This window comes from Colius striatus, chromosome 1, assembly GCF_028858725.1.
Source record: "Colius striatus isolate bColStr4 chromosome 1, bColStr4.1.hap1, whole genome shotgun sequence".
Classification (NCBI taxonomy): domain Eukaryota; kingdom Metazoa; phylum Chordata; class Aves; order Coliiformes; family Coliidae; genus Colius; species Colius striatus.
In genome coordinates this window covers 148,047,413-148,191,591 of record NC_084759.1, presented here as the reverse complement: position 1 = coordinate 148,191,591, position 144,179 = coordinate 148,047,413, and the positions used below count along the sequence as shown (strand labels likewise).

At 35.8% G+C, this 144,179-nt stretch overlaps 1 protein-coding gene across 1 annotated transcript; it reads left to right on the top strand.

Moving 5' to 3' along the window:
- The first annotated feature begins 80,418 nt into the window (after nt 1–80,418).
- IGF1 (insulin like growth factor 1) lies at nt 80,419–127,589 on the top strand. Its single transcript, XM_010196173.2, has 4 exons — nt 80,419–80,481; nt 84,697–84,853; nt 121,119–121,300; nt 127,530–127,589. The coding sequence occupies exons 1-4, from the start codon at nt 80,419–80,421 to the stop codon at nt 127,587–127,589; spliced, it is 462 nt and encodes a 153-aa protein (XP_010194475.2).
- Nucleotides 127,590–144,179: the final 16,590 nt, after the last annotated feature.

Here is a 144,179-nt window from a genome sequence, read left to right as displayed (position 1 = left end):
CTTGAGAAAGTCAGGTTTTCACCCTTGTCCAGAGAACATCATGCTGCTAATATTAAAGTATCTTAAAACTTTTTGAGATATGATGAAATTAAATATACATTAAGTATTTTCAAGATTAAGGCCTAATATCTAATACATGCATTTAGTTCTGGACAAACAAAGTAATAAACTGAACCAGAACCTAAAATAAGATCCAGATCTAGTATCTCTCTTCTGCAAATTCTTAGACTCATAAACATTTGTCTAAATCTGAGCAGTTAAATTGAACCTATTGTATTTGTGAATAACTTTGAAGTTTGTACTCCTTTTTGGAAATTTTGACCCCAAATATGCAATTCATTTAGGCTGATGTACCACGCTACACAAAATGGTCCAAGACACATACAGAATGTTTGCAAAACTGGGGTCTTCCACACTGAAATAACATTACATATATGGGAAAAAACACTCATGGCACTGTGAAATCAGAATTTTATTTTCCTATGTATCTGTCCATTGTCTAAAATATTTTAATGTTCAGCATTAAAAATAATGCCATTGCAGATGTATTGCTTTGTTTTCATTTTAATTATTTTTAAAGTACAATTTTGCTTATATAAAGGCATCATTTTCTGTGTGTATTCACTAGCTCCATGTCATCTAAGCATGTCTGTATTGATTTTTTATTTTGTATATGGAATTTAAAAAATACTGATGATGGGCAGAACATTTATAAATGAGACTAAGATAGTAATATAGCAAATTTTTGTCCCAGAAACGTCTCTTTAGCAAAGAAAGTCCAGACCTTAGATTTCCAATAATTCACTCAAACAAAACCTTATGGAAGGCAAGAAACAAGACACTCGTATTTAGCTTACCTATCAGGCTGTGTATTTCTACGTTCTTGAAGTGTGAAATATTTCTTGAATTTAACTTTTGTCACAGCTCTCCTAGTATCTATGCTTTTAGGTACTGACCATTTAGGTCAATTCTCCATGCTAATTCTTTTTTCACAGTCTTAAGACTTTGGTCTGTCTCAGTACACCATTGCAGAGTACTGTTGGAGCCTCATTTTGAGCTATTGTTTTAATCCTTATATGAATTTTGTAACCTTTAATACCACTATATGCATTGTTGGAAAGAGAAATTTATTATGAAGGCAGAAGGTTGCTGTAGTCTTACTGGAGCACAGTATTATTTTTCAAGCATATTCTGACATCCCTGGCAGCAAGGAAGTAAGAGGTAACTTCATGCACTCTCTTTTCCAATCACTTGTGAGAGACAAGAGTGACATTTTGGTTCTGTCTGTGCCCAGGGTCAAGACCCTAGATGTGATAACCTGGCCATCTCCATTTGTCTGCAGGGCTGCTGGACCTATGCACAATCCAGCTCTGACTTATGCCCAAACACTCCAGACAGATTAGGGCTCTGTGACATTTAGCCAATCTTCAATATTCCTCTTAAATCAGATTTACAGCCATGTCTTGTAAATTTTTCCAGAAGACGGTAACTGTCCATTATTAATAGCTCGCTGAACACGGTAGGTTACTAATGTCAGCCTCCTTCCACTGTGAACTTCATAATTTTATTTTCCATAATCACAACAGCAATTTTTTTTCATATGCTAGACACTACATTATTTCTAATATCTGTGTTTTTTTCTGTTATGTGCATAGATTGTGAGTTAAGACAGTTAGATAAGGTAGTGCAAGCATTTGTTCACTGTAATATACTGTTCCTCTAAAATCACTTCTTTAGAAAGCATTAAGATTCTGGCAGTCACTTAGAATTACCCTTTGGTTACATCCACACTGCTAAAACAGAGTGTTCTCAAACATCATGCTTGTTATGCCGTTTGGCTGAAATATCTCATCTGTCCTCACAGTGCGGGCCCTTAGTGCAACTTAAATGAAGAAAAGTTTAGTCCATGGTTTCACTGACAGGTAGTTGTAGGGATATTCTCAAACCTTTGCTACTCAACTGACAGTGCCTTTTTTTTTTTTTTCTTGTGTATTTTCACCTTGTCAGCTCTAAAACCCCCAACTCTATATAAAAAGTTTGGCTCCGCTTGGAGTCATCAGGATGTTTAAATCAAACAGCAACAGTCCCCAGTGGATAAGGCAAGCTGGCCATCAAGGCTGATGCTCACGTTCTTTGAAGAGGATAGGTACATCTGTAAGCTCTGAAAACAACACATAAAACTTACTTTAACAGACTCCAAATGAAAGCATTTCTTGAACCCTTCCTTCATAATGTATGACACCATGAACAACTAGACACTTGATCCCCCCTCCAAGTAATGTTTAGTCCAGGAAGGAGGTCAACAATGCTGTTATTAGTCTGGCCTTCTACCAGATCACAAATACATGCTGCTGCTTTCACCAGTCCTACAAAAGTGGCACCAAAATCAGTGAGCTTCTTTGTTTATTCCTGTTTGTGTCAGCAAAATCTGCCACTATACTTCACTCTACCTTCTTTGTTCTTCCATGTGGCTTGACTACTCCTATAGTTGCTGGCCAACATCAGCTAAAGTGAACTGTTTCTCCATACTTATGTGCAATATGTCAACTACATGCTACCTTTGAGACCTTGAAATAGGGAATAATTACACCAGGCACTTTACACAGGGAAACTGTTTTTTCCTGATCTGTCTGAGAATTCTCTAGAACTAATTAGAAGCTTAAAATTTCAACTTACTGGGTCCTCAACTAACTATCCTTGAAAAACCACAGAAAACAGAAATAAGCTCCTCCAAATCTCTTACTTGTGCTCTAACATGTAAAATAAATGAAATGCCCCCCGGAAATTAACTCCAAAGAGGTCTTTGAGTCCTTTGGCCAGGCTCCTTTCCTCTGCTCAGCAGACACTTCTACCTTCACCCTTAGTACCTCAGGGATTTTGACCAGTGCCAGAGATGTCCTGGAAGGTGATTCACAAAGGTCTGGGGATTCTAAAGAGTTGGTCTGTAGAGAGGCTAAGAGCAAGGATATGTACTGGCAATTTCTGCCCTGACTGTTCCAGAAAACTTGCAGAACTCATGTGGCACCAATTTCTGCACCGATCAAAGGTGTCTCTAATAACTTTATGCTCACATTCTCCATGTATTCATTCAATATTTAGCCAATCACTAGTCATGTTTCTCCTGTGGTTAACCAGGATTTTGGCTCTTGGGTTAAAAAAGCTCATTCCTCACATTTGCTTTTTTCCCCTCTCTGTGATTAACCTACCCTCCTGGATTTCAAAGTGATGCTGTTCTCTGTCCCACATCTTTCTCTAAATTTCTGTGATCTTTGACTTGCCACAATGCTCTCACCTCTGGATCTGTCATTGCTGCACAGTCCTGCATTGTTAGCATCTCCCTAATTCATTCTAATATGCACACAAACATGCACCTCCTTCACCATACTCCGGTGCTCTCACAAGCACTCAGGAGGCAATTATGTCTGGATTCTTTCTTCTTCTTATGTATGCTAAAAAAAAAATTCAGATATTTTCATAAAGGCTAGTTAAGCAGTCAAGCAAAAAGAGGCTTTTTCTTTTCCCAGACAAAGCAGAGAATGAGAATGCATGGAAATGCTGTAGCATGTTGTGATCTTTTTATTAACTTCTTGTTAGGGCAAAGTGCAAAGAACTTTGCCTACTTCTTTGGGCAGCCCATTACTGAGTGCTCTCAAAGAAAGGTAGCCAATTAGAAGGACTTTGCCCAGACAAGACTGGCATTCCATAAAGAGTTGGAAAATTCTATATTACTGACTAGAGCACAGAACCTTATCCTTCATCAAAATATTGTCACTTATGAAAGCATTTCAGAAATTGTCAAAACGCCGTTATTATATGTTTTTCCCAAAACTATTTTATTTTTTAAATTTCAAAATGGTTTATCTGTAGAGTTCTTCAGGAGATGAATTGTAAGAGATAACAGAAACATACTCCAGGAACAGAATAAAGGAACTCCTTTGCATTTCAAAAGAAAAAAGAAAGCTATCCTTCCCTTCCATCTGAAAAACAACAATGTGGAATAGTATCTAATATAATTTCTATATAATAGATTTTCTGTCATAATATTTTTAATTTCATTATGACATTAACAACATGTAAAAGACATTTTCTATGATCCAAGCTTCAAATCAGGATTTTATAGAGGGAATTGAACCTTTTAGATAGACTTTGAAACTATAGAATTAAGGTAAAGATATTGGATTAAACACAGACCATTCTTCAACGACAGCCAATCAAAGTGACAAATCATTGGCTATAAAGTGTTTCTTTTAAAAACATGTGTAAATCCCTAGAGATTGACCTTATTACACCTTTTTTTTTTGCGCTGGTGCTGATGCCTAGAACATGCAACAGATGTAACTCTTGAAAATAAATTACATTCTACATCATGTCAGGGGAGGATGCACACAGATCCAGGGACATAAACTTAAGTGATTTGTCAAACAATAACGTTACCTGGACTGTATCCTTATTGTTTATTTGCTTATGAGTTCCTTATCTATAGTCTTCCAAGAAAAAGCAATCAATTTAACCACAAAACTTTAGGTACAAATGCTTTAGAGAAAAACTAGAAATTGCATGGTAGCACAAGTGGAAAGCACTTTTAAAGGATTAAGGTGTTCCGTCACTTGCACTGATTTACAACCACTGTGAGTAATAAAGACTTACATTCTCTCTCTCTTGAAATGGACAAATTTCATGAAAGGATTCTGGTCTTAGATTACCCTTGTAACATTCAAAACTATGAGACAGAAAACTATGCATCATTCATCTGTCTTGTAACAAGACGAACAGAGGAGTATGCTCGAAGAATACTTTCTAGGGATCAGCTAGAATTCTAACTACTCAGGGTGCACATCATCTAGATGGACTGTCCCAACAGCAGAGCAGGAAAGATGGTATCAACACTCCTCTCTATGAAAGGAAAACATGACTTTGTCCCTTTTGGGAAAAAGTTACTTTCAGCTGTGTACACAGATGCTGATCCAAAGCCACTGAAATCAACACAAATATTTGCATGGACTTCAGAGTGCCCTGAATCAGAGCTATAGCCATTTGGTCTAGCTGGCATACAGAGGTGGAGGCAGTCAGGTTCCTTGTATTCCTCATGGTTCTTTCCCCTCCTGTTCACCCCGTTAGGTGAGGAGTCCCTGCTCCACCAGCATCCAGGCTGGGACTGCTATCCCAGCAGCAAAAATGATCTGGTAACAACAAGGGTGTCAGAAAAAGAAAGGGGAGGAGGAGTGATGGAGAGCTTATTCCCCAAAGATGCTGAGTAAGGATTGTGCTTACTGTTTCCCATCTGATCACTACAAAACTATTTATAACTGTCCTTGCAGGAAAATACACAAGATATTAATGAATGCTATACAGCAAATAGCTGAGTCACAATGTCCCACCCTCACATTTTCCAGTACTTGATCTCAGCCATCTAGGAAGTGCCAAAAGCTATAATGTATTTTTATAAAAGAGAGCACTCATATCTTTTAGACACTCAATGTTTGCCTGCTGTTGGCTGCTGGAGTTGTAGCCTTCAACTCAATTAAGAGTGGTCACAAATATTCCCATAAACTCAGTAGTCATCCAACAGTGTGGTGTGAACAGACAGATGTGTGACACACACAAGAGGCAGAACAGAGCTGACAGGTAAGCCAAGGAAGTTTTGGCTGTCCATTTAAAAGGAAGATTTCTGCAATGTCATTTAAGCCTTCTCTGAAATTGGCTGCAGTGCAGTGGCAAAAAAGAACCTACTTTGTAAGACTTTCCAGCCAGGAGGAAAAGATCCTGTGAGATGACTCTCGACAGAAGGACTTTGCAACTTCAAATGATAAGTTTACTTGTTAGTCAAGAGTTAAATTCAATTGTGCAATCCAAAAAAGGTGGCTTAAGACCTGATTTCCAAACCAAAACAGTCCTGTTCTCATATCTTCTAACAGCCTTGCCTAGCTGACTAACTGCAGTTGTTACCAGCCCCAGCCTTAATGATCTACATATCCTCTTGGGTTTTCTCCCATTTTATTACATAGTCACCTCTAAAACTGTGTTTCCAAAAGGAGCTATTAACCAATAATATGTTTTTCTTTTATCGGCTAAATAAACAGCATTTGGTTTAATATTAATTTTTACATGTTTGTCCAGGGAGAAGGGACACAAGTTTAGAGAGTAAAGTTTGTGATTAAAACCATTTCCCATCTGGTGACTGCACTAATATTTATAATCGGCTCTGTAGGACAACATGTAAGATACCAATGACACGAGAAAATCCTATAGATTACATGTGCCTCATCCCTGCCCACAGAATACTCTCTTGTGCACTTCATGATGCTTTTTAACTCTTATATTTCTACAAGGTAGTTTTATATCACACTCTCAGGACTCCAGGGGCAATACAGTTCCAGCAAGATTAGCATCATGACACTAAATCAGCTTACTTGAAAAAGGGAAAGGTGTGCCCAGAGCTATACATGAGTGAGGAAAAGACTCGGGATAGGAGGAGCATCTGGAGATGAGTGTGATGAAAATGTGGTATGCAGAGTCACATGGGAAACAGAAGACATTAATGTTCAGTATGTTCTATGAAGGAGAGTTTTCAGACCTTGCTGGAACAGGAAAAACTTTCTGGAACATGGTGCTTATTCTTGATTTATCATTGCAATGTTTGGGGTGTGGTTTTTTAACATTTTTTGGTTTTATTTTCTCTTTACTTGCCATTATAAGCCAAAGTTAACAGCCCTACTTCTCAGTAATGTAAAATCAGATCAAACAAGCCCATTTCACATTGCAGAAAAAGATTGTCTAGGGAGGCCCAGGAAGATGCAAACAGATAGGGTGGAAACCACAAAGAATAGAAAGGGATGTTAAATCAACCCTAGTGTTAGTTTATCTTTTAGGCTTTTGTTAAGGCCATAGACCTATGAAAGTTCTGAACTATGACAAGGTGTAAGTGTTATAAAATACTGATACAGAACAAAAAGACAATCATAGACCACGAGAACAAAACAGAAAAGACAATGTGTGGTAACAACAAATATACTTGTACCTTTTGGGAACTTTCAATTCTGAACACCACATATGTCAGAATGCTGGTCAGAGGAAAAGAAGTATTTTTTATACCTCAGAAGGTTGTAGTTACAGATACCAAGAGCACAAACCCATTATCATGGAAAATGAAATTAAGTTCTTGGAACTCCACCTCATCCCCTTCCTGTAAGTTGTGGGATTGTGTCCAAGGTGCTTATATATTTTTTAGTGTATCTGTAACACAAATGGAGGCTGTGAGACAGAGGCCCTGATGCAGTTATCAAAAGTTGTTGCTTTCCCACATTAATAAATATTAGGATGGTAGAATGTTACTCCTGTAAATGCTTTCTTGAAGTGTTCTGTTTCAATCCTTTGGAATCTATGCTATTTATTTTTGCAGTGAAGAGCTACCACTTCTTTGTCCTGCCATTCATTAGCAGAATGCACTTGGAAAGCCACCTTCTCATGATTTTTTTTTTCCCTAGCTCTGTTAGAACTATCACAGTGGGATGGGGAGGAAAATTTGGGATAAAAAGTAAAACTTGTGGGTTGACATAAACAACAATAATAACAAAATATAATAATTGAAATGAAAAGAGAGACAAAGAACTAAAATCCAAGGAAAGCACAACAAAACCATATCCCAAGTGATGCCCAATGCAATTGCTCACCACCCACTGACTGATGTCTGACCACTGATCCACCCCTCCCTGAAAACTCTCCACTGTTTATATTGTAGAAATGATATTCTATGGCATGGAATAGCTCTTTGGCTAGTTTGGGCCATCTGTTCTGCCCATGGTCCCTCCCAGCTGCTTGTGCAGTGTCAGAGCATGAGAAACTGAGAAGTCCTTGACTTGGGATAAGCACCACTCAGCAACTAAAACAACAGTGTGCTATCAACATTATCATACTAAATAAAAAATACTGCATTATACCTGCTACTAGGAAGAAAATCAACTCTATCCCAGCCAAAACCAGTGAGATATATAGAAGCATGTTATAAACCTATGACAACCTATAAATTAAAATCAAATCAAACATACAGAATAAAGTCACAAGACTGCTGACAACTTGTACAAAACCTGATAAATGTCAATTGCTATAGGTTAGATGATTACTTTTTCTAAATTATCATTAAAAGATGTAGAAAATGTCCAAGCAGCTCTGCAGGGGTTGTTCAGTTTTTGATCACTGCTGTACACAGCTTCTTACCTCTGCGCAAATCTACCATAAGTGCAATCTTGGTTCTTCACATTTTTCTGTCCAGCATGGACCAATTTGATTCAAGAGTTTTTCTAAGATTAACTCCTCCTTGGACCTTGAAGCAAGGATGATGTCTGATGTGGAAGCACATCTTTGTCAGAGCAACGTATAATTCCATCTTCTGGAAAGATACAGTTTAAACAGCAGGCTCTACCTAAAGATCCTCTTTAGTATTTCAAATTCTTTTGAAGAAGTATAAACAGAAAGGCAGATAAGATATTGTCCTCACAGACAACATTTTCAGCTAGAGATTAGTGTCAGTTACAATGAACTTTCTCATATTAAAAAAAAAAAAAAAAAAATTCCTTGGGTTTTATTTTAAGGTCTACTGAAAGGACAGGAAAAAAATTAAAATCCCCCAAATTTTAATTTTATATAATTAAAAAACACATTTATTTATTAAAAAAGAAGACAAAGACAAAGACTTTGATTTAAAATGAACAAAACCAAACAAAAGCCAACTGCCCCAGGGTTTGAGGTAACAGGTTACACCTAAATCAGAGGCTTAAAGAAGCCCACCAGAGATAGTCTAGATATTTCCACTATTACCCTGGTAGCTTTTGAAGAAAGCCTAGTGTAGCTGTCTGCACAATGACAACCACAAATGTCATTCAGCACTATGAAACAATATATGGACAACAGGAATCGTTGAACACTGGAACAGGCTGGCAAGTCTATGCCCTCTCTGAGAAGAGAGAATTTTAACAAGAAGGCAAAATATGTTTGCCCAGATTGACGTGGGTCTGTCTTTAGTTAGAAGAAGTCACAGGACCACAGAATGGAAAGTATTGGAAGGGACCTCTAGAGATCATCTAGTTCAACCTCCTGCTAAAGTAGGTTCAACTTGATGAGGTAACACAAGAACACATTTAGACAGGGTTTGAAAGCCTTCAGAGAAGCAGACTCCACACGCTCCCTGGGCAGCCTGTGCCAGGGCTCCCCCATCTGAACAGCAAAGAAGTTTCCCCCTACATTCAAGTGGAACTTCCTGTGCTCCAGCTTGTGCCTGTTACCCCCTGTCCTGTCATGGGGTGCTACAGAAAAAAGACTCACCCCATCCTCTCAACACCTGCCCTGTAAGTATTTATCAGTGTCAATGAGGAGTCTCTCAGTCTTCTCTTTTCTAGACTAAACAGTCTCAAGTTCCGCAGCCTTTCCTCCTAAGAGAGATGTTCCAGTTCCTTGATCATCTTCGTAGCCCTCCATTGGACTGTCTCTAGAAGTATCTCTCAAGAGTATTACTCTTGAACTGGAGAGCCCAGAACTGGACACAGTACTCCAGATGTGGCCTTACCAGAGCAGAGAGGGAGGATAACTTCCCTCAGCCTGTTGGACATATTCTTCTTAATGCACCCAAAAGATGCCATTGGCCTTCTTGGTCATGAGGGCACATTGCTTGCTCATGTTCAGTTTGTTATTAACCAGAACTCCCAGGTGCCTGTCTGCAGAGCTGCTCTCCAGCAGGTCAATCCCCAACCTGTACTGGTGCATGGGGTTATTCTAGCTACAAGTTGACAGGATCTTAAAATAAAAGCCTACATTTTACAACTTCCTTATATCATGTCTTTGTTTTACCTATAAATTAAATGGCACTTGAAAAACATGATCCCTTGATGTCACAAGACCTCTGACTCCTGAAAAAGTTCCTGACCCAATGGGAAAAATAAAATGAAAAGGTAGAAGCAGCAATATTCAGGAGAATTTACTAGAGCAATGAAGGAGAAATTAGGCAATGAATCTGATCTCAAAATGTAAAGACAAAAAAAGGGACAGGCCTTGTACCCAAACACATGAGACTGATCCATTCTAACAGTCCAGGAATTGCCAAAGGAAGGAGAAGATGAAGATGAGGTGCTGGCAATGGGCAGAGAATGTTTTTGGAAGCACAAATACCAGAGTGTTAGATGAAAGAAAATTTAAAAGCAGTGGGAGTAAAGTATTGGGTCACAGAGGGAAAAAAATGGGCTGAAGAAGAAAGGCACAGAAAAAAACATCTGCAAGCAGCACTAGTGATGGGGGAGAAAAGAAGCAGGAGACACACACCCAGGTGCACCATTGCCAAGCAGCCTGAAATGAAAACCAGCATCATTTGTGTGTTGTGGGTTTTTTTTCTTTTTCTCGCTCTCTCTTTAGATCAAAAGGAGAGCAGCAATGCAATCTGCTCTTTGCACAGAGCACTTTCAGCCAAGGGAAGGAGAGTGCACACACTGGAACATCTGTTCCAAGGAGCCACTTGAAAAATAATCTTATAATAGCATGGGGAAAACATCTGTGCAGCATGCACCAGACCACCAGTAGTGCAGCACTGGAGGAGTAGAAGGGGGAAGGAAGACAGGAGGGAGTGAGGGAGACAGAGTGGAACAGGATTAGGTCAGGGGCAAGTACCCCAGTGAGGGGCATGACCCACATGTGAAGAAACTGCTCATTTACTGTCTTTTCTCTTCTAATCCTCAGCAAGAGGCAGACAGATTTCTCACCCACTGAGCTGTGTTTATTGGCAGATATTACTCAACATGTGCAGCTTTGAAAAATCCCGAACTACAATCAATGTGTTTGAGGCGTTGCACAAAAAACTCCCTGCCCTTGGCCTCTGGTGTAGCCCCCACCCCTTCTTCCTTGGTTTATCTCTGCTGATATAGGAATACACATGCTGGAAAAACAGTCACTGCTAGCTCAGGTGGGTAGAACTAGGAAGCCAAAGCACATTTACACTGGGAGTGAATTTGGCCTATTGTGTTTTTAATAAGAGACAGAGCCATTTGTTTTCACCTTCAGTTTTGAAGCAAACAAATTCAGAAAAAAACCCACCCTAACTCTCACACAAATATGCACACGTGCAGCATGCAGTATGTTCTTGGCTTCTCTCTTCATCTGTTTTATTTCAAGAGAATTGGACACTTACAGCTGCCCTTATGGGAGCGTCAGTAGCATGACAGCAGTCAGAAGGCTTCTTACTCCCACCTTGTGACACATTTTGCAGGAGTTTTCTAAGAGAAAATAGTGTCAAATTTACTCAGCTATTGTCTGGCTTTAGGTTCTCTAAGTAAGAGAAGCCTTCTCGAATATATTTTCCTGTATTTTCTTTTTCTTGAAAAAAAGAGAAAGAATCAACAGGTCTTAAACATAAAAGCTGCAAACAGATATTTAGGTAATGTCACTAGGCACATAAAATTGATCAGGGAGCTACTACAGAATGAAGTGTTACTTGTGTACATGTAGGTAGCTGCAGCTTCCTACTTCAGCGTAGGCAGAAGAAGACTACCTTCACATAATGAGATTTCACCTTGGGAAAAGTGGTAGGAAAATTAGCAAGTCTGAGAAATTTTAGAAATTACTTGTTACACCTAAGTAACAAAGACACATCAACAATGGGTAGGAGACATACTGCGTATTAGGACATAGATCAGGAGTATCAATCCACATAAGCATGCATAAATGAGATATAGGATAATTGGATTTTTACATTGGAGCAGATTCTTGGGAAAAACATACACAGTTACCATTAGTAAACTGTACCATACAAAGTTCTATATTGTTTTAACACTGCTCTAGAAGTCCATCACTTCTATAGCATGCCTACAAAGACAATAAACCAAGAGAAAAAAAAAAAGACAAGATATGCTGGGAAGTTTAGGAGGAGTAGCTGAGCAAGAGAAAGAGACAGCTTCCCTCCAGATCCTAGACCCACAGAAAACTCACTAAGTAGGCAAAGTGTGAGAAACCAGGAATAGCCAGGATCAAGACTTGTGTTTGAGTCACAAGGAATCAATTCTCTTATCGTGCCTGACTATTATGTTACTGGTGCAAGTCTTTCTCATTTCTAGCAGTGCTCTCAGAACTTTGTTTCAATGTCAAAACAGAATTTTTCTCTTTTCTTTTGAAATCTCATAAATGTACAGTGGAAGAAAATTATTTTCTATTCAATTCTAACAGTCATACTGACTCTCAAAATGGTTTTACCAGTTTAGCTTCCACATGCCAATGTAAACTAATGTATGCATCACAAGCTTAAACACCGATAAACGGAAATACACCAAAAGAAAGCTGCCCTGGTTTGATTGTATTGGCCTAAAATGATACTTGATTTAGTCGTTAGGCAGGTATGACTTGCAATCGAAACCAGGGCTTTGATTAAATGCAGTTTAACTCCTATTTTTTCTTTTGTGGGCCACAAATCTGTCTACTGAGGTCATTTCCAGATAAGGGATGTGGGAGAGGGAGACAGAGGAAATGAAACTGGATATATAGGCAGGGGCACACAATAAGGGCGTTGTAGGTAAAGATGAACAGCTTGGATATGACATGACAAGTGACAGGAAATCAATGGAGTGCTAACGTGTGGGAGGAAACAAATATGACTTTAACAGAAAAATTTAGGACAGATGTGAGGGAGAGAACAGAGGAACCCTGGGGCCGGAGAGCCGGCACTTAGAGTAACCAAAGCAAAAGACATCTGAGACACTGACAGCAACCTATTTTGGGAGTTTCCTCTTTTCTCTCTCACAGACAAGCCAAAATTTAAGTGATCTGTTAGGTGTTATGTGAGCTCTAAACCTTTAACAACTACAGGATTAATTTTATGTTACAATGTATTGTAATTGTGCCATGGGTTTTCAAAGAGAGAGCATCATGCTATATCTCCCTCACTCCCTAATCTTGTTCATCTGCATGGTTGTCATCTAGAACACCATCCAAGAAATCAACCTTCAGAACATCCTCTCCCCCTGCTCTCCTCCATTTAATTAGTAAAAGTATCAGAAATCTCACTCTTTAATCTCTTGATTAGGAAGTATTTGCTCAGGGTGAGTCATACAATTAGTGTTATGCCTTTTTTTTTTTTCTCTAAACCCGAAAAATTCTTCCATCAACCTAGACTAATGACTGATATTCCATGGAATCAGCGTGTGGGAAGCTGGTCTCACAATGCCTCTAATGCAGACTGGACTCTGGCATGCTAGGCATGATCATCTGAAGGAGAAAACAAACGCTTCTCCACCTCCTTTAAATGCCAAAAGAATACTTATAAAAATGTGGATCCAGAACAGGGTCCTTCAAATCTTGAAAGAGATTTCTTATTTTCAAATTAATGATGAGAGAGATTCTTCATTCACTAAAAATCTACACAACATTCTTCAAATTAGCATCTCCCATGTTTAAGGTGAACCTACTTCCCTTCTGAGGCAGTATTTATTTCCATAGATCCCTTAGATAAATGTGCAACAATATCGCATTGCAAGGATGTTACAGTTACTTCTGTAATATATTTAATAAGAAACAGAAAAGAAAAACATGGGAAGGTAAAGCTACCAGTTGCACACAGCTTTGTTCCACAGGCAGAGATGTATGTCTTGGTGACAGCACAGACAATTTATCTTGTTCAGAGCTGCCTTCCTTAAAACTCATGAGTGTCCCTACAAGCAAGGCAAGTGATTCATCTGCTGGCACATATTTAGAATTGTCTCCTGCCTAAAACATTATGAGTGTCATGGCACTCTTCTTTCTGTAAGCTGTGAACACCTTTACTGCTTTTTCTCCCCTACCAGGAGATAAAATCCTTTTATCCCCAAGGATGTAGGACATAAAAACTAAAGTAACGTATTTCTTGATTTTTTTTTCCAATTGCCCTTATTGTTGCTTGAAATTGACTCAGAGGACAGAAGTCGAGCAGAATGTTTTTACCATTAGCTTACTGTAGCATAGATAAAATTGGTTCTGAAAAATAAAATTTTGATGATTGACAAAGAGAAAAAATACACTATAATCCTGGAAAATCTAGAAAATTTTCATTCCATATAGATCTTTTTCTTTTTAAAAAAGTAAGGCAGAGTGTCCTTAAAAGTAAGCAGTTCTGAATATGACAAACTGAAGAAAATTTTTGATTGATTCATTGAGATATTCATTGATGTTTTTTCAAAGCTTCTCAGACTATCCAAGTTTTACTTATAAAGAGCTGTAGATTTCCACAGAGCTGCTGCATTTGACTGTAAAATTCCCCAGATTGAATCAGTTTAAAACAGAATGCAACCTTCTGTTCCTCCATTATGATCACAAAAGCCTGGTCCACCTATTGAGGTCCCAGCTTCTGAGTTAAATAGTCTCCTAAGTGTCAGGAGAGACTACAGACTCATGTAGAGGAGGTGAAGATAGCAGAATCAGAGCGCTATAGTTTATTAGAAGGCTCTTTAAATAACTTTGCATTGCAATTTCATTCAAGCTGAAGGAGATGGGTAACAGGTTGCAAGGCTGTATTTGCAACTCAGAACCCTGATATACAATCTGAGATTGCCTGCTTACTGAAAACACTAGGCTAATATCTTCAGGCACACATAAGAATGGACCCTGAGCCCACAGGATTGGGGTTTTTTTTGTCTGAAGATTTCAAATGCCAAAAGCACCTTTTATCAGTTCTGAGGGGTTGTGAATATTCTAAGACTTGCTCTACACTCAAGGAGTGTGTTCAAGTAGTCAGAAAACAGGCAGCTAAACGGTAATGATGGAGGTCCCAGTCCTAATTACTTTCATTACAGTGAGAAGAGTGAAGAGAAAAATAAAATTAAGAGAAGAAACTAAAAAAAAAAGAAGAAGAGTAAAAGGAGTTTTTCTGATCCTATGAAATGACTATGTGTCACTAAAAGAATAATTACCAATGGGTGAAACAATGTGGAGACCTGTCTCTGAATGACAACAGATCATAGTTGTGGAGTGACTAAAAGGGTCTATGCAGTTGGATCAACAATTCTCAGAGGATCCATTTTTTTTACTTCATCTGGTCAATATCAAAGGCTTCCTGCTGTTCCCGATGATTTTGTATCATTGCAGGAGTCCACTGTCATATATCTGGGTTGAGTTATTCCTACAAACGTACATCAAGATCAATATGGCTACAGTGGCACTAGCAAATAAAACACCCCAGGGAACATTTTCTGGACTTTACAACAAGTAGTATGCTCTCAAGAGCAAATTTTTGCCTTTGTAGCTATGTTCTATGCCTATCCCAAACAAGATGGTCTTAGCCATATTGTTTTCTATGAAGACTACCTGGTTGTTATTACCCCCTGAGCCATAACTGAGTACTGCTTTGGGAAGTACTAGTTGGTATGCATTGAAACTGTGGAAAGATGTGTGCTGAACACTCTGGATTAAAAGGGAATGGTAGCCAAATCCTAATTCATATCTCTTTACAGTATACTTCTAGAAAAGTAGGCTGTGTGAAGCAATAAATGGTGGAAGTTAAAGAGGAAGGAAGAAGCAAGACATGTTTGGTTGATGGCTTTGGATTGAATTAAACTTGACCTCCGCATGTGCTCTATTGCACCAAAGGAAAACTAGTAAGACATTAATGAGAAAAAAGACCTTCCAAACATGCTGTCCTTGCCCTGTGAATTGTCCTACTGGTATCTGAAGTTGTCCCTGTGAATTTGCAGTTAAGATCAAGTAACTGCACTCAAGACTTTTTCTAGCTGAAAAAGTGATGGACTTAGAGATGACAGAATCTCCAGAATAAGAGATTCCTTCTGACAATAAAGAATTGTCTTTCTGACACACATCTTCAATGCATATAGTGGGAGGTACAAGCAAGAAGACTTTGTAATGAAAAAGCCATGTGGGGTAGGGGACTAAATCATTCTGAGGCAGAGAACTAAAAGGCTATGTGAAGCCACGTGGCTTAACTCAAACTGAAAATCTCCTCTTTTCCCTGTTTACCAAGAGGGAAGTTCTTGGCAACAAAAAAAGTCCAGGAAAACAAAGAAAATTGCTAAGTAACTAATGAGCAAACTAACAAGCAAAATGACAGAAAAGCGATCACAAGGCCAAAAACATTGCAGCCTGTGATGAGAGCAGAGCTACATCTGAAGCCAAAGGCAGTTGAAGCAAACCAAGAAAGAAGAAGCTCACACCACTCTTCATGACCTCAGTGTGGAGCACAAATAGAAGTAGGGTATATATATGCACTGTGGGCACTCCAAAGGCAAAAAGTACCTTGGCTCGAGAGCACAAGGCCCTTCGTCATCCCACAGTACACACACACATGGGACAACACTGGAAGGAGTAATATGGTGTTTTACTATAATAGGAAAAGACTGAGTTCTCACTGTAAGTGTAAAACAGAATGCAACCTTAAATGTGGCCTCACAGTGGCTCCACCATAATTGCTAGTTCCCTGCTGGGTTCCCTATACAGCAGGTCTAGTACTGACATCTGGTATTAATTTAGGGTTCATCTGCTCTACAAAAACAAACATATTGTGGGGCCTCGTTACAGCATGCTTGTCCCTCAACTTGGTTAAACTACGTTCCATCTTGTAAAGTAGATGTGACATAACTGTTTGCATTTTGGCCCTGAACCATGCTACAGATGTCGCAATGTTCAAGAACCTGAAGTGGCTTAAGCTGCAATGCTGGGGATCTACTAGGAAGAAAAAGCAATTCAAGCTCCTTAAAGGGAGCAGCATTAACCCCTTCTCTGCACTCTGTGAAACTACTCTCATCTTCTTCAATATACTGATCAGCATGAGTCTAACATGAGGCAGCTTTTTTTTGGCCATGTTTTAAGTTATGGTTACTTGATATCAGGTCAGAAAGTTTTATGGGAAGTTATTTTGACCCTGCACATAAACATATTTGTCATTTATATGTGAAAAGCTATACACAGAATTCTCAGGGAAGGAGGACATGGATATGGCGATCTTTCTCCATTTGTTCACACAGATGGATATAAACATAAATTTGAACTTAAATACCAAAGAAATGAGAATTGGGGCCAAACAAGAGGCTGCATGAAATGTGCAAAACTTCATAGAAAGTACCTGAAGTGAACTCACCAGACTTAACAAAGGATTTATCCAAAATGCTTTTCTGAGTACCAGAAAACTAATTAAGATTTCGTACTGGGATATTTGTGCTTGTACATCCCCACTTACTGCTCCAGGGACTATGTACTGACAAAGCTTCTCCAGTTCCAGCTATTGCAGAAACTTCTCACGCTCTGCATGCTGTTCATTCTCATGTGGCATTCTCTTTCACTTTTTTGCTCCAGCTACTGTTTCTCTTGCCAATAAAGATTAGCATAACCTTCAAGAAAATCTGGCAGAAGGTCATGGTCATTTCAGGGGGAAGTAAACAGAGTGGGAAAAGCATAGAATGGGATTACTAGAAAACTGTAAGAACTCTTTGCCCACTATGTATGGGTCATGCTGTCAAGCAAAAATGTATCATATTTAACTCAGTCAAAACTTACATAAACTCTGCTAGATGTTGGAGAAGTTGCATGGATCTGGAATTCAGGACTGCATTAGACCTTAAAAATATTCACAATCTACACTGTCTTATTCAACATGGATTGTTTTTCTGTTACTTGGGGGGGGTAAGCAGCAGAAGAAATAATTTGTAAATATTTGGAATGTTTCTATTTGTCTTTTTAAAATCAACACATATATCTTCTTGTTCTCCATAGGGTCTTTCTCTACCTATTATGTAACTGGTAAAGCAGATTTTTATTTTTCCTCTAAGACAGAAGTTGATCATATCAATCCAGGATTTTTTCCAAAAAACCTGGAGGGAGTGAGGTTTCCATATACCAGGGCCGAAATACAGATGTTTGGCCTAAAATTGGTTTTATTATTTTTATTTTGGATTTTGGAAAAACAAGCATGTAAGTCTCCACAAAAGAACATAAGTATCCACAAAATAACACAAGTACATGTGTTCTCTCTATTACACTGGAAGAAAATGTAGCAACCAAAAAGGACAAAATGAGCAGACCTGCTTTCTCTAAGCAGAGCTTGCAGAAACGGAAAAACCAAGCAGGCAGAAAACAAGTGTAATGAAGGGACTCTGACCCCACAAGAATGTCCATTTTTTCCAAATGAACCAAATCGTCTAATAAAGGATATTACCTCTCCTATAAATCTTGCCGTGCAGAAAACAAAGGCATAATGATTTCAAAATGCTTCCACAAAAAGGAGCAGAATCGGGCTATAGAGCAGACAGGGTGGCAAACAGGGAGAGACCGGAGGTGAAGTTTAAGTGGTGTATCATCATGAGAGGAAAGAGCTGAATATATAGTCGAGTAAAATCCTCCTGTTTAAGTCTTCTATGAACAATTACAGGAATGTATCATTGATTTTCACCACACTGCCTGTTTGAACTTTACTGACAATCCTTAACGCAGTATGAGTTTGACTAAAAAGACAAATAAAAGCTAATGCAGCTAATACAGACACTGTAAAGAATAAATAGAGGAGTTAGAAGCAGAGTTTCCATCAGAATTTGCAGAGTAGTGTTTATAAGCTCTGCTGTATACATGTGGTTTTGCTATAGCAACAAAGATGAACAGTCATCATTTTCTATGACCAACATCAAATCTGATATTATCTGTATCCTGCCTTGTGTAGAAAAATGATTTAACGTCTACATGTGGTTCAATCTGGTAGTCAAAATGGGGAAGAAGTCCATAATTCTGAAGTTCATATACTATGCACATATGGAATACCTCAATGGGTCACCTGGGTCAATATCACAAAATCTTAGAATTGAATTATAGAATAGTTTTGGTTGGAAAAGATCTTTAAGATCATTGAGTCCAACCACTAACCTAACACTGCCAAGTGCACCACTAAATCATGTCCCTCAGCACCTCATCTACATAGCTTTTAAATATCTCCAGGGATGGGGACTCCATCACCTCCCTGGGCAGCCTGTGCCAGTGTCTGACAACCTTCTCAGTATTTAAACTTCCCCTGGTGCAACTTGAGGCCACTTACTCTTATCCTATCACTTGTCACATGGGAGATGAGATTGACTCTCACCTTGCTACAACCTCCTTTTCATGTAATTGTGGACAGTGATCATGTCTTCCCTCAGCCTCCTCTTCTTTAGACTAAATAAACCCAGTTATCTCAGCAACTTTTTATCAGACTTTTTTCTCTTTTTATCAGACTCTTTACCAGCTTTATTGCCTGTCTCTGGACACACTCCAGCACCTCAATATCTTTCTTGTACTGAGAAACCCAAAACCAAGCAAAGAGTTTGCGGTGCAGCCTCACCAGCACTGAGTACAGGGGAACAATCACTTCCCTGGCCCTTCTGGCCACATTATTTCTGACCCAAGCCAGGATACCATTGTCCTTCTTGGTCACTTGTGCACACTGCTGGCTGTCTACCAACACCTCCAAGTCTTTCCACCAGACGGCTCTTCAGCCACACATCCCCAAGCCTGTAGCATTGCATGGGATTGTAGCCTAAGTGAAAGACCCAGCACTTGATCACATTAAATCTCACACAATTTGCCTCAGCTCGTTGATCAACCTGTCCAGGTTGCTCTGAGCCTTGCTGTCCTCAAGCAGGTCTATGCATCCACCCAGCTTTGTATCATCTGCAAACTTACTGGGAATGCACTCAATTCCTTCATCCAGATCACTGATGGATATTAAACAGAACTGGATCCAATACCAAACATATCACAGCAGATGTTACAGTCTTCCAATGACAAGTAACTAAGTGAAAAAATACAAAGATTAGTCTGTTCTCACCCCCAGTTTTAAGAATCTGTCCAATCTATTGTCACAGTTTGAAGTATCAAAATAACTACCTGGTACTGAGTAAGACATCAAAAAAGGACAGCCAGTAAGAACTAATCTATTAGTTTAACAAACGAAATTTTGGAGAGACGATGTTCAGTTGAAACCAAGGTACTCATAAGCACCCTAGAAATATCTTGAACATGTGACTAAGATGTATTCTACAATCTATCACAGACTGCAGGATGGTGTCTCCCATCCAATAGGAAACACTAAAGGAAATAAAAAAGCTTTGAAGCTAGGAATAATTATTTATTTCAGGTGATTTCCAGCCATTAGCAACATTTATCAATCAGGGACTTGAGAAGAGCTGAAAAAGCTAACTTAGCTGGCACTTCAGAAATGTTAAACTTCTTTTAAATATTAAGAAACAGGCAGAGGATAATGGAGCTCAATAGTAGGGATGGTAGGTGAAGTAAGGGAAGACTTTGGTTTAATAAAATATCAAGGTAACAGTTAAAGAAATAAAAGATCACATGGCTTTATTGCCTTCATCTCAGCAAAATATGCACCAGTCTTCTGGCTGACAGATGATGTAGTCAGGAAGACTTAATCTACTCAAACTACATGAAAGGAGAGAATCATGAAGACATAATAAGACATACATATCCAAGCACACAAGCCAACTAAAAGCATCATTTTTTATGACAAGCCAAAAAGCAAATAAGTTTGCTGAGAGGTATTATGAATACTATTGTGTAGAGCCTGGCAAGTCAATACGAGTAGTTGGCAATGGTCATGTAGGAGAAAATAAATTATGTGATTAGTAATTGAGAAACTTGATGGAGTATGTCCTATGGGTTTTAGAGGATTGCATTTCATGTCTAATGTGTTCCATAAAAGCTACAGTGAAAAACCAGGTCAGATGGTGGTGATATTTTTTATCCAATATCCTGTAACATGATTAGAAAATCATAAATGACTGAATGGATTCCCTGGTGTTTATGGTTAAAGTATTAATTAGTTAAACAAACACGCTAGGAGGTATCTGTAATAGACTAATACATTTCACAAAAATATAGGATAAGTTTCTTCTCAGAAAAATTTGGTTATTAAGAGCAGAAAGGAAAACTCTGTTACCATATATCTCATCCTACTGGCCATTTTCTCAGGCTGCACAGACAATAATACAACTTCAGAAATTTCTACAACTAATGGACTTTTTGTCCTTAATACAGACATACTGCATGGGATATCAAGTAACCCAGTATTGTCCATTATCAATTACTCACCATAATGGACCTCATTATGATAAATAAGGGACAGTTAATGGCTTTTATAAAAATTGAAAAACTGCCTAATGAAATGAGGTTTGATTTATTTAATGCAAACAGGATATGTCACCAACCTGAAATATCTCTTGTTGGATCTCTTAAAATCTGCAGTTTTGGAAACTTAGAGGAACAGCCGAGATTAGAATGGCAGCTAGCATTGACAATACCTTGTGTCAGTGGCCAGGATTCCAGTCTGGGTAAAGGTACAGCTTCTTCACATATGTTCCTGCAGTGAAGGGATCCTAAGAGGTTTGTTGCAGAACTAGGCATTGGTCTTAGATTGGCAATGGAAATTAAAACCCCAAGTTTAATGTCATGACTGACTGCTTTTAGCAGAAGGTTAAACTGCATGATCCTCTGAGGTCTGATCAGTCTGAATTATCTTATGATCTTATGATTTTTGGTTTCTATGCAGGGTTTTTTTACGCCTTTGCCTTCAATTCAATTAGAGGTCTCAGAGTCATCTTGCATTCAGCAACTAGCCATGTCAGAAGCCATTCCTCATCCTGCATGAGTGTCTTTTTTCTGTCTCAATGACTGAAAAAGTCAAACATAGAACATACTATGCATATGCAGTGCCCAAAATGACTGTCCAAAGACCATAACCCTTCCTAAATACAGCAGAGAATGAGCTTTAGAACTTGCTCCTGGCATAGGGAAGGGCTATGAGCAACAGAGAGAGGTGGTGTATCTTCACATGGAATCAGTGACTAAGAGACTTACTTCCCTTAGTGTCTCAGAATTCACTGCTGAAGAAGAGTTACTAGCAGCCCCATCTCCTTACCTACTGGGGCGGGCAGAGGGCAGTCCCAGAAGTTTTGCCTCAGGCCCCTGATGCAGTACTTAAGACCTGAGTGTGCTGAGAATGATGGAAATGAGACATGAGCAGCAGACCCCAGAGTAGTTCTTGGGCTGGCTAGAAAACAGATTGCAGCACCGTTGCCTATACACTTGAGAGCAGGAAGCTTTGGAGAAACTGTGTGGGTGGTGGCTACTGTGACACCTTTGGTCTCCTTCCAAAATCCTGCTCCCAGGTTACAAAGAGCAAGGAGACCAGAGGTCATCTGAACCGTGACAAAGGATCTCCATTATCTACAAATGAATGCCATCTATGCTTAGTACTCAGAAATATCTGTTAGGTATCCAAATTGACCCCTGCAAGGCATGTCAGCAGGTTTCACACAACAGGGCATCTGCTGGGGCCTTTCTAGTAACCTCAATATTCATGTGTGTGTAAGAAGTGCTACATTGGCATTTTGGGAGTATTTGGAAGTTCTTAGTGGACCACATTATCCTGCTACTGAATTTTTGAATTGTAAGCATATTGGTACCCCACTTCCTTTTCTGTCTTTTTTCCTATTCACTCACATCCTTCCTCAAAATCTCCCTCTCTCTTCATCTCCTGACAAATTATGGATCATGTTGGCCCTCTCAGAGAATAAACTCGTTGTTGTTTGAACACTTTTGCTGACCCATTTCTGTGGAGCTGCAGGTGTTCCTCCCACTCAGATTTTTGGCTGCTGCTTAAAGCTACATGTCTGGGCCATGGGCTGTTCAACAGTGGTCCCTCTCTGACTTTGCAGGGGAACAAGCATGCAGAGATCTTGGCTGCTGAATGTGTTGTGAGTGGGAGGGTGGAGGTAGTTGTGGGGACTGAGGAGATACAGCTGTGAGGACCTTCAAGGCAGGGTATGCAAGCCATGGGGTGTTAATGGCCCATCATTAGGCTAGAAGGGTGTAGCAGCTCTAGTAATAGGTGCTTCAGCCAACAGCATAAGCACAGGACAGATTATTCTTTTCACTGAAGTAATGAAAGAAAGGGGAACAGGAGGAGAGAAGCTCTTGTTTCACTAGAGGCAAAAGCTTTTATTTTTGAGGGTACCTTTCCACTCCATAGGGAGTAATGCTCTCTGCAGCAGTCTTTAATAAAGTCTTAGACAAAGTCAAGCAAAACCAATACTAGGTTTATCCAAGTTTCCTGCCTCCACATTTGCTTCCCTGCCACGTGCCAGTGAAATGAAGGGCAAGTAATGTTCCTTCTCTCCTCTCTTGCTTTCTTGGTAAGAAAGTGCCATTTGGTGTGCTGTAGCTTTTTATCTCTTTTCCCTATTCCCTGATATTTGCCACTGAGGCTCTGTATAACCTTAGATGTCCTATGCTGGGCACCAGATTGGAATATGCAACCTGTCAATGCCACCAGTAAGGTGCAGAAACAGATAAACAGTGAAGATTTAGTCTTTCAGATTGCTGTTTTTCAGATTGCATGGGTTTGGTCCAAGGAACCTTACCAGATATTTTCCAAAGTGAGATCTTGGATATATGGACAGTATATATGTTAGGTCCTCAGCAAGTGTTTTGCTAATCTGTTTGTGTAGCAATAAACAGATAGTTTGTATAGTCTGCAATCTAGTAGCTTCTGGATTTGTAGATTTTTGGCAGAAAAGAGTAATGAAGGTGAAAGTAAGGTGAAATTAGAATGGCCAGTTGAATTAGAATGGCATTGTACACTTAACATAGAGTAGATGAAAATAAGAGATATAAGAAGTGCAGATAATTTAGTTTGGAATGTTTCACCATTCTTCTGAACATAGCAAAAGATTTTATAAAAATCAAAACCAAAAAACAAACAAAAAAGGTGAATATTATTGAATGTGAATATTCTGACAATATGTACTTTTTAACATCATATTTACACCCAGGATTATTTTCATCATATTTTGTGTCTGTTCAGAGACATATTTAAAATAGCAGAGGATCACTTAATACACTCTTAAGTCCTGCATTTAATTACACTCTCCTACTCCCAACCTATCTGAGTTAAAGATGTCCTCCAAAATACAATTAATTTTGTTATAAAGTTTCTCTTTTTTAAAGAACAACAAAAATTACATGGAGGAATTTGTATCCAAATCACAGAATGGTAGGGATTCTAGAGATCATCTAGTCCAACTCCCCTGTCAAAGCAGGTTATCCTACTTGAATCAGTTTAAATAAAAATTACTAAAAAGAACTCATAAAAAAAGTGAAATTAACACTAATATTCAGCTTTTAGTAAGTTGTGTCACTGTATTTTTTCTCTGCATTGAAGTAATCTTCAAGAGCTATAGAATAAATCTTTGGCCACTGTTTCGTAACTGACTGAAGAGCTCTTTACGAGAGAGAATAGAAGGTACATATCAATTTTCCTATGGGATAAGTTAACTTGAAAAGTGATATAATGTTCTTTTTTAAATAGAAGGGGAAGGGCTGAGAGTTCTTTTATCATTACTTTCTCCCTACATTTTTGTCTTTATAAACATATCGGACAATAAAATTGTGGAGTAGGATTAAATTATTGCACAATTAATCAAAAAAGAAAAAGGGCTCGTTTTATTGTATCTGTCAAGCCTTGCAACTCAGCAAATTTAAAGAAGCAAAGTTAGCATCCCCATTAATTGTAAATAAGTCCCATAAATCAAATAACCTTCTAGTGTGATTTTAGTAAATGGAGCCATGTCACACACATAAATACCAACATGAGAATCTTCACAGACAAAGTACACTGTAGGAAAAATATCTGAGCATAGAAGGCTTGAATCATTAAATCAGATTCTAGAGGGTGAATGCTTCTTTGACAATTAGTTTGAAACCTGAAATAATATGAGACTAGATTGTTAACCTGAAGTCAGATTTCATACTTTCCTTTAGTGTCTTACTGACAGGTGTTACCCTGAGTACAGTGAAGCTCAGTTGATCTTCATCATGTAAACATGTATCTAGAGCTTAAGCAAATGATGACCTTCACCAAAAATGACCAAAGATAAGAATTAAAGGTAATACCTGGTATAGAAGATCATTACAATGAAAAAAATCTGAAATTCTATGTAAAAGATCAAATAGGATTTTTTTCCCCTAAAAAGTAGTCAGTAAATAATCAATTTTGAAAGCTAGAATCATCTTCTTAATTCTAGATAATATCTAAACCAGAAACATTTTGTTTAAAGTGCAAAACTGACTATAATTCACATGCTTTAAACATTTACAGGTAGTCAACATTGGCTTGGATATCATGTGGTAATCATATTATCAGGTAATTAGTATTCCAGTTGAGAATTTTCAGTTAATATTCTAGTGTGTATTGGAAGGTTCTCAGTTCCGAAAACATGATAATACCCAGCCTTTTCACTCTATCAAGACAGAGATAGAAATGCGCATTTTGAAAATAAGTTTGAGTGAAAGTAGCTCTTAGGAACAGAATCTGTGTAATCTACTATTAGCTCTTAGGAAATGAGAAAAAAAGATATACATCTGTCTCTTAAGCAATACTTTTCAAACTATACAATGAATCTACAGTGACAGAAAATACTGAAAGAAATATTTTTCAAATAGTATCTAAAATTATCACCAGCACCAAGTGCAATGTTTAAATTTAAGACTACTAACAGTGAAACTAATCTTATTCACTTTTTGTTATATTAGTCCTATGACCAGAACTAATATCATAACTGAACTAAAGCACATTCTAAAGGACTTTAGGAGATAAACAGTAGCTTACTCTTTGAAGCTTGAAAGAACAAGTGAAACCTTTTCATTTAGCTGTTTCTAAAGCTGAGTAAGTAATTTTGCAAAAGATGATGTGGAGATAGTTTGGAAAAATTAGTGTCATGCATTGGGAATGATTCCATGTTGATTTTTATTGAACTTGAGTGTGATGTTGATCCCACTGACATTAGCAGCAAAGTGTGTATTCAATTCCAAAGGACCAAAGCTTTAGCTGACATCTTCTTCCCCTACAGAATGACTACAATATCAGCAGTAAAAATGTGCCTCTCACTCCTGTCTATATCAAACATGAGACCTCAAAATAGTGCTGTTAGAATGATATACTTTAGAGGAAAGGATAACCATCCTTAATTACTGGAGAACTGTAAATTAAGGTTACTTCTAATGGCTCTTTTTTACTACTTTCAAGTTATCACGGAGTAAGTGAAACTTCTGATTTCTTTAACTGCTTCCCAGATAACAAAGAATTTTTGTTGCTATAGAAAATTCAGTCAGCAACTAAGAGCTGAAAGACTCATTATACAGTAATAAAACCCACAGGATGATTCTTTTAGAAGTTTTAATATCCAGAGTTTTAGAAATCTAGGAAATGGCAAATCGACTGCAGGTTTGGCACTTGTTGGTGTATGGTGTGTAAGTCATAAATTAGTCCAAGAGGTCAAAAAATGCCCTATTTTATTTCAAATCTAAAAAGTATAAAATATATCTCAAAGTGTGATTTGAAATGTTCTGCTAAAATTCTGCAATAGCTACAGTACCATGGCCTTTTACTGAGTTATAAATCTAATATATTCCACACGTTCATGGTATTCTCTTTTTCCAATTAAAAAAAAAAAAAAAGAAAGAGAAAAAAAAGACATCATACTTTCAGGTTTTTGAGGTAATTTCTGAAGAATTTGCCAAGATGTTCTGCAGATTTTTGCTGGTGCTGCATTTTAGTAGCAGAAGCAAAAAAAGATTTTTCAACTGTTTAGTGGAAAATCAATTAGAAATTATGTGAGGTACCTCCAAATTTTCCAGAGAAATGGGAACATATCCATTCATTTTCTGTAAAACAAAATGGCAAAGTTCCCTGCAAATTTCTTCCATTTTTTTCACCTCGATTTTTAACTACTCTCAATGATATACTTGTTTCAATTGGGCTTCAGATATCTTTTTACAAGATAGTTTTGCTTGTTTTTCATGTGATGTTTTCCCATTTCACTTAGGTTGTAATTTTACTTAAGTAATGCATATGACATCTATTAGCTCCAATCTTTCTAAAATTGAGTTAACCTTTGCAGTGGATACCACACTAAGATTTTGGATATCTGGACAATACAGTTTGTTTGAACATTCATTCAAAAAGGGGAAAAAAAAGACCATATTTCATGCAGTTTTTGGATTTTTTTAATAATAGAGTGGTAGAGGCCAGTAAATTTGAGAAAGTCAAATGAGAAATTTGTATTTTAAATTGCCAGAGAAGTAAAAAAAAATTCTGGAAACACGGAATACATCTTTTTTACTTGTCTGCCTGGAGAAATCAATTAATCATTAGTTCAGATAATCTATGTATTCTATTTACATTTGTAGCCCTTTTTCAAATATAGAAAAATCCATTTCAATTGTAATTGGAGTCCATGTAAGCAAACCAAAAAATAATTTGCAAATGCAAATCAATACCCTATATGCATAGCCCTGGTGTTGAAGAATTTGAAATCTCTGGGTCTCTCCATCTAAAACTACTTCTGCATTTATTGATGGAGTACTTCAGAGGAGAGAAAGTTTCACTTGAGAAAGAATTACAACATCTAGTTGCAAGATACGTGAATAGACACTGAATATATTCCTAGTATGAATGCAAACTAGATCTATTCACTTTATGATGGCATTCTAGAAATACCTCCATAAAGGATACAGCAACTATATCTTCAGTCTAGCAAGTGCACCACTATTGCTAGTATCCTTATCATCTTTTTTGTTTGTTTTTTTGAGAAAACAGCAGTCATACAAAATTAAATGAAATAAATAAAAGAAGAAAACTACCTGAAGATCTTCAGGAAAAAATAGCCAATCTTGAATCAAGCTTCAAAGAAATGACAGGATAACTCAACTGATTACTTCCTGCCTAAAATTAAGTTTCTGTTTTGATCATTTACCAAAAAAAAGAAAAAAAATGTTGTTAAAAGCCTTGATTTTTTAACACAGAAATATAAGCATCTAAAACACGAAACTGAAACATGTTAAAGACTTTCCTTACCTTCTCACTGTCACATACAGTTTCAGATTTGTATGTCATAGACATGAAACAAACAAAAATCCACACAGTTCATATGCCAAATGACTTCATGTTTTGGAAATGAAACATTTGCATTGACACATTATTAACTGCCAGTGTCACTGAAATAAAGGAATTATGCTGGTGCTTTACAAAATTCAAAAGCAATTCCCCAAATCTTAGGAAAAGTTGTCTTAGGCCATGAACACAGCATGATCTTCATTGATGACGGCCTACTCTTACTGTTCTAAGTCTTCAGGGACTGAAAAGACTATGAACTGTCATATTCAGCCCATTCCATCTACTAGCAAATGTTAACACTATTCTTTGAGGTTTTACTTACTACACGCAGTCCTTGTCTAGTGTAAACACTGCAGTTTTCATTGGCATCTTCAAAGCTTGTTGTTTGAATGCTCACACTTTAGATAACTTCAGTAATATACCTCCAACACACATACCTTAATTCTGGTCTACAGAGGAAAAAAAAGTCTTAGATCTGACTTTCTTCAGAATAAAAAAAGAGGAAAGAAGTAGCTCTTATTAACTCCAGACAAAAATTCAGCATTTTTTTTCCCCTAGACTTCTCAAAAGGATACTAAACCTAAAAGTTCCTTCTCCAGATCATCTTTCATAGTCCATCTTTCTGTTCTTCCATGTTTCTAAATCCTTGATCTAGGCCTCATCATCTCATGTGGGAATTCCCTTTATCCAACCACGGCCTGGTAAAAAAATTTCTAATCCAAACTACTTGCTTTTGTGGTCTATACATACTTAGGGTACACAGACAGGTAAATTCAGAGATAGATTAATCCTAGTCCAAAACAGAGGTCTCAAATGGCAAAGACATATGCAGAGCCTGGATGTGACGATAGAGAATGAAGTGAAAGTTGTACCTAGGTTCTAAGCCTGAATAAACAGATTAGCATTATTCGTACTGATTAGAAAGAAGGTAAAAGGGCTTATCTTCATTTATCCATACCAGATTAGAAGTAACATCTGGAAAATGGTATAAAGATATTAAAAAGACAGTAATTAAAATCTATCTGGAGTACGACCTTAGTGCTCTGACATCATTTCTTGAATTCAGTATTTATTTTCACATTAAAAGTATTTTGGGTTATGACAATAATTGTCATCACCATCCAAAGCACAATTACTGAAAATCACCTCTCTCTTCTAGTTTCTTTCTCTTCATGACCAATGCACAGCCATTTTTAAGACCTGGAAAATAAGCTCATGTGGCTTTCAAAAAAAAAATGTTTTGGTCTGTGCTAGGCAACAATATATATAGTTTCTCTTCATGTTTTTATTTAATCACTCTAACTGGCATGTCTTCTGTGTCCTACCACTGAAACTGTGTCATTAATCTGGAAAAGGTCAACCACAAAGTAAAATTTTAAATTGAGTTAAGTACAACTCACTTATATTACTCTATAAAAACCCAGGCACATTCAGCACATTTGAGATCCATCTAACCTTTCTTTTATCATTCCTATTCACAATATCCTCAGAGACTGTGTGTCCCAGACTGTCTCTGTAACAGTTTCTGAGTTTAATCCACCTCTAATCCATCATGTCTCTTTCAGTGGTCCTACTTCAGTCTTAAAACCTTGGAATGACACTTTTTTGTTGTTGTTGTTGTTGTTGTTAGAGTCCCTTTATTTTCCCACCTTTCAGGAGGAGATTAAAACTCTGAATCTCTGAAATTATCTCAGCAAGTCTAACTTCAGAGAAGATTTTCTATTTCATAGTCATCTATAACAGTGGTACTTACCATCTACTTAAAATAACAAAAGCTTCAGAGAAAACAATTCATAAAGTAATGAACTTTTATGCAGATCTAGTTATCAGACAGGCAATCATCTACATGAGGACCCCATACAGAAGTACTAGAGAGTCTGATTAAACTGCTTCAGGTCTCTTCACCTGTGAATTGTCTAATATAGACAACCTATTGAGGAATATTTGATGACAACTTTTCATCGAGAAGGGTTGGTATAGACAGTTTTAAGATCATGATCTGTCAGATCTCTTCGATCTAATCAAGTCAGCTTGGGTTATTTGTCAGAGAAAAGACTAACCTTTGACAATTGAGGTTAATCACCCTGGCAGCCTTCCTGAGCCCCTTTCCCCAGTAACCTTAGTACCAGCAGAAATTGTTCATTTACCACCTTTTTTTAAGCAGGAAGATAGTTCCTGGAAATATCTTAGAGATATTTGATAAGGTTTACAGCACTAATGCGATGCTCTGCACATGCTATGCTTTCAAAGTATTCCAAAGTATGTTTTTTTCTTTTCACTTTTCAATATGTCAAGCTCCATGAACTACAGAACAATGTCATATTCTAGAAAATTTTCACTATCAGGAGAATTGCAGTAAAAATACTTTATTAATTTACTAAATTGCAAGAATAGTAATTTAAGGTAATATACAGTTGCACAATATGCATCAGCTTTAATCTGGAAAATTTAGAATTCTGCAGAGGGTGCTAATTCCTGATTGTTTGCAGACTGTGTATCAAACATATATATCTCTGTCTGAATTTATCCCTAGAAGAGCAGATGGGAAGGCTGAAGGCTTAAGGTCTATCCACTGTTATGCATAGTATATCCATTAAATTCAACAGAGCTTTGTGTGAAGACTAAGTTACTAATTTATTTCTAAAACACAACCATACACTTTTTCTTTTGCAAGTGTAATGCATAGTGCAGATGACACTTGACCATTTTACATCAGGTTAACACTGTTTCAGCTTCTTGAAGCAGAAGAAGAGCTAGCCTCTCATTTATGTGGCACTGATGATTATTGCTCAATAATATAGTTTATGAAACAATATTTGCAGTCAGCCTTAAAGAGACAGATTCTAGCATATCCCTAAATGATACATTTGGAACAATGGACATAATCACAAATTGTACCTTTTCAATGTTTACATGAAATAGATAACAAACCTAATGGTATTGTTCTGGCAAAACAGGTAGGTAGAGATACTTTGAAGTGTGGCTTTTCCACTATTTATATTTTCTTTTAAATCTTCCATTATTTAGATCTCAGGCCCAAGCTGAAGACAGTTTTATTGTGAATTAAGTATCAAAATCAGAAGTGATTCCCAAATTCAATCTTTCTCCTGTTCCTGCTGCCTCCTCCTAGGTACTATACTACTGACAATAGATTCATCAACCAGCTTCTTTCTCTTCCTCTGTTCCTGTCATCTCAGACTTGTTACCTGAAGGCCACTACTTCCTCCAGGTGAAGAAATACCCAATCCTCACCCTCACATGGCCATTTCCTCTGTCACCACTGAATATTGTTTTAACAGCAACTATGATAAAATTCGGTTCATAAATTTCAACTTGTGAATGATTCAGCTCTTTATGTCCTGCATAACCAAAAAAAGGAAAGATGGGTAAAGGAAGAATATTAGGTGAATCCTTTAAAAATGCTTAAAATCATCACAATCCTAAAGCAAACACTAATTGTCTTTAATCAGTTTCCAGGAAACATTATAGAACAGTTCTAGTCATTAAGCATACTTCTGTTCCTAGCTACAAGAATTGTACATAGTATGAGTAAATCCATGAAAAGTAGTATCTAGTCATTAGATATCATTGCTTCCTTAATTCCCAAACAGATTATCCAAACAACATAGCCTACCGGCCATCATAGCCTACTAGCCACAACCTAAAACTGAGGTGGAAAAATGTATGGGGAAGTTATTTGAACAATAATTTCATTGTATTGTTTTAAAATAATTTGTAAAAATAGATTAGCTCTATCACCATTGGAATGAATAGATTTCAATTATCATTGAAACTCCTGAAAGGTCTATGTGAATAAAGAAAGAATTACTGCGGTTATAAGTACCAGTATAGGACCAGAATATTACCTATACTATTTAATTCAAGAAGGTTAAATGTTTATTACATGCAAAAATGTCTCCAAAGCTTAATATTGAAAAAATTCTTCCTCTCAGTAAACATACTCTCTATGACAACTTTTGCTAGCCTTACTCAGACCAAAGTAAGAAACATGATAAAAGTTCCAGTTTTTAACATAATGACACTTATATGAATCTGGCTGGATTCTCAGCTAAAGTTAAAAAGAAATAACTCCCAGGATGACAAAGAAAAATAATTTGCTATACAGTATGTCCATCAATCAATAGTGAAAAAACTCCTTAATTTCCAAAGTCTACCTTAGAAGCTATGGATATTAGTTGGTTTCTCATCATAAAGCTAGATATTTCTTTTAAATTCAGTAAGAACTGTGAATTTCCTAAAAATACTTACATAATATACAAGAAAGAGTTGAGAAAAAAGTAGAATCCCCGTGAGCTGAAACTTAATAGATTGCAGTTGGTTGCTCCAAACTGTTTGTGGTTAAAAGCATTTTAAAAGCACAGTGTTATTACACTATGAGTAAGTCAGGTTTTCTTTTCTTTTTTTCTTTTGTTTTTTTTTTTTTGGGGGGGGGGGTTGTTTTTTCTCTTCAATGTAATTTTTTACCAGGAATTGTCACCTTTAGCAAATCTTACATTAATCCAAACACCAGACGTTAATTTCCCTAAACTGTTTTTGTGTGACTGCCTTTCATGAAGAATCATGGAAGTCACAAGCCCAGTTTTAGGAGTACTAAACCCCTAAAGCTCCAGTCAAAGCAGTGGTGACTGTGGATAGTGAGAGGCCTTTGAAAACAATTTATAAGGCAATGCTGCTGACATAGAGAAAGCAGCCCTGGAAGCTCCTAACACTGAGAACACCGATTAACTCATCTGATATTTCCATACATGAAAGCCTGGAAAACTGTTTTCTGTTCTCAAATCTTAGGTAGGAGGTGCTGGACTTAATTCAGTCTTATTACAGATTTTCTTAGTTTCCATCTCACAAATACACCTCTGCATTTTAAAGTAAATTCAACTAATCTCTTTGTTTATGTGGTTGTATGTACATACACTTCTCCATATTGTATTTTGAAGTAGGCAAACAAAAACTACTTAAGAGTCCAGCCCAAAGGAGTGAAAACAAAATGCACACATATATTTTAATACCTTTGGCAATAATAAAGATACAATTTGTATCCTAAATGTGAAAGACAACCACGTTACTACTATTCCCCTGCCACAGTATCAACACAATCATTTTGGTGAGTTCTTCCAACTTGGAGAATACGTGCAGCTATCCTCTTTATTGGAATATCACTCTACTTTTGGCAAATTCATAGTCTTGTTGAATTTTTGCTGTTCTCAGCCAATAAGATGAAACACAACTATTACTAGGAAGATATTTTCTCGGTCTGGGATTGCCAGAGCTCCATGCACATTTTTGCTAGACATCAAAACCAAAGAAAGGTGGAAAATACAGGCCTCGTAATATATGGTTCATTATGACAGCTTCACCTTTATGAAAAAACAATTTGCCAATTATAGTTACCTTTCCAAAATTAAGTCAATGTGTGACTAAGTCAATACAACAAAAGCTTTTGAGTTACAGAAGTCACTTCAGCAGCATTTTTTTCATCAGACAGAAAGCAGATTAGTTTTTCAAGATTTTTTATGATCTCTCTGTCTCTGGAATACTTCCTTTTATTCATCTTTTCTCTGTGGCTGTATACATGCTGTGCAAGTACAAATGTTACAGTTCATTCAATAGTAAAGTAAAATTACAATGTTCCTGTCCTTTCCCCACCACTTATACAGCAACTGTAAACAGATCATTGAAACAAACAAAAAAAGGCCACCCATATAGCTATATCAGCTCAATGGATGGTGAAGCGCCATACTCTTTCAGTCTAGCTAATAAGCAAAGTAGTGCAGGAAAAGATGACAAAAAATGTAGCAAAAAAGGGTCCATCTGCATCCAGATCTGTTCACTGACTTACTGAAAAAAATGGTCCCTCCTTAATGCCTGTAAAGCAGAGTTGGCAGGATAGGAATGTACAGTCAGAAAGCTGGAGAGGGCAAGATGTTTCAGCAACAGCCCTGCCTCATGTTGCATTGAAGTGATCATAAAATCACTCCCTGAGAGGAAAACAGTTATGCTATACTGGTAGGGTGAAGTTTGGGTGTGGAACTTTCAGTTCTCTGTATATGAACACAAGTAGTACCCATTCAAGATTTTCTCTTTCCTCTCAAGTTGTCCTTCCTCTGTTCCCTTCACTAACTTTCTCCCACATATTTCTCCGTTCCTTTGGTTTTCATTAAACTGGGTTCTACTCATACAGGAGAAGATCTAGCATTTTCCTGCTCAAGAAAAAAGTGTGTGGGTTTGGGACATATGACGTTCTGCAGGCAGTAAGTCCTCCACAGGAATGGTGTGGCACAAAGAGGAATGTTTTTTTTCCGAATTAAAAATCTCATATGTGGGAGGAAGAGCATTCTGCTGGAAGTTATTTGACTTCCAGCAACAGAGTTTAGGTCTGTGGCCTGAGCAGTCCTTAGGAGACAGGACTTCAACACGGGATTTGTGCCAACATTCATGTGTAAATACAAATTTATTTTGCAATGTAATGATACTAGACAACTAAGCTCTATAGGTTTAACATGAAGATATATTAGACAGTACTTACAGGTAGAGATAGGCAGACTTTTGTCAATGTGAATGCATCCTGTAGCATAAAAATATTCATAGAATAGAATAACTATGGAATCAGCCAAAGAAAATCAAATTAAAAGATGAGACAAGAATATCTACTGTAAAAAAATGCCCATTTTTCATTAAAACCAGGTCTTTTCCTATAATAAAAATGAAGAAAAAGTACAAAGGTATTTTTCTTCCTTTGTTCACCTTTAATGCTCGGGAGGACAAACAGACTAGATTTTGGATGTAGTATTGACATAAGAAGTATCATTCTAATACAGAACACTGAACTTTTATTGGAGAACAAGAGCAACGAGAGCAGAATGGTGACTTTCTGTTTAAAATATTTGGAAGACAAGCTCCCACTACGTCCTGATTCCAGTTTCCAGTGGTATTAGGGATGAAGCCAGTATAAATCCAGTTGTCACAAAAGAACAAGTTATAGTATATATTAAACCACAAAAAAAAATACTTTCAAATAACATTAAGGGTATGACTTAAGCCCACAAAAGCTGAAAAATTCAGAGTTAGGGCTGCAACTCTGTCCTCAATTGACCCCATTTTGTTTAGGTATTATAGCAGATATGAAGAGCATTACATGAAACACGGTGGTTTCGATTTACAAGGGTTAGCACAAAATTTGGCATTCATCTGTGCTGGGTAGAGTTTGCCAGTTAAGCTAGAACTGACAAAACCTTCTCACAGAGTGGAAGATTATATGTTGAATAAACTAGATCTCAGCATTAAACGTTAGTAACAGAATGCCTGCCTCCTTTAGCCTGATTAACTTTGTGATCCTTGTTCCTGGACTTCAGACAGCTCGCTTCATTTGGAGAAATTTGGTGGAAGCCATGTATACAGGTCTGGACTGGGTGAGCAGGTGATCGCAGTGACTGATATTTAAATATGCTGAAGACAGGCGAAAAAACACAAAGTAGGTTGACAACTAGCAATGAATATCTGATGGATAAGCAATCATTTGAAGAAAGTCAACAGAAGGGACATTTAAGAAGTAATAACAAGTTAAGAAATGAGCTTAAGAAGCAACAAAAGCAGGAAATTAGCTACAGAATTGAGTTGAAGAAGATTTTTCTCTGATGCCTGAGTATGACTTGCATCAGTTTGATTTGAAATTGTGAGGAAAGAGAAACAGAGAAACATATATACATGTTTTATTTAGCTCTAGCTAAGTTTTATGCTTAAGTGGAGTGACTATGTGAGTTGAAAAGTATTCAGGATTTCCACTTAGGTTTGATCAATTTTTGAATCATTCTAGCAAATATGGAGTAATTCCTGCATCTCTACAAATACTCCATACTTCCTCAATCTGTCTATGAGTTGTATTGTATTCTGAGGTATATTTACATGGACAAACATGTCTTTTTGCTGACATAAGGGCACCTACACAACAGTTTTCATAAATATTGCTAAGTCAGGCAGCCTGTAATTTTTCCACATTCCCAATAATGTAACAAAAAAATTTACGCAGGGCCTTGGCTTCATGTTGTACATTATTTTTAAGGAAGTCAATAACAGCTGGTTTGGGTCCATTAGACACCCTGGCCCTGTCAACCCCTTCACTGGATTTCACAGGAGCACATTAATGACTTCATCATAGCAGAAACATGTGATGACTGATGTCCAATGTTCATTCATGTATTGATTTATTCATGCTTTCCAAAAAAACACACCATGAATTACTGCAAGGTTTCCCAGACATTTCAGAGAGCTGGAAAAGGTCTTGCATTTGCAATGAATTTCAGAACTTGCTGAGATTTAAGTAATTCAAATATTTATTGATGAGAGTCTTGTTGCTCCTCATAAAATACAGGAATCTGTAATTCTGTGATTCTATGTTACTTTGCAATAGCTTTGCATGAAGATCTGAATAACAGCTCCATATTTCTTTGTTTGAAATTCGTATTTTAATTTCAAGACATAGAAAACAGAGTTAATAAAACTAATTGATACATGGGATTTACTTTTTAAAATCCTTCAATGCTCCTTTGAAGTTGCAGTTGCTATCTACTCAAAGTACGTTTCTAAGGTTTGATTCCCTTCTTAAAAAAACTTAAAGAATTCTTATAAAAATAACTGCTATTAATAAAAATAACATAAATGGACAACTTTATTTTAGTTGGTTTTATATCATCCATGCTCAGAGTGAAAATGATAAAACCATGCAGTTATCATTATCCCATTTACATTTAGAGATAAAGTATGGAACCTGCTGCTCCTGTGAAATTCAGTCTCATTCAGATTTCAGAGATAGGCTGAACAGTTGTCAAAGAAAAGGGGTTTTTTTTCTTTTCATTTAAACCTATAGATTTGCATTACATCAAAAGCAAAATTTATCTGAAATACGAAAGCTATACACAGTTCACCTTCAAAGAATAAATTTGCTCTCTATTTGCCAGAAATCCAGCCTTTTCTACAAAGAAGTTTTTCAGTCTTTGTTAAATTCTATGTAAGACTTTGGCTTCATTTGCCAAAAGTGTCATACTGCTAAATAATTACCACAAGACAGATACTTCTTAACAGTAATCTGCATTACAGGCATATAGACAAGTTACCACACAACAGTTGCAATTCTGTGGCATTTTATGTTTGTCTTTTGTCTTCTTCATATGTGAGGCAATATAACCTTTTCCCTTGAAACTTAAGCTAGGTTTCGTTAATATATGACTGACTCATTGAGAAGATACACAATTTCAGCTACCAAGACTGAAAAAGAGATTCTATAAGTCAACCATGTCCCTTAACATTCATTTTGAATGGCCTCGTATTTGCTTTTGAGCAGAAAACACCCTCTACACCACAACTGGTGCTCTGCTGATCCATGATTTCTTGATAAACTAGTGTGGCATTGTTCTGAGTCATCAGTGTCACTGTGCTGAATTCAGTTTGTATAAGGTAGTGTTTTGAGAAAATCAGAATCACAAATGTTGTTGAAAAACAAAATCTCAATTTAATTCCCCATGGAGTAATTTTTGCATTCAATAAACTTTATTTAAATGATCTACATTCAATCTACCACTTACCTTCCAAGTATGAAAATATTTTAACTTTCAGCTTTAATTAGTAACTCACCAGAAGAAAATGAACAGAAATTAACTTACATTAGCATATTCCAAAACATTAAAAAGCATAGTAATTTAACTCAGGACAATGTTTACACCTATCACCTGAAACTGTTAAATTCAGAACACATTACAAGTCCTAAGTACAATTGATGTTCCTTGAAAGAGCTGCAAATATTCTGAACAAGCCATGACCCAGTTTTCAGTACAGTTGCGCCAAACTATTTTTGTGTTTAAATAAAAATAACAAAAATGCACATTTTTGCATAGTTTCAGCACAAAATTGAGGGGGTAGAAGGGGAAGAACTGTGGGCTGAGATGAGTTTCACATTACAATTTCGGAACAACCAAAACTCAAAGTAAAATGCACATGGTGAGTGCATAGAACCACAGGAACCAAAACCAAAGAAAAGACAGGAATGAAATGTTATTACAGCTTTTATATCTATCAGGGTAGCTAGGTACTATCTAGTCCCTATCATTATAGTCCTTGAATAATGTATTTTATAACAATTTTTACATGTGATTCTCACTAATGTTGTCATTATTGGAATAGTATGTGTAATTCTGATGGTCACACATTAAAAAAAAAAACTTAAAAATTGTGTACTGCTCAGGAGGGCAATATAAGAATAAATCATAGTATGGAAAATTAGGATGACAGAACAGAGAATCTCAGTCTTCTAATTTATCCAGAAGAAGCTAACTAGGTGGCTTGGTAATTTTAATAGTGGCTTTATTGCTTATTTTTTCATGAAAAAATATAAATATCAAGAATTAATAACTGAAAACTGAAGGCTGAATAGTTTTTATTCTTAATAATAATTAAGAATAAAAATAATGTCCATCTTTTAGATTATCACAATAATAACAAACAATTTACAAGTGTTATGGCAAAATTATTAACTCATTTAAGTCATCGAATGAAAAAAAAAAAGTCATAAAATATTTTTCCTCAATCCATGAAAGGAGCTTAAAACTGAAGTTATTAAGATAAGATTTGGAATAAGATTGTGCTAACTCCAGTCACAATGCAATGTAAAACAGAATGGAAAAATTTCACATAAATGTCCATTTATGACACCAAGAGATGATAATGCAAATTGATGTTTTCTAATTCTCTGAAATTTCTTTTTTTGTTGTTGTTTCATTCTGATCTGAAGTCCATCAAAATGAATATATTTTTTCCTGTTGAATTGAAGAGACGTAAAGTAAATTCGAGGACTTCTGAAAATCTTCCCCTTACTATCACAAAAGCTGGCATTTGACAAGGAGCCTTTAAAGCCTTACTTCTTGCAGCACTATTCCCTTCTTCCAGAGGTATTCCAGATCATATTGTTTACTGACTGTCATAAATGTAAGTGGAGGGAGAACCTCTTCTTCATCCATTAGTGAAATGCATTGATCCTCCAGTGCATCACAACAACATTTCCCAGCTCATCTGAAATGATGAAGAATTTGAGGTAGGTAGCCAGATTAGTATAAGTAAACATCTTGCAAGAACATGCAAATAATTTCCAACTAGATTTTGTTTTTAATGAAAAACAATCAAGAATTTTACACTTGCTTTCCCAACATGCCACAGTAGTAACTCAAAACCAAACCATTAGCTACTATAAAAGATGTTCGGCATCACTAGCAGTTGAGAATATTAAATCAAGCTGAAACTAGGACATAAAAAACTGTTTTAGAAGAGAACTGTTATAACACATTTTTAGGCTCAGGTCCTCAGAATTAAGATGGCTTTCCCTGTGTATCTTGCAATAAGACTAATTAAGCTATCAAAGGTTAACATGGGACAATGATTCAAATTATGCAGTCCGTTGAACAAAAATTCCACTTGGAGGGAGTTCTGGTCAGTTGAAGGACTCAGAATTTGGTTCAGTAATAGGAGGCCTTACTCTAAGTTATTTGTTTTTAGCCCTAAGCATTTTCCTTTCTCAGTAGAGTGTGCCAAGAAAACTAAAAACCATCAGCACAGTAGTACTAAACTTTAACAATGTTTTGCACTGACACAAGGAGGAATCTCAGAGTTATTTAGAAACAATATCATAATCACTGGAGTCAGAGAATTTACAGTATACAAGACTTAGAGACATGCTTTTCATTGGGACCATTCCCTGTTCTCATACACTGAAGTTCTTATGCCTCATGCTCCTATGCTTAGTGCTTAACCTAACTACTTAAATCTCACTGAAGTTACTGTAATTCACATGTCAAAGGTTGGAAATGCCCAGAAGGAAAGTTAGCTGTTTCTTTTTTTACATATTACAAAATTACAGTCACTATATTTCTATTTTTTATATTTAAAACAATATTTAATGGAACTGTATATTAACATTACTGCTTTGCCCTCAGCTCAACAAATTCTTATTTTTTTAAATTTTTTATTGTGTATATAGATCTCAGATTCAGTTGGTCCATAATACATAACACCAGAGAATGATAATAATACTGTACACAGTTAGATGTAAGATTTAGTTTAATAACAAACAAAAGAGTTACTTATATTGTGCAAGCATTGCTTTTCCAAAAGTTTTCAGTCTTCTGAAAAATATTTTCTACTTGTTTAAATCCTTTCAAGTTATTTGCATAAAGCAGTACAACAGCATACTTGACTGACTTACATGTTTTCACTTGTTTGTTTTTTTTCCTCCTCTTGGAATGTGAGGGGAAAATATTGATTTCATTCTCCCAGGTTTATCTGGTTTGGTTTTGTTTTGTTTTTTCTTTTTTTTTTTTTCCTTTTTTCTTTTTTATCTAGGTATGTACAACCTTTAACTTCAGGGAAATATGCTTATCTTGAATAGGAACAGTGTGAACTCCTGCCTGAGATCTCCATCTCATGGAAAATGTAGCATAGATGATGATATTTTAGAGATGGCAATTGTCACGTAGTGGCAATTCTTACTTTTGAGTGCTTGATTTTTAATAAATCCCCATGCTTTTAAGTCAGTAAAACATGAAATTGCCAATATCTGTCAAGTTACACTATTTTGGTACTCACAGGAGTCACAAGCAGGGCTGATGTATCTTGCTGTGTGACACAGACCGCTATCATTTAGAAGAGAAAGGGAGATGGTAGTTGATTGTTCTTACTGGTTGTTCCTACTTCTTTGCCAACCAATTCCAATCTCTCTCTGGGCATATCTACTTGGCTAAACAATCTTTGAGTTTATCAGACTAGATGGTTTGGTTTTTTGGATGTCTTAATCTCATACAACAGTGTATATGTTGTCATGTGACTACTCATCTGCAGGTGGTTGATTTTTTGTGTACTCAATAGAGCAAGGTAATTCTAGAGCATGATTAATCCTTCTAAAGGCAGATTATTGAAATAGATCCCAATCTAGAAACCCCAAAAATATTTCTTTGATGATTAAGGGGAGCTTAGGTGGTAACTTCAGTTTTCAATATTTACATTAAGGTCAAATAAAATTAATTCCATTTCTCATGGCCAATTATATGTTCAAATCAGATGGTTTGCAATTCAATAAAGAAAGTATGGGCACACAACAAAATCCTTGTGATTATCCTTAATCATTATCAGGTAGCAGATAAGGTTCACTAGTGGAATATTCCAAAGCTGTTGATGTTTACCAGCCATGTTTTATCAACTAATCTCTGTACCAATGGACTACAGACTGAATTCAAAGATTGTATATAGCCAATGAAAAAGTGAGAAGGGTATGACTACTAGTAATTATTAGCTTAGGTTAATTTCAGCTGCTGACTATATGAGCTAGCTCTCCCTGTGAGAGAAGTTTTAGGTGAGAAGTTTTGCTCCCATACTAGCATCTGCATGATTACAGCTGCAGCAAACTTATTCAGCCAAAAAGTTAGTAGTTTTTATCTGGATTACTTCTCTAAAAGTCAAGAAGCAAGAATATGCCATCATTGTCTGGGGATATGTGAGGTCACCACTTTTGGCAGAAGTATCTACTTAGATCATCTTCAAAAGATTGTGAAAGCACAACCTTAGTTACATGCAGAGAGATAATTCTCATTATCTTCTGCATTGCCACAGCGTGTAACCACTCATTCTCAGATTCCTGCTAAAACGCAATGCAAAACTCAAACTGAGTGTCATTTGTTAGTGTCTGAGAAGTCAGCTGACAACTGGGGAAGGACCAAAAGTGCACTGAAGAGGCAAAAACCTTGGTGTTCAAGAGTAAACAGAATCAGATCAGTGGAAAGCTTCATTTTTGAGTGGGAAGAAGTGAAGAAAAATTGCTGCCAGAACAACTCATAACATCTTGAGTTTTTTTGTTCAAGATGGGAAGAAAATAAACATCCTAAGTCAAGATCATGTTTTGACAAATTTTATAACCCTGCTCCAAAACACTAAAAGTCATCTCACTAAAACACTTGTAATTTTTGTCTTGGTTTCTTAGAAATAACCTGACTATTCAGAATAAAAATTTCACAAGACAAACCCTGTCTGAGGTAGATATGTATCACTGAAAAGTTTTCTTAAATAGTTAAAGTTTAGTTACTGAAACCAAGACTTTATAATGAGACACATCTGAAAACTTTAGCACTAGGCAGTGTTTCCAGTCTCAATAACAATACTTTTATTGTAAAAAAACTGCATATGAAAATTGTGATATTGAAGTGAAAACTGAGTTGTGTTGGAAAATACTGACTTTTTAAATGTTCTTTCTATAGATGCTACATGAGCACCTATAGAAATATAAATACTGAGTACTGTCCAATAATAATGATGATAGTAAGCACATCCCATGTAATACTTTCCTTTGCAAATACATGTGGGATACAGAACAACTGATACAAATAGCTCAGTAGACACATAGAACTATCATGGTGCAACTGTTAACAAGCAAATAAAGCTACAGCTAAGAAATAACTTCTAACTTTACCTCTCGTGTTCAATAAATAAATATTACTTATTATTAATTTATATCACAATGCTATTTAGAATGTCCAGTAGGGTACTGTATGGACATATTAAAAACATAGTCCATGCCTTCAAGAGCTTATAGGATTAAGTCTGACGTATTTATCATAAAAATGTTGATCCAGATATTCATAGGAATTTGCTTGAAGTAGAGTTTTAATCACATGTTTCCCAAGAACACATATCACTTCAAAATCTTCTAGGTAATATATTGGTAATAGGAAATTTACCACACACACCCCTCTAAGCCTGATGAGAGCCCAAGGGCTAATCAAAACCACTACAGGCCTTTTAGCAGTGAATCTAAATTAATCAAATCATCCCTGCTGTTTTTTGTTAATGTTTGGACAATCTAGCTTTTCTGCAGAGTGCTCTTGCCTTCTGAGTAGAGGACAGGGAGCCAGAAACTCCTTGACTTTTAATCCTGGCTCTGACACTGATTCTCTCTGCGGCTTTGGGCAAGGAATCATTGTTCTATAGTAAAATGCTTGTATTGGCAAGATGATGAACTACTGTAGATGATCTAATAAAATTTTTCCATCTTTAATTTCTGTGATTCTGTAATGCTAACAACTTAAGTTTCAGCCTCTCATCTGAAAAGAGGAGGCAAGTACTTACCCAGTTTGCTTGCATGCAAAGAAGAATTAAAGTTCTAGGACAGAGAACTTCACAGGATTGCAGCTACAATGCATACTTAGTGTTTTGTTGAGTATCTTGTTAATCAACAGCACCTATAGGGACTATATGACACAAGACTAGATTGAATAGTCTCCCTTTCTCCTACTAATCATTGTCCTAGCTGGAGTTTGCTGGAAAATTCTTTCCTGTAGCAATTTGGGGACTGTTTCATTGTATTTAGGCCTTGCTTCACTAGAATGTTTCAGAAGAATAAAGCAACCACCAAACTAGCCAATGGCAGACAACTTTTTCTTCTGGGAAAGGTAAGAGAAGAGGGTAAACACAATAAGGCAAAGTTCCTAGGGTGGTGCTTATGCCAATGCACACAATGACACAGACATTGTATGAATGCCTGCATTCCTCAGCTGTTACCACCAGCTCAGTTACACCCACTGGTTGCTAACTCAAGATTCTTATGGGTGTCTCTAACTTGACCTAGGGAACAGAATGAAGAGAAAAACCTCCAAGTTTAGGATAACCCCCTGAAAGTCCAATAATAACAACATGCATCTGGAAAAAATGTACTAAAATTTCTGGGTCTAGAAAGACAGAAGACATGCTGTAAAATGAATGGTCCTGCACATGTGATTAGCTTCACTTTAGCTCAGCCACTTAATTTGCTATCCAAAGAAAACCAGCCATAGTAAACATTGTAGTCTATTGCTATGGAACTCATTCTACCCTTTCAATGTATGTGCAAAAGAGCCAAAGGTGGGACTGCTACTGATAATACATAATAAATCCTACTTATCAGTTATACAAGATTGGATATATTACATGGAAAGAGACAGTAGAGAAACATTATCAGACTATGCTTTAGTGAAGGACCATCACAAAGAGATCTTCCTAAGGACTTCTCATTTTCTTATGGCAGTGAAAAATGGCTCTCACACATAGAGGCAACTACATACAGAACTGTTTGCTAATGAGTTGTGTCAAGGTTTGACAGGAATTTCACTCATTGTTTTAGTAGGCTATACTGTTGCTTGCACACTGAATTTTTTTCTTAACTTGCTTTCTTTGATAAAGAATGTCATGTTACTCCTTGACTCCACTGATATACATCATATCAAGGTAGACAAAGAAAAAAAAAGTGTGAAACTTGCTTGAACAGGGCAATCTCTTTTCAGAGCCAAAAAGTAATTGGACTTTCTTTATTCTCTACATGGAAAACAGGAGAGAGAAATATAGAGACTACAGAGATACATAGAGATAGTTTGCTATCTAGGATATGGTGATCTACACAATGAATGCTGCAAGATGGCGATTCATCAAACTGGTAGGGGTAAATAGGCAGACAAAGGTGATGAGTGTGTCTGTCCAAGTTGCAGTGCATTTTGGGATTCTTAATGGTATACCAATACCCAGAGATTTACCATTTTGGATCATGTGACTATCCTGACGTGAAAATTATATATTGCTCTCATAAACTGGGATTCTGCTAAATTAATTTTCAGTTCAGAAGAGATATCTTCACCATACTATTTTAACAGATTTGTATGACTTTTGTCAATAGACTCTTGTGACCTTAAATCAGTTTTTATCAACACATTATCATCAAAGTACATATGATTATTGTTATTTACAGCAGATATTGGTGGAGTTCATAGCTTAAGCAATCAAGCCAACTACAGAGGAATGGCCGGTTAACCAATTATCACATTTTCTTAGAAATGAATTCATAAACCTCAAGACATACCACAGTTAAAAGCTATTTCAGTCACTGGAAAACAACTGAAAGACATCTAGAGACCTCTGGAAAAGGATATCCCTCCCAGCCGAAAAAAACTTGCTTCATGCAAGTCACAAGAAAGTTATTATCCAAACTAGGTCACTGACAAGAGATGTTATTAATGATCCCATTGAAATTATTAATGCATTTAACAATTACTTTGCAAACTATAACATTGTATCCTGGGAGAATACTGAATCATATTGGTCACTTGGATGAAGATCAAATAAGCTTAGGATGAAAAGATCAGACTCTGAGAAAGTTTAGAGTACTTTGTGATTAATAAAAATTAAACGTCAGAACTACTTGATTTGCATTTCAATCCACAAAAGACTATTAACTGGACTTTACCACATTATTTAAAGTTATAGAATAACTAAGCATACCTCTGCACACATAAAATATTAACATTTACACAGTATCAGTATGAGTCTACTGCTACAGTTATATGTAAAAATGATACAGGAATACTGCTTGCAGGTGAGACATAATAGAATTTTCTCTTCAATTCACAAAATAGACCTTATTGTAATAATTTGGTAATATATAACTATTATGACACTCTGCAGTAAAGAATTTCTTGATCTCTCTGTTTACTTCCCAGGTACTTGGATGATGAATAGCCTGTTTCCTATCTGATCATGTGATAATAAACCAGTGTATGTATACAGATTTTATATGGTATCTTACAGCATATGGTAAGACTTACAGCCTGTTATTCTGTAATAATCTTAATTAAATTGTAAAAGATCTCATTACATCTCAGAGATTATATGGACAAGGAATAAGAATTTTTGCTATGAAATAAAAATGTATTCAGTGTAAAAGAGGTGAACACTTGGAACTATTCTGTCAAGAGTTATTTGAGGATAGTGAAGCCTGCCGAGGAAATGAATACTGAATTAAAATGCATTTTTTTCTCAACCCTCTTTGGTTCATATCTCACTTCCATTAAAAAAGAAATTCATTTGTCCCTAATGACAGTATGGCTCCAAAACAAGCAATCACAATGCTTCTTCATGTTTCATCTGTCATTCAGTGTACCTCTGAGATGGTATATGCTTCCTGGTTGCAAAGGGCATGACTATCTGCTCCCCTGAAGTTTCTTCCAACCTGATTTTCTAGAACACCCAAGTCCAAAAGTCATATGTTTCTTATTCTTTCTACTTTACGACCTGTACTGCTTGTGCTAGCTCAGCTGAGCTATTGTAGATGTGTTAGAACATTGTTACCTTTTCATGTATGTAAAGAGATATTTTCCCTATACCATGCTTTTCACTTATTTTTTTACTTTCCCTTTAGGCCTTGCCTCATACTTGCTGGAACTGTAATAAATCACATCCATCACACTGGAACTTTCCTCCTCTGTTGAAGTGAACTTTCATTACTACTCACAGTCTTATTACCTGTCCATATGTCTCTTAAATTTGACCACAACTCTAATCCAGTTTAGGTAGATGGTGACAGAAATATATTATTCCTCAAATGGCATCCCATGGGCACTCCACTTCCCTGTATCATATAAATGGGGGAACATCTGTCGAATGCTTGTCACAAGTACAACAGGTCAATAACCACCATCATGACTGGAATCCTTCCCAGCAGAAATTTCACAGAATGGCTGTATCTTGCCTCTCATCACTCTAAGTAGCCCCTCAGGTAAAAGGGAGGTACTTTGGCATGAAAGAGTGTGTGAATTTCATATTTCTGTTGCCTGTCATGAACCTATTTAGGTAGTGAACAGATTACAAAATCTGTTCACTGGAATACAAAAGAAAACTGGGAAACAGAATTATTTAATTCTGCTCATAAAATCTATTTTAAAACACAACAAAATAAGCTTTCATGTTGACCATATCTGTGAATGCACCAATAGGAACAGCATACTGTTTAAAGAGTGTCTGTTGTAAGGAAAAATTACTGTTCAGCAATTAATGAAACACACAGTTAAATGTACTGTTGAACAGAGATAGTACTTAACCATATACTAATTTTCTCTGCTGAAGTGAGTGCTGAATTAGTACTCCACTTCCCCTCCAAAAGCTCAGATATAAAAGAGAAAAAGTAAAACTTCAGTGCTACAGGTATTTCCCTCCTTCATGCATACATGTTCATCTCATTATCCATTCTTAAATTATAATGAATAATCAGAGATAATTATCACATTTCTATAATGACAGAGAACCTACATATTCTAAGACAGTAGCATAATTTGATATTTATGAAATGCTTCTTTATTTATGAAGCATCTGTCTAGAAATTTAATTCCCGCCACTGCAATGTTTCATTACAATTCTAACACAGATGAATAATGAACAAGATTCCTATCTAGGCTATTAAAATTTGAAAAAGGAATACACTTTGATGAATCCAAACCACCACCTCACCCAGCTACTGTATGAAGTTCTTAGTACTTTCGTTTATTTTTCTGTTTCCTGTTTCAGTCAGAGAGGTTAAAATAGGAAAGCCAATAGCTGGAAAAGAAACAAAATGAAAGAGGGACAAGGGAATGGGTGTGTGAAACTTTAGGGAGGTTAAATAGCAAAAGGTTCAGATTACAGTGAATAAAGAGGCCAGAGAAATATTAAAAAAATATGAAGTTTATAATACTGGAAAGAGAATTAAAAACCTAGAGAAGCAGCATAAGAATAGATAGATGACAGCTGTGAGTAGATGAAGACAGAGAAAGAATAGGGAAGTCCAGATCTTGTTCCTGCGGAAGTCAATGGCAAAGCAGTCATTGACTTTGGTGGGAACCAGAGAGGCCCACAGTGAATGAAAATTCATTGCCATAAGGGAGAGAAAGGGGGGAAAACTGGCATTAATAGAAGAATAAACAGATGTAGGGAAAATAAAAAATCAGAGCAGTAGTTGAAGCCTAAGGTGATATAGTCAGAAAAGCATCCATAGTCTCAGTATCACAGGGCTGATGGCCTGAGACCCAAACTCAACTTTGTCAAAGAGAGATCTCAGCATCAGGACCTTTGCATTGTTAGTGATTTTGGAAAGTTTTTTCTTAAATGTGAGGTCCCGTCACCCTTGTTTCACAGTGAGGTAGAAACCACCGGGACAGTTTGTGAGCTAAGCTGTTATTGACAGTAGCAAATGGAGTAAGAGTAGCACCAGGAGGCGTTAGTCCACTGTGTGTAGCACAGGAACTGATGCCTATAGTGGAAGCAGCTCAGTGCTTTTGAAACAATGACCCTGCTTTCAGTCATCAAATATGTTACTGTATGTCACCTACTCAGACACTTTTACTGCACATTTTGTAGTACTTGAATTTTTTCTTAAGGTCGTACTTTTTCAATTTTCTTCTCTTCTTAGCTGAAGAAAAACATTTGACCTGAGCGTATGCCAAAGGGTAAAAGGAAACCAGGTATCATTCCTGGGGTGTGCTTCTGTTTTTACACTATGACTTTCTTGATCCTTGCCTCAGGACCAGTTAACTTACTACCCCAAGCCTCATAATTTCTTCAAGAGCTAGTAAAGATTTGTTAAACTCACCAGCAAAGTATATGTATCCATTTCCCCTCTAGTGGAAGACAGAAGTCTTCTGCTACTACAGATTACTTAGCTCAAATTGCTAAACAGCTGCATTACACATTTTACTAACCCACTGATGAACCATGAGAGGATCCACAATATTTTGCAAGATTCAGTGTTTTTTTAAGTCTAATTTTTGTTCCTGTATCATTAATGCAATATAAATTGCATTATAAGGTGGTGATGTGCCTCTCGTGCATATGTATATGCATACAATCAAAATCCATCTATGGCTCTCTGATGAATGAAGGGAGCTGCTGTGCCAGAAAGCGTAGCACTGACACTGGATCATGCAGAAGGCATTGGGACATCCTCAAGGCTACAAAAGTATAAGCTTCCCTGGGTAAACAAAATCTATTTCAGCTCCTGTTGCACCTCTCAGGTGCTACTGGGAAAGTTAAATAGTCTGATCTTTTATGAATGGACAAGGTGGTTGCTTTTTGTTTGTTGTTCAATTCAAAACCACATAGCAAGTGTGCTGAGCTCTTACTGCTATAACTGAGGTCAGTGATACCAAAGAGGTCTAAATATGAGCTCTGCTCTTCACTTAGACTGTTCTTTTAATGTCAATGCATCTATGTCAGACTGGACACCTCATATTCTTTCACTGTTTTAGCTATAAACTGTCATAATTCTGTGGTGACAGTAGTCTCTAGTGGACTGAACTGTTGCTAAAATAAAAGCATTAAAGTTCTATGGACAGATTGAAAGGACTAAAATAAGGACAATAGGTCTTAATGTAAATTTAAGCCAGAGCCTACTTCAAATTCTGAGATCCTCTAACATCTATTTCCATCCAATCTTGGAAACACCTCACCTCCGTAAGAGTCTCAGTTACCTCACAGTGTAACAAGTATCTAAAATTCTGCCTCTGCGTATTCACAGAGAGATATATTACTGCAAATAGGGCATATTGTGTTGTATATGCTTTCCTCAGTCTGATTTGAATCTAGAAACACCCATCTATGTCTATTTGAAGGCCTGTTTGAAGACTTCTTCCCACTAATTTCCGTTCAAACCTAACTGGCCAAGAAGGTAGTACCTCCTATTTTAGGTCATAGTCTAGTCAGTGTGACATTTCTCGTGGATGTAGGAGGTAGAGACTTAATTTCCTCCTTCTTCTGAGGTGAGTCATACTCAGAGCTTCTACACAATAGACTTTTGGGGAATGAGAGCAAGGGAGGCTACAAACACTGATTCCTTTTGAAACTGTGCCATAATATGAAAGGATGATGTGTATAAACTTTCTGAACAAGTTGTTAGGCTCCAGGCAAGAAAAGGGCTGGATTAGAAAGCCCTACACTACATTGTAGGTTTTTAGTATTTTAAAAGAATTCCTTATTAGAAAAAAAGGAAAATAAATATGCCCTATCTTAGGCAATAGCTGCTCACTGATTTCCTCCCTCATTCTCAATTGCATGTTCTAGCTATTAAATTAAGGAATTGTGATTCACCCAGTCCTCTTTCTTTCCCGATCAAGTAAAATTTGGATGCTTTTTTGCACAATGGAACTACTGTTGAGTACACATTTGATTCCTCTGTCAGAGAGAGAGAAAGAAATGAACTTAACTTGGACTTCTAACATGTCAAGTGAATGCATGACTAGTAAATTATCCCATCAGCAACATCACAACAGTACCATTAAGTCTATTGCTCCCTCTTACTCTAGTCAAATTTTGAAATAATAGTATTTGTTACTCTTTACTGAAAGCAAGAACTTAGATAACTCACAAGGAGTGAGGTATAGGCCTTTTGTTCAAAGTGCAAGGATGTGCCTTTTTGCACCCTCGCATGAGATTCTGAAGTTTACACAGAGGAAAGACTTAAGATGCCATCTCATTTTCCATAGTCTCTTATGTGTCATCCCAGGACAGTAGTCTACTCAACTTGATAGTCAATTTGCACAGCCCTCTGAAATATCTTTATTCCCCCTTTACATCACGTATGGAGTTCAGTCATGTAACTCCAGGATTCTGGAATACTGTCTAAGGTCACATATTCCTTTTGAATGAATCCATTGTCACTAATGCAAGGTTCCAGTAGAAATATTTCTGTAGACAGTTCTGTATTCTGGACAGAGTTTGGATGGCACATTATAAATAATGCATACAGTCATATACTGAAAAATGAGTCTATGAAGAACTATTGGATAAAACCTCATCTTTAATGAGCACCATTTCTCATAGTCACTAATGAGGTTGGAGTTCTATAGGAAAAGTGGGATGTGGCTGTCTAATTTAAACTGCTATGTAATTGAAACTGGTGTCATATCATATGTATGTACAGAGAGAACATTTATATTGAAACAGCAACTTCATTATTAGAAATTCTGATTTTCCTAATACCCTTTAGTAAGGTTTGGAGGTTTTTTTAGATCATTTTAGAGAAATTGTTGAAGGTTGATATAAGGTTATCATGCAGACATAAAGCATCTCTATATGTCTCCTGAGTAACAGAGAAAAAACGGCATACTGCCTGCAGGTCTTTAGCATCTGTCTTGGGTTTTTCGTTTAATTTTTTTTTTTCTGACCCATTTATTGCAATTCCATGTCCACAGACAGGCAACAAAACTGTTCAAAGGGTCTGGAGAACAAGTTGGATGAGGAGTGGCTGAGAGAACTAGGATTGTGTAGTTTGGAGAAGAGAAGGCTGAGAAGAGACCTTTTCGCTTTCTACAACTACCTGAAAGTTGTATTGAGGTGGGTTTCAAACTCTTCTCACAACTTACGAGTGACGGGACAAGAGAAAATGGCCTCAAGTTGCACCAGGGGAGGTTTAAGCTGGATATTAGGAAGAATTTTTTACAGAGAGGGTTGTTGGACACTGGCACAGGCTACCCAGGGAGGTGGTGGAGTCATCATCTCTGGACATATTTAAAAATTATGTAGATTAATTGCTTAGGGACCTGACTTAGTGCTGGTTTTGGCAGTATTACGTTAGTGGTTGGACTTGATCTTAAAGGCCTTTTCCAATCAAAATGATTCTATGATTCTAGAATTAATACACCACAATAGAGTGTTGTACTACACCGGTAATCTCACTCATTTTACAGAGCTTTCATGAAGCTTAATGAATTTATTGGCTTGCTCTTGTTTTCTTTATGCACTTTCAAGACTGGCTTTCACAGTTGTGGAACTTTTGGATGGTGCAAGAAACATATTCACCTGTCTAGCAAATGAAATCAGCTTTGAAATTTTTCCATAAAATTATTTAGTGAAGAAAACTGCAAAACTGCATACATTGCTGCTTAAACCTCAGCACGATACTCTTATTGCCATTGCTTATGCATCTTACTCTAGTCTTGCCACTCCCCAGACTGTCGTCAAATCAAGTGTCAATGATTCCCAGTAGTCTCTATTAACTCTTTTTTTTTGTTTAAAGACCAAAGATTAAAGCTGAGGCATGGGGTATTACCAGATGGGAAATACTAATTTACTAAAACATTTGAACATTTGGAGTAAATTTGAAAACAGAACCATCTGTTATGTAAACTAATCCAATAGACTCCGCTCTTTGTATAGCCAGCTGCTGTCAAGTAATAGATTATGAAACCAAGTAATAAATCTTAATTCAAAAAATGTTTCTCCATTTGAAAGATTTGAGAATTTATTTTTCCTTTCTTGTTTTAATGTAAACTTGATGCAAGTTGGCAGAACTCTCTGACCTGTAGGGGGTCTAGTATTCATTCAGATCCCAATGGGAGGCTGTGAATGAAGTTTCATAAAGGTCAATTGCGAGGCAAGTCCTGTGATCCAGGCCTCTTTTGTGTATCAGTCGCTTACTCTCATGCACAATATACATAGGTTGCTGGGTCTGTTTTTGAGATGAGTACCTCAAGGTACTGGACAAAATTCCAAACAAGAATTGAACTCACCTTTTCTGAACCTAGTCAAAATAATGAAAAAAGTCTTTCCTGCAGCAAAGATTTAAAGTGATAGTCCAGGACTCTATTCATCCTGGGTTATGATTCTTGCTAAAGACAAACATCCTTTACAAAAGTCAGCATTTAAACAGACTCCAAAAAGACAAAGTTTCCCTCTTTCTGATATGGAGTTATGGCTCTAGTACCAGCAAACTGAGATGTCAGAAATCACTCTGTTCATGACAGCTGGTACACCATAAGTAACCTGACAATTTCTGCATCCAACTCATCTAATTTCGTCCATTCCTCCACTTGATGTCAAGTCAGAGAACCCTTCTTATTCTGGTTTCAGGATACTGTTAGTCTTCTCTACCCATATCACATGAAACTAAAGAAAGTTGTGTAAACTATTGCCTTTCTACTCATGCTTATTTGCATGAGTGTAACATTCAAAGAGGGAAAGAACTTTATCTATCTATCTATCCATGTATATTTTTACTGAACAGAACAGAATGAGACAACATGGTTAAGAGGATTCCAAACAAGATGTGTTTCCTAAGTACAAGAAAGATTTTAAAATTTGGTTCCTAATATCTCTGTCCAAATTATAACAACAATTGTCACATCCCAGTAGAAGAAAGATTGTTTTCTGGTAGTTGCTGTGAAAGTCATTTTCTTTCCTCTTTTTTTTTTTTTTTTTCTTCAGTGCAAGGCCTTTTTTTAACAGCACAAGGCCTTGTGCTGCTTTCAGGTATCTCACCTGCAGAGTGACATACTAATTGCCATAAGCAAAGGAAGCAGATCCGTTTGCTAGTGTGGTATTTTCTGCTTAAATATGTATAATTGGACAAACTCTACAAAACTTTATAGCTTTCAATGGAAGAATTACAGTGTTAGCAAACCTTTTTATCTTTTCCATAACTTCTCTGAACACACCATAATCAAAAGACTGATTAATCTATTGCAATATTCGTCAGATCCATTAATCACTCAGACTTCTTAATTCACTGTCCAAGACAGTCTTTGGGAATACAGTACACAATTGTTTTTCATGTAGGGGAGCACTTTCTGTTGGACTAACATCACTGATAGTCTGACTGTGTTAGTGATTAAGAGTTATAAAATATAGCCCTATAGAAGCCTTCTGTATTTCAGTTATGTATAAATTTCTGAGTTTATAGCCTGCATGAATTATACACATTCTATATGGACTTATCCAAAAGTTTGCATATTCTTAAAAAATAGAAATTTTCTTGCTAAAATAGCAAGAAAAAATTGTCAATGGAAAAGTACTCACAGACATCTGTTCTTCCATCGATATAGTCAACAATTTCCCACTAGCATGTACACTGAAGGGAGAATAGGCTCTGCAGAATGCAATAAAAATGTGTTTCACTAACTAAGTAAATTCCTTTATATATTGTGGCAAGACAAATAAATAAATCCAGAGATTTACAGACAGCCACCTTGGCTGACATTTCAGAGAGTTGGAGCCTTTAGCAATACTTTTTTGCTTAACTCCATCATAGAAAACCCTTATCTCTTCTCCCAAAACCTCATTTCTCAACTCTCCCCTGCTCTCCTCTTTCAGGCCCACTTCCCAGTTTCTTTCTCTTTTTCCTTCCAAGGTGTGATTGCTCTCTTTGCTCCCCAAAGTCTCCTTCTTGATTGTTTTGCTCAGATTTAATGAGTCCAAGGCTTTGCTCTACTCCAGAAATTGCATTTACCCTTTTTTTTTCCCAAGTACATCTGTCTCCTCCAAGCTTTCTCTCCTGCTCTGACCTTCCTGCACTTCAAGATTTTTTTTTGCCAAGCTTATTTCCCTTCAGCCTTTCTAATCTCTTTTCACTTCTGTACTTTTTTTCTGCTCTCAATGTACCAAAAGCATTTCACTATTTCATTTTTTTTCTCCTTCTGAATTCAAGAATTCAGATTTGCAAGCAAATAAAATAGTGGTCATTGTTGCATTTTTTTTCCACCCTAGTATGTACAGGAAAGAGGCTTTTAAAAAATTACTTGGTCTAAAACCAACAGACACTTCAAGCCTCACCTGTGATCCCTTACCCATTGTCAGAAAATCACATGGAATTGCCATTTGACTTTAAATTTAGAATTTCTAATTCAATAATGATATATTCATTATTGAATATAATAATAATAGCATATATAATTAAAAAATTTAAATGTGATATTATCATCTGTATGCTAATTCTCCTGTCTCTCTTCCTATAGATTTGCTATTTCTTTTGTGTATACCATAGAACGTCATAAACATTTTCATTTATTCTGCCTTTAAAATTAACCCCATTCCTACCTTGTCCTCCACTGATAAACGTTATCAAAATAAAGTTTGATAAAGTTTTTACTATTTTGAACAAAAATGACATGTTATATGCTGTTCACAGGTTACTTTACAAAGAAATTAATTGGTGTCAGAGGAGAGAGGGTTCTTCCTGGTTCTCAGTGATGCTAATAAACATTTTTCTGTTTAATTCACTAGAAGCAAGATTAGAATGTAAACCAACACAATAGGTATTTGTTATTTAAATTCATTACTTTCCTAATGAACTATGCTACATTCCTTAGCCAAGCAAAACTCCCGCTGACTTCCTGTATTAGGTCCATCTTTATTATTTAGCAGATTGACAGAACCAGAGTGGTACCATCTATTACTACTGGCAAATAACGGTTGAATTAATCTTCCTCTTATTCACAGGATGATTCATTCTGTGTCGTACACACTTCATTTTTGATTTATGTAAGATGTAGATGTTAACATCCTTTCTGAGACTCAATTATTTAATCTATTTTTGTCATTCTATTCATTTGCTTATTCAAGTCATTTTGCATTAATAATCAGCCTCCATTCTTCTTCATTATTTAGTATTATTCGGTATAATGGAGTGTATGCCAACTACAACTTCTGGATAAAGCTTTTGAATGAGTGACACATTTACTGCCAAAAGTTAAAACATAGAAAACTTCAGACAGTGAAAAAAGCAAGATATTTGTAGAGGTACTGTCTAGTTTTGAACATTGTAATTGTGACTTAAGCCAAGTTAATAATAACATTATGCTTTTCCCAGCTATTTGTATCCATAGAAGAGATAAATAGGTTCTCCCCAATGAGTCAATACTGATAACTAGAAATATAGCGCTTCTCAATTTTTGAAACATCTTGTTAGGTATGTCACAGGGAATGAGAGAGGTTACTTTATTAAAAAAATTTACAAATATTAAACATATTGTTTATGAATTAGTCAATATACAGGGTCCCCTTTGCTTGTAGCACTGTGGGCTCATTAAAACTGAAGAATGCTCAAGAGTTCCAGACTTTTGCTTTACTTGCCCTGTATAACGTTTCCTATAAACAACTCAATTCCAAAACAACTGCCAAAACCTTCTCATGGGGTAGAGAAGGAAACAAAATAATCTTCTTTCAACCAACTACTCTAAGTATAATTCTTGGCTACCAATATACCAAACCAATTCCTCACAACCACAGGAAGGTGGTCAAAGCTAAATTATCATGCACCATGATTCACAAAACAGCATTTTGCCTTGTGAGACACATTTTCTGTTTGCTTCAGTCATATAAATCATGACATTTCTTTCAGACATATTAGTCTACATAATGTGGAGGTAGCATGTGGAAGGTGCCGTTCTGGAAAGCAATTTAACAGATTCACAGAATCGCTGGGGCTAGAAGAAACCTCTGGTGATTGTCTATGAGTCCTCTAAAAATATCAGCTGCTCTCCCCTCATCTATTACCCTTCTGGTCAACTCAAACAAGTTCCTCAGTAATATATCCCTTCAGGTTTGCATACCTTTGAGGATGGAGACTCCCCAATCTTTGTTGGCATCTCCTGACAGCTTTTGCACATTCTTACTATCAAAACTTTTTTTCTTAATTTTAATATACTATGTTTCAGTTTGTTTTCATTGACTCTTATTCTTTCACAGGATATCTCTGAGAAGAATCTAGCTCCAACTTCTTTTCTCCCTCTCCCCCTTACCACTTTGATAAGATCCCCCTAAGGATTCTCTTCCCCATGCTTAACAGTCATAGAATCACAGAATCTTAAATGTTGAAAGGAACCTTGAAAGACCATCTAGTCCAACCCGACTGCAGAGTAGGATCTCTTAAAGTAGGTCACACAGGAACATATCCATGTGGGTTTTGAATGTCTCCAGAAAAGGAGACTTAACAATCCATCTGGGCAGCCTGTTCCAGTGCTCCATCACCCTCACAGTGAAGAAATTATTTTGTATGTTTCTCTGGAACCTCTTATGTTCCAGCTTGTACCTGTTGCTTCTTGTCCTATCATTGGTCATTATTGAGAACAGCCTGGCTCCATCCTCCTGACACGCATCCTTTATGTATTTGTAAACATTAACAAGATCACCCCTGTCTCCTCCAAGCTAAAGAACCCCAGCTCCTTCAGCCTTTCATCATAAGGGATATGCTCCACTCCCTTCATCATCTTTTTAGCCCTGCATTGAACTCTCTCCAGCAGCTCCCTGTCCTTCTTGAACTGAGGAGACCAGAACTAGACACAATGTTCCAGATGCAGTCTCACAAGGGCAGAGTAGAAGGGGAGGAGAACCTCTCTTGACTTACTGCCCACATCCCTTCTAATACACCCCAGGATGCCATTGGCCTTCTTGGCTATGAGGGCACATTGCTGGCTCACGCTCATCCTGCTGTCCATCAAGATCCTCAGGTCCCTTTGCCCTACACTACTCTCCAATGGTTCATTTCCCAACCTGCACTGGTATAAGGGATTATTCTTTCCCAGATGCAACACTCTACACTTGCCTTTGTTGAATTTAATTAGATTTCTCCCCACCCAACTCTCCAGCCTGTCCAGGTCTCATTGAATGGCAGCACAGCCCTCTGATGTGTCAGCCACTCCCTTCAGTTCAGTTGTCAAACTTGCTGACAGTGCCCTCTGTTCCCTCATCAGAGTCATTAATGAATATATTGAACAGTACCGGCCCCAGCACTGACCTCTGAGGGCCTCCACTAGTCACAGGCCTCCAACCTCACTACCTAATCATCCAGCCCTATTGATCACAACTCTCTGCCTTCTTCCCTTCAATCAGTTAACAATCCACCTCACTACCTAATCATCCGGCCCACACTTTCTCAGTTTTGACATGAGGATGCTGTGGAGACAATGTCAAATACTTTGCTGAAATCAAGATAAACCACATCCACTGCATGACCATCATCTATCCACCTGGTTATGTCTTCATAAAAGGCTATCTATCAGGTTGGTCAAACATGACTTCCCCTTGGTAAAACTATATTGACTGCTCCCAGTGACTCTCTTGTCCTTTAAATGTCTGGAGACAGCCCCTGGGATAAGTTGTTCCATCACCTTTCCAGGGATGGAGGTGAGGCTGACCTGTCTGTAGTTACCCAGCTCCTCCTTCTTACCATTTTTGAAGACTGGGGTGACATTTTCTTTCCTCCAGTCCTCAGGTACCTTTCCTGTTCTCCACAACTTACTGAAGATGAGGGAGAGTGGCTTAGCAAGGACTTCTGACAGCTCCTTCAGCACCCTCGGGTGCATCCCATCAGGGCACATGGATTTATGCACATTCATATTGCTCAACTGATCCTCAACCCAGTCCTCATCAACCAAGCAAAACTCCTTCTTTAATCTGACTTCCTCTGGGGTCTGGGGCTCCCGAGGACAGTCTGCAGCACCATAGATAAAGACAAAGAAGGCATTCAATAACTCTACCTTCTCTGTACCTTCTGTCAACAAGGCACACATCTCATTCAACAGTGGGACTACATTGTTATGTCTCATCTACATGTCAGATGCTTCAGTTCCTAAATCATCTTCATGCCCTTCACTGAACTCACTCCAGTATGTCTGTGCCCTTTTTGTATGTGGAGAAGTGCTAGACCAGAGTACAAAAAGGGAAAGGATCACCTTCCTCCATTCCCTGGCAATGTTTTACCTAATACAGTCCAGGACACTGTAGTCCTTCTTTGCCACAAGAGCATATTATCAAGCGGTGGATGTTGGGAGGTTGGGACATCCTTTTTTTCTATCGCATCTAGCAACAGGACGAGGGGTAATGGGATGAAGCTGGAACACAAAAAGTTCAATTTAAAGAGAAGAAAAAACTGTTTTACTGTTCAGGTGAGGGAGCCCTGTCACAGGCTACCCAGGGAGGGTGTGGAGTCTCCTTCCTTGGAGGTCTTCAAGACCTGCCTGGACACAGTCCTATGCCACCTTGATCTAGGTGGAACTGCATCTGCAGAAGGATTGGACTAGATGATCTCTAAAGTTCCCTTCCAACACTACCATTCTATGATTCTGTGATTCATAGTTCATGGTCTACTTGTCCACCAGGATCCTCAGATAACCAGGTGTTTTCTGCAAAGCTGATTTCTAGTTGGTTCATCTCCATCTTGTGCTGGTGAATGTGATTATTCCTTCCCAGGTTCAGGATCTTACATTTCCCTTTGTTAGAAATCACGACATTCCTGTTGACCCATTTCTCCAGCCTGTCAAGATCTCTCTAAAAGGCATTACAATCTTTTGGTGCATAAATAATTTTAATTTTGTATCATCCACAAACTTGCTCTGTGTATACACTGCCTCTATATCCAGATCATAAGTGAAGATACTAAACAGTATTGGCTTCAGTATCTGGTCCTGAAGCAAACAGAGAGTGACTACCCTCCAGCAAGACTTCATGCTGCTACCCTTTGATCCCAGTAGTTCAGCCACTCTTCAATTCACCTCATTGTGTGTTTATGTTGTCCAAACTTCATCAGTTTGTCTATGTAGATATTATGGGAGACAGTGTTGAAAGCCTTGCTAAAGTCAAAATAAACTATATCAGCTGCTATTTCTTTTTGTCCTTTTTGTAAACAGGAGTGTGTTTTCTGTCTGCCAGTCCTTAAGAATCTCACTCAACTGCCATAACTTTTCAAAGATTTTTTTCAATGATGTTGATAAGCTACCTCGACACTCTTAAATGATAATTTCCTCCTCAGTGTTATATTTAGAAAATACCATCAAGGCAGTCCAGTAGCTAATTGCTGTATATACATGGAAAATAAATCTTGAATTGTGCAACAGATGCAATTTCTGATTTATGTTGCACAGGTATAATATAAATTTCCTTTGGATGATTCTTACACTAGTCATTCTCACTAAAGCCAGTATTTTCTTATTCTTCCTATCCTTCCCACAGTGATGGGAGTATCACCTGAGTTCAAATAAATTATGAAATAAAAGCAGAAGTTCATGTCACTAAACAGATTTCATTTTTTTTAAACTGTTAATGATAGGAAGGGATTAGTCATGTAAATGGTCAACAAGAGATATGGCCAACTTGGCTGCTGCAAGTTAAATGATAAGAAGGTAGGGAAATAACTGAATATCATGTTAATAGACTTTCATCCAGAATGAGAACAGTTGTAGGGAGTAAGTACTCAAATCTGTGATCCTCATTATAATAGTACTGGCCATTATTGGAGGCTGCCAGTTGGCCTCAAAAAGGCAGTTCTCTCATATGCTTCAAATTATCTATAATAAGGTGTCAAATTCCCAAACCAAAAGAATACTTTTTTTTTTTTTTTTTACTATAAACCTTTAAAAATTAGCTACCTAGAAGAGGCTTGTTAATCCTTCATCATTAGGCTAAAACAGACATCTCAATGATTTATGTGCTGTGAGAAGTGCCAAATAGTTTTCTAAGGTATTAACAGCAATATCTTCAGCATAACTGATTTCCAGTTCCTGCACATTTATCCCATGTTATGGTTTACATACATCTATGTTTGTTCATTTTCTGGCTGCTTCCACAATTGGAGTTCAAAAATCATTAATAACTCTGGTGACATCAAGGATATAAAAAATGATACTCATAGTCCTTCAGGGAGATATATATTCCTTTTCCTGTTTACATTCTATGATTCTGGTGATCCAATAAAATGTCCCACCATTAAGAACATAGGCCTGATTTTCTTAATTATTATATCTGCTTTATACATCAGCTTGCTTTGTAAGTTCTATCAGACTTAAAGTCTTTTTCAGAATATTTAGGATATCTGTAAGGACTCCGACAGACAAGTTGCTTGACAAATTGTCATACAACACGTGATCTTTGTTTGCCAGTTCACTCTTAGCCAGAAAGCAAGGGAAACCACTGTGGCTTAGCTCAGTTCACAAAGAAAACAACTTGAACTGAGACTCATTTTTAGTCCCAGTACAGATTAAGAAACACTTTTGCACTTGTCACTGTTCAATTGACCAATATCACGTTAATCCAACATAACCTCATCTGAAATTGAGGGTGACAGAGTGACACTAATACTATTGGGCCTTTGGCTATGGAGAAGATACATGGCTTTCACTGCCGTAACACAATCCTACTTGTCTTTGTATCTTCTGGAATATTTTGTTGGGGAGGGGGTGTCACTTAAGATATGGAATTAGCTAAAAGTTAGTAGAGAAACTAGTAGCCTGGATGGCCTTCTCAAGTGCAGAAGAGTATAACTGGGAGTGCCAATACTCATGTAATACACGTATACTCATCTCAGAGATGTAGAATGGCTATTTACCAGTTGGAGATAAAATATGGCTCTTAAAAACACTCACTCTCTTGCTTCCCGTATTTTTGTTTTCTCCAGATATTCAATACAAGTCTTTATGTTAAGGTATTATTGAACTATAATATTTGTATGAAGTTTCTAGATAACACTATGTGTAGAGTTCCTCACAATGAGGAATATTCTATACATGATCTAAATGTTACTAGCAGAATGTAAGCTAACACATAATAATAGATTAGTGTTTTGCAGTAAGAAATTGTTATCTATTCAAGATCATTGAACCAGTTCAATTAATTTTTTATATGCCTTTACTAATTTGAGAAGATTCTAAAAGTATTAAAGCTCTTAAGTTCTGTTTGGCTAAAATTTCACACAGTGGTAGGTTAAACATTTTCAATGATCTCAGGATTAGCTTTAGCTTTCAAAGCTCATACAAAAGAAAGTTCTGTAGCCCTTTCATCTGTGATCTTATTTTCTTTAGGATTATGAGATAATGCATCTGGAACAACATTCATTCATCCAGGTTTGTGGTTTAGCTGAAAGTCAGTCCAAATTCCTGTAATCACAAATGACATCTGGCTAAACATGCACTTGGGTCAAGTTTAGACCTTAGCCACTATAAAAGGCTGTGGTTAGATAGCATGTTCAACTTGACACCCGCCAAACAGAGGAATACATGCTCAGTCCACATCAACACAACAAGTTAAAGAACAAGTCAAAGTTACATATCCATAATTTCTTTTTTTTTTTGGTCCCTGTGGCTCAACATTTTCTTTCATCAGTCGTCAAGATTTATTATGAAAAGCTTTTGTGTTGTTTGCATGGTGCTTTCCACAAGAACTTATGCTAAAAGTGCCCAAACCTATACCTGATGCCTCCTAGCATCAGTCAAATCAAAACAGAATTTCAGAGCATTATCCAATATTTCCAAAGGAAAAAAGCATATTGCCTGTGCCAAGGCTCCCTCACCTGAAGAGCAAAACAGTTTTTCCTTATGTTTAAATGGAAATTTTTTATTCCAGCTTCTTTCCATTATCCCTTGTGTCACTCGAGACAACAGAGAAAAAAAGGGATGTCCCAACCTCCTGACACCCACCATTTAGATATTTGTAAATATTAATGAGATCCCTCATCAGTCTCCTCTAGACTAAACATCCCCTGTTCCCACATCCTTTCCTCATAAGAAAGATGCTCCAGTCCCCTGATCATCTTGGTGGCTTTGTGCTGGACTCTCTCGAATTCTCTGTCACTCTTGAGCTGGGAAGCCCATAACGGGACACAGGACTCCAGATGAGGCCTCACCAGGGCAGAGTAGAGGGGAAGAAGAACCTCCCTTGACCTGCTGGACACACTCTTCTCGATGCATCCCAGGATGCCATTGGCCTTCTTGACCACAAGGGCACATTGCTGGCTTATGGTTAGTTTATTGTCAACTAGGACTCCCAGGTCTCTCTCTGCAGAGCTGGTCTCCAGCAGGTCAATCCCCAGCCTGTACTGGTGCATGGGGTTGTTCCTGCTCAGGTACAGGAGTCTGCACTTGTTCTTGTTGAACCTCCTGAGGTTCCTCTCTGCCCAACTCTCAAACCAGTCAAGATCCCACTGAATGGCAGCACAGCCTTCTGGGGAATCAGCCAGTCCTCCCAGTTTGGTGTCATCAGCCAACTTGCTGAGAGTACACTCTGTCTCTTCATCTAGGTCGTTGATGAAGATGTTGAACAAGACTGGCCCCAGAATCAATCCCTGTGGAATTCCACCGGCCACAGGCCTCCAATTCAATTCCATGCCATTGCTCACCACTCCTCTGGGTTCTATCAGTCAGCCAGTTCTCCATGCCATTCACTTCACCCTCCACTCATTCAAGCCACACTGCTTGAGCTTTCTGATGAGGATGTTATGGGAAACAGTGTCAAAAGCCTTGCTGAATCAAGGTACATGACATCTGTGGCTCTTCTCTCATCTAGCCAGCTGGTTATACACTCATAGAAGGCTATCATGTTGGTTAAGCAGGATTTCCTCTTGGTGAATCCATGTTGACTCCCCCTGATAGCCGCTTTGCTTACATTTTTAAGGGTTCATATAGAAAAGTTACTCTTTCTGAATTAACAAAACTGAAATCTCTTTCTGCATCTTACATCATTGCAGAACTGAAGGCTAATATATGAAAGAAAACTTAGAGAGTCTTAATTCCATTCCTGTCAGCTATTTAATGATACTGACTACAACATTATTCTGTAAAGACCATGAGAAATGTAAAATGGATGATTGTATCTGTCAAAAATGTAGATGTTGGACTTCCAGGGAATACTTATACTGTTACATGAAGTACTTTTGTTAATTTGTTTGCTGTGAATTCTTCCTTCCTGTCAGTTTTGATTAATGCTTCAGCAAGACATTGACACTACCATTTGAAAGCAACATAAAACTGCAGTTTTTGCTGTTATTCTTCCTAGGCTGATTTCACATCACAATGTTTCCCACATTAAACCTTCAGTGGTCACATTAAACAAATACATCTCCCCTTAGGCTTTGGAGTTCAGAGTGTTAATAGTAATCGAATAGTTTTTCTAGCACAAGTTATCTTCAATTGCATTTAATGACTGGACATCACTTATAGCAAAAAATATCATTTTAATAGAAGCAAAGCATTTAAAAGAAATCTCTTGTATAACCCCAACTTGAAGTTCACTATCCCAAATGCTCATCATGATTGCAATTATTAAAGAGCAGTTAAAAGGAGAATTTACGCTAAAGGAAGCAGACAACACATGAAAGCACACATTAATAAAAGTGAAGAAGAGCATATAACACAGGAGTACTATTGCTGCACTGCAAAATATATAGAAGGAGAAAAAATAAAATTATAGAGCAAGAGAAAAAAATGTGCCATAAGTCCTCTATAGGAAGAGCAGAAGAGAAAATTAGATAAGCATTTTATTTAGGTTTTGTGGAAGTACCTAGATTATTTCATAACATTTTATTCAGTTTTACTTTGGACTACTCTCAAACTATTTCTACACTTTTCTGCTTCTAAAATTGTGCTTTACTTTTGAACGTGTGTATTTTCTATTCCTTGTATGATGTCTACTTGCTCCTACTGCTTTTTTTTTAAGTGGCTCTTTTTGTTATTACATTTACAGCTCTTTCCTATTTCTTCTCCCTAGATCGCGTTTTTAAATGCCTCCTTTTCCCTTTGGCTCCAAACTGAAAGTAACACCTACACTGTTGATGATTTAGCCATGGTCTTATAGTTACCTCCTGCTGTTTGTCCAGTAGGCTTTCTTTCTAGAATTTTAACTTGTTCATTTTTCTATTTGTCACATGGAAAAGCCTGTTATCTCATATAACTGTACAGTTGTCCATTTACTAAACAGATCACTTTCTGTTTGCGTATGATTTTCACTTTTCATTCTCTTATTTTCATAAGGCAAAACTTGAAGTTCAACATATTTTTTATTAGGAATTTCCTAAAAATTTTTCTGGGAGTTGGTCCAGTACTCATTTACAACAATTTTCAGTACATTAGTGTTTAGTAATAATGCAAATAGAGTTTCATGTGGAATAAGTACTGTCCAGGTACCCCTTCAAACTTCCTTTTATTGCTGGAGCAAAATAAACTGATTTCTGAATGATTCATTTCTGGATATTTATCAAATACTCTTTGGAATGAAAAAAACCCAATCTGGTCTACCATAGGAGGTAAAAGTACAGAGGTATATGGGGTAGAATACTTTGAATTGAAATGATATAGAAGTATATACCCCTAGTGAGATAAAACTCTCCCCTGTAAAAATGAGTAACTTACACAGTTAAACACCAGCCATCCAAACTTAAGGCTATGAACACATTCTTTAGCTTGAATTCTCTATCTTTTCTTGTCAGTATGATTAAAGGCTCAAATGCAATGTAACTGATGTCTAAGGAACTTTAATTTTCCTTTGATAAACTGACAAAAAAACTCAGTTTCTTTAATGTTAATCCAAAGGGCATAATGTTACAATGAACTCTTTGTGATACACTAAAACATGTGAAAACTGTTTTTATCTTCACAGCCCTTTACTAGCAGCCACTGCAATATCCTGCCAGATACAAGGGTACATACAGTGGATTAGTCTGGAGTAATTAACTATCAACATTTGGTAGCTGTTGCTGTGATGGGGAGAGAGACATATATAATTTCCCATAATTATGATAGTAAAATAATAATTGGTTTTGAATCAATCCAGGTAGAATAGGGAGTATATGAAAGTAAGTAGCAGAAGCCATGATCCTGCACATCAAGGAGATCTTCCTCTACTGGTGTTCAGGAGGTATGAGGGAGTAGAGGTGGTGGTATTTGATTTCTGGGTTCTACCAAATGCACTGCTTTTGTCTCACAGTTCTGTCACAATTGTTTGGACAGATGCACATGAAGCTTTAAAATCTTTGTGCAGAGTAGCACTATATTACTACAATCATTACAAGGGAACTACAGCATATGAAATCTATACCAGAAGTAAAAAAAAGGAATGTTGCTTTCATCATTCTTGGTCAATGATATAATGTGGGACTACCTTTCTACTCCCTTTCTGTCTCTTCTCCATAAATACATACACACTTCAGAGATGTACATACCTAAATTTCTTGCTGCTATGTACATGGCACATGTAACATTTATCTATATTTTAATTTTTTTCTACTGATATTTTGTGCCTTGCTTCATTTAAGAAGAACTAGAACATGAGAGAAGTTCAGCTCAAAGGAATTAATCATGTCTATATCGTCACTGGAATGAAATGTCTCTTTCTCCTATCCCTTGTTTCCATTTTCATTCAAATTGGACGGAAGAAACAGCTCTAGCAGATTCAGCTCGTCAGCTATATTGCTGGTAAAAATCTGTTTGGAAACCAGATTCCTCCACATGAAAATGTGTGTGTTAATTAGCCCCTTTTGTGTCAGCTTGTTTCTGAGCCAAGTCTGAAGAGTCATTTGAGGGCACCGAATGTCTGTTCCGAAGAGAGGCTTACGTGATTGAGAGTGTCATGACCACTTGAAAAACTTTCTTCAAGGATGAGAACTTTTCTGTTGGCAACATGTTATCAGGAACATCTAGTCCAGCACCATCAAGGATTTTTCTGTTTATTTTAAAAACATGCAGACACTACAACTCCCTTTGGTTGCAGTGATACAGAGAATTGAGGGCAGAGGAAAAAAATGCTCAGAGAAAGATTGATTTGGTGAACTAAGTGCTGGGATTTAAGTGCCACAAACTTACCTATCAACTCCTGCTCCATCTGTAATGTTTTTAAGGACAGACTAAGGCCAAGAAATACAACTATGGCTTATGAATTTCAGTCCCTATTAAGAAGACTGGCAATGTTCAACTGAGGTGTGTTGGTCAATCTATTACTAGCAGAAAGTCCAGAGTTATCTGCATGATATGTGCTCAATTTTATTAAAAGAGTGGGAATAAATATCTTCCCTTTTTGGCTTTTATGGCTAATAAGAACAACATATTCCAAACCATCCTGACTTCGATTCTGATTCATCAGCTCTTATATGGCCCCAATCCTCTGGATTAAACTGGAGTAAGCAAGGAAAAACTAACTAATTTCCTAACAAAAGCAGTAAGTTTCTTCATTTCCTTCCCCCACACTACGTCCATGAACTCACTCTATCTTTCCCACAACTCTTGTCTGAAAGAGACACAAGGGTGTATTTCTGAGAGGACACTACTTACTTCCATTCTCAGCAATTTCAGAGGCTGCCAGAGACTGCCCCTCTTCCCAGAAGTCACTCACAAAGTCAATAAGCAGTTTACCCTCTAACTGTTTTGATGCTGGCCTGCCTTCCAGCAATTCTCAGTTGGCACATAGTCTCCTGCAGACTATAATCAGCTTGGCACATGTTAAAACAGCCATGCCAGGGCTATGGCCAGAAAGAGTCAACTGCTGTGTTGCAGTTACAGTTTGTCTTCTTACAGTTTCAGCAGTACACTCAAGATCAGATTCTCCAGCTGCCCACATTGTCTAACATTTCAAATCTCCTTTATGTGAAACGGAGGGCATTGCAGTTTTAATGTCAAAAAATAAACCTTAAGAGAGCTCTTCTCCAGCATGCTCTGAATTCTTTACACATCATAGATTATCTTCGCTCCTGTCAGCTCACCTAGGTATTCCAAAACATCACACCTAACGCAGCATAGCCCATCCTGCCCCAATCTTCTATCAGACCACTTAACTACCATACCTCTACACAAGATATGTCCCTTTGAAAACCATGCTGAACAGAACGTACTCATAAGGGAGGAAGTTTTCCCTTTAGCGACAAGATGTTCACAGCTGGAAGAAGGGTGTGATCATAACCTCAAGGACAAGCAAGAGGAAGTGGACTACATCATTCTGTGGGAGAGGAAATATAATGAGGAAGATACCCAGGCCTACAGTCATAAGGGTGCAGATAAAGAGAGTAGAACATCTCTGCTATCTCATATGGTCACAATCCCCTTCCCTCTAAGGCACAACAACAGCCATGGCAGGCAATATCACCATTCAATAAATGTAAACAGTTCATGAAGACTGAAGTGTCCCGAGTTAATGGCATTAAACACAGAGCAGCACTGCTTCAGCTCAGCTCTTCTGTTTGTTTACTGCAATTCTATACATACATCAGGGAGTCCAGGCAAGTAAATTTACCCAGGTGAACAAGGAAAGAGTAGAGGGGCAGCGTTCAGAATATCCTCAATCCTAGTAACTGCTAGGTACAGTTTTCCCAAAGAATTATTGACAAATGTAGAGAAGAGTCTCTTCTTGACTCGATTTGGTTTTTTTGTAAGGCAGGATGTGATGTTGACAGACACATACAGGAATTGTGATAATAGTTTTCTAGGAATACTCAGTGGAAAATTCAAAGGTCTGTATGATAGAGAAGACTAGTGCCACTCTTTGCCTAAGTTCCACTAACATATATTGTTAGGGGAAGATTTTTTTCTTAAAGACTTTGAAAAAAACTTGACTCATATTTAAGTGTTATTTTTCCCTGATCAAACTGAAAAATTCATTAACACTGTGAAAAAAAAATACAAATAAGGCAGCTCATAAAGGACATGAACCTGTCACAGTGCTTCTCTTAAAAGTGAATGCTTAATCTGACTGTGATTAATATGGGTAGTCTTTTTATGTAGATTCCAAATGTATTGGCAAAAACCACTTTCTGCTCTTGTTTTTTTCAGGGTGGAGGTGTGTTCACATTTAACAATAGAGAAATAAACGTCTCTTTCAGGTTTCATTACATTTTAGGATACTTTTTTCTCCATGTAAGGCTTATAAAATCACTTAGATTGGGAACAAAATTGACTTTTATACTTAACCAAAATCCTGTTTTGCCATTTACAAAAAGACTCCCTTATTTTGGCCTAATGCCCAATATGTGTTGACACAGATGGTATATTTCCCTTACCTTGCAAAACCAATATCTACCAAGGTCAAGGTCTTCTCTGCATTGGAATAAACAGCGACAGTCCCTGTGGTCCCTACAAGCATTTTGCAGAACTCTATAGTACTGAGTGATCCTTATAGCCCCACACTACTACTTCATCTGCTTCATAAGCAGGTGTGCTTTGAGTGAATCAGAGGACAACTCAGCAGATATGTAACAGCTGGTCCATGTAGCTGGTCCATTCCTCATATGATAGTACCAAGTATGCATCCTCACAATGTATGCCCAAAATGACCAAGACACAGTTGTCCAGAACTCTTATGTTCTTGGTGCAGCAAAAAGAAATTGGGACTTGACTATAACAAGCAATGTCCAAAAGGACACAGGCTTCAAGATACAGTGACCATACGTGCAGAAAGCAGAATGTTGCTTTGCTTCTAGGAAGTAGGTTCAATCCCTTCCTTAGAGTCTCCTGCTTCCTTCCTCACTCCTCTCATATCTTGTTAGTCATGACTAATCAGAATGTACAATCACAGAAAGATCAATACCAATTTTGAAGGGGAACAGTGATAAGCTTCTTTATGAAAAACAGCATGATAGACCACATTGTTTGTGGTATAGAACAAAGAAAAGAGCAAGTGCCTTTACAGGAGGTGCTACAAGACACTATATCGCAAGGACATCCTCTGAACAGGAAAGGTGTGGTTGAAATTTATGAGATATTGATTGTGGTCTTGTACATGTCGTCTGTCTGAGATATTTCTGAGAATATTCTCTGGAGCAATGTAGAGAAGCTACTGTAGGAATCTAGGATCCATAGGTAACTTCCTTTCTTGAGCTTGTTTGAGTGCAGAAACCTTTCTGGGCCAGTGTACCTATGTCAAATTTATGCAGGAAGTAAAATTCCTAGAAAATTTATTTCTTACAGATTATTGTAATGACTAAAGATATTTTCCAGTTGCTATTGAAATGTTGAGATACATGCATAATGTTTCACCACTTCCAAAGGTCTTGATTACTTTCTTTCCTGAAGTTACAACTCTAAGATCAATGTTTATTTAACGTCATGAACAAGCCTGGACATGTCTGTCTAGAATAGGTCTAATAAAATATACTCATGTTACTGGTGAGGCACTGAATGTCAAGTTTCTCTTGGAGGAACCCTGGAAATATAAGCAACTAATAAATAAATAAAAATGTCTTTTTGTTGTTGTTGTTTTTAATATAGGTCACTTAATCTTTCAGTTTATCAAAAGTCAGTAATTTAATGGTATGCTTGAGTCTGTGTGTGGTTTATTTTCTTTTTTTCCTTTTGATACTTTTGGTATTAGCTCAATTTCAGAGTTCCTACAAATTTACTGTAAAAGATCTGTTTGACAATGAGAGAAGAAGTTGCCAGCCATGCCAATTACAGTGATTTTGTGGTGTGTGACTTCAGGCCACTGGGAACTAAAGGCCCATGCCAGAAAAAGAAAATGCTTTTCTAGGCATCTCTGATTCTTTCACAATTGTATTCACATATCCAATTCAAGCTATGACTTGCTAGTGTGTTATCTAAAGAAAGAGATTAGGTTTACATTAGGGCTTTTCTGAGTAATTGATATTAAACAGAGACATAGAAGAAATTCTTTTTTTATTTTTAAATCTATTTTTTTAGCCTAGGAAAGTAACATCTGGAACAAATAGAGCCTTTAACTGATTATCATTAACACAATTGTGTTGTGTTCTCAAAAAGCTATTAAAAAGTGTTAACATGGTTACATCATGAATTTCAGCTGGTTCTTATAACACATGAATCAATTCAAACCAGAAGAGTTCACATAATGCATATTTCAAATATTGTATTGTAAAACATGATTTGGAGAACATTTTCATTGATATTAGGATTATTTACCAGTTCAAGTAATTTCTTTTGAGGATAGATTTCAATACTCATTTCATGTTGTACAGTATTTCAGCATGGTTTTAAACACCATTGCTGTTCTGTGGGTAGTAAGTAAGCAACCAATAAGTTTGAATGGAAGAGAAAAAAGCTTTTTTTTTCCCTTCTATCAAATCGTTCTATCTTACCTGTTATTCAAACACTGCATTTAAAAAAAGAATCATACATGATCAAAATAAAGTACAGCCATTAGTTTTGAAATAGTAATATATATTCGTGATCATGATGTGTCCTGAAGGGTCTATAAGAATGTTAAAAATATCTCTCTGTATAGAACCTCAGTGGAACATCACTAAAACCTCCTCTTTTGACATCAGTGTATGACTTCGCACCTTTATGGTGAATAACAGTATCAGCTAAGCTATTTCTCTTAGCAGACAGGCCTTGATAGTTTTCAAACCAAATCATTGTTAACATCTTGCTTAGTTTGTTGTATATAGTAGCGTGATATAGTAGCAAGTACAAGTAATTAGTACACAATACATCTGGATCATATCAGATGTTTTTACACACGAGGCCATCTAATGGTTGCTTCCAGGAGGACTTAGCCACATTAAATTATAGGAGGCTGTTTCCCAGGCAATATTTAGTCAATGAGGTTCTTGTGACTACATACGGACACTGAAACTTGAGAAGCACTTCTAAGTTCCCCAGTTGAGGTGCACATACTGTTCACATCCTGAGCCGTGAGTAAAGACCTGAGCGTGCACCATTCTCTGTTGTAATTTCCAAAGAAAGGTGGTGCTTATGTTGCTCACCCCAGGAAGTGCAGACACCGCATTCAAAACCAATATTGCTGGTAAATATGGCACTGAATACAACAATACAAGCTATTTTTCCTGTTTTTGGTCACTAAATGCCATCTGCAGCCACGGAGAAGCAATAATAATTTTACTAAATGGTAATGAGTTACCACTTTTGTGGCAGGAGGAGTAAAGAATGAGCAAAAGGAGCGAGTCTCATGCTCAAAGCCCAAGAAATTACATGTTTGCTATTCAGATGGATGTTTTGCAAGACTGCAAAGTGGTCTTGGAAATGCCAAACATGTGGCCACTCATATAGGCTTGAGTCCATACTTTTATTAACCTGTAATTATATGACCACTGAGTATTTCCTCCAAAGAATTCCTTCCTCATTCAGGGAAGAAATAGAATGTATAGTGGTTGATGAAAGGATTCAGGTGCAACTAGGTTTTGGTTTTTTTTAAAATATATTCTAGGCATCCCTTTTTCCATGGTAGCTAGCAACGGGACAAGGGGTAATGGGATGAAATTGTAACACAAAAAGTTCCATTTAAACAGAAGAAAAAACTATTTTACTATGAGGGTGATGGAGCACTGGAACAAGCTACCCAGGGACGATATGGAATCTCCTTCCTTGGAGGCCTTCAAGACCTGCCTAGATACCTTCTTGTGCGACCTGGTCTAAGTGGACCTGCTTTGGCAGGGAGGTTGGACTGGATGATATCTCAAGGTCCCTTCCAACTCCTGCCATTCTATAATTCTATGATTTTTCAAATATTCCCTTATTTAATTTAGAGGGGAGGAGATGTTATTTCTATATTGTAACAATGTTATAGATTCTTCTGCTGGAAGAAATACTGGCAAAACAGACAAATGTTGTTTCAGTAAAGAAGTGAACAGTAAGCTTACATGTGTTTCAATGTAACTAGAATCATATCTACGTATCTCAACTAAAAATAGTCAGAAAATCAACTTATACTTTTGTTTCCATGTAAACAACATGTGTTTTTAGAATAAGGATAGAAGAAAGTTATAAAAATTATCAGTAAATATTGGAATAAAAGAAATAGTCTAAAATGATTATTAGAGCACTGTAATCTGCTTCAAGAAGATTCAAAGTTAATTTTAAAAATAACATTTAAAAAATACATCTGATTATAAGCCAATACGTTCCAACTAGTCCATGGTTCAATGATTAGTACACTCTGTTGTAGGGCTTCTAATAGTATATAAAAATATTCTAAGCATATATGACAGAAATCTTCAAACAAAACTCACTATGCCTTTTAAAATTTGCTTAAGTTTTGACAGGTTAATTTTGTACCTGCAATCTTTATGCCAGCTCACATAACAACTGCCTGAACCCCTCTAATGTTATGAAGAATAAAATACCATGTCTCCTTCTGCAACCAGCGTAAAACCACATCAATGCTGAATTCCACTTTGCCTTGTTCGTATGAAACGTGATCTTGTGTTTGCAGATGATCTGGCTCAGATTTGTTTTTCTGGAAGACCCAGTAGCACATAGATCTGGTACTAATGATTAGAGAAACAGTTTAAAAAAATCTGCTAAAAATCTACACCCAGAGGACAAAATGTAAAAAAACCCCACAAATATTGGAAAGTATAAGTAGATACCATGCTTGTATGTATGCTTTCTTTTCTGCCAAAAGATAAAAGAATGGAAATAGACATTTATAAAGAAAGAGAAACTTTTTGAATCAAACAATAATCAAAGATTTTTTTGTTCCAGTAATAAAATCTGCTACACAGCCTCCTACACTTTTCAAACCTTAAAGGAATGTTTTAAAACATCTCAAAACTTCACCAATATTGGGTTCTTCAATATAATGATGCTGTTGCCTGTAAAAAGAAAGATTTTAAATGGTAACATTTTTCTGAAGAAGCAATACGAATCTTTGCTACAAAAAAAATCCTAGACAATAAAAAACATGCACAAAAAATAAGCAAACTAAAGATGGAATAGCTGTAAAAGTAGATGCAGAAACACGGAAATCATGTTTAAATAGATAAAATATGAAGTAAATGTTTTCTTCTCTTAATCTTTTGTGAGAAAAGCTAGAGTTCTAGACAATTAAATAACTTGGCTTAAGATTCTCATTTTTATTCATAATCTAAACTTTAAGCTCATGATAGTTGTCACAAAACTTGTCCTTCTTTAACAAAGATAAAACATGTTTTCTTCTTTGTGTGTTTTTTAAAATTCTACATAACACTGAAGGAAAAGAAGTTAAACTGTTACAGAAAGAGTAAATAAGATATAAATTGATCTTACCAATGTTAAATGGTAACCACCTATTAACAATAAAAGAAATTAAGTCGGCTCTACAAGTGTTCATTACCACTGAGACACATCCCAGACAGCAGCCTTTTTGACAGCAGAGGTTTTTTTCTACACAGGGGCATGGCTCAACCCATGGGCAGGTTCAGAGACGGGAAAAAATTTCACACTAATGAGTTTGCTTGTAGAACCGGGACTCTATTCTATAAGTCAATCATGTGTACATATTTAGATGGAGGATTAGTTATTAAGTTGTTCCCTATGCATCCCAAGTAATACACAGCTAGCCATTGGTGTCTGCCCCCGCATGGAGTGCAACTCTTTCCTTACATAAGTCACCATTGCTTTCTTAAGCGGCAGTCGTGAAGAATAAACGTTTATCACACTTTAATATAAGCATCATTTAAACAGCAATCATTCCAGAAACAGTTTTGCAAAGAGGGTCTTTGACAAGAATATTTGTGAATGGTGTAACAGAAAAACAAGAAAATAAGTAAAAGGAAGCATCTGTTGGGAATTCTTCCAGCTACGCTTAACACTTTTGGAAGATGATAGAGGCATAAAATTTGCAGGGCTAGCACAGTAACTTTTCACTTTCTTAAACATACAGAGGTATTTTTTGGCCGTGATGATGTTTTCAAAAAAAATACATAACTTATCTTGAAAATTTAGTTGACAAAAATCTAAAAATTATAATTAGGTGACATTGTTTATGGCTTTGGGTAATTTTTTCACTACTATTTAACATTTTGGCCAAAATAAACCAGAATATCACTGTAACTAATAGGCCAAACTAGAGATGATCGATGTGATTTCTACTTGAAGAAAACAGAAATGGAAATGCTAGTCATGAGGCTTAGTACATGAAGGTGCAGAACATACTGGCTTCAGTCCACAAAACACTACGAAAATTTTATGAGATAAGCCCCTTCTGTGTAGTAAATCATGCAAATGAAGAGAAATGAACTCAGAAGGAAGAGTCCTGAGCAACACAGCAGGAGCCAGGTTAATTGCAAATTAAATAAATTAAAAATGGACTAAGCAGATGTTCTTTTTGTTTAGAGAAATAGTGTTTGTTTATAAATATATACTTCAGTAACTATTCCTTATTGTAACTCATGCAAAAACTCATCAGGCCAAGATAAAAGAAATGGGCACTTTTACCATATGCTTTATATGGAAATATGCAACCTTCTTGTGATATATTTTACAATATGCAGTTTGTTTTCTTCTACAGTTCTTTCTGAGTCAACAAACTGAACCAAAAAATCACACATACGCATTAGTATTCATGTGCCTAACTTACTTAAAAAGCAAAATGCCATTATATATCTATCTCCCAGACCATACTTAATAAACAATCTATGATCACAGATTAACCCTTGCAGCTACTCAGGAAAAAAAATTAATGTCTCTACATTTCATCTAAATGTTTAGGAAAAGAAAGGAATGTTTAAGGTCATGCATTTTCCTTCCCATGATATCAACATTTAAGTGACTCATGAAAATCAATCTTCATCTACCAGGAAGATATACACATATATGCAATCCCCAGACTATTACATTTCCTACTTGTTTTGCCTTCTTTCTGTGTATGCAAGCACAGAGCTTATGCAGTTGTATTTCTCAATTTTCTTTCTGTGTTAATTCTGACTTTTTGCTTTTTTTAGGAATAAGAAATCAAGTAAGTTTTTGGAGCAAAGTTGATCTATTCAGTACTTAACACTTGGAAAAGGAGAGTAAGAGTACAGACAGCTGAAACTGGGAATTTCCAGTTTAATGGAAAATTTTAGTATTCTGATTATTCTGATTCAGAACAAACTATTTCAAAATTTCCCACAAAACAGAAATTTAAAAAACAAAAAAGAAGAAGCTTTCAAAAATGTTGAAACACATTTTGTTTGAGCTTTTTAGGTTTACTTAACATTATTCATATTTTGTAATTTTGTTTCACCAGTCATAACTGCACATCATCTCATACCACTTAATAATTAATAAGTCATTTCAATAATATATTATAAGTTTTAAAAATTAAGTATTAAAATTGTAAAAAAACATCCAATAGTTGATGTATATTTCATTTAAGTAGGTAAACAAGGTCAGTATTTGGCTCCTTATTCTTTTTAGCAACAATTGTTTCTAAAACCTAGAGTAAAAATTGTACTAATATAACATTATTCAAAATAGTAGCTACTGTAACTTATACCAGAAATTAAAATTACACAGTATATCATTTTATTCATCACAGCATTCTAACCACACACTTTCTCTGCATCCTAGTTGCAAGCAATAAAGACCTTGGATTCTTTTGATCTTAGCAAAGCTACTATTCTCACCCCACAGAACATGATGTACTCAGCACTTTTAGTTTACAAGTCCATGGATTAATTCTGACCTCTTACCAGTGAATGCTTCTACCACTACTATGTACGAGCAGTATTTCTGGACTGAAGTTCTCAAACGTCCATCCTGCTCTTGAAAAACTCATGTTTTTCCTGATGAGCAAATACAAAATTTTTCAATTTACTTGATTCTCGTTTAATCATGAAACTTGCACTTTCACTATTTTTTCTAAGTAAGAAACTGCTTTTCATGGCACTACTTGCTCCTCAATATCTCTTCAATATTGCCAGTTTAATGACAGCTCAAATTTCATGCCCTCATCCTACCCATCACATTTATTACTTGTTTTTCAAGTAGTAATGGTACTACTTGAGCCACCATGAAAAAAGGTGTTTGATTTTTTTTTAAATGGCTCATCAGCTCAAATAAATTAGCAAAATTATTTACTTCTTGATTTCCTAACTTAACTTGATGAAAAAAATTTTCCGCCATATAATTGACTAATCGTTAACTTCAACAGAACGTTTCTTGTTAATATAATACTCCCTTTCACCTATTTCTCCAAAGTTGTTTCCTAGAAAAGAAAGCCAAGCTTCTCCAATAGTAAACACGTAATATTTTACAAAGAATTCACTAGAGACTTTAAGAGCTAAACAATCATTTGTGTGTTTCAGGAAATAATACTAACATTGTAAATAACATTTTATCTTATCCAAAAGTAAGCAAGATGATTTATGAGCCAAATAAAAAGAGATAGCTCCAAACCAAAACAGCTTAAGCTGGAGGCTAAGCAAAGGAGAATAAGGAAAATATATACTCAGATCATGCTGAAATTCAATGAAAATTATTGTTTTCTCATCTTTGAAACCTCTTCATAAATGGATCACAAAAATAGTAAGTGACAGAAGATAAAGTAACTCTATTTATGAAGAAGCCAAAGGTAATACTCAGGCCAAAGGCTGCACTTACAAGAATCCCAGATCAGCATGCCAAAAGAAGGCCTTATGGTGGGGTTCAGTTACCTGCAGGTGCTGAAGGCCATTTGAGATGCCCTAAACTATGCAAGAAATCTATATGAGGTCAGCAGATAGGGCATAGAGACTTATGAGAATAAGTATCACTCTGTAGTGGAAGCTGCGGGCACACGGCACAAAAAATGACACTAGATGCCTAGATTTAGGCAAATTAGTAACGTCTTTAATGTCTAATACATAAAAATTGTTATGGTTCACACTGACCCAGTGAACTGAATTCAGTAACTAGGAAAACTAAGGGAAGACTGATAAGACATAATTTCTTCAAAAAGACACTTCTTTATGGTGCAGGTTGGAGAGGACAGAGAACATATTAGCCATGGCATTCAGTATAGCTCAATTATCTGTTCACACTGTATGAATCTTACTGCATCTGTGTATCTTCTGTGCAGGATGAATCTCCTTAAAACAAAATAATAAAAGGTAAACTTGTCTCTGCTGTTTTCATATAATGAAGAACAGCTGTTCACCAGCCACCGTGTTTATTGTTTTCTTCCATCCTATCTTCCACTATGCTCTCATCCCTATCATCCTCTCAGGTGATATCTATTATAGTGGTTCTAGCTTGATTCCAGAAAATTTACAATCTCAACGTAATAAAAGATCAACAGCTACAGAAAACAACTACATATGGGTAACAGTAATCCAATATAGAAAAATGCAAGAGAATGACATATCAGTTGTCTTACAATAGTTCAAATTTTTTTTCAGGCCCCGTGGCAATGTTCCTGCTTTTTTAGGACAGATTTAAGGAGGGATAATATATAACTAGGATAATTGACTATTTTTCATTTTACTGTCTTCTATAACATGGAGGTCTCCCCAGAAAAACTGACACGTGCTCTAGAGCATTACAGCATGTTAGTAATTTCATAAGGGTTTGAAAATGCAAAAGATGAGGATCAGAACACATGAAATCCTAAATATCTGATCATCTCTCTTACACATTTTATATGTCTTTGTGGCTATTATATCATTACAAGTTATACTTAAGAAGCCAAACAATGATCTATATGCTGTTGCCTTTTGATGTAGAATAATGATACACATTCCAATTAAATAATTTCTCTGACCTGGACATCTCTTGTGAGTTTTCTGATGACAACACACCCTGCTGTTTACAGGTGCATTTCATTCAGTGGAATGCATGTAAGCATAAGCACTCGATTAGAAAATCATACAATACTTTATTCGAAATGGTTCATAAAGTAAAAGCTATTATATTTAATGTTACTTAACAGACTGCTATACTGACTAGAATATTATGAGAAGAACAGAAGCTACATTTTAAGAAAGTAGAGTTCCCCAGACGAATATGTCTTGAGGAATGTTTAATTTTCTAGAAAAAAATGGAACTACTTATAACTGAGGAGAAGCACTGTGCTAACAGAAAGTCTAAAACTTACTATCAAAATCTCTATTGAATCTATTTTGTTTTCCTATCTTTTCACAATATGACCTTAAAACAAGATCTGAAATAAAGAAGGGCATCAGAAACTTAGTCTGGTCATGTGGAATGAGAATAGGAGTTCAGAATAGCTCTATGGAAAGAAACAGGATTAGCAGTTGTGCAGAGACACCACGATTTTCAAAAGTTGCATCTTCTACTGTATGCAACTCTCATGACCAAGATAGGCCTGATGAAACCTAGCAGAAAGTAGTGGGGAATGAAATGAGGGTTTGAAGCTCAGGTGGTGGGAAAGTGATGAATGAGTGGATTCCTTCTGTTATTTAGGAAGAAAAAGGCAGAAGTATGTGCACCCATCTGTAGTACTGTAAAAGTCAAAAATAAAGAATATCGGATAACTTGTCTTCTCACATCCTTCTATTAGGATGGTGAAATGTGTGATACATGTGCTATGAGTTGCAACAGACTACATCAAGCTGTATGTAGAATGGTGCCACTATTCGATGACCTCTAAATTACAGAGGGAAGGATAAACCACATCAGAATAAAACAGTACACTACCTGTAGTAGAAATGTCTTGGAATACTTGATATATTTGTATTATCTGAACTAAACAAAGTTACCTCAAAGAACCCTATGATTCTGCCATTATGCTATATTACAAGAAATCCTTTAAAAAGACAAATCAGCTTAGCTAACTGTGTACCATTTAAAATTGCACAGGGCTGAGTACTGGCCATTCATAGAGGATACAAATAACTAAACACGTCCTTTCCACCTGGCAAGCACCATATAGTCCAAGGTGGATCTGAAAACTGAGAATGGTCTGGGACCAACATGATCTCAATTGTTATCTTCAATAATAAAGTACAGCTAGCACCTCAGCATGCAACTATCACTTGAATGGAAGGACAGAAGGACAAAATGAAATGTTCTGAAACAGCTTTTATGGAAATTATGCACTGTTTGTGACATGTATTTGGTCTCTGGAGCTTGTTTAATCCTCTTCTTTTAAATGCTATCTTCCAAAACCAAAGGGTAACAAGTACAAATTGCATCTATAAAACAGCATCACAACTTGATTCTCAATAGCTAAGTATTGAAATGCAAGCATACATTATAAATAGAAAAACAGCTGGCTTGGAGCACATTGCAAGCCACTAACACAGTTGAGGGATTTGAATGACATCATAACCCGTGAGAGCATGTTGCTGGCCAGCTGGTGTTATTTATAATATACTCATAATTGAGGAAAAACAAAAAAAAGCAAAAGTTAGGTATTGTAGGACGAACAAAGTTGAATTCTCTCTTTCCCAGTGTCATTTAAATTGTTATCAAGTGTAATTATGAAGTTTATTACTAAAAAGAGAGGAAATCACTTTATAATTACAACAGCACATTTAAGATAAATGTCATGAAAGCCCCTCAAACTGTGCTACTTGTGTTACTATATTCATAGTACTGTAAATTCTAGGAAATGATGTGATTTCTCCTGCATGGCAGTTAGAAGATCACAAAGCTATTTTGCCCTATTTAGAAGAATTGCACAATAATTCTGTTATTTTTAGCAACTTACAAACTGCTATTTTAGGGTTAATAGCACAGACAGTTGGAGGTTTTAATTGTTACTCAGCATCTGGGCATGCCAAGTTTAATAATATAGATGCATTAAGAAAAATGTAGATAACCGACTGCTTCTCTTTCTATACTACATAAGTAAAATACCTGTACCTCTATGCAGAAATAAAATATGCACATAGGTACAAAAGTATGCATGTATAAAAATTATTCCCTTATGTATTGAAGTTTTTATGTATTTGAAATGCAGACACATACACATATAAATACAAATGCACACACAGCTATCTGAAGTTAACCAGAATGCATTTTCTTATTTTTCAAGGCAGCATAAGCTTTTTTGTCTGCTAACCCCTCAGTCACTAATTCACATTCTTTTAAAGGGAAAAAAATATGCTTCTGTGCTCTAGTTTTAAAATGCAAAGGTATGATGTTATTTGTCATCGTGCCCAAAAAAGTCCTTACTCGGTAACTTTGCCAGAAGAGGGAGAGAGAGAGAAGGCAAATGCTCCCCCAGCTGTTTCCTGTCTACAGTGTCTGTGTAATGTAGATAAATGTGAGGATTTTCTCTAAATCCCTCTTCTGTTTGCTAAATCTCACTGTCACTGCTAAAATCAGAGCAGATAGAGCCTGCGCAATGGAATAAAGTCCTCAATATTGAAATGTGACATTGCTCTCAACATCTCACATCTCTCTGGATTTCTTTTTTCTCATCATTACTGCTAACAAATTCATTTCCAGACTTTGCACTTTTAAGAAGCAATGGAAAAAATCAACAATCTTTCAACACAATTAGTTAAGTGCTGCTTTTGTGATTTCTTGAAGGTAAATCTTTATTACTATTTCAAATAATTTTTTAGTTTTATTTTGCTGTGTGTTGTCTGCTTCTGCTTTGAAGTATTGTGCACTTTTCAATAACATTATAGTAGAATTGAGAATTATTTATAAATTGCTGGACATGCAATTTTATGTGATTTGGAAAATGGCTGTATGTAATAATTGCAATTACATAGATAACTGTAAGGGTAAACTATTGCAGATACATGTCAAATGTCACTTCTATTCACAGAACTTTGCAATATTTCAGTTATGTCATTATTAAAGGGTCCAATTACATCATTGTCTGTATTGTTAATTAATGTTTCCAAAAAGAACTTTTACCTATTTTCTGCAGGTGCAAGGTTTTAGAGGAAAAAATGTATTATTCACATTTGAAGTTTCTGCAGTTTTATGATACACAATTGTAGATAAAATGTTCATGCTTTCACAGGGAAACTTTTAAGGGATGTTGTCATTGCAGCAATTTTCTGGCAGCATTGTATCATTTACTTCTTTTTTGTTTTCATAAATTAAAAGTATATGTGAAGTTCAGTTTGTTTTTTACATTAGAAACCAGCTGCAACTCTTGCTGAGCTTGCATATTTATATAGCTTAAGCAATTGTACATAAAGAAAATGGAAATTCCCCTACATGTTCATCTCAAAGTTTTCCTTTGTACGAAGGGCTGTTTCAGGAAAGTTTGCATCTGAAGTTTCATATTAGGACCTTATAATTTCTACATATTAATATAAATTGTCTTTAAATAAATTTGGCTTCAGGAGGTGCACTGATCTCTGATTCTGTCAATTGGCCCTAGTTCAACTTTCCATGATTAGCAAATGTATATACTTCAAGAACTTTTGTCTTTAATATTTTGCAAGGACGATTACACAGCTGTCAGAATTCTTCTGTTTTAATTGTTTAGGGCCTAATTATTTTTTTAGATCATCTTACACTTTAAACACACATCTCATTCTTTACTGTGATTCAAAAGAACAGGTCTGTAACTGCAATGGATGAAACCATTCTTCTAATGTACAAATGGGCATCCCTTCCAATATACTTGGAAGGTAAAGATGATTTTTTTTTTTAAAGTATTGAGCAATGCACTAAAAGACACAAAAGTAATGTGTAGTTCCTCAGCTGATGCATCCTGCCCAGCTTCCTTGGAATCAATGCAACATATTGATTTAGGGTAAGAAGTAGCCCAGTTTCTTTAATCATTAAGTTAGCAGTATTTAAACCTTGACCCATTCTAGAGTGTATATGCTTTATTTATATAATAATGACTAGTGAAAACTGCTATTACATACCAACTACATAATTCTACTACGGCTTAGTCATCAGGTCCAACCTCTACATAGCAAAATGTAATAAAAATGTTGCCTCCTTCAAGTTACTTATAATCACTGTAGAAGTTCTTATCTGTTATTAAAAAGACCATGTATTTGAAGAAGTCTTTTGTACAACTTTTACCAACTGATAGTTTGTTAATTGAGGAAGACTTACATACAATAAATAAGTAAAAGTGATGTAGAGTGTTCATATATGTCATTCCTCTGTGGTGCCATTCTTCTGGACTATTAAAAGAGGAATGCAGCAAAAGCTGGTTATTTTACTGAAAAAAAGAGAGGAAATTCCAGCTGTGAAAATATGGTCAGTCATTCTAAGCAACTAAAAGAAGTGCTTAACCAAGCTCGTCCTGAACCTGTATTCAATTTCCAAATGTAATTAGATGCTTCAATAAACCCCACCCACATGCCAATGCATTTTCTTTTAAACTCTCAACTTTCTAGTCAAACTGGGGACATTGCAAGCACCCTGGCTGTTTGTAAAGAACCTGAAGCAATATTGGATTACAACTTTGTATTTTCTTAAGAATATTCCTCTCAGACATAAATGGAAACTTTGATTTTTATCACAAACATATTGAATCAACTAATGTTATGTTTAATTAAAATGATAAAGTTAACATTTTAAACTATATTTTGGAATTAGTTTTGATGAAACAGCAGTTAATTTAACAAATAATCGGTTGAGCCCTAGAAACATGTGTGTCTGTTTTCTTTTTCACAAGGTTTTACTTGTTTGAAAGTTCTTGACTGGTTTTATATTTGGAGATAAAGTTAGAAGTTCTCTGTGGTTTATGCTGTTCAGCCTTTTTGGCTTCCACTAAAGGAAAAACAGTAGATAATCTGTTTTGTTGTAGTCCAGTGCTGATATTTATCTGAAAATTCAACCCAGCTGAAAAGTCTTGAAAAATACAAAATTGTTAAATTTCTAAGATTTATGTTTATTTCTGGCCCAAATGTTACACAAGAACAAATTGTTAAATACATAATGTTCTTGTATTTGTAATATTTTTCAGTCTTATGAGGCAGTATGTTAAATAGCTTTCTGCTTCCACCCCAAGAACTGGGAACTATGTTAAACTGCTGAACTACAGGTGCATAACATTTATCTTAGAAATTTTAAAATAAAGCAGGAGAAAAAAAAAAAAGTATGTTTTTGAGATATGGAATCATTACAGGAATTGATACCTTGAGTTATCACCATCCATTTATCATGTGATCTTCTACCTGCCATCAAATCATTAAATGCATTAAAGCTTGTTGCTTTTTGCTCAGCAAAGTTGGCCAAAGACTTTTCTGAGTGCAAATATAATTATAATTTCTTTATGTGATATACCATGGGACATAGATTTCTTCATTATTTTCACAGTGGAAATATCAGCAAAACGGAGGATGAATTCTGACTTGTTTATAGACTTATCTCTTATTCAGTTTTAACTTAAGTTGAAATAGAGGACTCATCCAGCAAGGTGCTAAGATCCTTTGCCAAGAAAATAAGAATTCTTAAAAATTATTGACCAGAGAAGGCTCAGTCCTCCACTGAATCAGATCCTTTATGAGCAGACAATAGAAAATTTCACCAGTCTTTCAAAAGTTCAGTGAAAATAAGATTAAATGGTCCTTGAAACACTGAAATTTTAGGGTATCTTTTAAGCCAAGGTTAACTGTATGTGCAAGAAAGATTTGTAATGCCTTACCTGACTGCAATAATAATGTTAACCTTGAAAGAGAAAGAAATTTAACACAGATTTACACCTCTCAAAACCAGCATTCTTGGCAAGTGATGTAAATCAATTCAGAATAGGCATTAAGCATTCTTCACCGTCCTGGTAATAAATATAAATAGCTTTTCTTAGTATTTTAAAAAAAGATAATGCTCTGTTCTTTGATGTGTTGAGTAGGATCTTCTGTTGATAAAAATTGCTACAAAAGGAAGTGGATAAATGGAGTAGTGCAAATTTACACCCATTAGGGTTTGTCCTTTCTTCAATCATAAGTCCAGGAAAAAGATTGGAACCAAATGTGAATGAGAAAAGAATTATCACCTCTGTGTATACCTCATAGCCAAACCTGACTAAGAGGATATAATGGAGGTCAGAGAAAGTATAGCTACTTCCATCATGTAAAAATACAAATCCTTAACACTCCCACTAGTGCTCCTTGTAATTTCTTGAGTACTTCCAAATGTTAACTTGCTAGTAACAGAGGACTGTAAGTCACTGAATACAGTCTCCTATTATGGAAGGTCCCTCATCAACTCTTTTGTAACTTCAGCAAGCTCTACCTTGAAACTTCTTTATTTTGTCCTAATATTTCCCTTTTTGAAGTGGCTGGAGAACTATAGAATACTAACTGTGCACCTTTTTCCTAATGGTCTAAATTTCCTTCCTTCCAATTTACAGTCATTTACTCTTGTGCCAGGGCTTTTCTTTAGCTTAAATAGCTTTTCTCTGTCATATGGCACTTTCATCTCCCACAGTACACTGACAGGCAACTGTTATATTCCCTCTTAGCCTATCCAGTCTCAGGCAAAATAGTTCATGGTCATCTAGTCTTCCTTACTATTCTTATTTTGGGTGTCACTTTAGCCGTCTGTTGCACTCTTCCATATCCTCCTTTTGCATCAATAAATCATAATTACTGTAAAGTTCTCCCCTATATGTGGATATGAACCAAGAATATTCACCACAGGAAGTAATCAGTTTACAAAATAGATAGACTAGAATATGTAGACAGTTGTAAAATTACGGTGAGATGTCTGTTTTCTAATGAATTACAGCACATATGCATTCTTAACCCACATGGGTGCAGGAGTCATTGTCTTTAGGACTCCTGGAAAGTTCTGACACTGCTTTTGCTTCCTTGGCAGGTGAAGATGCACACTGTGTCCTATATTCATTTCTTCTACCTTGGCCTGTGTTTGCTTACCCTAACCAATTCTGCTGCTGCTGGCCCAGAAACACTCTGTGGTGCTGAGCTGGTTGATGCTCTTCAGTTCGTCTGTGGAGACAGAGGCTTTTACTTCAGTAAGTTAACCCTTTCTTTCATTTAACTGATATTTTTTTCCATGTAATCTACTGGAGTTTGCAATTCTCTACGGAAGCTTAGAAATCATCAAACCAGGCTGCCAAGTATGACTAGTATCGTCTACCTTGGAGATTCCTAAATCTTCAGTGGCCATGAAGTCTCAGTACTGTGTCTGTGTTCATTCTCTCTGAATTTCTGTCAAATGTTCCTATTCAGACAAGTTATTGTTTCTAACCACTTTCCATCTGCTGCTATTCCACCTGCTATGTTACTACTTTCTGCTGACCTGTCGTTAAAATTAAATGAATGAAAGCACATATTAGACCCAAGATATTCACAAGGCAGAACTGTGTGTATCTGTTGTGTCAGTCTACTTGTAAACAGTATAAGTACACATTGTATCATAGCAAAAACACAGTAAGTTTCAACATCTGGTTTGAAGAAATGAAAAGCTGGAAGGCAGTGAGCTGAAAGTTACCACATCCATATGCTTCTTCAGTCAAATACAGGTGAAGGAAAATTCATGCATGGTGAGATAATAATATCAGTACGGACAACAGATAAAAAATAACTTTTCAGTCGTGTGAATATATTAGTACTCACAGGACTTTTTCTATCAAAACCTATGACTCAGAACTGAACAGTACAATATTTTTTATTTGCTGTGTTTCAGATTGTGCAAAGCTGGAGAAATTATATAAAATGCACAATAGAAATCTATGCTAATTGAAGTTTATTTCTCATTTTTAGCTATTTACTACTCAAATGACACAAAGGTAATAAAAATTTAGCTAAGAATTTATTCTTTTTGAATTAATTCATTAATATATTTATTCAAAACATGTAGTAACTTGTGCTTTTAGAGCTTTTGAAGCTAGTGTTTCCTTTTAATACTAATACGTGCTCATCTGAAGTTACCTCTCCTCCAGGGCCCCAGTTACCTTTCCAAACAGGAATATAACTAAGAAAGGGAAATATACAAAGACAGAAAAATTAACTGAATGGTTGCTTTTCTATTTATTGTTATATTCTTTGTGAGGTCTAGTTTGTTTGTTTGTTTACTTTTGTAATCCTCATTTTATCCTAATAGTTCTTGCCTTCTAAGCTATCACTTTTGTTTTCCTGATCTTAACCACCACATTCCTACTCATTTCTCTTCATGGAGCTGTTACTTTCAATATTTTTCTCCTTTCTTGCAATAAAAATGGAGTTTGGGAAATCTAGAGTCTCGCACCTTTAACTTACAAAAAATCCAGATTTCTCCAATATACAAGCTGCAGATATTTTCACTGTCTTCTTGCCATTTTCTATTGTAGTTTAACTCTGAAACTGGGAGGCTTAGTTTCATATATGCAAAGTAATTCACTAAAGAACCCTTCTCTTCTGTATTTAACACTTCAGCAATTGTTAATGAGCATCTACTTTACCATTCTCTATAACTTAGTATTCTAGTGCTAAACATATTATTACACCAAAATCTGTCACATTTATCAACAGCTGAGTTAGACTTAGGGGACTACCTGAGTGTTCTACAAATACTTTCGCACTGTGGCTGGAAGGAGTGTAAAGGAAGACTTTCATCTCCCCCTCCTGTTTCTGCACAGGAAAACAATGAGACAGTATACTGCATTCTTAGAACTGCATAACAATCTTTTTTTTTCTTTCTCATTGTGCACAAATCTGATGCATTTTCCCAATCATTCGTCTCCCAGCAAAATGTCTGCTGCTTGTTCAAAGGTTTGCTTACCACAAGAGTGGCTGTTACTGCCAATGAGAGTTAATGTTATGTGTACTCTTTGTGTTCCTTGAGGTGACAAGGCATGTGAAATGCTAATCATCAGCCATAACTCTGTTTTCAATCTTAGGTATTCTAACATTGCAGAATTTGTTTTAAAGCTCTAAATTCCTTGAGCTTAATTCCTTAAATTCCCAGATGGTTTTCTGAAGTTTTAAAGGAAATCTTTACCCTTGCAATCTTGAGTTTTATGTGCTGTCAGTAAAGATATTCTCTCCAGTTTTCTCGGTTGCTTCTTACATTTTGAGAATTCACTTGAAATAATGGAACTATTGACACTATAAAGGTCTACCTTGTTTTGTATGGAAGGCTGTGGAAGCTTTTACTAATGAATGACTACCCTGTTTCAGTAAAGTCTTGCACTGTTGTAATCAATAGACTGTAATGGCAACAATCGAGAGGAATTTTCTGAAGTTGATGTGTATCTCTTGGATGCTAAATAATGTATATTCACTACCTGGTCACTTCTGATTCTTGGGGTAGCAATTTAAACTGCTTCAGCCTTCTCCCTCTTATTTTTTAGTATTTAATCTAAAGTACAGATCTATAAAGAAGCAAGTCCAGTAAGACTGGTAAAACAACTTGACATCCTCATATAAAATGTAGCACAGAACGAGTACATTATTAGAAGTAAAAGATCTTGCTTACCACTTCATTTGCAGAAGTAAAAATGCAGTGAATATTTTTCTTTTATTGTGAAAGGGTTGCCAATTTAAATTATATCTTAATCCTTCTGTTCTCATATTCTCATTTCTTTATATAAAGTATAATCAATGGTAATGTTTGTCTTTAACTTGCACAGGAAATAGTTGTGAGGGAAGGTTTTTCTTCCATCATTCTGTATTTCACTAGAGACCTCAAATATAAAGAATACCTTTTGGCTGAGGTGGAACTCCTGGTTATGATTCAAGGTCAAAGCTTCTGACTATTCCTTGGGAGTTGTCAGTGGAAATGAAGATAGGAATAATTGAGTTGCTTTCTGTTGAAACTCTGTACTCCACAACCACAAGACTACATCTATGACTAGGATTGGAAGAAAAAAAAAAAAAGTCTGTTATATAGTCTGCTCTGCCCAACTTCCTAGCTATAAAAGGGAATTCTTTATGGCTTCTGAAGAGATGTCCCAGCTGCTTACCACACACAAAGACAAGCACTGACTTCAAGAGAAAGTCAAATGTGGTTTCTACCACTCCCTCTCTTCGTGAAATAGACTGGCAAGGAACATTTCTTAAAGTTTTTGGGGAGAATACTGCACAAATCCTAAAATAGAACATCTGTTTTTTCCCTTGTTCACATTTAATCTCAGCCAGCACTGGCTACCTCTTGGATAGCTTTTTCTTTCCTGTGATTCATCAGTGAAGAGTAGTTTGTTGACACCTTTTATCTAACACCACCTCTGTAACGAAACTTCTGCCACTCAAGTTCCTGTGTGCTAGCTTGTGATAGAATAAGCCAACAGAGAGCCTGGCCACAGCTACACAAGTGGCTACATTTAGACACAACTCTTCTCAATTACCATTTCTCTAGTCTCAAAAACTCTGGGTTCAATAGCCATGAAGCAAAGTGGGACGTCTGCTCTGTTCATTTGAATTTTAATGCCTAGAAAGATTTACCATGCTACTGCTAGTATGAAACAATTCTGAGGGCAGAGAATGCTCAAAAAAATGATAGGACAAATTACAGGAAGCGATAGCCCAGGAGGTGGAAAATTTTGCTTGAAATAGCCTAATCTTATCATAAATTTACTTTGTAGATTAATTTAAAAAGGGATTTTTTTCATTCATACAAGCTGAATTGGATGGACAATCATTCATTCTTGCTCATGCTATTTCCTGAGGAAAGAAAGCAAATGTAGATGTCTCTAAGGAGCAAATACTGTATTCTTTTTTTAAGAACTTTCTTCTCCTTTGAAAGTATACCTTCTCCAATACATGAATATTAGTTTGGCTAATAATACACAAAACTGCCAATAAGAAACAACTTTCTTATTTCGTTAGGCACTTTCAGTCATTCTAATTTGTAAAGCCCAAGGAAGATGGTGATATTTATTTGAAAACATGACCATCAATTTCATGAATTAAAAAAACCCCATCTTTTTCTGTTAAGAAAAAAATGCTTTGGGCTTATATTGAATCTTCTTAAGCATCACTTGCGTTAAAAAAAAGGAGATATCTGACACAATGGACTTGCTCTAAATTTCTTTAGAGAATGGAGAATGATCTAGTGTATCCTTCCATATGTACGAGTGAATCCCATAAAAGACAGGCTTTCTTGATATCCAACCTAACACTCCCTGTGTCACCTGCTTTGTACAGGATCATTACAGATTATACTACGGGTTTTTTTTTACCACTAAGACAAACAGAATTGTTTGTTGTCCTTTGGAATAGCCCCAGCTGTGCACAACATAGGACTATTGGTTTACAGTCATCAGAAAAAATCAGGATAATATAGTGAGCATAATTTCGAGTAATCAAAGCTGCCATTGAATCTCATTGTTTTGTAGAACAGAGGTATACATGGAGGAACTGTTGCCTTACAAAGAAGGAAATAAGAAGCATAGTAATAGGCAATTATGTTTTGCTTCTTCCATTTTCCTTTAGTTAACAGCTTCTTGTTTACTTCAGGAAGTCTGCTTTTAAGATGTTCTTAAGGTTTCTAGGCCTGTCAAACTTATCAACATAATTACAAGAGAAGATATGGCACTCATTTTTTTAACTACTCCATACCTGCAGGAGCTATGAGTCATTAGCTCCTCTCTGTGTCCCTGATTGAAAGGAATATGAATGTAACAAGCCTAGGAGAGGCACACTTCAAAGCTCCCATGGACATACATAGACTGTGATGTCAATAGCTGTCTTACAAATCTGTGCAAAGAAATGCTAGTCAGTTTGGCTATGTCACACAGCATGATCTGAGAGTATTTTTAAGTTCCTTCGTCTGGCTACATGCCCCATTCATGTCCAAATCCTGTATCCATGGAAGATTTGAGTCTATTCCTCAATCTTTATCCTCAGATTTCTTACTTCTTACAGAAAAGCTAGACTGGAAAGGGGCTTAGATATGCTTTAGCTGGGTCTCCAGGGTCATTGCCAAGGGAAACAGGACTATAGGCACAGTTATTGATATACCTCTATAAGAACAAAGGACAACTCTGAGTCCTGGAATGGTATCATTGTGTAGTCAGATAACTGATCCAAAAGTTTGACAAGTGCTCTGTTGCCTTACTAATAACCATTGAGGAAGTTCTTGGAAGAATTTTGTCCTTTTTTGCCACATCAAGAAAGGCTAGGGAGTGTTCATAAAGGCTAACCTTAGTTTAGTGAGGTTAATCTTCTTAAGTTACCTCTTTAATAACAGAGAGAGAGATTCTGTCTTCTTTCTCCATGGGTCACCCAGTGAGTCTAGGATTTAGCCTCTAAAGCACACTAAATTTAGTTTCTGCAAACATGTCTCCTCTACAGCTAGTTCGCGGGTCACCAACGATTTCATAATTTTCCAACCTTTTCATTAAGAGGGACTGTAGTAGTAATGATTAATGAGGTGACTGGAAGCAAACCATTGATCAAAATTGCATAAGGAAACATCTCTGCAAAAAGTGTCTACTATCAAAATCAAGGCTTTCCAGAAGTTACATTTATATGTGTCCTTATTCACTGTTAGACATTAGAGATGCTAATGCTTTTTGTGATGTTTTCCTTTATCTATGCACTAGACCAAGTTTCAGATTTGGTTTCAAATTACAGAAAACTATTACTTGACATTTGATCCCCTAACTGCTATATGTGCATTTAATACATTGTTTAGTCTCATGTTTGGATAAAGTCACTCAAAGAAGCACTTGGCAGGTTCAGCATTAATTCTTGGCATAACTGCCTCGCTTACTTTTTCACTGAATCTTAAATACCAGGAAAAACCCTTCACTGCAATTGGTCAAAACCTTTGCATATAGACCTCTTTATTTGTTCTGGTATTAAAAATGCATTTGCAATATTTGAGCCACAGCAGCAAGAGTCACAAACCATTCCATTTAGAAGAACCACACAATCTCTTAATTAAAATCTTTTGTACTAACTGCTTGAGTGTCTAGGGCAATCTATACAGAACGCTCATTCAAAGATGGAAGTTCATATGCAATATCTCTAGAGCTTATTCAGCATCTCTTCAACTGGTAAGCATGTTTCAAACACTCATAGCATCACTGAAAATCAAATAGAGACTTAAAGCGATTTTAATTTCAGAGCTTTGCTAAAAGAGAATAATCAGAACTTGTTTATTAAACCATACTCAAATATTAATATTTCCCTCAGATACAAGCTTAATTGTTCAAAAACATGACAACAAATGAAAAGGGTAGCCAAGAGTTAAGTCATTTCTCAGTCTAGAGAAATCAAGACAAAAGAAACACCACAAATGTATACTTATTGAAGAACTTATACTAAATTTATCTCTGGTAATAACCACAAGAACAATCGTGTCGGAAAGAAGAAAAAGACGTTAATTCATTTTTTCTTTGTGACGTATTTAATGCAAAATCACTGTGCAATCACTGTGAATTCTTGTTCTGAGAACAAGAATTTTAACACGTCCATAGCCTTTGGATAGGCACATTGAACACTGACTAGTGGGTCACTCCAACTTACAGAAAATTTTGCATAGTCACCATATTAGTTTAAAAAACTAAATCCTGTTAAATATTACATGTCTAATTCTACCCAAAGGCTGTACTTTAGGCACCGGCTAACATATAACTTTGAGAATAATATAATAAATTGATTTTCTTACTCTATCAAAGCAAGAAAAGTCAAATACTATCTTCTTTTCAGACTTCTTTAAGAATTTGACAAATTATATAGATGAGCCTATCTTGTCAATTTTATCCAAGCAACCTCCAGGTTAATTTCTGATTGCCTCTCCAATGCTAATTGATGGTAAATTAGTTTAGAATTCTTTAGAGATCTGCTTTGAATTTCTTAGATTCCTGAAAAATCAGACATTAGTCTGAGATACTTGCTGTATTTTCTGTTTAATGCCATGTACGGTCATATTTAATATGTTTTCAACGTTCTTGTTCTTAGAAGACAAAGTGAAAGCTGTTTGCTTACCTCATGTTAAATTCTTTGCTAGTGAAAACTGGAATACCTTCTTTTTATCAAAGAAACAATTTAGGGCTCTTATCTTTCTTATTTTTTTCCTGAATCTACAGAATATTCATATATTTCCCATCTTACGTTTGAAATTCAGCTGTGATCCTAGCTTTTCCACCTAGTTCATGCAACTGTTCTAGAATAAGACAATACCTCCAGAGAACAGAATCTTCTGCTTCTGTATGTGCCCATAGAAGTGTGGAAGTAGAGAAAGAGTGTCCTGTTAAAGCACTTTCGTTAGGAAATTATGGCTCACACGCAAACCTGAAATGATATGATTTTTTTTTTTGATAGAGAACTACTTGTTTATAACGTTTGTATTTTTGTATGTTGGGCAGAAATTTACACAATGCTGAGTATTAAGAAAAAAAATGAGTTGGCTTAAACCATTCTGAGTCAATCCAGCTCAGTGAACAAAACTGTTTTCGTTTTGAAAATAAATATTCTAGCAATATTTATAAACTATTTCTATCTCTAAACAAGAAAGTACTTAAGAAACACTCCCAGGTCCCATCAACAGCAACTTTTAAAGAAGAAAATAGTACTGAAAATTGTTTTGACACATTTTGCAATAAGTGATATTTAAAGGCTGTATGTTACTATGTATAATAAATCAAATTTATAACAAAGGGATTTTTTTTTCATATCTGCATTAACTATACTGAAGGTTTCTTCTAACTCAGACCCATCAAAATGACTGGATAAGAGCTTCTACTGTTATAATGATTTTTTTACCATTTCTTTTTGTAAGTCTTTATTGATTACTTTAGGTTTCATGAAAGCTATTAAGCACATCTATTTTAGGTTAACGTAGCAAGTTTAAATTGAATTCATTTAACACTTTGAAACTTCTGCAGACAAGTAAGATGTGATAATTTCTTTCTACATCCCCTGAATTCCTGAATTACTAGTCAACAGGTCTTCCATGAAAAAAATTAGGTTTTCCTATGTATTTCAAGTTTTATGTTTCTTTCCATTAAAGTTTCCAGCCTTTCACAGACATATTTAGTTTGGCAGGAAGAATCTGGTGACTCATAGACTGAAGAGATTTGAGAGCAAGCTACTGAAAATGTATCTAATTTCTTCTTGTGTAATTTGGGAGCAAGCTACTGATAGTATGTCTAATTTTCCTAGTATAATCAGATGTATTATTGGCAAATATATGTCCTGAATAATAGCTATGTTTATCCCTGAAATATATAGCTAAGATTAAATACATATTTGCTTCTAGAACACTTCTTTATTTTTTCTAATTGTTTCTGGCATTTTACTCTAAATCAATGGGCACTGAATAAACAGAGAGGTACTACTGAAATATTTTGCATTATTGCCCTACTTATATCTCGGAATTCAGTAACATGAAAGTATTGATTATGAATAGTTTTTGTCTTGTTCTTTTTTCTTTTTTTCAAGGGAAGATAGAGGTATAGGAAGAATTGGTGATGTTATTACATCTCAGTAATTCATATAGAGAAGGATAGATTTATCAGAAAAGCTCTTGTATTTTATGTTGTTGATTGTATTGTTCTTTTCACCTCTTTTCAGACGAAAGACTACTGTTACTTCTAGATGACAATCTGTGAAATAGTTTTCACTTATTCACATATAGACTGAACTTTCTGAATGGTAAAGACTAAATAGAGCTTGATCCATCATACATGAAGAGTCAGCAATATGTCCTTGTGGCCAAGAAGGCCAATGGCATCCTGGGAAGAAGAAGAGTGTGGCCAGCAGGTTAAAGGAGGTTCTTCTCCCTCTCTACTCTGACCTGGTGAGGCCTCATCTGGAGTACTGTGTCCAGTTCTGGGCTCCTCAGCTCAAGAGGGACAGAGAACTTCTGGACAGAGTCCAGCACAGGCCACCAAGATGATCAGGGGACTGGAACATCTTTCATATGAGGAAAGGTTGCAGGAACTGGGGCTGTTTAGTTTAGAAAAGAAAAGACTGAGGGGAGATCTTATTAACATTTAAAATATCTAAATGACGGGTGTCAGGAGATTGGGACATCCTATTTTTCTGTAGTAGCTAGCAACAGGACAAGGGTAATGGGATGAAGCTGGAACATAATAAGTTCCACTTAAATATAAGAAAAAACTGTTTTACTGTGAGGGTGACAAAGCAGTGGAACAGGCTGCCCAGAGGGGTTGTGGGGTCTCCTTCCTTGGAGGTCTTCAAGACCCACCTGGACATGTTCCTATGCAACCTGATCTCGGTGAATCTGCTTTTGCAGGGGGTTTGGACTAGATGATCTCTGGAGGTCCCTTCCAAGCCTACCATTGTATGAATCTATGATAAGGAGATTCTGGTTCAGATTTATTCCATATGAGGTATCTGAGTTAGGAACCTAGTGAAGCTCATGCTATAGTCAGTGAGAGGAGTAAGAAATTTTCAGGGCTCTTGGTAAGTTACTAATATCCCACAGCACGTACTTTTCTCCTTTAACTAAATTAAGCAAACAAGCTATGGCAATTATATCCTTAAGTTAGTTAAATCAGTTGCGTAAGGACCCTCCCTTAAAAGCCTGAATTTTGGTGGGAGGAATCCATTTAAAATCACACAGTGAACTTCAATGTGGAGATAAGGATGCATTTATACAGACCACATTTCAGATTAAAGCAAATCCAACCTTATTTCAATTGCCATGGTATAATATAGCTAAGCAAACACATAGAACGTGCCTTATGCAGGTAATGCCAGTTAGAGTTTCTTCTTTGGACTTTAAGAGCTCCCAGACCTTAGTCTGACTGTTTGAATCCTGTTGGAGAAAGCATTTCACTCTGAGACACTAAATGTAGAAGGGAAAAGCTTACCTATATTTTCTTTTGTGATATAATGGGTAGAATATACTCTTACATGCCATAATAAGTAACAGTATTTTAGTCCTTCATAATGAGATAAGGTGCACTTATCCATGCATAAATAATGAAGATATTTTTACACTGCTGTTCACATGGATTAATTTCCATTCCTATGAATATACATGACCAAGCAGGTTTTTTATGACATTGAGACAATAATAATATTTAAAAAATAGAGTGACATCTAAATATCAGATACCATTAAAGAAGCATTTTCTCCCTTAGAATGCTCTGTCATTAAGTATTACCACATAGAAAGGACATAAAACGATGCTCAAATACAGTTTTGAGATACTCATTGATACAACAGGCAATTTGAAGATTTAAAAAATATCAACTGCTGAGCTAATGAACTCATAAAGCAATGATACGACTGAAGACAGAACCCCATCTGAGATTGTTAGCCAATCAATGACTCAAATCAACAGTACAAAGTCCCGCTATCTTCCTCGCTTCAGTTTCTCCGTCATCCAAGGCAATATAGAAATGGTAAAGACATGCACATACCACTATCTTCTCTAAAGCAATCTCTTTGCAGTGAATGATAATTTCAGTAGTGAGAATTTCCAAAACAGCTAGGAGGGGTAGGAACTGTACTTTAGGTTCAGATTTTGACAAACCTTTTTCAATAACTATTGTTTTGGAGCAGAGTATAGCATTAAAACACAGAAAGTACTATTTCTATTTGCTAGGATAAATATGTATATAATGTAGCCTATTTAAAACTGATCTTAATATTGTGCATTTTGCCATTCCCAGTTTTTCTGGCTCGAGAGAAATAGGGCAGAAATGAGGGTAGTGTTTCACAACATTGTCTTACTTCACAGTTACATATTGACTTCTGCATTTAAAAGTCACAAAGGGTTATCTTGCGTGAGATATTCATATGAATGATTTTCATACTCCTGTAGATTTCCACCACTAATTCAGGAATTAGATACGGCATATTTAATATGACTATCCCAGGACACAGTAATTTCAAAAAGTTGAGAGGTGAAGATAATATGGTCATTCAAAAATTATCAGGCAGGTGGTTTTGTAGAATTTGACCTTTATCTTTCTTTATGCAAACAATGAAATGAAATTCTACAACTGCAGAGTTAAGTCAACTACTATGATTTTTGTTACATGGTAGTCTTATTTTAGTTTCTGAAAGTAGTAAGAGTTGATACAATAAAAGACAACTATTTTCTGTTGTCATTAAAATGAAGAGTAATAAAATGAGCAGAATGTAGTGATATTCTTGTCTGATGTTCTTTTCAAATAGAAATTCATACTCTGATATGAAACAGATGAAATTCAGATCTGTGAAAAAAGAGTAACATCTTTTTAATACATCAAGCTTGAACCTTTCATTGAGAATCAAATAACCCACCATAGATTTTGAATGAAAAATTATTATCTTTGAATTATGAAACAGGTGGGAGTGCCCTTATTTGGATTTTAGGATATAATATTAAAAAAAAATGTATATATCTACACTTTCATATGGCAGAGAAGAGAGACATTGTTAAGGAAAAACTGATATGTAATGTAATGAAAAAAGGGTGAAGATAGTACCAAAGAAAATAATGATGTTAAGAATCCAGGCTGACTCTGTCTAGGAGTTTCTTCACTTCATAATCCACAATCAGGAATCCATGGATACTTACTCAAGGTTATCTGTTAACTTCAGTTGGCTTTGGCTTGGTGTACTGAGGATAGTATGAGGTAATTTGAGGAACTCTCTGTGCTCAATAAAGAAAACATTGATCATTGATTTTCCTAGGTCTTTTGGCCATAAGTATCACTGCACCACAAGTATTTTTCCCTTGACTGGATTCCCATTCATCTGTTTTTCCTAAGAACTACCAGCTGAACTTTGGATATTTTCCTTCTATGTTATAACAAATAGAGAATCGTTTCACAGAATCAGAGAATCACAGAATCTTAAGGATTGGAAGGGATCTTGAAAGATAATCTGTTCTAACCAACCTGCCAGAGCAGGACCACCTAGACTAGGTCACACGGGAACCTGGACAGATGGGTTTTGAATGTCTCCAGAGAATGAGACTCTACAACCCATCTGGGCAGCCTGATTTGGAAAGGGTATACACACATCCCAAAACTCCTAATTTTTAACATTAATTCAAACCAACCTGAAAGTTTTGTAGTGCAATTTTAAAGTTCATATACCATTCATGGTACAAACTATTAAAAATTATCAGTTCTTCATAGATAAGTGTTTGATGAGTGCCTAATTTGGTTTTGATTTTGTGGCAGGTAGATGACTACATCTAAAAGACTGAACATTATCCTTCCCAGAAGTGTGAATCTATTTTCAAAAATTATTATTAGCCTTATGAAAAGCATATGAGACATGTTTTCAATGGGTTCTGAGCACTGAAGGGGCAGATGGACACTCAAGAGATTTTTCAAAAGCAGTTATGTATCTAATTTCCACTGAAATCAGTGATAGGGAGTCCTATGCCTTTTTTTCCCACTTTTCTGTAGACACATGCTTGTGTGTTCAGTAGCCACAATATCTTTGGAAATATGAGTCAGGATCCTTACTTACTTGTCTAAATTTTGCTTATGGACCTTATTGACAACTTGTGAAAAAGCTATCACTATTAAAAGCTCTTTAAAATAAGAATTGGCATAATGACTTGGCTTCCTCTCTGACGTTAAACATACTAATACGCTTACAGTGAAATCTTCTTATTTCTAGGATAAATATGTGAGGCATCAGATGAAAGCTAATAATTTCCCAAGTGAGCTAAAAATAATGAAGGCTGAATTTGAATAAAAATTCTAAGAGGCATTCTGGAACAGACAGTGGTTAATAAATACTGCAAATGCTACCTTTCTACTAACCCCATTTGCTAAATGACAATGACTAAAAATGGACCACAAACAAGGCAAGATAAATATCAAACATGAGATAAAGTATAATCATTGTAGGAAGCTGGAGACAATGCCTGTTTTATTGAAGGGGTTCTTTTTTGCCTCCTGACCATAAAAATATAATTAAAAGTCTCTTAAACTTCTTTATCATTTCTTATTTTGGAGAGTCATGTACTTATGACTTAGATATAGTCCACACTGCAATGAAACCATCTAACAGCACCTAAATTGACTCCAAAAATTCTAAATACATTGCAATATAAAGAGTAAGAGAATATGCCAGCTTTAATAAAAGTATTAGCTTGTGTAATGAAAAATAATGCAGGAATGTGTGAATTAAACATATTTTTTTTAAACATGCTGCAACGCAAACGAAAGAGTTTTACAAAATAACTAATGACTTGAGCTGTGGTCTTAAGAATCCGGAAAAAAATCAGTGAATAGTAGCCTTAATATTGATCACAGGCCAATCACTTTTACATTATGATGCAGTCCATCACCAAATTACTACAATCTTCAAGAAAAAAAATGTATCTGTAGTTTTACAGGATGCAGACATCCTGGGAAAAGGAAAAAGTCATTCAAATACATCTTCAGTATATAATGGGTCTGTCTTCTGTGTGTAATTAGTGGTCTTGTACCCTAATGCCTTCCAAGATCAAAATACTCCAGACAATAAGAATTAATATTTTCCTCTTAAGCACCTCTACAGCACTCATCATGGAAGTATTTGATTGTATCACTCAGACAAATATATTATATCCCACAATTTCCCAGGAATTCTCTCTGAGCATTTGTAAGTTGTTTTACCTTGTTGTTGCATATCTAACTGGAGGAGGCAAGGATTCTTTTTCAAAGCAATTTGAACATTTTTTCTAGTACTTTGTATGTTCAAAATAGAATACAAATGTCAAATAATTTAACAAGGATATAAAGTGAAGTAGTACCTTCCATTTATACAAGGAAGAAAGCAAAAAAGCAAAAGCAGATTTTAAAACATGCAGCTGGAAATGTGTTGCTTACTCAAAAGCATCTTCAGCACATACCCTATCCTACCTGTGCTAACAAAGCACTTCTGTCAAGAGAGCTAGAAACAAAAGGAATGTAACCTTCCTCTCTTTTTGTTCAAATCTAAGCATCTTTCCAAAGAATTATTAGCCTCTTCCTTCTTTTATTGGAGTGACATAGATGACCTCATCCTTGCAGGCTGCAGAAATACCAGAACAGCTGCTGTGCAGTAAAGCATTGATCAGGAATAGGTTTTGTTGCCAAGTGGCTGGTGATAAGCAGAATTCAGTGCAGAATCATTGAAAATTTTAAATGATTGGAATCTCTTTGTAAAGTGTTAAATTTAGAAAGAGCATAAAAATGCTTATGTGCCTTTTCAGCAAAATGAAGGAGGTCCTGAAAGGTGGTACAGAAAAGCCCTATATCAATTCATGAAAAGTTCATGAAGTACTGTCGTTGTGTAAATAAGTCTGAGAGTTGCATGCTAAACCTTCAGCTAGAATAAGTAATTTCCTGTCCTCAAAAATGGTGACACAAATTAGACATCAATTCGTGAGCAGTCAAAGGAAACTACCAACTGGAGGTGAATTCATTGAAAGAATTTTAAAATGTGTTAGTAGAGACCACAGGTGCATTTCTCGACGACAGTTACTACAAAACAGTTTTTCATGCACCAGCCTTTGTTGATAGTGGACGGCAATCTACTAAATAAAAGGACACTTTATGTGTCTATTTGAGTTCTTTCCTGCTTTCCCCATTTTGCATCATCATATTGTATATAACACTAGGAAAACTATTGTGCACAACCTGAAAATATAAGTATTATTTTGTTTGTCGAGTTCATCCTAACTATCCTTAATTTGACTTTTTCTTTTTTCCAGGCAAAGGAACTGATAGGTTGGCATTGTCATATTGGCTGTATAGACTGATAATATTTTGATAAAATTTTCATTTTGCTGTTTTGCTATAGTCTCAGGAAATGGAGGGATGTCTTGGAAAACTGAGACCTAATTTGTATCAAAACCAGTTTGTTTTCTTGCTGAAACAACTATAACCATGGAAAACTTGTGGCTGAAGTAAGCAGTGGAAATCTGAAAGTCCCTTAGTTTCTTATTATAAGCCAGTTCAGAAAATATACCTTTTCTTTGAACTATCTCTACCTCTTTACTTTATATTACATCCTCATGCCATGCTGGAAGCAGAATCATGATAGTGTTTTAAAGTACTGCTTTAAATTCCTTTTAGACACATTTTAAACTATAGTAATTTAGCAGATGGTTGCTTGATTTCAGTGTAGTCAGTGAGAAAGTAAGCAATCCAGTGACCTCAAGTTCACTAGGATTGCTGGAAAATAAAAACAAGTGTTTGGAAGGCCAGTGCTTCAACACATAAAGAAATATATTGAATACTTCAAAAGATATAAAATTCTTAGAACTGCTGGACAGGCTTCTGTGTATGAACTTTCCTGTCCAAGTGGCATTGCTAAATACCGTGGCACCAATCAAAGGCCTGACATCATGTTGTTGTGTAACTCATAACCATAGCAATGTCACTTTTAAAAACGCATTATATGTGCATTCAGCATCTTAAAATCTCCACTGTCAGATGTTAAATAAAGTAAAATTCAGGAGATTTATTTTGAAATATAAGCTTTTTTTATAAAGGGAAAAGAAAATATAAGACTTTCTAAGCCAATGTTAACACTGGAAACTTGGATTCAGACAACAGGTACAGCATGAACAGATTTCATCACCAATATAGAGAAAAAAAAGAGGAGTAATCCAAATCATTTTAACGGACAACGACAAACTTGAGCTTCTACATTACAAATGGTTCTATCCAAATTAACTTAGTATAAGCAATGGAGAACAGCATGTAACAGAAACTGGGAATATAATCCTCTCATTTCCTTCAAACCTAAGCACACTAACAAAGAATCATTAGCCTCTTTTTGCTCTTGCTGAAGCAATAGAAGTTTCCTCATTCTTGCAAGCTGCAGAAATTCCAGAGCATTTGCTGTGTAGGGCAGCAGTAAAGCACTTACCAGGAATAGTTATTGTTGCCAAGTGGCTGGTGGTAAACAGAGTTCAGTACTGCCAGGTACTAGTAAAGGGAATGACATGTATCCTTTGCCTCAAGTGACATGTGGTAAGGGAGCGTCTGGTGTTATCTGTTACCTGTCCTTTTAGAGTATCAGTACACTGGAGCTGTAAACCAGAGGCACTACGTTGGGCTGATTATCTCATTATGTGATCACAATCATCAGCAGTAGTGAATGTAACCAGTGTCCTCTTTATAATCCACTGAGGAAGCCACTAACACTGTCCTTACGATGTATAAAAATATGAAACAAAGGCTTATTATACTCCATAGGCTGCATACTACTTGACAAGATCTGAGATTGTGCTTTCACAAGATAAGGGAAGACTGCGGTAAGACTGAATTCCAGCTTCTTTGCCAAAGACAAAGGAACCTAAATTTCACTGGTAGTAAATAACAAGACCACCTTCTGGTCTTTCAAAAATTGACAATTACAACTGCTACTTAAAGTGCACAAAAATTCTGGACACAGATCACTTCCAATATCAAATGCACAGTCACTTGATTTCTTGATATACTGCATGAGATGATCTTGTTGATAAGTTTCCTCATATGTACAGAAAATTTATTTATGAATTTTGTACCCATAAAAGAAATGGTGAGATGTTGAAAAAACTGAGCTCAACAGTACGTAATTACTGATAACACAGTAATGGTACCTTTCTGTGCAATCCATGAATCAAGAAATATGACTTCCAAATACAAGAAGCCTGATTTGTGCAAATGCTCTCTCACTTTTTATATTTCAGAGAACAGATCAGGTGCTTCTGTAGATAGGCAATGGATAAAGAATAAAGCATCTGGGACAGCTATGACTATTTCTAGCTTGGGAACTAACTAGTTTATATAACCTTGAACAAATCAATTTTATCTCTATTTGTCTTACTTTCACCATGTGTGAAAATGAGGCAATGATATTTATTCACCTTTTAAATGCTTTTGAAATCCCCTGATTCAAGTAACCACTCAGATCCAGCCAAACAGTGGTTTTTAGAAGCTCACTCATATATAACCACAAGGGTTAAAGTTTTAAGCAAAGAGCTACATGGCAGTAAGGATGATAAATTTTAGGTAATAGTCTATCAGACTTAGAAAGACAATTCAGTAAATACAATAAAAATAGATCTGTTTACATAAGGGATAAAAATTGGCTAATACCTTCAAACTAGGAGTTAATGTATGCCACATTACTGCAGAGAAGCCCTCAAACTGTTTTAAAGAAATACTATAACTGTTACATAAAACTTAATGGCAAGTTAAATAGATCACCCCAGCAGCCTCTCTGCTTACTGCAAGTATATGGCACAAAGTTCATAGGTTACTTGAGACTCATTCTCCCAGCCAAATGAGTCAAACAATAACACTTCGAGGCGCTGAAACACTTTTTCTTGGATTTCAGTAGAAGCAGATGTGGGGTTGACTACACACTGAACAAAAAGAATATTTTTAAAAGAGAATGGTAGCAAAAACATAAGTGCAGCTTGAAATTTATCTGCAATCACCTTTGCCTTTCAACTTGACTTTAGCTTTCTAATATTACCCTTTTCATCTGAAGATCAGTGTAAAGCTTCAATAAATTGGAGTCTCATTTCTTCATGTGTGCTTCAGATTCTACTGCTAAATAAATTGGTACAGTGTTTCAATCTTCGTTTTACTTTGGGATGTAAGTTCTGAGTCACCATCATTTAATTTTCTCCAAGCCTCCAGCTCGTGTTTTCTGTTTTTCTTCCTGGATGTGTCATAACAACTGATTTGTACTACCCCAGTAAAATGGTGAAGCCTAGCAGACATCTGCCAGCAACAAAATACTGTGCTCTCACTCTAATTCCCCACACATTCCACTTCTTACACCGCTTTCCTTGCATCCTCTCAATAAAATGGTAGAGCCTAGTAAGCATTTTCTTTTCATTCTCCACAACATTCTGCCAATGTTAACACAGAGATGAGGCAATAAATCAAGAGTCACCTCAGAGAAGAGCACACTTGCCTTGCATGCTCTTTTCCTAGCCCTGTTTCTATGAATATTCCCATGAGGTTAATTTCCCTGAAGTCAGTGAGTTCCCTGTAGGTAGGATATCTGTCAGTTCTGAATCAATACCGGGTTAATGAACTGTGAAGGTATTGTTTTTTTCAGAATTACTAAGAAATTTTGATTTAGGAAAATCAGTTAGAGAAAAGTTTTAGGTTTTCATATTTAATAGAAACTGTTCAAAAGTTTCTGGTATTCTTAAGACAGGAACAATAGGAAAAAAATCCTTTACTTTAAGCTTTGAGATATCCATCATTAATTTAAAGGAGACAATACTCAGGCATATTTCTTTTCAAAATAGTCATTATATATCAGAATTGCATGTAAAAGAAAAGGAGGTGAGAATTAGCAGAAAAAGAAAGGTGTTATAAACAAAGCACAAAAAAAAATCATCTGGAAGGAGGTAAAAATGATGAAACAAAAGAAAACATACTTTAATATAGATGAGCATTCAAAAGTTGCTATTAAAGCTCTGCGTTTGGCAGCTACCTTACCTGAACTAGGACTTTGATTCCTTTGAGGGTGAGTCATGTTTGAACCAGGTTTCAAGGACAGTTCTCCTCTCACAAACGCGCAGCACATGCAACTGTGTCCAATTTTTCTTACCAGATCTGGGTTGGACAGTGACTGAGCCATGTATTAGCAATTGCGTGTCAGTGGATAGCTGTAAATATCAATCTTTCAGTCCTGGTTAGTGCAGATTGTGAAGCATCTCTATAGAAACACCCACACCAGATCACCTAACCACAAAGCAGCCTCATCTTGTTTAACTTCAATTGCAGCAGAGCCCAAGAAAAAAATGTTCAGATGGGGAAATGTCAATATCAGATAGCATGTTCAGTTATGGTAGTCATAACAAGTGATAGCAGCCATTCTAAAGAGCAAGAGAGTTGCCAGATGACAACTCCTTGAAATTATCATGACAAGGGTATATAAAGAAAAACCCTTGCAGCAGCCCACATCTTGGAAGTACAAGGGCTATTCAATAAAACAGCCATATGTTTCAGAGAAGAGGAGGCTATGTTTTAATAGGAGCAAACCACATGGCTTCTAATCTTGATGTCAGCAATGACTGTGGTTTTAGCTGCACTCTCCCCATTCCTTTACAAAAAGGAAACAAAAAACCTCTAAAACTTACTAAGGTGCATAATGTACAAAAACTGAAACTCAGACAGGTGAGGCTTGGTTAAATTATAACAACGTTAAAGCAGAGACTAATATTAGAAAGTGTCAGGTAATCTGAAGTTTAGGTTTTCTTACCTGGTTGACTATTAGTGTAAATTACAATATTATGGTGACAAACAACCATAATTTATATTTCTGATTACCAAACTTTGTGTTCTGCTGCTCAGTTGATGATGGCATTATGGGATATTTGGTTTGCTTTTGCAGAAGTATTTCATTTTCAAACACTTACATGCACTTTGTGCAACAAGACAGGATAAATTGTTCTTTAGGGAATGGGCTGCCTCTCACTGATTCCAGCTTGAGCTATACCAGATGCCATATAGCCCATCCAGAAGAGCTAACTCTTAATCTTTCTTTTTCTACATCCACTAAATACAACTTTACATAATTGCGCCAGAGCACTGAGACAATAATGAATGAATGGTCCGTGAAGAACTCTGGAGAGGTTTCAGCAATTTCTGTGAGGAAATGAGTCAAAATGAATCTGAACAAGATACAGGACATGGTGCAATAATGTCTGGTTTCTTCTGGATAAAGGAAAAGAACAAGTGTACTATCACTGATATTTTACCGAGCCAGTATGGTGTTTCATGTGAAAGTTTACAATGTGCAATAATAAACAACGTCTGTGCTATTAGGAAAAGAATATAGTACTTAATGATTACTACCAGCTTCCAAGAGTAAAATGTTAACAATATGTTTGATTTTTTAAAGACTACATTTCTTAGCAATTTTACAGCATATCACTTTGGAAGAGCATATACATACTTGCCAGATGTGATACAGTGGTATAGGAACACTACACGAGCGAGTTTATTTATCCTTAGATCACCCCAAGCTTTTTCTATCAAACCAGAGAAATAATTTCTGAATTCCCTAATGATCTTACAAGATAAATGTTGAAAATTAGTAGAGCTAGAAATTGCTATATTAAAAGGAGTATTATATTATTTAATGCTAGTGCTAAGAACATAAACCTTTCCTAAGTCCTACTTATCAGCACAATGACGTCATCCTGGAGTAGGAGGAAGGATAATCTTCCTTGTTGCTGCATTATAGAAGAATGGCAAGGAGTTTTTATAAATATACTGCTTATTATGCATTTAATTACAACCAATATTAAACAATCTTTAACACAGGATAAAACATGGTGTGGATTTTTAAAAGCAAGATATTGTTTTCTAAATTTCTAGTATCTTTTCTCCCTACTATACAGCAACATGTTCCAAGCATTTTTCAATGCTTCCTCTCTGCTCTTTGCCTTCACTCCACCAGCTGTCACTCCAGTGACATTTCCCAAGCATGAAGCTGACAAAGAGCAGGGTAGGGCTTAAATCCTTAAGCTGTGGAGATCAATAGTGATATTTAAAAATATCAACATAGCATGGTCTTTTGGGAACAATTTCTGATATCATTACTTGAATGCACAACAGTGTTTACTACATAACCTCTTGCACAGTTCAATTATTTTAACAACTTAAAAGGTTACTAAAACATAGCACAGCTCTTTTCTCACTAGATTTTTGGGTTTCTAACATAATATGTCATTTAAACTAGAAATGAAGAAAGCCTATCCTGATTATTACCAAGAAACTTCCAAATAAACAATAAAGAAAACTATCAGTCCAAAGGATGGAGTACAGAACAGATATTTGAAAAGTTATTTACTTTTGTATTTGCACATCATTTTCTTTTTAAGTCCGGAATGGTATTTACATGTCAAAGTTATCTCAAATTCTAATCTAAAAAAGGTCAAGTAGAGTTATTATATGGAGGTATCCTCTTCCAACAGTTACATTTTTCTCTCACTTTCTAGTTCTTGTCTGTTATTTGAACTGCTGTAGCCCAAAATTGAAATACTGACAGAAAACACTACTGCAACGTAGTAGGCATAAGTATTTTCTTCAACCTGTGAAAATGCTGGTCTCACTACAGAAATTAATTTAACTCAGCCATTCCAACAGCAGAAAGGCAAGTTGATGTGATTTTCAATAGCCTCCAAAAATCTTACCTAGTGACTACAATTTTAGGAATCATTTAAGATACTATGTCCAGCTTCCCAGCTGGCTTGATTACAGCATTTACCATTCTTGTGTATCAATAAACTGACCAGGGAACAAATCTTAATTTTTCTTTGTTCAGAAACAATTTCATAATGTTTCTGTTCTTTCCACATTATGTGGTAGGAAGGAGGAAATATTGTCACAGGCCTTTCTGATACTGCTCATGAGGTGACAGTATCACCATATGCAGAAGCAATTTCTGTGAAGCAAAGACACATTGAGCCTTTTACATCCTATAGTGCAGGCATACCCTCACAGTTCAGTATGATTCCACTGCTCTGACTTGTAGGTTCTACCACACAGCTAAGCAAGTGTGAAGGAGCCCTCTAGTGAAAAAAAGAAATGAAACTTACTGCCCATATTTTGCACACAATCAAAGTAGCAAAACAATGACAATTTTTCAGTAGCTCTAGACCTTAAGAACAATCAAGAAAAAGCATTTAAAGAACAGAAAGCCTTTTTCCAATTCTTATGTTCGAGAGTAAATTTTACCTATTTTTTGCTGATCACTCAAATCTTCCAAAGGCATAGCCAGTTTCCTCAATAATATACATGCCTGGATCTATTTGATAGTGATACAGCTCCATTACAACAGCTCCATCACTCCATCTCATAAGATAGAGAAGAAAAATATCTACATGCACATCACTACAGCACATAATTCATGTAATATTCACAAAATATATACAGTTGATGACATGAGAAGACATTTGAGAGACAACATTTCCCTCCATGTTACTTCTAGTATTCTATGAAGATGCTGCAAATTAGCTGTTGGCAAAAGGTCACAGTCATGCAAGCAGAGAGAGACACGTGTAAAATGGAAAAGACAGAGATTCGGTCCTACACAGGTTTATGAACCTGTGTAGGACCTATGCAGCTATTTCCTGCTTCTAAACTTTTGGTTTATGCTTCGTACCACTAAGATTAGATAAAAATAGCAAGGAAGATGCTCACATGGATTGCATTTTATTGTCTCTAGTTCTAAATGAGATATACGTTACATTTATCTGTTCTAAAAACAATATTGTTATGAAGTTGTATAGCAAAAAACATATGCAATAGTTTGTGTTTTGCCATTTTAATCTTTAGAGTGATAACAGTTGATTGCCTAGCGGTTTTATGACACTGGATGAAAAGTCGAAACGATTATGAAGTTTAAATTGAGAACAACTTATTTAATGTCCTGCTGTCTAACTGCTAGAGGGATAAACAAAGAATACCTAGAATGCTGTAATGAGTTTAGGAAATTCATTAGAAAAGTTTTGAAGTGATATTGGAAGAAGACAAGAAGTAATGTGTGAGAGGCATAAGCAACTGACAGCAGAGAGATTGCAAATAAGTAAAAGCACAAGACGTGCTGTTTAGATAATCATTTAGATGCAAAGAAGACAAAACTTAGACGCAATTTAGACAAACAGAATTGTGAAAGCGACTTCATTTTACTTCCATTTAGCATTTTATCCTGGATACTGGCCTGAAACTTCTCTGAATTTCATAAATGTGGAAAATGAGTTCTGCAAAATTAAAGTGACATCCTTGTTAAGGCCCTTATGCTGGAAATGTTACATGAATAGCCACTCTCAATAAACTTGCTGAACTTCTCACTTCTGGACAGACTGCACAGCCTCCTTGGGTTATTTTGGCACCTCCTTTTCTGGCTAGCAGAGAGGAGCTCAGAGGAATGTAAAATGAAAAACAAGAGGAAAAAAATTAATCCAACTTTCCCAAACCACAGAAAATTTTCATTTGGTATACATTTTGACCAAAGGTTCAGTGAGAGCAATGGTCATATTTTATCCAAAAATCACTCTCAGTGGAAAGAACTTTAAAAAGTTTTGGTACAGAAGGACTAAGAGAGAGAAATATTGCACTGCTGGCATCTACATCCACACTCAAACTGTATAAATATTAAAAGTGCAGGAGGTGGCAAGTGTTATCACAATTATGCAATGACAATTTTAGGAGGCAGAGGAAGAAGAAATTATAAACATTAATCCACTTTTTAATAATGTTTGACTGGCTAATTACCATTAATTTGAATATGTTATTTGTAAAGCCCACTTTTAAACTGCACGTCTATATCTGAAAATTACTAAGTTTCCTCTGAGAAGTTTCCCATTCCTTTAGTTGTGTTAAATTAGATAGAAGAAGTAGAGAAGAAAAAATTACAAGGAATTTTGTGTTTTGGTGCTTTTTGGTGTGGAAGGGTTTTTTTTGTTCTATTTGATTTGGTTTATGTATCAGATTTAGATATATATACGTGTCTATCTCAGATTCAATTGTAGGATTAACTACAGTGAACTATGCAAGGATAGTTACTTGAAAATATTTATGGTTTAACTAAGACAAATTTTGGGTACCAACAGAATACAGTCGAACAAAATTTTCCTTTGTACAGATTGACTCATAATGTCATATTTGAATACCAGATTGTTAATCTCAGGTACAGCTAAGCAACTTGTAACTATAGAAGTAAATTTCCAGACTCACAACAAAAATATTTTAAAAGGCCTTAATATTAACACTTATGTACAAGATATATCTGCAGACACTACTCAGAATCTAGGCTTTCAAATGATCAAAAGCTTTCTTCAAAGAACCCCAGGCTTTGAGTTTTATCAGCATTTAAAATAACAAAATCCGAACAATAGGTGATGAAGGCTTAAGAACTAAAAATGGCTGTGATTTCTAGTAACAGGAATATAGAAGAGGTTCTTTAGAGCAATTACTTGCTTCTACTTTCTAATTTGCTGTGATATCTTGTAAGCCCTCCACTGGCCAAATATCCTTAAGATAAGTATTGTTTTCTTTTTTTTTTTTTCCCCAGACTACCGCTTTTTTGGTTTTTGTCACCTTTTTTTTTCCCCCCATAACCACCATAGCTCCTGAGCAGAGATAGGTTCAGCATGATGAAGTGAAAGTTGTGATGTCAAAAAACTCTGTCTCAGCACAGGGAATTATTTTGTAGACAGAAGCACATCTAACAGAGGTAGCACTTACAGTCACCATTGGTCTTACATATTAGTACACCAAAAAGATAACTGAAGAAGTCTACAACATTGTAAACATACTTATTCATCCTGCTTCTTTTCTGTTGAATTGGATTTCCTTCCTTAAATGATTGTGAATGCACAAAGTTCTGCCTCAAAAGAAGTCACTGAGCATGTGGAATTCACAAGCCAGTTCAAATTCAACATTGCCATAGCCCTTTTGAAGTTCATATTATTCTTTTGACCGTTAGAACAAATCTAGCGAAACAAAGGGATAGTGAGATTGGTAAATAAGAGATACCGCTAAAAAACATCTTGAACTGATGCAGAGGTTTCTTTTGTTAATCAAGCCTAAACAAGTTGGAAAGGAAATAGTAAAAGAAAGAAATAACGGGTTACTTACATAAGCTTCTCTTCAATTGCCTTCCCTGAAAAAACCGTTGAAGGTTTTTAAAAAATCTACTTAGAAACTACATTCCCTTTTAAAAACTGTGATTGGAGAAGATATTGTAGGCCTTATAAAATAAAGATTACTTCCTATTTCCTTCATAAACCAACTTTATTGTCTATAAGCATCTCTATTCTACAGAAACTATACTTTTGGTATATTAAAAGAAATTTCTCCCCACACTATGCCAGTATTTCTTTATAATCCCTCTGCACATCTTCAATAATAACAAGGTGAGTTTGATGGTCAAGGGTAGTTTAATTTATTATTCATTTATTATTCAGCAGTGACTTCTTTTTCTTTATATTCCTGTCACTAGAACTGATTCTCCTAGTTCCTATTGCAGTATTAAATCACTGAAGAATGGAGCTACAACTAGTAAAAAAACAGGGTGAGGGAAAGGTGAATCAAGAATAATAACATATTTTAGGTGAGTTAAGTTCTGGTTTTGTTTCCAGACACATCTCACTATCTCTATAGCATCTCAATGACTTCATCCTCGCTCCCTAATGACTATGTACTCCACTGGAAAGTTTCACTTTTTCTTTTATCTCATTAGACAAGTTTGGAACCATCATGACTTCAAAGGAATGTTTCATTTCAAGATCAGATTTTTACATAGCTACTGACTCAAAAATAGTGTTAAAAGAAGACAAGTATATAGTTAAAGCATTGGCCTGCTACTTATGTTGACATAGATTCAGTTCCTGGCACTGTCAAAGCCTTCAATGTGCAAATAATTGATAGATAGATTCTCAATTTAAGTACTACCTTTGTCTGCAAAGGTCTCTGTTAATTCCAGATAAAGTACTGTTCAGCATCATTGAAGATAAAACAATATGTCTCTCAATCTTTCTGTGTTCGTTCCCTTTCTGAATGTTATGGTTAATTTGTCCTTTCTAATCAGGAATCTTGTAAGTCAATCTTCACAAGTAAAAGTATCCTGATACACTAGTAGTAGACAATATAAAACAAGTTTTCTGGAAAACAATTCACCTTGAAAACATTGTCCTAAGAAAACTACATGCTGGATATCTATCCAAAGTATTAAGTCACCTTACCATACTTGGAGTAATTTTTGCAGTAATTATTGTCACCATGACTTGTACAGAAAGGTTCTATAACTGAAAATCTAAACAAGATTCAGACAATACTGCATAGATACAAAGTTGAATCTTGTTTATTCCTTATACTCTATTGCAATATCATTGTAAAAGGTTAGGTGTTTCTGCCTATATCATATCAGATCTTACTAAGCAGAGCTTACAGCTCTGGACCTTAGAGCTTATTTGAGTAAATCCATTGAAGTTAACTGCATTAGACAAATATAAACTAGTGTCAGAAGTAAGACAGGCCCTTACTGTTATCTTCTCTCTCCCTCCTTCTTTCTTTTTTATTGTCACATTAATTTCCAATAAGGATATGAAAATTATCTACTTCTATAGCAGAAGACAGTAGCCTGTGCTCAACTGCTTACCCTCATGTAAGTACTATTGCTGTATAAATAGAAATAAAAACAGTAATGTTTGTCAGTAGGTACACTCTTGGATATTGTGAAAGGTATTTAGAAAGGAGTTAATGCAACAGACATTCCCACCTTCTGCTTCTAACCAGATGATGATTCTAAAGTGTAAGAGTGCTATGTCTGTCGTTTGTTACTTGATTTCATTTCTTAGATTACAGCAGAGAAAGAGTAACTACAGAGATAAGAAAAAAGATTTCATGGTGCAAAGGAATGTACTGCTTGTTATGTCGTCAGTGACATCAACCACATAGTAGTCATTCTGCTTCGCATCGTACATCAGTATTCTTTTGTTCATAACTTCTTCAAGGAATCACATCACATCCATTCACTACAAATCTCTCTAGATGCTACTAAGATAATATTTACTCACTGAAATGAAAGATTGGAAGAAAAAGCAAGTGGTACTAAGGACAATGGAAGTCTTTTGAAATGTTTTACTAGACCCTGGATCAGGTAGTTTCTGGCACGTAGTTAATCAGGACATAATCTTGACTGCACAAAAAGATTTCTCAGTGACTTCAGTGATACTAGGGTTTCACCCATGTACGGTTTTGCATTGTTATTCACTTGGCAATCCAAATAAAATGTAGTTTTACATTGGCTATGGGATAAGAACATTACAAAAATTCCTATCATGATTGGTTATACTTTCACCACACACAAGCATAAACAGTAATTATTTACTGTGAAAGCATATACAAGAAGAGGAGAGAATGTATTCTCATCATGGATGGATGACTGTATTAATAATGTCCACGATATACTATAGGAGACAATATTAACATGTAACAATGACCTACTGGTTTATAATTATCTTGTCCTAAACCCTGATAAACCTGGCTATTCTTGCAGTAGTGAATTTCTTTCCAGCAAAGCACTTCCCTTGCCAAAGTATATATTTTTTTGGCAGCATCTGGCACTTTCCAGCCCTGGAATCTGACGTAGGCTTGTAAATTGTGTTAGATTGGCAAGGTTTTCACCCTCTAGAGCACTGAATTGGTGTAAAATAATACATTGCATTGTTTCCCACCCTTTTTGCTATTTTTTCCTCAAAAGAATTTTCAACTCTGAAATTTCCATTTCCTATCCCAGTGCAACACTCAGAAAACTATAGGTTTCTCTCTTCACACTTTGCAACTGGCTAAAGAACTACTGTGTAAAGCACAATGGCTCTATCACATGCTTAGTATACTTAACGGCCTCCAAAGCAGATGCTCCATAAAAAGAGCAGAGTACAGTGCAGCTATATGCAAAAGGAAATTGTTACAAGTGATGTACTTTGGAAATAAGTTTAGGGGAAGAGGAGATTTTTTTTTCCAATTAAATGCACAATGAAGAAAAAAAGTGCTTCTGAAAGCACTTCTAGGGGAAAAAATTACCTTCTTCAAGTGTGTGGCAGACTAAATAAACACAGACATACAAGTTGAAAATTAAGACGCCTTTGGGAATAAATCTGCATTTGTCAGCTGACTTTAAGAAAGTGCAATAGTTATTTTATTCACTATTTGAAACATCAAAGAGTTTTCCTTTTTTTTTTTCCTAAAATGCGGCTTATAAACCTTAATTATTCAGGCAAAACGCTATGAAGTCTTGACGGATTTCTCTTGTAGATCAATACTGAGTGCCCATGTTTTCCCAGTTTTCCCAGTCTTACTCTCCTACAATTTCAGAGCAATGAGCAAACATCATCTTTCTTTAAACTCAGAAATTAATGCAATCCAATATTCCACAAAGCAGTAGCTCTAGTGTAATACCTCAATATTAACAAATGCATATGCTCATACTGACTTTACTTGTGCATACTGATAAAGCTTATCCTCTATTCTCATGTGTATTAAATTCGACTTCAGAGCTAGAGCATCCATTCATTGAGAATTTATAAATGCTAATATATGCTCATTTTGATGAATACAAACAAAAATCAGTCTAAGTATAATTATTTTTTGGCACTAACAAAACATTGAAGGAAAATGGAAGCTAAATATTAAACATTGTAGCTGTAAAACTCATGCAACTTATTTTTACATGAAAATCTGATTGCCTACTTTGCAACATTTAAACCTGAGGTATTTCTGTTAAGAGAATTTACAATAGTTCTGGGATTTGTTGTTTGCTTGTTTGTTTGTTTGTTTTAACAGTTCATATCAATATCAAAATACAGGCATTTCCTGCTGATTGAACATTGACTCATAATTTTCCAAATACAGATTAGAAATTCCAGAGTATCCTCAAGAAGTGCTACCAATATAACATTAAACCATTTGTCTAGGATCAGAAGGAGATGAAACAATCTCTTATTTTGCATATGCATGCATTTATAATGCAAAAATACAGAAGAACACTGGCCTGATATACAGAATACAGTCAAGGAGGTATGGCAATATATGATTAGACAGTGCACTGGATGGTATTCTGTCTTAGAAAAAAGTATGCCACTATATTTAATTTTTTAAATAGTAACAAAAGAGAATGGCTTTGTACTACACCAGTGACGTGCATTTTTTTAAGACAAGTGACTTTCGATGGAACTCATTTTCTTTGAGTTCAGTTACCTAGAAGAGGCTGTGCCTATCCTCTAAGACTAAATCAAGTAGCTTTGTCTGTAGTCAATGAAAGAACACAGGTTCTTTTAGAGAACAAGAATTCGTTTCATTTTAAGCAAAACATTCAAAACAGTAATATGTCACTCTCCAACACATATGCTTGTTGACTTAACTATCTTAAACTAGATCCCTAATTTTCAGATAGTAAAGCTGAGTAGGATGAATCTCAAATTCAACATCCCTGGTCTTCTGTGCCACCGTAAGACAAATAGTACATGCAATTCAAAAATACCCAGGTCCCAGTCTGGATCTAGCATACAGGATATGCTTTTTCAGTTACTGTACTGTGCTATTAGCACCACAGCCTCACAACCTTGCTGTTCAGGCTATGGAAAAATCTTTTACTCACTGCCTCATAGTATGCTTACATACATACAGATACTGTAAGCTACAAACATGAGTTTGTAGGATACGTCTCTGGAGTATCCTTCATGGAGGTACCCCAAAACTGCTATCAATGCCTTAAAATTGCACAAATTATATTACTTTGATGTTTTGATGAAAACATTTTGAGTTTCTCAGAACAAGATAACAGTACACCAATAGGTCAACAGTCTTTCGCATTACTTTAAAAGCTGCAGTTGCAGCTGAAGATTCCTAACCTAATAGTAGTTTAGGAATGAATTTAGTTTCTCAGACTTATGACGTTTTTCTGAATTACAGGTTACATGTCATTCTTCAGTTCTACTGCTGCACTAAAAAAAGCACTGTATGTAGCAGATACAGTCACATAAAAGCTCCAGGAAACACTACTTCTGTTCCTCCTAGAGTCCTCAAAAGAGTACATTAGCTTTGTGTTTATTCTGGGCTATTGCTCACATAATTTCTAATGTTAATGTTATCACAGTAGATTATAGTTCTCCACAGAATGCCCAGATAGTTTGACAACTGAAACTTCCACAGTCCACTTAGACCAGTGCTTTTGACTTTGAAACCACCTGTAGAGAAGAATCCTTAAACAAACCCTGCTGAATTACTCCACTGACTTTGTATTATTTAAAGGGAAGTGCTGTGAACACAGAAGTCAACTATTTAACTGTTGTAAGTCTGTACCTTGGCTTGCTTTCTGGGGACTTCAGAACAGTGTGATTGGACTTTGTATCTGCTTGTAGCACATGGAAAGACGCATTCACATATTTGGTACAGCAGATTAAAGGACAGACAAGAATTCTGTTAAGTAAACTTTGACCTATATGATAGGAAACTTCTTTTGAGCTAGCAACTGACAAAAAGGGAAAAAAGTCTCCAGGGAAATCAATGTACATCAGCAAAATGGAAAGAAGAACACTGTTATATTTCCACTGGCAACACTTTGAAAGTTGAGTAAATATATGGAACTTTTTGATAACAGGTAGAAGGCAGCACTCAGATTGTCTCAGGAAGATGAGGAAGAACCATATTGGTACCCAATATACTGACACAGCAGAATCAATCAGTATTTTTAAAACTAACCAAAACCAAAAAACAAACAACAATGAAAACAAAATACATCCCCTCTGCTCCCTCCCACCAAACTACCCGGAAAAATGGTATTAAATGTGAAGAAACACCATCCATTTATTTACTAATACGGATTTTGGTCTAGAAATTAACTGAAATGGTTAGTTATATCAGTCTTTATGCAGAAGAGCCCTCAGACATGTGTTTACTGTTGACCAAATATGGGTATCTGTAGAAGTGATAGTATCTCCTTGTAATTCCTTATTCATCTTTGCCTCCAATAGCATCTTTGTATATTGCAGCACTTCAGAAGATAGCAGTAATTTAAAATCTATTGGCTTAAAATTAATTTAGACATCAGATACTTCTCAAAAGAACTGTTTTTCCTGTTTTCTTCCATTTGTTTATCTGTTGCACAGCACTTTAGGTACTATAACTTTCTATTTTTACTTCATTTGACTTCATAATACTAATGTTACCCTCTATGAAGGATGAGCATTTAGTATGCCATGCAATACACTAATATTTAAGTCTAAAAATAAATCTCAAATCTCCTTACTGACCACATCACTAATGTGCTAGTAATTCCATTCCAAACTTATTACATATGCCATACAATTTTTTTACAGAATTGTAAGATACTATATCTTTCATCATAGAGTTACTATTCTGTCAGAAAGAAAAGTAATTCATAGCTGCTGGAACACCTGTGGTTCCACAGAGGTCAGTTCGGGGGCCAGTCTTACTCAACAGCTTCATCAATGACCTGTATGAGGGGAAAGAGTGTACCCTCGGCAAGTTCACTGATGACACCAAACTGGGAGGACCCAGAAGGCTGTGCTGCCATTCAGCACGATCTCGACCGGCTTCAGACTTGGACAGAGAGGAACCTCATGAGGTTCAACAAGGACAAGTGCAGAGTCCTGAACCTGGAGTAAGAACAAACCCACACACCAGTACAGTGTGGAGGCTGACCTGCTGGAGAGCAGCTCTGCGGAGAGAGACCTGGGAGTGCTGGTTGATAACAAAATAAACATGAGCCAGAAATGTGTCCTCGTAGCCAGGAAGGCCAATGGCATCTTGGGATGCACCAAGAAGAGTGTGGCCAGCAAGTTGCGGAAGGTTCTCTCCCTCTTTACTCTGCCCTGCTGAGGCCTCATCTGGAGTCCTGTGTCCAGTTTTGGGCTCCCCAACCCAAGAGGGACAGGGAACTTCTGGGAAGAGTCCAGTGGAGGGCTACAAGATGATCTGGGGAGAGGAATACCTCTCTTATGAGGAAAGAGTGAGGGATCTGGGACTGTTCCGCCTAGAGGAGACTGAGGGGAGATCTCATTCTTATTTAGTATTTTAAAGGTGCATGTCAGGAGGATGAGGTGACACCTTTTTCTACTGTCTCAAGTGACAGGACTAGGAGTAATGGGCAAAAAGAGTTCCACTTGAGGATAAACTTCTTTACTGTAAGAGTGAGCGAGCCCTGGCACAGGCTGCCCAGGGAGGGTATGGAGTCTCCTTCTCTGGAGGTTTTCAAAACCCAGCTATAACCTAATGTTCCTGAGTGACCTGATTGAGGTGAGCCTGCTTTAGCAGGGGGATAGACTAGATGATCTCTAGAAGGCCCTTCCATTCTAAAATTCTATGATTCTATGTCTCGGCTCTGGTTACCATACAAATAATTTTTAAGTACACTATGATTTTCACTGGAAAGATTCCAGGATTCAGGATTTTTATGAACTATTGCATATGCATATGATAGTGCAGGTGAACTGTTGCTACTGTTTACTAAACAAGGCAGGCAATGCTTCATGGATTATTCAAGGTATTTTATCAACTTTATAAATGGTTACATTCAGACATTTAAGAGTAAAATAACTTCCATACAGTCAAACAAGAAGTTAATATCTAGATGAGAACAAAACTCAGAGTTTACAAGTTTCATCTCACAGAAGCTTTGTTGCTGCTTGAATATTGGGAAGACATCCTACACAAATACGAGTGACGTTGTTAAACGTTAGAGTACATGGCCATAGTTCCTCTACTTTATGTATCATAAAATAAAAATCAGACATATTCCTATTGAAATAACTGTATTTATGAAATAGTCATAAAATTAATATTATAAATTACATTGATAAACTGGTAGAATGCTACATAACCCAGTGTATGTCACTGTTCTATCTTATGTTTTGAGTAAAAAATGATAAGGAAAGAAAGCATCATATTATATAATTGAGTTAAATCTAAAATGGCAAAGTACAAGCAATGCTGTATAAGTACAGGTTCAATACAGACAAATTGGAAAAAACTGTTGTTAGAGAAGATTAAATTCTTTTTTTTTTTTTTTAAATCACGTTTACCAACCAGTTTACCTTTGTCTTTAACCATGACAAAGCTAATGTTAACCATATTAAACAACATTTTGAGACTTTGCAAACTTTAAATTTGATTTGACTATTTCCCTTTGTTGTGGTTTGGCCCAGCTAGCACAGAAGCACCACGACAGTCTCTTGCTCGGTGCCTCCGTTCACCCCCACCCTCATTAGAATGGCAGAGGCCCCAACAAGATGGGAGGAAAAAGATAACTAACTTGTTGTGGATTGAGACAAGGGCAGGGAGAGCTCACTGCAATTATGGTTCTGGGCAAAACAGACTCCAGTACTCGGCTTAGAGAGGAAAGTAGGAAAGCTTATTCTACTACCTACAAGAAACAGAACAGAACAAAAAGCAAAAAGGAAGTAGCATGATGAGAAAATTACAACCAGCACTTTAAGATCTCCTTCCCCCATCCCTCCTTTCTTCAGCTCACTGCTCCTGATATCTCTACCTCCCCCCCACGTCATTGGCTCAGGGGCCAGGGGATGGGGGATGTGGTCAGTCTCTCACAGATGGCCTCTGCTGCTTCTCTCTTCTCAGAGAAGGATGATTCCTTGCATCCTTCTCCTGCTCCAATATGGGGTCCCTCTCTTGGGAGATGGCCTCTTCTGGGAATAATTTTAATGAGCTTCTTTGGCATGGGTTCCTCCGCACAGTTACAGCTTCCATGAAAATTGAGTCCCTCCCACGGAATGCGGCCTCCTCCGGCCATAGTCACTGCCCCTGGCACTAGGTCTTTAGCAAAATGAGTCACTGCCACTGATATGAGATCTTTAACATAATGAGTTTCTGCCCTTGATGCGAGGTATTTAGAAAAATGCAAATAAATCATCGCTTCAGCAGTCCTCTCCATAGAATGCAGGTGAGGCTCTGCTCCAGCACACCTCCTCCTCCCTATCCTCACTGATCTTGGAGTCCAAATGGTTGCCTCTCACTCTCTTCCCACTCTTTGCACCACCACCAGCTGGAGAAGAGGAAGGGACAGAAGAAGGAAGAAAAAGGAAGACCCCTCTTCCAACTTCTTCTTAAAAAGTGATCGTGGAGGCATCTAATTGGCTCAGCCCCAGAAGTGGGTCTGGCTTAGAGCTGGGGAGAGTTTCGAGCAAATTCTCCCAGGAGTCATCTTTACAGCCCCTTCTCCTTTACCAGAAATGTCTGTCATGTCAAACCATGACACCCTTATAGCCCATTCAAATACCAATTGATTCCATGAAATATCCCATGATCGGTCATTAGATATTTATAGTCTTGCTTCTCATGAAAGGAAAATTTGTCCTATCGAGTTCTGTTGTAAACCCATGAAAGTTCCTGGACATCACATTTCATCTTATTGATTCTAAATTTTGCTACCTGGAGGTAAATTATCTACCTAATAACATGAACGTCATGAGGAGCTAATATTTGTAAGATTCTTTCAAATACAAAATATTAGTCCTGAAGTCGTTTATCAGATTTATAGATTTTTTTAATAGGTGTTTTTCTAGGTAGAAAAGTCATGATAAGCCAGAAGAAACTAACCAATGTCCATCCTTATTTTTGCTATTAGCAGTAGCCAGGGAATCAACCAAACCTCTTTGTTAGCTGCTATGAAATATCATTTAAAGGAAAATTTTTTAACAGAAACTTGTAGAGTGTATTTGTTTATGAAAAATTAGCAGACTGGGAAAAGAAAGGTAAGCTTAACTAATCAATTGTTTGTACCTACAGTTCAGCTGTGTCTGTTAGGAAGTAACACCTTCATACCCAGGAGGAGAATTTGCCCTTCCCTCTTTAAAATGAGAGTAAGGCAAAATGTGGAACAGTTCTGAGTATCCCACACTGTAGTGATACTCCACATTTTATCATGATTGCTAAATTTTGAAGGTATTAGGCTAAGGTAACCTGATTAACAGACTTCAGAGAAATCTCTAAGGAAAAACTTGTACCTTATGTTATAACTCAGTGATTGAAAATAGTCTGGGGAAAAAAAGAAAAACAGAACTCCGTGTCTTAATATTTATAATACTTTTCAATGACTTTTTGGTGATACATAGAAAACTATACACACACAAACTTAAATATTACTGTAGTCTACTCCTAGCTCGCTGTTCTGTTTAGTCTTACAATACAAATAATTTTGAAGGCAGTGTACAATATACAGGCCCTCAGTGGACTGTTATATACTAAGTAAGCATGTTTTCTTTTTGTTTAATTTATAGTCCTTGGGAAAAAAAAAGGACATTTTAAAATCTTTTGTCTGGGTTTACAAAGCACATAGGGATAGTTAAGTTCTTAGTTGACTGTATTGCTGGCTAAAATGTTAAGTTTACCACTAGTTGTCTTTTCATTTACAGATGTACTAAGGCCTCAAGGGTTCTTCATCAGTGGACATACATTTTAATCACAGGGAATTGCAAAACACAGCATTATCTTCAAATTGACAACCAACAGACAAGTATATGGATATTAACCTTGAATTTGTTGTATAAGAATTGAAGGCAAGAATTTCCCAAAGAGAAACTGAATATTCCTGTTTTTTTAATAAACTTACTCTTTATCTAGATTGAGTAATTTCTTAAAATGTAAACTCCTGCCAAACTCTGTGAATAACAGATTTTTGGGCTCAGTGATAAAACCAAAGGGGAAAAAGAAAAAAAAAAACAAGAAAAAAGATTGGTGGAGCTGACTTCATTTTTTGGCACTTGGTTTCTTTCCCTTTTTCTATATTTTTGGGTTCTTAACCAGTGTGGATCATTCTGTAAATGAAAACATTTAATGCTGAAAGTGTCAAAACAAAGCATTTAATCTTTTCAAAATTTTACTGTCTGAAACCAAATTCTACCAGAGTTTTAATATAGGTATAGTAAGTAACCAACCATTTCTTTTTGTGGATTTGTGAATTTGTTTCTTCATTTCTAGTTAGTCAGAACAGAGCAACTGCACATCTAACCAGGTTGCATGTAGACAAGCCCAGGAAACAATGTGCCTGTAATCTCTGCATAGTATATCAGATAAATCAATGGTTACTAAAGAAATCATAAATCACTGAAAGAAAAAAAAAGTGTGAATGTTCTGTGAATGAAAATGTTACTCTTTACTGGAACTGAGGGAAAAATGCAAAACCTTTGCCAATCAAGTGGTTTCCACAGATGCCCAGTGCAAACACAAAACACACAAAAGACCATGTTATGTCAGTCCCATTTCCTATCTTGTGCAAAGATATAGCATACAAAATCTGCTTTTATCTGTTCCACTTTCCTGTTTCTGCTGCATCTTATTGGTTAATTTGTTACCTTATTTCTGCCTTCCCACTATTTTTTGAGTTTGCGGATCTTATAGACTGTACATTGATGTACAATATTTATTGTGTACACTAACAAGGCTAAGTGTAGACTTTTTCATCAGAAAATGGTTACAGCACAGACACGATCTTTAAACACCAGCTACTTCATTCATCCCAACAACCAGTTTTCATTCAAAAGCTGAAGGGCAAATTTCCCTCTCAAGGCTTCTAAATCACAATTCAGCTTACTCCTTCTCCATTTTCAATGCCAAGATGGTTCAAGAAAATATTTTAAATCATATTTTTCTAAGAAGACACAATTTTGTTCAAGTCCTTAAATATCACTCGTAGACGGAGATCAAAGATGGTAATTTCTGGTAATATATTTTGAAGTTGTATCTGAGAACATGGTCTTAGAACAGACACGCACAAACAGCCTCTAAACTGTCATTGGTGATTCAGTTAAAATAATGCAACTTAATATGATTGCTGCTGAGGTCTTTGCATTTTCTTTCTAACATAAAAACTTTCCATTTGTGTTTTGAATAGGTAAGCCTACAGGGTATGGATCCAGCAGTAGACGCTTACATCACAAGGGAATAGTGGATGAATGCTGCTTCCAGAGTTGTGACCTGAGGAGGCTGGAGATGTATTGTGCTCCAATAAAGCCACCTAAATCTGCACGCTCTGTACGTGCCCAGCGCCACACTGATATGCCAAAAGCACAAAAGGTAGGCCAGGCTGGGGAAAAAAAAAAAAACCAAACCAAATCAAAACAAAACCCCAAAACCTACCTATTTTAGAGAAGGAAAATGTTATCAAGACTAGTAACATAACAAACAACTGCTATGATCTGCCTACTGGGGACACTGAGATTTGGTAGAGTTTTGGAAAATAGCATCCCTTGTAAGAAATAGTAGGAAATGGTCTGTTCAAAATGTGAAACTGCTAAGCCAGTAGTTGTGAGGCTTTATCCTGCTGCTGGGTAGTAAATGACAAGTACTCACATGATCCAAACATAAAAACCACCTGAGACTTCTTTCAAAAGAAAAGTCAAACAATATTTAATCTATCCAGAGCCTCCTCGCTCATCCTGCCTTTTCAAGGAGATGTAGAGGGAGTGATCAAGATGAAAAACACAGCTTTTCTGCTATACATTTTACATGTAAATGAACAAATTATTTTTTCTCTCCTCATTATTTTTGCCTTTTAAAAATTTAGCTATCAGAACTAAATTAACTGAATAGTCACTGTAATCTTTGCATACGTCTTTTTAACTATTTAATGCTTAATATGTATATTTTGCAAGTGTTCAGTGGTATTATTTCTACAGTCATGGAATTCAGAGTATCTACATTTTTGTTCCTATCATACTAGATATACCGTACATATATGTAGTTAAATCTCATCTATCCTCAACAGAGCCTATAGTTCAGAAAACTAGCCTACAAAGCTCATGTCCAGCTGTCTGTCCCATTTGAGTCCTGAACATCAGTTTAACATGTTATCTATTATCTGCAGTAAGGCTCTAGTGATATATTTTACTGACATTGACCCTGTCTAACCTACAGATATGTTTGCCCCACTCCTGCAGTTATCTGAAATCTTTTTCTTATAAGAAATTGAATCCTAAGATTTCATAGGAAGTCAGGAAACAGCAGTATATACTCATTTCCTTAGTATCACCTTCATGAAAAGACCAATTTTAATTGGTCCAGAATTGATTCCTTTTCCATAACACAATCCATAGAATGGAAACCTTTCACTTCTTCAAGAGTTTTCAATGTTTAAAAGAAGTGGCTGTATGATTCTTCCTGGGAAGTATCACTTTAGCCATGAATATCTCAAAAGGAACATATGACAAGTGTAGCCTTCTTCAGGTAGAGATCAACTAGTTTGTTGCTATTTGGGTGAGAAAGGAAGAAAATAGACTTGACCAGTAATCTATGTATCCCTGCTCATGCTTGTTGCTAAGGCGATGGGTAAAACATTCTGTAACTTCAGGTAAAAGGAGACAAGGTACCTGTCAGTTCTCTGATGGATCATCTGCACACCACTTCCTTGGAGGGCTAAGGAATTATGTCATTCTTTAGGCAGCTGTCCTTTTCCCAGTTCAAATGATGGGCTGGAAAACATTTGTTTTACAAACAGAAAGGAACAGAAGAGAAACCTTGCAACTTTCTGCAGCAGCAGGGGAGGTAGTGTTAAAGATAGGATACTGGAAGAAAAAAACAATAGAGAGGGTATTATAGTAACTGAGAGGAAGCCATTCATAAAATTAAAAGGAGAAAAAATCAAGAGGTGAAAATGGCAGCAAAAGGTCAATAAGGAACAGAGGAAAATAAAGGGAAGGATATTAAATCAGAGGCTAAGATGAGAAATATTGAAGAACTGAAGCAACCATGGTGCATCACAGAGAAAAGCCAGGATTTTAAGAAATGAGGAGAGAAAATAAAATTAGAGAAAAATTGCTATTAAAGAAAATAACATCTGTAAAGAAATTGTGTTTTAAAAGGAGAAGAGAGGTGAACAGAAGCAGAAAAATCATATATGCTTCTTGATGGAAACTTGGCAATAAAATACTAGAAATCTAACAGAAAAAAAGCAGAAATGTTTGTTAATATCTATGGGTGGAGAAAATTAGACGGAGGAAACAAAAATATAGAAGGTGTAGGAAAAAATATTGTTCATATTTATTATAGATTAAAAGAAAATACAGGATAGGGAAATAGAATTCATTAAGGAAAAATCTATGTGAAAAAGCTCTTGTACATATTCTCATATAACTACTTTTTCTTTCTTTTTGCTTGTGCAGTCAGCTGTACATGCCTCCATTAAGAAAAAAAATATTACATTCATACTTTCTTCTTTGGATAGACTCCCCCAACACAAATGCATTTAGCTAAATCATAGTGTTGAAACATCACTGATTTTTTTCCAGTTGAGTAATTTTTCCTGTTTTAGAATATTTTTCTCTATACTACATGTTACATATCAGATATTTATTTTATACATATAAAGTAAATATATATGTAAGATAATATATATTACCTCATTAATATTTTCTTATTTAGATACAAGATTTAAGGCAAAAGTAAGTAGAATATACAAAATCTTGTGCAGGTACTCTCAGATTTCATAAACAATTTGTTTCTTATGACTTTCATGCTTCTAATATAGCTTTTTATTTGGCATCCCTACCATTCTATGATTCTATGATTTCCTCATAATGTTTTATTGACAGATCCAAGATTTGAGTCTTTGGTTTAAGTGGTTTTTTAAGTAGTCTGCTTTCCCAATTCATTGAGTAAATCATTCCTCCAATGAACAGTTTGGTAGGATAACTTCATTCAATGGAACATGTCTGTTCTTCTGTTTATAGGTTATGTTAATGATGATCTTTAGTCATCACACTACGAACAAGTGTTGCTACACTACACACACAGATCTAAATGATGATGCACAGGCCCTGAACGATTAATGTGGGCTGGGAATGCCTGTTTCTTGCTAAAAGGCCAACATAAATAACTAGTTTTAATTCAATTGCAGAAGATGTATGTGTAGAGTTTTGTTTGTTTGTAGCTAACAAACGAAATATTTCTTCATATTGTAGAACTATTGTATGTTCTGTTCCAAGACCTTTACTCACAAGTAAATATAGAAATATATTGAAAAGTATAAAATAAATGCATTGTTATGGTATACTTTGAGGTCTTACATACACAACATAGTTAACTGGATAATACAAAACCATTACAATTGCGGTTAGTGTTGTATATGAGCAGGGATTATTAAAAAGGACACAACCTAATTATATGCCAGTGTTTCTAAACTCAAGAATGATGTCCCTGAATTTTTAACAAAGGTTTGAAATCACAGCACAGTTAAAAAAAAAGTCAAGACTTTTTTTTAACTTAATACTATGACGATAATTGTTGACATTGCTTTCAGATTAAAACCTCATTTAATGAGCAAATACATCAGTTAGGAAGACAGGAGTAATGAAATTACTTTACTGGAAAGCAAACTAATGGTTTTATCTATTTTTACACTAAGTTTATGTTTAGAGTTTTAAATCATGAAACTGGAGCAAGAAGAGAAATTAAAATTCTGTCTTGAATGTACGTGGCTCCATCTAGCTTTTGTTTCATTCATTTCTTTCATTTCTGAGAAATGATAATAAACATTTAGTCTATTTATCTTTAAGTGAATTACATTTTAACAGTAACTTGGGAAGCTAGTGAATGGAACTTTGAAAAATAACTTTTCTCTCTGCAAGCAAAAGATATACTTGATCTATTTCATCACCGATGTGAGGAAAGACTGACCTTTATGAATGAAGCAATGTCACAGAACCAGTTCCTAATTCAAGTTACAATGTACATTTAAAAGTTGTTATTTGAATGGAACATTGGCAAGGCTTATTTTAGAATCTAGTAAATGAAGAAGAAGGAAAGTAAAAATCATGCCATCTCCTTACACCCTGAGCAAAAGGACTGAAGGCATGTACATTTTTATATAATTTTGCACTTCCTCAGATTTTTAGTCCTTATTCTTCTTTAGGCCTCACATGTGGAAAATATACATAAATATGTATACCAACAAAGTAGTAACAAGATGCAGTTTCTCTCAAAAATTCTTTTCATATTTTATCTAATCTTCAAAATTTAATTAAATACTAAATGGATCTAAGAGAGAAAGTGCAAATATGCTAATACTTTTAGTTTAAGAAAATTTCATTAAGAAAACTGAAAAAGTATTGTCTTATTTCTCATTAATATTTCTAAGGTTGGCAGATTCTTTTGTAATTGACCCAACATCAACCCACAGATACATTTACAGACCAAAATTGGTACAATTAAATTAATCCTAATTTCAGTTACAATCATGTCACATTACCAAGCTAATGAGAGACCCTTTAGATTTAATAAATAGAAGAACTTGTCCTTTTCACCTCAGAAAATTATTTTCTCCCATTGCTTACTTACCAGCCTTCTTCTTATGTTACTAATCTCACTGCCCACAGAACTAGAGAAGCTTTCAAGGAGGCACCAGCAAGTTCATAGCTGACATCATACCTGCTACTACAAACATTAGACTTTGCACTTACCAGTATATTTTAATGATAATATCAGGTCTGAATGCCCAGCTTAATAGAAAAAGAATGCTGCTGTATATTTCCCAATACTCTTCCATCTTAGTTAAATGGCCTTTACTATCACTGAGGTAATAGTTATCCTTATGTTAATGTCGCTTTGTCTCCAAAGAACCATGACTAAAGTGATCGAAGTCTACACCTTCAGTGTGGATGAGCTGAATTCCACAAGGTCAGCATTTTACATGTTAAAATGCTAACTGACTTTGTCTCAGTCTGAGCATTGCAGATAATTTTATTTAAAATTACCTTCTTTTCAAAGACTTGAGAAATAAGGCAGTATTTTCCACAGCAATGTAACTGCACATCTGAGAACCTGATTCATGCATTCACACTTTATTTTTATTTCCCCCCAATGGTGTCAATGTTGCATATTTGAAAAAAATGTGTTATGTGAGTCAAAACATTTTCTTGTATGCATGTTACTGCTGCCACAGTGACACTTCATTGTAGTTATTCATCAAAATACTAATTCAAGAGCAGAAACTGTTCTAAAAGTAAGTTGCCATCTTCTTTCAGTTTCAAAGCTAGCCTGTGTATTACAACAGCTCTTTTCCCATATACATATCAGTATTAAAAGCTATGAACTGAAGCTCTTATACATCTTAGTATTTGCTTTAGTTGGATGATAAACCTATTTTAAAGTCAGACAACAACAGTAGTGAAATGAATTTACATTTTCATTTGGGAAACATAAAGTTAAATTTTAATCTCAGTATACTTTGAAAGCTACTGCAATGCAAAATGCCTGTTTTTTCATAATAGGGTCCTTACTGTACATTTTATAGATCCCAAGTGTGCAGTCTTTAAGAATGTGTGACTTTTTGGAAAGAAAATGTAGCATATAACTTTACCTTTAGACTGGTAAACTCTGCTCAAAGAGGAGAACCTATGGGCAGCATCGATGAGAACATTTTGCTTTGTTGCCATGAGGAGAAAAACAGAGCAGATGAGTCAAGGAATTCCTGTTTTCACAGTTCACTGTTACCAAAATATAAGCATTTGTAGCATAAGGCATGATCCTTAACAGTGACAGACTCCTGTGAAATGCTGGAATAATGTTTTTAGTGAAAATCAGTGAAAATAGAAGGGTTTGGTCAGAATGAGGAATTCAGGGTGAAAGCTGAAATACAATTTAAGGTAACTAAAGACAGAAAACTTAGTTTTGGAAAAACTGGAAGAGAAACAGGCAATGAAACAGAAAAAAAACCCCTATTTAATTTATGAATATGTAGAATTCTGTGACATTTCTGTTTCCATACTTGATACATGCTAAGGAAGCTATTCTATAGTAGAATTAGCACAACTTGATGAAGATAAACCAATAAATAGCCTACTCAACTGATCACAGGCATAGTGACCAGATGTTTAATCTCTTCTTCCTCATTTAATATTGTATTTCAGACTAAAAATACCTAGAACAGATACTAAAGCCCAGGAGACACCATAAATCCTACAGTTTTAACTCTAAAATTCCCTGGTCCTGATACATCCTGCTTTTGTAAATGTCCTTGTTCTGAAATAAATTAAATCTTTGGTACCTACTGTATGTCTATGTCCATCTAGGTTACAGTATGCAGATGTATCCTCTGCCAAGAGGAATAATGGCAACAATCGTGTTTATGCCTAGGAGAAAGGGGAATTTAGTGTATAAAAGTTTTATATAGTTAAGATCTCTGTCAACTGACAGAAAGACTCTAACAATTCCAGCATTGAAGATAACTGTTTTTCCATCAATATAAGTTTTGTGGTCATATAGCATATTAAAACCTATCTGGAATAATTGTTTTTTTCTGCACCCTCAGGAAGTGCATTTGAAGAATACAAGCAGAGGGAATACAGGAAACAGAAACTACAGAATGTAAGAACATGTCATCCACAAGAATGAAGAATGAATGTGCCATCTGCAGGATACTTTGCTGTAAATAAATTATTTGTTAAACATTGGAAGATTTAAAAAAAACCCTATGGTTTAATAAGCTTGATGCAATCTCAATCAATGGGCATTCTCCCAGTGAACAATGCAATTAAACATTCCAATATTTAGAGAACAGAACATTTTAACTAGCCCAGAGCTAAAAAATTCTATGGTTGATCTATTTACTGTTTGTTAACCTGTTTCAAATGTCCTGCACAAAATATCTTAAAGTCCTGTGCCCCTCAAAAGCCTACAAATTTAAGGGCCTTTGATGGGTCCAATTGCACTAAATTAACCTATGAACACTGGCTGCTGGAGTCATTCATCAGCCTTGTCTAAGTGGTGGGTTTTTTTATTTGCACTTCTATACAAGCAACAAGATGTTTGTTTTACAGTGTCTGATAATATTGTTTGTCTGCCCCTTCATATTTGCACAGTTTGACATTCCCAGTAACAGCAGCAGTAAGGTAACATACACAGTTTTAAACATCCATTAATTCCATCTGTGGCATTTTGAAAAATAAGGGTTACAGATGCATTTAAGACAGTTTTGTATTTCCTTTTCTTGCAAAAATGCAGTTTATTGCAATTTGTGAGACAAACGATTTTAAAAGCAGTTAAAGCATACATAGGCTCTTAAACCATTAATGATTCAATTATTTTGCAACAGTGTAGGTAACTTCTTTCTTCCTCCATATAATGCAGTATGTAAAATTTAGCATATCAGTAATACACATATATCAAACAGTATGTAAAAAATCTCTGTTTTATAGTACAAAGGTGCTATTTTATAGTTTGTTACATGAAAGGGTCTGGCCAAAACAGTAATAGGTAAAAGCAAATATGGAAAAATCAAGCCAAAGATTAAATGATTAAATAGTTTTAAAATATTTTGTTTAAAGGAACAAAAATGAGTTCAGGTTCCAACACAAAAATACCTTTCACATCTTCAAAAGAAAAATCAAATACTTGTTTCCTTTCAGATGTTTGAATGGTAGTGTTTTCAATTACTTACAGTTATTTGGATTATGAATTCATAGATGCCTAGGCCCAGAGAAGACAATCTGGAAAAACAGTCCTCAAATCTGTTTGAAGTATGGTCAATTAGGGCACAAATCTTTCTGAAATATCAGCATTATATTAAGATGTAACTGAGGGTTACTCAAGTTCTCTGACATTTTAATTCTTCCCATAATCAGATGTGAATAAATTGACTGTAAATTGGGCTTCTGCATCTCAGTAAGTTAGAAAAGTTAATCTAATCACTAAATTACAGTGTAGAAAAATTTTCAAGAAGAGGTAAAGAATAATGTCCTTCAAATTGCTACTTACAATGGCAATTCATGCAGACACGTGTATTTACTGATTGTCTCCACCATGTAAACTTGTTAGGTACTGCACTGACTCTATCTTGACAAAACTATTTTCCTATGCTCCATATTTGTGAATTAACTCAGTACTAGATTGGCCACGCAGTAAAGGGGGATAGGTAGCCAGCAGTGTCCCTAGGTGAGCAATAAACTCCTCTGTGGGAGAAGGGATGAAAACACACAGGAGAATACACTGTTCTACTTTTCCAGAACTCCAACATGGTTCTACTCAACATATTTCCCCCAACATTCAGCACTCGGTAAGCTCAGACCAAGGGATAAAGTATCCCATGGTCAGTCCCAAAGAAGTCCGAGAAAACATTGTATGAAGACAGCAATTAGAGAGACGTTATATTAAATCTTTAAAGGAAGTATCTCCTTGTAAAGGCTCAAACCTGCCTTTCTACTACATCCATAGAAAAGTGTAGACTCGCATAGATCCTCAATAGTTGCTTGTGAAATAGACAGGAAAGGTAGGTCTTAAAAGTCTAATAAACATCATGGTTCTTTTTTTTATTCTCATAGAAAAATTGGGTTCTGTATTTTTTTCAAGGAAAGTGCAATGTATTCTTTAAACCCTCCACTTTCTGCGAGATGTGTATTCATATACACAATAGGCTGTCATCCAATGTAAAAGCAGAACAGTAAGTGAATAAAAAGAATATGTCACAGCTGTCACTGACTGAGATAGTTGTGTTGAAAAAGGAAGAAAGTACAGAGAAACAAAATGGGGAAACTAACCTAAATTATTTATCATCAATTGAATAAACAGAAGTAGCAATTCTGATGTCTATCACAGGCCTTATAGGCGGAAGAGATGGAAGGATTTTTACTTCAATGACTGTTTAGAATTCTGAAATGTGTTCTAAGAAAAAGCCATTAATTTGATGTCACAAATATGATACCTATTTCCCTTTCCTGTCACATAACTCCTTTTGAAGCCCACCTCCTCTGGAGATCTAAGGAGAGAAGGAAGAAAGGTGTGAATGCAAAAAAAAGCAATTTGCATATCTCTGTAGTGGCAAGTCTCTTTGGAGGAAATGTTTTACTGATTACTGTTAATGTAACTGAATAAGTATACATCTAATTTCTCTAAATTAATTGAAATTTTGGTCTTACCTTGCAATTCATGCACTCACATTCATGCCACCATATTTCTCCTCTTGAGAAATCGTAACTAGAAAATGTCACTCATAGGCATCAGTATCTAACATCAGAACTTGACAACTGTCTAAACAAATTAGAACAATCCTTGAAAGAAGCTATGTTAAATAATAAATAGTTACAGCTTCAAAGGCAGTATTTTGCTTTACTAGAGAATAAATGATATCACAAAATGGAGAGTAGCTCCAACACCATAGACGTGAGAAATGCATGGGTGGGAAATACATACTTCTATAAGGAATCTGCAGTCATATGGCAGTGAGCACATGATATACCAGTCAGTGTGACAGATAAAGGGCTGCATTAGTTTAATAATCTCAATAAATCCGCTACTTTAAGAAGTTGAAGTATGAGCCAAAACATCTCCCTTCCAAAAGTACAAAGCAGTCTGACTTGGAGAAATTTCTAATTAGAGGAATTGAAGGGTTCAGCTGGATTTTCAAAAGCACTCCAGATATTTAGGAACAGGGCTCCCACTGAATGCCATTGATTCTCATAAACTACTGAAATTGTAAAGAAAATCCCACTCTCCATCCTTCCCTATCATGTAAATCACATGACAGAAGTCACAGGTTTTTGCATTCTAGAATAGACATAAAATTCCAATTATTACACAGAACATCACTGAAGTGCAGAAGTAAAAAAGTGAAATAAGCCTCATTACTTTCTGTTAGTTCAAAAATGACTGTGTATCTAAAGCCACTGAAATTAATACGTCTTTCATCAAAGCAGTAAAATTTGAGCCTCATTGCCATAGCAACTATATTAAAAGTTAAGAGTTTAAATGGAAAATGAATAAATTCTATATTCTACTCAAAATGTACTTACAAACATACACTTAGATTTGTGTAAAAGACTTGCATGATTTTCATTTGTGCCATTCAGTTGAGAGATAAAACGAAATCAAATAACGAAATGTTGCACAAAGTACTTGTAGATACATTAAAGTAGGCAACTTTTGATCCAGACAGACTACAGAAAATTCTTTTTTCAAGGCTAAAAGGTAAATTAGTGGTAGGCTTTTTTTTTTCTTACAGAAGTGAATTTCAGACACAACTAGTACTTATGTTCAGTTGTCCCATGAGCTGTTTGTTGACTTCATCTTAATGGTTTAAGTTGGCTAATGAAGACTCTGGGCCAAGCACAGTGTCTTCCTGACTCTCCATTTTAACAAGCAAGTGCATGATAATAAGTTCAGAAAACTGTATGCATATTTGCTTTCCCTATTACTGATTTGGCCAACAATGCCAAAGTGGTGCTATTGTTTTGTTTTAGAAAGTACTTGACTAAAATATAAAAGAAAGCATAAATATTTTTTTAATGTATGAAAATTACAATTATATAGGTATGGTTATTGAAATAGAAATACAACTAGCCATACATTTTCAACTTTTTGTCACTCAGCAACAGCAAAGAAATCTTACATCAATGGAGATAGGACAGGAATATGAGTCAAAATGCCACAAAAAAAAATCCATGAGTTTGAACTGTAATTCTGAATCTTTACTCCAAGTCAGAAATACAGATGGAGAAAAGCATTTAAAGTCAGATTAATGCGAGTCCTACATTTCACAAAAGATTTTTAAGCCACACTCTAGCCTGAAATCAGTGTAGAGTCTGGCTTAAAGTCAGTGGCATGATATGATTAAGATTTATATTGAGCATGTGTTTTCATTTTTACTTGATTACCTTCTCATTCGTGACATGGCCCCCAACAGTCAATGTTCTTAAAGTACAAAGGAATCCATCTGATTTTAACAAGGAATTAAAAAATAAATATTCCTAACATGAAACTGATGCTATTTTTAATTCTTACCAGTTTCAAATTGTGAGAAAAAGTTGAAATATATGGCTAAGAGTCTGTGAATTTTTTTTTTAACTTTATGTGGTCACTATGAACATACTAATGTGTAAAATTTCACATTTCATTGTTTTGTTTTGAAATGATAGTAAGTTAAGCCCAAATAGAGATTTTTGGAACCTATAGGCTAGATAGAATACTTACATTCTGATGAAGGTATAATCAATATATTTAAATTGTTTTATTTTTAGTCTGAAAAGGAATAGTAAAGGAATAGTAAAGTAATAATTTATTTGGGGACTCAATCTATACTGGTCCCTCTTTTAAGGATAATGTTCAGTGCAAACAAGTCTTCCAAATGCCAAACTTCTATTCAAAACCATCATTTATTTCTCTCTCTTCCCAGCAAACCTAGTTGAAACACTATTGCAACATAATTTTATTGCTTGTCTGTGTGTTTTGGAGGTGTGTGTTTTGTTTTCTTTTGATTCACTCTGTTTTGATTTGGGGGGCAGGGGTAAGGAGAAGGAAATGAGGCTTTCAAGTTATTTTTTTCTTTCAGATACAATCCACAAAAAATAAAGAATTTGCCTTGATGAGATTAACAATTATCCAATTTATGTGTGAAAGTAGTGTTGAATAAAGCAACAAAAAAGAAGGAAAAAAAAGTTATTAACATAAAGGTTTTACTGATTCTAATCTTACACTCTACATTTCCCACAGCATTAGAATGTTCCACTGGACTAAAACTGTCTAAACACATAGTATCTGATAAATATAAATTTTCTTTGATTTTTTTACAGAAAGGGTGATATGAGAATATCTCAAATTTGATTACATATAGTACAGTACAGAGATACCAGTCTAGCAGAAACCAGAACAAGAAGGACCTCCCTGATGCTTACATTAGGAAATTTTATACTAGTTGCACAAATGGTGTGTGTATGTATATACATATATATATATATACACATATGTCTATATATATATATATATATATATAGTGTTATAATCTGTGTATGTGCATGTGTGTGTGCACATGTATATTATGCTTTACTTCTTTTCTCTCTCAAGTAAAATTTGAACTTCTTGCTTTTAACACATTATTTCTCACAGGTTATATTCAGTAATTCAATGGGAATCTCATTTTAGAAGAACATTGTGTAATATGGGTGTCACAAGTTAAACCCTACAATTGTTTTTCACATCCAAAGAAATTACCTGATTTTCAAATCATAGGGTATTTCTTTCCTGTCATCAGGCAAATCTATTTATGTTTCAGTACAGACATAAATACTAACTCTGAGGACCTTATTACAAAAACACTGATTTAAAAATTTCCTTTATTTCATTCTTCTCCAGATAACTTCTGTTAAGTGAGATTTTTTTTTTAAGTGTAAGTATCCCTTCAAAGTAACGGTAATATAAACAGAGAAAAAAAGTATAAACAGAAAAGAAATTTCTGTCATTTAATAATATCATATCAACTATTCATCATTAGATGTTTTCTACAAGAATAATTCATGCCTCTCTATAATATGCTTAGCTAATTCTGAAGTGGAAAAGACTTAGCACTGTAAATTCCTATTTCCCAAATTATTTATAATAATTTTTATTTGTGTATATTCTTTAGTAACTTTGTTATTTTGCCAGCTTGGCTCACAAAAGTCATTAAAAACATCAACACAATACTTCTGCTGCTAAACATTCTTTCCACAAATATTTAAAACACATACATCCACCTACAATATTTACATATTCATGCTTGATTGAAGTTCTTAAGAAACAATGTAAAGATAGTTGGGAGGTTGGGGGGGGAAGTTCACATTTTAAAGACATGAACCAGTTTTTAACTATATCAAAAACATTCCATCTTACTGTATTTTACATGCATCAATATTTCCTCATTCCTCCAAAGCAACAACAAAATATCTGCAGAATCAAAAGGATTCTATTTTGATAAATAGATTCATGCTTCATGTACTCATGTTAAAGAAAAAGGTTTAACCAGGTAACTATATTCACAACTGATTCAATTAAATTTGTATTTTGTAGTGAAATATTTACCTATGTAAATGTTAAAATCAAATGAACATTCCACTCCTCCTGGTTTACCAGCATTAAACTGGTTTATGGTATGAAAAAGCCCAATTTAACACGGGTCAAAGAGAAGAGATCCAAGACCAATAGACTCAAGTGCTACCAATGAAAGAGAAATAAATGTCCTTATTTTGTGCACAGGGATGAATTCTATCCCATTTATTTTCTTTGGATTAGAACTTCAACTCAAATTTATATAAACACTGCATAAGTATTATAATACTCTTCATTATTTCCACTTAGAGACCAGATTGAATATAATAAAGCATATGCAACTTATGCTGCACTACACAGTATATAAATCTTACCTTTTCATTCACTATCTTTTCTAAGGAAATTGTTTAACTGAATTCTATAGAAATCTTTTGCAAGATGAAAAAATAACTGTTAAAAATGTACGAGGATAATAGTTGCCTGATTAAACTAAGTCTCATCAAACATGAGTCATAAAATGTTCCACTGAAAACGTATCAGTACTTCATAATGTTTTGAACAGATTCACCTGTAGACACTTCATGTTGCTTTTATCAGAATGCGATGGGTCTGTTTTACAGTTTCTTAATCCTTAGAGTCTTTGGGTTGAATATTAAGCATGTTTTTCAAGCCTTAGGATTTTAGGTAACAAAGTTAAAGTAGAAAAAGCAGCACCATCTGCTGCATAATAATCAAATCATATATGAGCATTCTTTCCTCCCAAATCATCTGTAAAGTCACCCAGAAGTGCTAAATGAAGAGATCAACGGCACTAGGTTTTCAGGAGGATGGCGCTTCCAATAGGAATATTAACTGTCCTCCCTTTCTTTATTGTTGGACTTCAGTTGGTATCCTGACTAAAACTGAAAGCAAGTATGAATGTGCAAACATGAATTTCTGATTTCACTACTGAATAATGCTACTATTAACATTTCAAGTCATTATAACCAAACAGTGACAAATGTTAAATGTTCATTGACTAAAAAACATTTAAACTCTCTATTAAAGTCCTAACTGGATTTATTCTTTCTTTTTTATTTTCTTGTGCTTACTCATAATACAGTGTCACTACTTGATGACAAATAATATTTCATACTGTGTATGTAACATCATTGTGTTGCAGAATCCCCCAAATACCTCAACAATGTCTTTGTTGCGCTATTCTTCCCATTTAGCACTTACAAGCTTTTCTAGTAACAACTAATAAATCAAAAAAACGGAGCTCAATATGTACAAATATTAAAAAAGTCAATAATTTTTGCTAGTTTGCAGTTCATGTAATGCCATCTTGATCATTCTCTTCCCCTCTCTCTATGAGCTGTCTAGAACAGTAAACTTTGCTCCATAAATAATAGTGTATTCATGCGTTTAAAGGCTTTTATATGCATTTATGGTAGGTAAAGGTTGGAACTGGTAGCTGACTGATTTTCACTTTTATCTACTGTGATTTCAGTAAAGGGCTTTGTCACTCTGTATACATAAAGGCTAATGCATCCTTTGGTTTGTAGAATGTACTGAAATGTTTGCAACCCTCTTGGTACCAGGTCCAAAATGTGAAGCATTACTGTTAAGAGGGTATCTTTCTAATGTATTTGTATGTATAGTTTACACCTCTGTGAGGTCTAATAAAGGCTTATGGTTAATAAAAAATGCGTTGAAAATTCCTCACCACATAGATTTTGCAGTAATTTGCTTTCTTCCTTTCTCTTCTCTAATACATACATTTCAGTTCTCAGAACATACCAAAATCAGGACATACCTTAAAAGAATGAGCAGGCTTCACTCGTAAGATAAGACCAACATGGAAATTCAACTAGTGGCTCAAGAGTCTCAGAAGCGTCAGCAGAAGGAATTATGGAACCTATAGATAAAATCAATAGTCATAAACGACCAGGAACAAATTTATTCATCCTCAGATTAAGATATTTGAACTCTGCTATATAGCAACTCACTGAAAAGCTCTTTGCAACATGAGGACTATGTGGTAAGTAGTGGATACTGACTCTTTCAGAGAACTCCACGGGCCATTTAAAGAACTACAAACTTTTATGCCTTATACCTCTAACAAATGGCTCACAAGAACCAAATCTGTGGGTATGTGAATAAATATTAAATATAGTATCTTACAGGAAAAGAAAAATGGTAGTTGTGAAGTTAAGTCTCAGAAAACTATTGAGAGTTCTTCAGAAGAAAGGAATTTCATGTAGTTCAGGAAGAGTTATCCTAGATTTCCAAACTTTTAAGAGAGAAGTTCTTAATATGTGCACACTGCTGATTAAAAAGCAGAAAAGATAAATCAGGAAAAATGTCCAATAGATAGTGGAGGATCATCACTTTTTAAAACCTGCTGCAACTTGTTCTAGCACCCATACTATTTGACATTCTTCTAATTGAGCTGGAGAAAGGGTAAACAGTAAGAACACAAAGTTTAAGAGTGATATTAAGACAATCAGGTTGATCAGGTGTGATTATGCCTTGGTAAATCTATGGTGACTGTTCCTAGTTGCCATCTTGTTCTTCATGCACTTTGAAACAGCTTTCAGCAAGATTTTTTTCTATAACTTTCTAGGTACTGAGGCCAACTTGTAGCTCCAAAAATCTTGGCCCTCCAGGATGGGTGCAATGTTTGCTTTTTTTTCAGTCACTACACTCTGACAGTTGCCATAACCTTTCTATTATGATAGACAACAATGTCAAAACAACAGTGCATAGCTCCGTCATCATCCTCCTATGTATTCCATACGCTCCCAAGAACTTGTGTATCTCATTTGGCTTAAGTGTTCCATAGTTCCATCTTCTTTTGTTGTGGGCACAGCTTCACTCTGCCAGTAAACTCATGGTTTAGAGAGCCCTCAGGACAGTCTTACCACCGCAAATTCAAATAAACACAAAAAAAGGCCTCTGGCCCAGGAAATCCTTAAATTATAAATCAATGGAGGGTAGGAAAGTTTCACTACATGTTACTTTGTTCTAGTGTTTTTCCCTAGATATTGATTTTGGCTACAGTGCAAAACAGCTTCCTGAACTGGTTTCCCCATCTTATCTTTAGTCTTGCTTCTTGTATTTTTGTCCTGATGTCATAGTAGCCATTCTGAACTCTTAAGTGCACAATCCCTTCACACAAAATTCTCCATATTGAAATATTCATAGATAATAATTTTTAAATGCACACTGTCTTATCATAATACTTGAGTAACTTACTGAGATTTAAGTTTAGAAATATTCACCCAACAGTAATATATTTATTTTCATTCTTTCTGATGACAAGATGCAGTTAAGAAACCACAACAGCTTGTGGAATTTGTAACATGGCCAAGGAACTGTTTTAAAAATTCATTTATTTGTAATTGAAATCACGATTTCTTAAAGGTTTTTAATATTATTTATTGCATACATTGCCACCAGTTTTCAATGATACATGAACAGCATGTTAATAAATATGACTCTATAGTAAACTATGTTAGCAGAATCAAAAAAAGAACACTTCACAGGGACTAAGGAAATGTCTATGAAATTACTAATAATTCAGTAAAAGTCAAACTCTAGTGACCATCTCCTTTCTTCAATTGTGCACTTCCTCAGATGCAGATAAATTAGTTTACAAAACCTTTTGATCAAAGAGTTGCTGAAGATTAATCAAGCCTGAATACTGACATACTGGGAAATTACCTTATATATTGCCCTAACTTTGAATTGGTTGTGGATTACAGATTGTTTGGACTAGATTTAAAAATCAATCTAGAAATCCATTGCTATTTGAAGGTCAGTAAAGTTCTAGCAGCTTTGGAAAAATTAGGACTATCAACAGCAACTCTTGTAAATGTCATAGAAGAAATTCTTATTTTATTAGTATGAAGTTTACATATGTAACTAAACTGACTTTTTTTTTTTACTTGGAGAACTTCATTTAGCAATGAATGTTTTCCTGTATTTTAATGCTGTTTCACACTTGGTTAAAAATACTTTTATTCCCACTATTTTCACTTACAACTCTGTATTTTTGCTTATTTATCTCTCTTGTACATACATTTTAGAAAAAGTTGATTGGTGGTGGTTCTTAAACCAATCTTCCATCTCTGTGAGAAGGGTTTACGTCTGAGAAGTGTGTTTTACCAACTGAGAGGGTGACAGAACTATTAACATTCATAACACTTTGCACATGTTGCTCTGTGCATCAGTGGTACACAGATTTTCTGATAGCTTTCTTTAGGAATTTTTAATCTCTATATTTTGATAACAAGAACATTGAGAAGAAATTGAATGGAACAGGAAGAAAAGTGTTAGTCAAACTGAGATAAAACAAAGATTAAAGCAGGATTTTCAGATTACCACTGGATTGGTTTTGTTTGTTTGGGGAGTGCTTGGACTTAACATTTAACACAATAACCATTTCAATTAAAATTCACTGTCTTTGGAACAGACTCCAATCTCCCAGGATTCATCTTCTCAGCGCGTGCTCTCTCCACTAAGTGTTTTCACTCTTTTTGTTTGCTTTTTTTCTTCTGTTCCAAACATCACCTATGTTGCTACATAGTGACCTAGTGTAATAGGAGAAGCAGCAAATGCCTTGCCAGTCCTTTCCAACAAAATAAGCTAGTAAGTCTACTGATTTGGGCATGCTGTCAAGAAGTGAGAGATAAAGGCTTGGACGCCATCAGGCCAAACAATTGAATCGATCAAAATCTCCTATGGATTCTACACATACTGCAACAAGCTTACAATTCAGGGAAACCAAAAAGCAACCAAACAAAAACTGCCAGCAATTTTGGGATGACCTTTTAATACTTAAATGCTATGCAGAATGGATTCCAGATCACAGTGTGGCTTACAGAAGGGGAAGGTATTTTAATTCTTGAAGCAGAATAATTCTTGGTACATAATTCTAATCTCTTTAAAATCTTTTAGGATTAAAAGCAGATAGAGCAGGGAAAATCAGTTATTTCCAATATTGACAGGACACAGAGAAGCTGCTAATTTTTATTCAGTTTTGATCAAGGCATTAGATTTTCAGATATCATTTTCTTTAATTTTTTCAAATAGCCTATATTTCTGTCACATCTATCAGTTGTATTTTAGTTCACACTAGAGAAATTTCAGTCTGTATCTGGATTCATATGGATTTTATGGAAACTACTTGACTGCAGAATCTCTACAAAAATCTGTATTCATAATGTGCAAGGAAGATAGTGTTCTTGATTTCACATTCTTGAGATCCTTGCTTTTCAAAAAATATTTGATATTATTGCCTTTCCTGTAGATCTTCATTTGTACATTGTTAGTACTGTTACTTCACTGCTTCAAATATTTTTCATATACATAACTCATTCCTAGCTCTGAGAGCCAAATCAGTCAGTAAATTTCTTGGTAATTTAACATGCTGAACACAATCCTGTACTGCTTTAAAGACATCCCGCTGTTGTTTTAGTAATCAATAAATAAGCAATTGACTTCAGACAAAACCCTTCATTAGCCTTTTCTGCAAATACAGTTTACTATCAAACACATTTCCTGCTGTTCTTGTTCTATCTAAACAACGTCTTTTTTTTTCCTCAGCTTTTTTACTTAGTGCAAATATTGCATCTTCTCTGCTATGTCAGCCGGAACAACAGCACCAGTCAAAATGCAAACATTTCCTCCTAGTCTCAATTTCACTTCATACTCTATTTCAGTGTCCATGCTGTTTGTAATCACAAAATCAAGATAGCTTATTAGCTGAACTTGCAGCATGGTAATCCTAACATTACCCAAAGACTCCAGTGAGTCAAGGAATTTCATCAGCATCTCACAAACATAAATCTCATATTCAAATGAGGATACTTCTACTGTTTGTGGATAACCACTGACATCTAGGGTTTTTCTTTATATCAGTTTTCTTTATATCAGTTTATAGATTTCTCTATCATGTAAAATGCCAGTGGCCAGCAAATCTGGATCTGAAATATTGCTGAAATCTTGAGGTTAAGGTCAACCCACTCTCTAACCATTCTATTCTGAGGTTGACTGGAGCTTTCTTGGGAACTAACTGAAGAAAATCTCAAGTTGGCATGATTTGTCTTTCTGTCTTGTGTGTTTCCGTTTTCTTTCAACAAGGAAACAGACTGCTTGTTTAAATCTAATTACCAGTATAGAAATGCCCTCTGAGTCTTTGGCCAAGATTCTTTATGGTGCTTGAATGAGTATATAAATGTATAAGTAGACCCATTTAAAATGTTTCTCATTGATAAAAGTGATATCATTAAAATCATTATCATTCTATATCCGTAAGTATCTTTTCATGTAAGTCATTAACACAGATGTACTATTATATTATTAATTTATTAACTCCCTATATGCCTTTTGCTTTTTGCAGCAGCAATCTGTACAAGTTTTGTTCTTTTTTAATTTCTCTCTCTTTAGAGAAATCTTTCACTGACACTTTTCAACAATTTTATAAAAGATACATTTACACTTTATTTAAAGATTTTAAATTACTATATGTTTTTCAAATAAATAAGAAAATATAAACTTCAGGCTTTGTATATTCTATATAACTCTGATTCTTTTCCCCGTCGGAGTACAAATTCCTTGATTCGATTTTGTTATGCTAGTTACCTTTTTTCATATGTGATGTTTTACTTCTTTTCTCCATTCCTATTTCTCTTTCTTTCTATTCCTTATTCAAGGCAAAAAACATCAAATAAACATACTCTTTCTCTGATTTTTTTGACAGAAGATTCTCATAGAGTAAGCTTTTTCACTGTCTCCTAATAACAGACAGACATGATTTCCTTACACTCTCTCTTTTTCTTTATGCATCTAAATCTGCCTTTCAATTAACTAATTGCTAATTTACAAATATCTAAATGGTGGGTGTCAGGAGGTTGGGACATCCCTTTTTTGTATTGTAGCTAGCAACAGGATGAGAGGTAATGAGATGAAGCTGGAAAACAAAAAGTTGCACTTAAACATAAGAAAAAACTATTCTACTGTTCAGGTGAGGAAGCAGTGGATCAGGCTGCCCAGAGGACTTGTGGAGTCTCCTTCCTTGGAGATCTTCAAGACCTGCCTGGACATGTTCCTACGCAACCTGATCCAGGTGAACCTGCTTCTGCAGGGGCCTTGGGCTAGATGATCTCTAAGAGTCCCTTCCAACCCCTACCATTCTATGATTCTGTGATTCTAATTAAGGAGTTGCTACCATCAATTGTTAAAGTTAGCTTCCTAGATAATATCACATTTAGCTATACACACAGTATATCAAAGATAAGAATCATCTGTAAATGGGCATTTGAATTTTCATCTCAAAGTATTTTTCCAAAGTATTGACACATTATTATTTCAGAAAATGTCATTTATTACATATTTTGTTCCTAAATAAGCCTTTCTGACGTATCTTGAGCATTCGTCAGTACTGTAAGCACCTTCTTTCTCTTTTTTTTTTGGTGTGAGCACAACTTTCTCTGTACAAAAAATCAATGTTAAACATTTTTTCCCTGTCCCTTATGTCTTAGTAATTTTACAGCCAGAGAATGTCTCAGAAAGCGTTTTCCTTGATATCTTGCTACTGTGTGAGACTAAGTCCGGGGCCATGACAAGGAAACTTGAAGTGCTCTTGTTCCTCCAAGCTTCCTAGCAGCAGATAAACACAGTAATTTATTTGCTTAAAGTTGAAATTTTCCAAAGAATATTATAAAACTTCCCTCATTACAACTCTCACATCCCCAAATGTGGGAAGTGAACATTGATATTTTCCTTTTATTATAGATTGGACAGAATAACTTCCCCAATATCACTCAGTATACTAGTCTCAGACACAAGTAAATTGTCCCTGGCACCTTGATTACACAAAAACAGAGTTTAACAAATGACACCACAGTACCTCTTCAGCATCATGTGATTTTCCTGACTTATTACATTAGCTTCTTAAATTCTTTCAAGCATTAGAAAGTGTGAGAATCATTAAAAGTACATAACCATATGGAGCACAAGCTTTTGTAGATGAAGGATTTTCCAGCTGCATTGAAAGCTGACTTAATGTGTAATATAAAATTCTGGAAGGTTCCCATATCTATCAAGGCAAACAATGGAACAAAGGCAACTTTTAGGTGGAATGTTTCTCCTATTCTAAAAACTTCTGTTCAATGTTTGTCAAAAGCCAATAATAACGTATTCTTTCCTATTCAACTTGCTCCCTTATGCAGAAATGTCTATTAGTTCCCCGAAGTGTATGTAAATTTACAGATACTACTCATAAAGAGTATAAATCTGCAAATTTTAAGCTCAAAAGTTTCAGGATACTGAAAGGTCAAATGCAAAAATGTAAAAGCTGAAACATAATAGTAATTATGTAACACTCTCTAGTGAAAGTCTCTCTAAAACTCTCAGTTTAGATTACTGAAGCCTGAACACATCAAGGTGGTATGCTATATAATTTAAACATAACATAAAAAATTGACAGTAACTAGTACAGATAATTATGTTATGAGATCATGAATGAATAATTCTTTCTACTTATGGAACATCTCACAATGTTTTTGAGAAGAAAATGGAGCAGAATTATCTTCATTTTGCATCAGACAAAAGTGAAAGACCAAATTCTAGCTAATATCTTGCTACAGATATTCTGTTTTTCTATATTTGGGAAATAAAGCAGCAAGTTTAGAATAAATCTGATAAGAAAGCTACTGAAACCAATGCCCAAGGCCTTTGAAACATTTATATCACCTTTTTCCTGTTACAAAGAGATTATCTGTCTTTATATGTCATGGGATAATGCTACTTCACACATTTAAGTTTGTTGCCTGTTTATTTACGGTTACATTTTAAGTGTTCCAAATTACTGTTTCAAAATCTGTCTTTGATGACGAAGAATTTAACCTGTGTACTAAAATAGGTACATAAAGTCTATCCAGACTTTTCAGAGTAACTTCAGAGAAAAATTAAGCTATTACATTTACATTCATATGAACAGTGTTAGATATATATATCTGGAATATATATATAGGGAATATATTTATCCTACTTTTAACACATCATCATAAAAATATGGAAGTCTCAGATGTCAGAATCTACTAATCTGCAAATTGAGAAGGTGAAAGCAGGTAAGTTGGTATCCTGACATCAGACTATAAATCTTACTGAAAACACCATATAGTGCAGTCCTCAGATATCACAGACTTCTAAAAAGTCGTACAAACAAAAACAGATCCAAGTTTCTACAAACATTGTAAACACCTACATGTTTCATTTTCAATTGCAATCTAAACTATATATGCACTGTTAGTGTTTATTTTTATTATTTTTCTGCCAAAAACCGAGCTTAATTGGTATCCTGGAAAAATAAACACAGAAAATCAGCTACCAAAAGGGATGGTGAATGGGTTTTGTATTTCTCTCTAATAATCTCTTGAGAAATCAATGCCTAGATGGAGCCAAAACAAGAATTTATATCCTGTAATCAGACAAGTGATACTGAATTAGGAGAAATCAGCAACTGCTACATATTTCTTAACACTTGCTATATCAGAATGGCTGCACAACAGACATTACTCTGTGTCAAAAATGCAGAAGCTTCAAAACAGACCAAAAAAAAAAAGAAAAAAAAAAAAAAGAGAAAAACTAGTTAGTTTAGGAAGAACCAATACTTTTTGAATCACTGCTGAGACCCCTTTTTTACCCATCATGTAGCTGGTAAGATTTAAGTCTTGTAATATAATGAGGGAAACAAGATTATCAGACAAACAAGATGTAGTAAGCACACAATAATTTACCAGTTGATTCAAGTTTTTCACCTTTAATTGAAAAAGGAAATTCTTAAACAAAATCTCACTGTGAAAACAATTCCTCCAGTCTCTGGAGAGTAAAATTGTATTCATGTAAGAAGACTAACATGCAATTTAACAATGTCTTATCAAAAACAAAAGGAGGCAAAGAAGAACTGAATATTCATGAATACTCCTAGTGGTATTCACAGAGTGGGTTTTTTTATGCTTGATCAAATGAGATTCATACAGGTTTTGAACATGGAAAAGAAAATACACTAAATACATGTGCCAATTATTTGTCATGCACTTTGCTCAGAAGAGGACTAAGATTTTGTTTGTTTTAAAGGCTTGGTAATTACATTTCTGTTTATATACTGTGTCAAGAA

Bases quoted from the DNA above. Each gene is read 5' to 3' on its own strand.
- IGF1 (XM_010196173.2), top strand. From the start codon at position 80,419: ATGGAAAAAATCAACAATCTTTCAACACAATTAGTTAAGTGCTGCTTT. The intron at 84,854-121,118 runs GTAAGTTAACCC...TGTTTTGAATAG, and splicing joins AGACAGAGGCTTTTACTTCA to GTAAGCCTACAGGGTATGGA. The intron at 121,301-127,529 runs GTAGGCCAGGCT...CTGCACCCTCAG, and splicing joins ATATGCCAAAAGCACAAAAG to GAAGTGCATTTGAAGAATAC.